At 38.0% G+C, this 142,319-nt stretch overlaps 13 protein-coding genes and 1 pseudogene across 24 annotated transcripts in view; 7 read left to right on the top strand and 7 right to left on the bottom strand.

Moving 5' to 3' along the window:
* Window positions 1-44,302: 44,302 nt before the first annotated feature.
* Window positions 44,303-46,214, bottom strand: LOC128878545 (uncharacterized; annotated as a pseudogene).
* A 685-nt stretch (window positions 46,215-46,899) lies between these two features.
* On the top strand, window positions 46,900-49,188 carry LOC128878947 (mitochondrial inner membrane protein OXA1L). Its single transcript, XM_054127627.1, has 8 exons — window positions 46,900-47,143; window positions 47,234-47,405; window positions 47,541-47,624; window positions 47,729-48,052; window positions 48,174-48,259; window positions 48,328-48,597; window positions 48,684-48,849; window positions 48,918-49,188. The coding sequence occupies exons 1-8, from the start codon at window positions 47,078-47,080 to the stop codon at window positions 49,076-49,078; spliced, it is 1,329 nt and encodes a 442-aa protein (XP_053983602.1). The 5' UTR covers window positions 46,900-47,077; the 3' UTR covers window positions 49,079-49,188.
* LOC128878948 (MIP18 family protein galla-2) lies at window positions 48,695-50,194 on the bottom strand. Of its 2 annotated transcripts, XM_054127629.1 has the most exons (4): window positions 49,842-50,194; window positions 49,702-49,781; window positions 49,356-49,643; window positions 48,695-48,834 (listed from the first exon to the last, which is right to left on the bottom strand). In XM_054127629.1, exons 1-3 carry the CDS (start codon window positions 49,960-49,962, stop codon window positions 49,374-49,376), a joined length of 471 nt encoding a protein of 156 aa, XP_053983604.1. In that variant the 5' UTR covers window positions 49,963-50,194; the 3' UTR covers window positions 48,695-48,834; window positions 49,356-49,373. The 2 variants fall into 2 exon arrangements, with proteins under 2 accessions (XP_053983604.1, XP_053983603.1); XM_054127628.1 differs by lacking the exon at window positions 48,695-48,834 and having other exon boundaries at window positions 49,216-49,643; window positions 49,842-50,193.
* Window positions 50,195-50,276: 82 nt separating this feature from the next.
* On the top strand, window positions 50,277-57,131 carry LOC128878945 (HEAT repeat-containing protein 1). Its single transcript, XM_054127625.1, has 5 exons — window positions 50,277-50,418; window positions 50,498-50,640; window positions 50,716-56,125; window positions 56,325-56,775; window positions 56,939-57,131. The coding sequence occupies exons 2-5, from the start codon at window positions 50,499-50,501 to the stop codon at window positions 57,107-57,109; spliced, it is 6,174 nt and encodes a 2,057-aa protein (XP_053983600.1). The 5' UTR covers window positions 50,277-50,418; window position 50,498; the 3' UTR covers window positions 57,110-57,131.
* A 148-nt stretch (window positions 57,132-57,279) lies between these two features.
* On the bottom strand, window positions 57,280-88,833 carry LOC128878946 (uncharacterized). Its single transcript, XM_054127626.1, has 9 exons — window positions 86,349-88,833; window positions 85,281-85,967; window positions 82,324-82,427; window positions 80,014-80,190; window positions 79,522-79,704; window positions 78,671-78,853; window positions 60,218-60,400; window positions 57,981-58,065; window positions 57,280-57,802 (listed from the first exon to the last, which is right to left on the bottom strand). Exons 2-9 carry the CDS (start codon window positions 85,682-85,684, stop codon window positions 57,733-57,735), a joined length of 1,389 nt encoding a protein of 462 aa, XP_053983601.1. The 5' UTR covers window positions 85,685-85,967; window positions 86,349-88,833; the 3' UTR covers window positions 57,280-57,732.
* A 3,724-nt stretch (window positions 88,834-92,557) lies between these two features.
* LOC128877978 (SET domain-containing protein SmydA-8-like) lies at window positions 92,558-97,303 on the bottom strand. 3 transcript variants are annotated; one of them, XM_054125705.1, is made up of 9 exons: window positions 97,144-97,303; window positions 96,622-96,679; window positions 95,939-96,193; window positions 95,542-95,796; window positions 95,077-95,230; window positions 94,758-94,914; window positions 94,256-94,611; window positions 94,090-94,190; window positions 92,559-93,954 (listed from the first exon to the last, which is right to left on the bottom strand). In XM_054125705.1, the coding sequence occupies exons 3-9, from the start codon at window positions 96,089-96,091 to the stop codon at window positions 93,805-93,807; spliced, it is 1,326 nt and encodes a 441-aa protein (XP_053981680.1). In that variant the 5' UTR covers window positions 96,092-96,193; window positions 96,622-96,679; window positions 97,144-97,303; the 3' UTR covers window positions 92,559-93,804. The 3 variants fall into 3 exon arrangements, with proteins under 3 accessions (XP_053981679.1, XP_053981680.1, XP_053981682.1); XM_054125704.1 differs by lacking the exon at window positions 97,144-97,303 and having other exon boundaries at window positions 92,558-93,954; window positions 96,622-96,782; XM_054125707.1 differs by lacking the exon at window positions 97,144-97,303 and having other exon boundaries at window positions 95,939-96,072; window positions 96,622-96,744.
* Window positions 97,304-97,961: 658 nt separating this feature from the next.
* LOC128878240 (WD repeat-containing protein 81) lies at window positions 97,962-106,042 on the top strand. Of its 5 annotated transcripts, XM_054126285.1 has the most exons (22): window positions 97,963-98,429; window positions 98,596-98,755; window positions 98,845-99,100; window positions 99,182-99,344; window positions 99,432-99,845; window positions 99,929-100,129; window positions 100,205-100,350; window positions 100,427-100,614; window positions 100,691-101,271; window positions 101,395-101,816; window positions 101,903-102,196; window positions 102,270-102,424; window positions 102,508-103,182; window positions 103,274-103,449; window positions 103,535-103,815; window positions 103,892-104,018; window positions 104,098-104,272; window positions 104,378-104,787; window positions 104,892-105,185; window positions 105,260-105,409; window positions 105,470-105,576; window positions 105,723-106,042. In XM_054126285.1, exons 1-22 carry the CDS (start codon window positions 98,214-98,216, stop codon window positions 105,952-105,954), a joined length of 5,823 nt encoding a protein of 1,940 aa, XP_053982260.1. In that variant the 5' UTR covers window positions 97,963-98,213; the 3' UTR covers window positions 105,955-106,042. The 5 variants fall into 5 exon arrangements, with proteins under 5 accessions (XP_053982258.1, XP_053982259.1, XP_053982260.1 ...); XM_054126283.1 differs by having other exon boundaries at window positions 97,962-98,429; window positions 102,511-103,182; window positions 105,260-105,576; XM_054126284.1 differs by having other exon boundaries at window positions 97,962-98,429; window positions 104,426-104,787; window positions 105,260-105,576.
* Window positions 106,009-110,505, bottom strand: LOC128878241 (RAD50-interacting protein 1). Its single transcript, XM_054126287.1, has 12 exons — window positions 110,141-110,505; window positions 109,739-109,977; window positions 109,480-109,653; window positions 108,487-108,621; window positions 108,103-108,364; window positions 107,798-108,023; window positions 107,574-107,739; window positions 107,289-107,454; window positions 106,994-107,214; window positions 106,684-106,849; window positions 106,435-106,568; window positions 106,009-106,244 (listed from the first exon to the last, which is right to left on the bottom strand). Exons 1-12 carry the CDS (start codon window positions 110,267-110,269, stop codon window positions 106,061-106,063), a joined length of 2,202 nt encoding a protein of 733 aa, XP_053982262.1. The 5' UTR covers window positions 110,270-110,505; the 3' UTR covers window positions 106,009-106,060.
* Window positions 110,506-110,750: 245 nt separating this feature from the next.
* On the top strand, window positions 110,751-114,224 carry LOC128878227 (lipid scramblase CLPTM1L). The gene is made up of 8 exons (XM_054126247.1): window positions 110,751-111,320; window positions 111,437-111,551; window positions 111,789-112,012; window positions 112,089-112,374; window positions 112,688-112,876; window positions 112,970-113,142; window positions 113,434-113,685; window positions 113,756-114,224. The coding sequence occupies exons 1-8, from the start codon at window positions 111,067-111,069 to the stop codon at window positions 113,844-113,846; spliced, it is 1,584 nt and encodes a 527-aa protein (XP_053982222.1). The 5' UTR covers window positions 110,751-111,066; the 3' UTR covers window positions 113,847-114,224.
* LOC128878224 (uncharacterized phosphotransferase YvkC-like) lies at window positions 114,204-121,864 on the top strand. Of its 2 annotated transcripts, XM_054126243.1 has the most exons (20): window positions 114,204-114,340; window positions 114,483-115,081; window positions 115,885-116,009; window positions 116,434-116,572; window positions 116,654-116,834; window positions 116,906-117,016; window positions 117,096-117,320; window positions 117,417-117,544; window positions 117,618-117,740; window positions 117,811-118,019; window positions 118,095-118,240; window positions 118,325-118,591; window positions 118,697-118,847; window positions 118,929-119,468; window positions 119,613-119,915; window positions 120,008-120,397; window positions 120,562-120,887; window positions 120,966-121,050; window positions 121,264-121,564; window positions 121,747-121,864. In XM_054126243.1, the coding sequence occupies exons 2-20, from the start codon at window positions 114,961-114,963 to the stop codon at window positions 121,818-121,820; spliced, it is 3,945 nt and encodes a 1,314-aa protein (XP_053982218.1). In that variant the 5' UTR covers window positions 114,204-114,340; window positions 114,483-114,960; the 3' UTR covers window positions 121,821-121,864. The 2 variants fall into 2 exon arrangements, with proteins under 2 accessions (XP_053982218.1, XP_053982219.1); XM_054126244.1 differs by lacking the exons at window positions 114,204-114,340; window positions 114,483-115,081 and having other exon boundaries at window positions 115,887-116,009; window positions 116,465-116,572.
* On the bottom strand, window positions 121,830-126,515 carry LOC128878225 (exocyst complex component 2). 2 transcript variants are annotated; one of them, XM_054126246.1, is made up of 12 exons: window positions 126,083-126,515; window positions 125,709-126,009; window positions 125,459-125,654; window positions 124,675-125,176; window positions 124,321-124,604; window positions 123,786-123,970; window positions 123,597-123,711; window positions 123,090-123,368; window positions 122,605-122,931; window positions 122,347-122,531; window positions 122,058-122,269; window positions 121,830-121,990 (listed from the first exon to the last, which is right to left on the bottom strand). In XM_054126246.1, exons 1-11 carry the CDS (start codon window positions 126,189-126,191, stop codon window positions 122,083-122,085), a joined length of 2,670 nt encoding a protein of 889 aa, XP_053982221.1. In that variant the 5' UTR covers window positions 126,192-126,515; the 3' UTR covers window positions 121,830-121,990; window positions 122,058-122,082. The 2 variants fall into 2 exon arrangements, with proteins under 2 accessions (XP_053982221.1, XP_053982220.1); XM_054126245.1 differs by having other exon boundaries at window positions 121,830-122,269; window positions 126,083-126,513.
* A 1,241-nt stretch (window positions 126,516-127,756) lies between these two features.
* LOC128878253 (RAC serine/threonine-protein kinase) lies at window positions 127,757-132,877 on the top strand. 2 transcript variants are annotated; one of them, XM_054126305.1, is made up of 7 exons: window positions 127,757-128,041; window positions 129,517-129,784; window positions 129,858-130,089; window positions 130,231-130,428; window positions 130,510-130,780; window positions 131,172-131,408; window positions 131,541-132,877. In XM_054126305.1, the coding sequence occupies exons 1-7, from the start codon at window positions 127,960-127,962 to the stop codon at window positions 131,879-131,881; spliced, it is 1,629 nt and encodes a 542-aa protein (XP_053982280.1). In that variant the 5' UTR covers window positions 127,757-127,959; the 3' UTR covers window positions 131,882-132,877. The 2 variants fall into 2 exon arrangements, with proteins under 2 accessions (XP_053982280.1, XP_053982281.1); XM_054126306.1 differs by lacking the exon at window positions 127,757-128,041 and adding an exon at window positions 128,146-128,453.
* LOC128878254 (acid phosphatase type 7) lies at window positions 132,263-137,149 on the bottom strand. The gene is made up of 7 exons (XM_054126307.1): window positions 136,551-137,149; window positions 136,207-136,401; window positions 135,643-135,970; window positions 135,388-135,570; window positions 135,063-135,282; window positions 134,774-134,968; window positions 132,263-134,092 (listed from the first exon to the last, which is right to left on the bottom strand). The coding sequence occupies exons 1-7, from the start codon at window positions 136,651-136,653 to the stop codon at window positions 133,991-133,993; spliced, it is 1,326 nt and encodes a 441-aa protein (XP_053982282.1). The 5' UTR covers window positions 136,654-137,149; the 3' UTR covers window positions 132,263-133,990.
* Window positions 137,150-140,445: 3,296 nt separating this feature from the next.
* Window positions 140,446-142,319, top strand: part of LOC128878038 (uncharacterized) — a 78,289-nt gene continuing 76,415 nt past the window's right edge. For both annotated transcript variants that reach the window (XM_054125836.1, XM_054125832.1), the window contains exon 1: window positions 140,446-141,723. The gene's annotated coding sequence lies outside the window, so the exon portion shown is untranslated. The remainder of the gene's footprint in view (window positions 141,724-142,319) is intronic.

The raw sequence follows: 142,319 nt of genomic DNA, 5'->3' as shown, positions 1-142,319 counted from the left end.
CCACTTATAGCTCGGGTACCTCGGGATTGCTAAACCCGTACTGTAGCTACAATCAGACATAGCTACAGCCCCTGAGGGCGAACTCACGCGTACAGATCCTACCTTATACGCGTTTATTAGTTGGAAACTACCCATGCGCGGATTTTAGATCATTCACAGCGGCGGGAAAGACCTTTTTAATAATCTACTTCCTATTGTTTGTGTCTTTTCCGAAGCGGCAGTTGAAATTAATTTCGCGTTTAAAATCTATGAATGTTGATTCGAAAAGCAGGTGGATGTAAAGATTAGATCTCTGGGATTGTTTCGAAGCTTTCGTTATGACCGGGGTGGGGGGCACTTGAATTATTAAACTAGGTAAGGTGAATCCCATTAAAGTTTAATAGTCATTTCATTACACTTGAATTAGTGACTTCGAAATTAATTGACTCCTGTTCGTCCGCCGGAGTAGCGGTGAACAATGGAAACCGAAGCCAGAACTGATTTTAGAGATTGAAGTCGTAATTAACACTGATTCACACGTTCAGGATCTCAAGACCAGTGAGTCGAAAATCCTCAAAAGTCGGAAGAGTTAGGATTTGAGAAGATCCGTAACGTTTATCGTTCGTTGCACTAACTTCGACAATTGAATGTCTCAATATTAATTTCAGTAATTCAGCGGTGTCCTTTTTCTAATCAAGTGCCGCTAGGGAAACAAACATGGCACCGAACGTTTGTCAATTTACGAACTTGTTAAATAGCGTTAAACGTTTCTTGAAAGCGAAACGTAAGACCTTTTCAGCGTTACTTTGGCAAGTGGATCTTTATAAATGTGGCCTAGAAGTAAAAGATTATTCTATGCTAAGTCCATTTCGTCTAAATTAAAATAACATTCTTACGAATACTGACCAAAATTGTACCCTTAAAGAACGGATGGGTCCTAGACGTTATAAATCGAGTTCCTAAGGTCGCTTTTGGACTTCCGACGTTAGAACGATACTCGCTATTTCCGGTGCATCTTGATCAAGACAAAATGGTTCACCCATGGAAATGGCGAGCTGTCCGTAAAGGGTTAAAATAGCGCATAGTACTTCGATCCTGGTTTGAGAAGCGCTGCATGAGTCCGCTGTATTTCGTAGCGGCACGCTGACGTGCTGCTAGCGCAGCGGGTATGGCGCGATGCCGCTTGTAACCGAGCGAGGCTCCAATCCTGGCTATGCGACATACCACTAGCGATATATAAAGCGAGGCGTATCCTGTACACGACTATTTTCAACAAATCGACCTGGATGCGGGCTACGTGCCCCGACGAGGACGATGTCCTTGGACGATGCTGCGCCGCGCTCGTGGCGGCCTTTCGATAAGGGTTGATGTTTCCCGACCGCGATTATGATATTATTTACCACGACGACAAATGGAAAGTCTGTTCGCGATTACAGGAACAAATGTAAAGATGCATTGCTCGATTATGGAGATTTTTGTTTTGTTAGTAAAAGAAACTCGATATTTCTTTTGTTGGTATTATGAAAGTGTATGCATTTAGGAAGGTAAATTTCATTAACCTCTTGAGGGACGAGTTCGACATGGACTTTTTTTGCTGTAATCGAATACACACAAACCAAAGCGCAATCTTCATCGGTAAATCGATTACGAGATTCAAATATGCCGTCTCACTTTAGCCCTCGGGAGCTGTAATATGCGCGTACCCGAGGTATAGGAGAGCCAGCAGGACCCAACAGGTATGAGACTCGAGAGATACTGTAAACGGTATTGAAACGATGTAGGAGTTATGTAAAACAAAGTAATGTTACGAAAAATGGAAATTATTGTATGTAAAGACTGATGTATGGATCCAGTGTAAAAACCAAGGATTGTCGGTTGAACGCTTTAATAAACTAAGCCGAGCCTATTGCAATCGTAAGTAATGGTAATTTCGATATCGAAGCAAAATCTGCACATAAGTGTCAACATCCCTCAAGAGGTTACACATGTTGACGTATCTAATTAATATTAAAATCATTCAACCCGTTGGGATTTCCCCCAATTTTTCATAAAATTTTACAAAGCCGCGATCCGACGGATTTAGAAGCGCAAGAGTTGACGCGACCCGTTAGGATTCACGAGCGCAGCCTAGCCTAATTAATATTTGCAGTTAAATCTGCGATCTAGATCTGAACGAACCGCTAGCTATCCAGCCAGCCAGGGTGTACCGGCTCCCTGATTCCGTTGTCCGACACAGCGCTCTTTCCTCAAGAGTATCCTCGAGATAGCTTTCGTGTGAGTGTTCACTGACCTGACGAGAACCGGGCTGGTTACGATTACAAAACAATGTGGAACGTAAATCTTCCGGAAGACCATGCCCGCCAGCCCGGAAGCGGCTGGGAAAGGTTTTAAACAATCTCGATCTAATTCCACTCGAGCCTGATCGCGGGCTTTTTTCGTGAATCAGTCACACTTTTATTTATTTATTAACCCTTAGAAGCCTGATTTCCCGAATTAAATTTTAAAAAATATCGATGTATTTATTAATCGACCAATTTAGCAGCTGATGTTTATTTTTGTTTTAACTTTTATTGAAAAGAACATTACGCAATTCGTGTACAATTCGATTTAAAATTTCGTTATTAAATTGAAAACTTGGGACATTTAAGGGTTAAGCTACTTTACCCCATAACACAGAAATAGATTGAAATATAAAACTATTATCTACGTCACGATGAAAGGATGAGGTTCCTCAACTACTCCTTTATAACCTAACTTATAGCATTATAAAACATGGTTTGTAGACATTGAGAAATTACGATGAGAATAACTACAATAACTTTCACTTATCATCTGCAAATGTACGATACATCATCGATACTCTGTTTTAAAGAACATCGCTACACCTGCTCCGCAATGTCGAGTGCACGCCTAATCTCCAGTCCCTCCACCAGTCTCCCACCTTCGTTCCCATTAACCGCGTTCATTCATAAACCCGTGGAACGAGACAGGCCAGAATTTTCTTTTCCCACTCAATTTCTCGAATGTTTAATTCATAGTATCCCAGAAGAATCAACTCCCACTACCTTCTTAACCCATCCGGGGATGCGCTTCTCCTCGTTAAGGGAACATGCATACATACAAGTATACAATATTTTAGATACATACATACAATACCCTTCATATATGGAACATACAAGGATCAACAACAAGCCAATGCAAGTTACTTAAATAAATATACAAAATCAAGACTTTAATCACATATAAATACATCTTTTAAGTATAATTTTATGGTCATTCGTTACTAGGCACGAGGTGTATCTGCTGTAATACACTCAAACCCGTTTTTGTGCGGTCTTGTTTTATGCGATTTCTTTTATGCGGTATACGAGAATAATATGATATTGTACATTTGAATTTAATGAACGCGATCATATAACTGCGATCGATTATTAACCCATTCGCTGTCAACTACTCAAGGGATAAGTTTATAGCCTTTTCAGTTACGAATCATTGCAAAAGAACATAAATTTTCTTTTTAAAGCAACAAATGCAATATCACTTTTTATTATCAAAATAATAACCTAGATTACGGATCTGTATTAAATCTTGGCGTCCAAGGCAAAACGCTTTAAATTTGCATGGCAGTGAATGGGTTAATAAAGGAAGGAGAGTGAAGCGACGATCGCGTATATTATTGGAATGCGTCGTCGATTACATTACGAGCAGTGTATGGCTTGACATTAGTTACACACTTACATAAAGTGCGTCCATACGCATCTTTTGACCATTAAGATAGGATTAAATTTTAAGTGAGATTAAATTTAAATTAATTATTTCTTCTATTTAGATATAGTTTTCTATGATTTTTATTTTATTTTTAGACACAAGTGCTCCCTCAAAAGAAATATTTCTAAGTCAGACTTTTTTTATGCGGTCCCTCTTTACCTCATAAAAAAAATTTTCTTCGATACAGTATGAAAAATTATTTCTTATAGCTATTTATGAAGTTTCTAAATATTGTTCTTTGCGCATTTATTTTTATGCACAAAAACAGGCTTGACTATTCAACTAAAATTAAGAGCAAATGAAACGTGATTGGTAATTCAAATATAAATCACTCAAAAACTATACAATTATATTAAAAGATTAAATGTAATTTAGTCGAAAAAGAACGTGAAAAACGAGTCCAAAGCATCCATGACAAAGAAGCCATATGATGATCGGTGGCCAGAAGAGGTTGAGAGGGCCTTGAAAGTCGATGAAACAGCGGTCGGATGTCATGCGTTTAATTACCAATCAGAGACGCCAGGATCGCGTGGTTGATTCCTACTAGGTGCTTCCCCCAAGACCGGAACTTGGTACGCGGTATTTATGCGTAATAGCCAGCCGAACGCGTCGTAACACGTACACAGGTTGCTGTACAACGTCGAGAAGGTAATATTTGTTACAGTCGAGCTAAGACGCGCCTTGCCTCCTTTTTATTATACATTGTGCGGCGCGGTGTGTACAGGTGCCCGCGCACACAGGCATAATCAGCATCAGATAACAGATCTCGATCCGTCGATGACAGGAACACGGTATCCCCGTGGTAATCGCCGCGGCGCTGCTTCCCGTTCGCCTTCACGGACTGAAATTACCGTCTTCCACCTTTGTTCCTCCATGTTGCCACGACGGAATTCTTGCCACCAGGGATCACAATCGCGACTCGCGGTTCTATTATCCTGCTGTTACTCGGGAGGGGGGAGGGGGGCAGCAGGACGAGGTCGTAGGGTAAACGAAACGGGATTTGGATTCATCGGGATTCTTCTTGAACCTTAAATGCCCTCGGTTTCAAATTTGATACCGGACTTTTAAATCGAATTGTACACTTGCAATTGGTTTTGTTTTTAATATTTGGCTGTATGTATGTTACCATCGCATAATGTTCTTTCGTACAAAAGTTAACAAAATTAATAGCAGCTGTGAAGATTGTTCAAATAATAAGTACATCGATATTTGTTTAAATTCAATTTGGAAAATTAGGCTTCTAAGGGTTAATCGATCCATCGAGTGGTTATTTTTATTTCGCACGCTGAATTGACCACGAAGTTCTATTATACTTTGTATAACCATAGCTGATTGTATATTTACAACCAGGCGGGACTTGGTGAATCTTTGTTAATGGTTTTTACAGAACGTATTTGCATACTTTTTTTTACATGATGGAATCTGTCACTCTATTCTAGGTTACTCTTTTTATTCTTTGGCATCTCCAGAAGAAATGACAGTGATCCAGTATGGTCTAGTGGCACAAGATTTTTCTTGAACAGAGACATTTGTATTCGTTTAATGCTACTAGCGCGACGATATAACGTTCAACGAGCCTTTGAAGCAAATTTCCTTTCGAACGATTTCCATGAAAGTTGGTATACGATACTTTTTCGAGAAAAATTTAGAACTAAGAGTTTAGAAATTCAGCGTGTCGATACAATACGGCGGAACAAGATGGAAAAATGTATAATAAAAAGAATGAACCTAGAAGTAAATTCTGAAAAATATTTCAATATGCACGAGTTAATGCAAAGATGTATATTACGAAATAAAGCGAGTTGGTCGCAAATGTCCCGTCTCTAGGTTCGCCTAATCTCTGCGAATGGATGGAAGGATACTTATAGAATATAAAGGAGAATATATAGGATAGAATGAAACTTACAATACAGCAAAAGAAAAGAGAATTGGATGAAAATAGCAGCGAAAGAACGGGACGACCAGCGGTTAATTCCCGCGCGAATGAGCGAACGCGAACGAGGCGATGAAATAACACGATCTGCCTGCTTATGCAAGATAATTGCTTTCTGGAGTGAGTTATATCGCATATCTGTTCGTGCTAACTTACCCGTGGCAGAGCACGGTTAATTTTTTGCTTGGAAAAAGTCCGGTTAAAACTTTCGTTTTGCGAACGGTGATAAACGACGTATCGCGTCGGAAGTGATTACGATCATTGTCGAGGCGTCGCTATTATCGATCGAAGATCGCCAATCGACTCGAATCGACGTTACGTACGGGCAGAGATGAGAAAAGTTTATTCCAACAATAGGTAACGCAGATAACCAACATGAAGCAATTTATTCCTAACCTTCGCTAGATTGACCAGTTAAATTCTTATTCATTCGTTACGAGGTTCTTCATTTTATAGTTCAAATTTTATTACGCGTAGAAATTAATTCTACATTATAAATATGTGAATATAAAGGCACATAATTAATGTCTACGCCTAATAATTTTTCATTCGTCGAATAACTAATAACCAGTTGTCTTCGATGCGTTATTTGAACTTTTATATGGATAACAATTTTGCTCGTACCTGTGAGAAAGATGTGCTTAGTTCTCAGATTTTATTCTTAAAAGTTTGTTATTTTGAAACTCGTGTGAAACGATGTTGGTCCGTACGTTTGAATAATTAAATTGAAAAATCAACAGATATGATCTAGAACGCCTGTTCTGCATGGAAACTCGAAACTGAAGCTCAATTACCTGCCATAATAGGTTATTCGGTTAGGTCTTAATAGGTCTCCGTGGCTGGCTACGAATTTCGCGAATCTCCTTTTCCATTTCGCGAAGCGCGCAATGGCTCATGGTTCCGCGGAATCGGAAAATCAACGATCGTAACGTTCGCATTTTTTTACGTGAATCTTACGGGTCCGTGCTCATCAACGCCAAAAGACGACTGCGGCGCATGCAACGCTACTGGGAATACGAGCGGAAAAATTCCATGAAACTGCATTTGCAAACCTTTGTCGGCGAGGCCGGGTTAGTTTAATTCCGCGCGTCTCCGCATTGAACGTAGTAATTGCAGGTATCGTTAAATTTCACGCGTGAGCTGTTCCCGCTCGTTGCCAGTAATTAAACATGTACGTCACAAACGAAAGAAGTCATTGCCGGAAAATTGCTGTTCGACGAAGGCGTTTCTCAGAAATCTCTCCGAGTAATTACCATCTAAGAGTATCGCGAGAGGAGGTAATATTCAAATTGCGCGCTGCTGACGAAAAGTAGCAGTGGTTATAGATAGGGGTGACTGGTGTCAAAACTAACAAAATTGATAACTATTTTTTTTGGCCGGCTTGAATATAAATTGTAAAATTTAGAGAATAATATTGTGAATATATCTCGATATTGTAATTGTTTCCTACATTTTTGTTTCGCACATATAATTACAATTCGGTGAGATATTTGAATGAATTGCTGCAATTAACACCGTAACAGAAATAAGTATATGAATTAAGAGATTCGATATAAAATGGAATATAGAGCTTAGAAAAAACGACACTGGCGTTGAAAATTCAAGAAATATTTGCAGTTATCAATTTTCAAACTTCCTTTGTTAATAACCACAATGGACATTCGCGGAGAAACGATCTAACAGCCAGCACGTTAAGATCTCAGAGTTTCTCTCCTCGTGGATTGTTACGACCCCGAATAAATCAACGAAAGTGACGGTCTGGGGAACGATTACCAGAGCTCAGACCCGAAAACGTTGGAAAAAAGACCGCGACAAAGGAGTTAAGGGTCACTAATTGCGTGGAGGGAAAGCCAAGCGCGCATGAAACGCGCTCGTTTCCCGACAAATAAGCGTACATTAGCCGCTATCGCGGCAACGTCCGGCACATAAGCAATAACAATTACGAGTATCGCTAATTTTATGCGCGAGCCATCCCTCATGTCCGCGGAGGGCAATAAATACGCGCGGGTGGCTGAGTCGCAGTTTGCTAGATCTAGTTCGTGGCTTCCCATTAAACCGCGGTGCGAACCGTGTCCCTTCTTGGCTTCCTCGCGTGTGTCTCGAGTCGTTCAGATACGCTAACGAGAATCGCTGCGCGACAGATTATGGTTTTTACCCAATTCCTTCAAAACATTTAGAGGCCTGTGCAATTCTCAACCTCAAAAATTTTAGTGTATTAAGAGTTTAGAGTCTCTGAGGAAACAACTATCGGGTAGGTTAATTTATTATTTTGTACGTATGTTTAACTCTTTAACCGTAAAGGACTACGAAGGACGTAGGTATACATCACATGGTATATTCATTCATAGAGAGCCAATCATAGAAGGGTTGTTCATTGCGAGTAATAGCGATATAATGTTTCAAGTAATATCATTTAAAAAACGTCCAGGTCTGGTTTCTAATGTAAAGTGCCTCAGCCTTCGCTTCTTTTAATTTATAAATTTCAATTTCAATTCAGATCGAATTATAATGTTTGTAAATTCTGAAAATAACAAGAAAAGATTGACTTGTATCGAAGTACGAACCAAAAGTCCAAGTACGTCCAACGCGCTACATTCTCGTTCTCGAAGAAAAGGTTTGTTATTAATATCGCTCCTACTGTCTGTTCGCAGGATGAAAAATATGCGCGACCAGCGGAATGTAATCCACGATTCGACAACATACGTAACATTTTCCCACGAGCAACCGCGCGCATATCGCTCTGAATTATTATACACATACAGATCACCCGATACAGCGGCCGGTAAGCACAAACCAGAACACACTCGAACACGTACGCCCGCTGCTCCCAGAAAGCTGAACGAAAGAGGGCTATGCGTACGTGTGCGTGTATTATTCTATCGAGGGAAGCCACGCCGGCGGTGCGTCGGTGTATCACGGCGAACAGTACAACTATGCCCGCTTCCTTCCACATTAAATCCCGAGCGAATCGCGAATCTACCCGGTGAATTGCCCCTGAACACGCACGAGTCCTTCGTGTGCCCATGGCGGATAGGAGGAAAGCCACGGACGTAGCTCCTCGGGGTGAGAACCAGAGGTGACGCTGACTTGCAACGAGCACCTGAGAACAAAACAATTCCCTAAAGGACTCTTCACCCTTGAACAGCTTACACAGTCTGTCCCAAAAGTTTCCAAACTTTCTTCGTACTGACGGTATCATAGGCGACATCTAAATAAATCAGGTCGTGGCATCTTTGTTGAAGTTTCGTTAACAAATTCTGTAATTAGAATTGTGGTCCTTCCTTATTATATAACCTATATAACATGTAATATAAAATTTAGGTCCATCTTCAAGGAGGGTACCATTTGTGCAGTTCCTCCCCACCGAACCCAAGGTTATTTCAGTAGACTTTAAGAAAATGCGAAAAAGATCGATTTATTAAAAATTCTGACTAGACCTAACCCGTTAAAGAAAACTCAAACCCGTCCAAGAAAACTACAACCAGTTCCTACGAGAAATTAATTAATCAGTGCTTAAGTTTCCCTGTACGAATATCCATCATCGTCCAGCTGCCAATTAACCGAGAAACCAAGGAATCCATCGAGGTTTCCCTTTCAACGGCCACGAGCGATTAGCGAAGCAGTACATACATCCGTACGTCATTAAAATGGCGGCGGTGCGGTGCACCCGTTTCGTCGTGGCGGGTTCCATTAAAGCTCGCGAGAGCCGTTTATTATCAGAAAATCGCGGATCGTCCGGGCATGCCCACGCGAGGCGAACGGGATAGCAGCACGAACCGCTAATGGAATCATCGGAGCAGACCCGAGATCAGCGGAATTAGGCGCAAAACGCATCGCAGATATACAACCGGCGCGGACGGGGCCTAGGCACCCGCCGCTGCCCCGTGTTGCACTCGCGCCCGCTCATAATCTCGCATATTTACATTGGCCGCCGTGAATAAAACTGTTACATTATGCCCCGGCATTCCCACGTGCGCGAATCACTCGGCCAAGCAAAAAGAGAGAAAACACTGAGACCGTGGCGGCGATTTTTGTCCGCCCGCCGACCGCAGAAACAAACGAGGCTCGTTCCTCTTTCTCGTTCCTCTGCGAACGAGAGAAATGGAACGAGCATCCTTCGGTTATTTCGCCGCGACAGTTTATTTTCGAGGAAATTGTAATTTCTGCGGTAACGGAGGTAGACGACGATGATCTCGCGTTTTTCTAGATGGCACGTACGGGGGAAACGTGTCGAGAGTCTTCGAGGGTATCGGAGGTATCGAGCTGGTGTCCTCAGTATACACTACTTGAATTCTTCATACATTTTAAGGGAAAATGGCAGACGAGTGGTGAAGTTGGTTTAAAAGAGACAAAATACATGTTGTCGTCCCTTCTTCGCGAAGGTCTCGTCTTCGTACGTCAGTTTGAGAAAATTGATCACAAAGGATAAAGCAAACGAGAAAAATGAGAAAATCGTTTCTAGCAAAAAATTTACAGTAGAAAATCTCTGTAGCAAGAAATGTTCTCATCTTATATTATAGGAAGTGAAAATATTTCGCGTGAAATGGATCTATCATCGCTATCTTTGAAAACAAATTTAAATAAAACTTATCTTTGTATTATTCAATATATATACAACGAATTCCAGTAAACGGAACTTGTATCGACACAATTGTTTTCGAAAAAAAAAGATGGTTGAATATATGTATTATTTTCACTCGTCCAAGGTGTCTTCCACCCTTGAGGTGGTAGTCGTCGGTGTCCATGCGTCGCGAATCGCACGAAGCCGCGGTGCTTGTACGACAATACGGCATATCTTTCGCATCTTGCATAGATCACACGCCTCTGACCTCTGTAAATGTTTGCTCGGTAGAGAAAGTAACGTGTAAAAGTTGCGGTTACGCGTGCACGCTTATCAGATTAATTACGAGCCGGACAAGAAGAATGGCCAGCGAACGTTTCGTATTCTAGTATCACCCAGCCAAAGTGTATTAATTAAGACATGATTAGACCAACCCTTGTCATTGCTCCGACGTTTACTCGCCGGAAAAGGAACCGTAATTGCGCGGAAAACAAGTCCATATGATGTTAACGGACGAGTCTTGATCTCGTTTCTCTCTTGTCTCGAGTCCTGTCTCTCGTACGTAATGTGATCGCTGGATGCAAAACCGTTGCGTAAGGTGTGTAGAACGGCTTTATCTTTAAACAGTTTCCATTTTGAACTCTTAACTGTTAAGCGAAGAAATAGTACAGGTATAGAAAAGTTCACGCTGTCATCAATCGTAACACATGGTCACATAAGTATTAAGTGTACGAATCAATTTTTGGCATTTTTCGAACGAATTCGGTATTTATTTATAAGAAAAGAAATTGAAACTCAAAGGTTTAAGTGATCTTCTTCGCTTTACACACATGTCTGCTATGTCTCAGGCAATTGCTCGGATCCCAGATCGAAGAAATGATGGTAATTTTGAATCGATGAATTCATTCATGTATTTCTCAACCCCTTCGGTTGTTATAACAAATCTGTAAGATGACGTTAGAGAGATCGAAAGAGGTGGTCATCCGAAAGTTCCAAGTCTGGTGAATACTCCGAATACGGGAAAGTTTCCCGGTTCGATTTCGAAATGATTTTTTTGAGATATTTTTGCCAAGCGGAGCCAAGCCAAGCTTTCTTCTCCCTCGCCGTCAACCCTGTTTCCTGTTCGCTTCCAGGTAACATGCTATGCTAGACATAACCCGTAGAAAAGGGCGCAGCTCTATCGCTCGTGGCATCGCGTAACATTCAGCAAACGTGCGTCTTATTTAGCAGGAAAACTAGGGAAACTCGCGGAAACGTGTACGACTCCCCATGCTGAAATGGGCGAGAGGAAACAAAAAGCGGAGAAAAAGCTGACTCTAGATGCAGACACGTGAAGCGCGCGTTGCGTCGTCACGCGATGATCGTGTTTCGACAAGAAAAACCAGCTCTGTCCGACGAACAGGGAAGCGATAGTTCTGTTTACCATGAAGCAATACCGAGCGTTCTGCAGACAGTTTAATTACACGCTCCAGCAAAAGGTTGATGCACGTTTTGCCGTAATCTCTCGAAAATTATGCCCCGCCAACACGCCATCGACATTAGGCACATAAATTTCACGGGGACGCGCGACTAGGAACAAGCTTGACCACCCCTCCTTTCATGCTTCTTTATTTTTTTTGCCCCCCCCCCCGTTCGGAAAATCGAGAATCTCGCGAATTGATCGCAACGCTCCCATTTATTTGTTTCGTAGCGAGAAGCAACACACAGCAAAGAAAAGTCAAATCCAATGGCTGTATGGAAATTTCGAGGAATTTTGACCTGAATCAGTGGATGATCATATCTAGAAACCTTCTAATCAGAATCACGAAATAAAGTAGCCCGACTCTGATTGCTCGCTACCATTTTTCAGCTAAGTAATAAATATAATCGCTAGAGTTTACAGTGCAAATACATCCTGTACATTTGGCGTTGTTTCTTGGTAAAAGGTTGTAAAATATTGCATTGCATCTGAACGCGTTACGAAATAAAATCTCAGAGAAGATTCTTATATTATATTACATTTCTCAACCATTATTTTCTAAATATTCTTTGTAACCATTTTATTCAAGAACGGTTTTTATGAATTATTTCTTTCTCGCGACATTTATCGGAGAATTGCATAAAATAACGAATACAACTGTAAATACAGATGAATATGGGAAAAATACATAGTAAGCGAACGCGAAGAATATTTATTCGCCAAGAAAATGACCCAGGCTTCTGTGTACAAACATTGCGACGCTCTGTACTTTTCAAATTGAATCTCGCGGAATTAGCTGAGAAATGACGGAACCCGACCTAACAGTAACGTTATTTCGTGACGCTGATTAGAGGCTCTCTAGCCGTATAGAATCTGAGCCGTTGTCCCCCGTAAAAGTGGCAGGCGCGTTTCTAAACCGATCGCAACGTTTGCAAAGACATCGGTGGGCAACAGCTGCTCGTAGAATCCCGTGACTTTAGGAAATTGCACGGGCACGTAATACGCGTGTACGAGGCAGGCGTGGCGCGTCACGGCGCGGCAGGTGCTTCGCGATGCGCTACGCTAAACAGCATCGTGCAGCTCGGTCAACGAGCCATCGACCAAGTCTCCTTAATGGGAGGCTTCGTCTTTATGGGGCACTTTGTATGGGCAATTTCACTTTAATGGATACGCTTCATTCGATCGAAGCGTCCCATACATCACAGAAACATGCAAAATACGATGCTTCGGAGCTGCGGTGCGATTTGTTTCATACGCGCTTTTCCTCTCTCATTTCCCTCGTTTCATTTTACTTTTCCCTTGTCGCGTACATGCGCGTTGCGCAACGTGCACGAGCTTATCAAGATTACCGTAAAAACCGTGTCGCTTCTCGTACGCTCTTTTTTTTTTATTATTAAAAGTGAGTCGACATTCGTGATCGCGTGTCTCGATGGGATGAGGCAACGAGTGGAAACGGTTTGAATGGATTAAAAAAAGGAAATTTACGTAAAGCTGAAGATTGCGTGTCCCAAGACAGCGATCTCGTATTTTAATTGAAAAATACAACTATTTGAATTAGCGATAGTCGCTACATTTGGATGCGTGGAAGACAATTGGAAACTGGTAAATTGTTTGATACTCTGGAGCGTCAGGACTTCGGTGTTAATCATATTTCATTATCGCTAGACTACGGATGTTTATACATTTATGGCGGGGAAAATCTATGAGGACATACATGAATGCAAAAATATGTAAAATGTCGACAATGAAGTACACATTCGATTGTTTAGAAGATGAGATATACATTTTTTTTTTAATTTCAATTCATCATTCGTATTTGTAATAATATGAATTTGCATTATCGATAAAACGTTTCGACCAATCAGGGGATACGTTTCAACTAATAGAGGAATATGAGGAAAAATCTTCTGAGATATTCAATATCCTATACCTTTCTCGCTATGGGATAAGAATTGAATTTTCAAATTTGTCGTTTATGTAGCATCTGGCTCGTTTTGAATAGACGCATCATCACCTTTTAAGAAGATTCATTGCCGAAACAAAACGCCTGCAAAAAAGAAACAGGATACACATTGCACAAGGGAGAAGGTGACGTGACGACCGTTCTCTCAGAGGGATGGGCAGTATGTAAAGATCGCATGCTACCTGAACATTCAGCATTAATTGCATATCGGTTTTGGCAGGTGGTTGCGAGTCATATAGGATAAACATCTCCACTCAGTAACCGGAACCTGTACCATAGATGAATAATTACTAACTGCAACGTGTATCCCGAAAACCGTGTCGAAGGCTAAGCTCTATCCCAGGAAGTCGCAACAGGCGTTCGCGGGCCAAAAAATGGTGAAGAAACATGTAAGCAGGCCAGACTTGGACGAATTTTCATTTAAATGAAAATTAGAACCATTATTTTCGATATAGTTAGTTGAAGATAAAAATGATATCAATTCATTTGAAATAATACCTATCTCAAATTACGAGATTTTTCATTATTTTTTGAATTCAAATTGAACGAACGAAATAATCCTCAAAATAATATGTATGTATTTTATTGTTTACTCTCATAAAACAACATTCATCTAATGGAAACAAGAGAGTTTTGTGTGATAACAACGTAATAATAATAAGAATAATAATAAATGGAGGCTCACCGTACCAAGAGAACAGTTTCGAAGAGAATGGTAGCGTAATTCAGATTGAAGAGAATCTAAGTTAGCGTTATGAAATTCCGGTTCGCGGTAGTGATTCGAGAAGGAAGATAGCCATTTGAAGGTTCCGAAGAGAGCGATAAATTAATTACCGTGGAAATAAATTACCAAAGATTGAAGGGACACTAGGGATCATGGGAGAACACCTTTTAGATACAATCAAGCGCACCTTTAAAGTTTCTGCCCGAACGTGCATACCAATTACATTCTCAACTTTCTCAGTATACGCGTAAAGAAAAACTCATTTCGGGATCAAGATATCGTCGCAATTTGTTTGACGTTGGTCGTATTTTCAAATTTACTATTAGTTGTAAAAATTAATTATGTGCCTTTCTAAGATAAACTTGTCATTTATTTATACAGAAAAAACAAATTTTATACTTCCCTAAACCATCGAAAAGAAATTCGTAAGACTCCGAATAATTGTCTCCAATTCAAGAATAGTAGCCATTAATTCGTAAAAATACGATGAAGGTTTTGCAACATGGTTCATTCTATATAGTCTAAGAATTTGTAAAAGTAGCGATTGGATCTAGTAGTTTCGAAAATAAAGTAGCTTCCTAGAGGCTTCCACGAATAATAATAAATCAAATACCACGAAAGGAAGTTAACAAAGCTCGGTGAGAGATGAATCTATTCAGATAATACAGGAATGTATGAAGAATGTTCGCTGGTAATAACGGTTTCGAAGAATGTGGTAACATAATGAAGTTATCAAAGGCGACAGAGAAACTAAGAAATTCTAGCTTGAAGTTGTGATCTCGGGAAGAAGATACAGCCATTTCCAGGCTTCACAGGCGATGATAAATTAATCCTTACGAAAGTGAAGCTGAAAATTGAAGAGACACTAATCCATCGTGCACTGTTTAAGTTACAAACATATTAATTGAGTATAACAGTTTCGAAATGAGGATAGCCTTTTAAAGGAATTACAGGTAATGGCAAATTAAACACCGAGAGATTTTATCAACGCCGAAACAAGAACGAATTTGCATTGGATTCTGGCAATATCATTATTTTATCAAACATTACGTAGAGGTTAAATTAGACTAGAGAACTTCAGCTTAATATCGTGATTTTAGAAAAAAGATGGCCACTTGGAGGTTTCAAAACTATGAAAGCAATGCATCGACAATTGGAGACATCACAATCCATTTAGTATCGCTAAATATTTTGTAAAAATACTAAAGATCCTATCGGTTCATTGTATGACATTAATATTTCACGAAGTCCTAATGAAATAAACAAAATCTTCATCATTAGTCTTGAGGTACAGTGTAACTAAAACGAGTAACTACTAAGTAGAAGCTAAAAAACACAAGAAGTCACATATAATAAAACTGAACGTTTCAACTGTAATTCAAAACTGTGTTGGTGCGATGAGCTAGCTAGGTCTTGACCCTTGGTACTTACTAGAGGAGTCAGTGTGATACTTAGCTTAAAAAGTTTGAATACCCCTGATCTAGACTATCAATAGATCTCCACAACTATCGTTAACAGTTTCAAGCAGACAGATTCCAAAACGAACCGCGAACAATGGCAACTATCTTCATCGCGATAGAATCAAAGACGCGTACGAAACAAATTCGAGCCTGGTTCGTCGACGATTTCATGAAAAATGCAGGTCTAGTAATAATGATTTCGAAGTGGGCTGAAACAGGAAACGAAATGCGCGCAACTGACAGCGAAATGAACACATCGAGGCAGCGCGCGAAACGATGAGCGCTTCAATTATTGTAAAGCCCCGCGAATCGAGGAAACGTCGGTTCGACATGGTTTACCGGATCGGTGCCACGGGAACTTAACGAGATCCCAGATTTTTAATTAATGCAGTTGGCACATTTGAGAGCTGGGAACGAGGAACTCTGCGCGCACCGTCCTGAGAACGACGAAATAATGCAGCGATTATCTATGCGTCGGTATCTGGCTCGTGAATCGATGATCATCATCAAGTTCAGAGTATCGTCGACTTATGCGCTCGCTTGTGCATCTAAATCGCGACGCATTCGCGCGTTACGGTTAACTCAGGGTCGCGTTAGCACGACAGGCCGATGATTTGGAATATCCGTCTCTGAAGGCTCGTTTGCAAGCGCGTTTCAACTGTATATTTATTTAACCCCTTCGGTCCTAACATTTTGACTAAAAGAGAAAAATTTATTTTTCGATAAATACATACTAAGCGGTTGCGAATAATTTTCCACAATAATTTGTGCAAATTGCGACACGTATATTTACAAAGGGCTGCTCCAGTAGCTGAACCTATTAATTATTTTTCTCTAAATCTAAAAGTTAATGTAGATATATTACGATGTACACTAGGTCTGATATAAGAGGATAAGTTTATTTGTTATAATTTATTTCGCCATTGGAGCACTCCCAAAAGAAGCGTGCCACTTTCATTCGCTAGAAACGAAAGACAAGAAATGGCACTCACTGTCGGTTACGGGTTAAGAGATTCAGCCAGAGAGCTCGCAAATTCCAAGTGTCTCTGTTGTCTGAACGTGATAAAAAGGTGCTAAGTAGTGCTAAAAGGATGAATTAAAATATCTTAATAGGCAAATGAAATAGCCAAATACATCGCATTCCTTGAACCATCACATTTCTATTAACAGATAGGAAACAGGTGGATCGCTTTTTTCAATCGATTTTTTTTTTTTTTTTTTTTTTTTTAAATATGATCTGATATTGGTTATCCGTGCGGTGCAGATGGTAGTTTTGTTATTGATCCAACTATACGCAAATATAGAAGAGGAAGATAACGTTTCCTTCATTGACTACTACGAATACTATACTATAATGAAACCTGAGGCAGAGAATATTCAAAAAATGATGAAATACATTGATGAAAAACGCAGTTTGTATGAGAATCATCGGATTCTAAACATCCTTCAATTTTAATTGTTTTAACTCTCTCGAGTATTCACAATTTCACACCAGAACTCAAGAATGTTCTTTTAATGACCAGCCTCGAAGGATTTTTGAAACGAGATACGTGGTTACTGTTTCTGGCCCAAGAATCATACCACGTCTCTAATACGAATTATAGACAGACTATGTTATAGGGTAAGAGTACAACAACGAGCCGTCGTCCGACTCAATTTCATAAGCGGAACCATTCCAAATGCAGTTTCATGCAAGCAGCGATGCCGAGGGAACCGTGCACAGAATTTATTACTTAATAATGTCAAACCGTCCGCTTAATTACATCATGCCAGACTATCTCGTCGGTTCTCGCTCCTTCCGTTTACATTTTAACGGTTCTCCACTTCCTCCCAGTCTCGATCGACCGATCATCCCCGCGTCCCGTTCTCTTCGCATGGAAATCGTCGATCTAGCGCGCATGCGCATCGGGGTTGCGCGCGAGCTAGCGAACTGCGCATACCCGGCTGGCCGCCGACCAACCCGGCCGCGCTCCACGTGTGATCTCAAGCAGAAAAAAAATGGTCTGCCGGTCCCGATAAGATCGTCTGGTTAAAGCCAAACAAACTATTCCATTAATTCGTAAAAGAAGAAATTTTTCGCCGCTCGGTTCGACGTCTCGAAGAGGGGACGCGAACGACCAGTTTGTCTACGTTGTTTCTCTTTTAACCGGTGCGCGGATGCACCGCGAGTGCCACTGACATTTTCCGTGGACCTTTTATCGAAACGAAGTACAGTAGACGTGGGAATGTTCGGATAATCGTTTAAATCGAAATGGTTAACTATCTCACGAGAAGACGAAGCTATTAAAGAAATGTTTTTGTAGAAGTTATTAGGTTAAAGTGGATAACAAGCCTGAAGCCTTTTGGATGAAGCCTTAAATTGGAGTTTGAAGTCAGTAAATTTAACGCGGTCCATCAGTCAGTCGAGAAAGAATAGAAGACGAAGGAAAGAAGATGATCCATCCTTGTTGGGGATAGATACAGATTACAATATTCTGGTATATTGGCCTACAAATCCCCGCAACAATTTTCAGATTATCTCATATCCGACGAAGAACATAGCCCTATAACATAGCCTGAAGCCTTTTGGATGAAGCCTTAAATTGGAGTTTGAAGTCAGTAAATTTAACGCAGTCCATCAGTCAGTCGAGAAAGAATAGAAGACGAAGGAAAGAAGATGATCCATCCTTGTTGGGGATAGATACAGATTACAATATTCTGGTATATCGGCCTACAAATCCCCGCAACAATTTTCAGATTATCTCATATCCGACGAAGAACATTTTTTTTCTGTTACTCGGTCGAACGAATCTTTATCTAGAGGCGCTTAGTCAGCGCCTGATAATTATTCGGCAGCGCGGAGGCTAGGGGAAATAGTAGTTTGCGCACCGGATACGTCGGAAAGAGCAGCGCTCGCGATGGCAGGAAAGCGTAAAGTTGTGGACGCGGTCTTGTTTCCTTCGTTCAGGTACGGACAGATTCGTCAGACTCGTCGACAGAGCCGTAGAGTGACAGAGAGAGACGACTGTCAAAAATTCTGAAGCTTCCTGACAGGCCATCCTTGGCCACGCGATGCCTTTTCGTCGTGTTTCGTGTTTTGTAATACTGCTTTCACGCTTCGGCGATAATGCTCGGCGTGTCGGTCGTGATGTGTTGGGACACAGGCAACGCTGGATTCAGGTTTTCGTTAACGCGAGGCCCCCCCAGCGCTATTTCCAACGGGAAAAATAGATTAATGAAAAAAAAAACACCTGCTATCGTAATTTAGATGTGAGGTGCGTTGAGTACCGCAATTTTAGGGCGCGATGTTAACAGCAAAGCAATTTGACGTCTCGTTGGTTTCCTGACTCATTGCGACATGCTAATTTCACTTGTAGTATTAGGCCTCAGGACGTCTCGTGCAACAGGTACTTACAGGAGGATGTTACACCACATGGGAATTTTAATTTTGGTTACACTTAGGTTGGTGAACTGATTATCCCATTCTTTTCAAGCAGATCTATCGTCTCGATTCAAACGAGAGATCAGTCTTTGAAAGTGATGCAATTTTCTCTTTAATATATTTCGTCGTCACTCACATATGGGCGACGGAGCTTTTCACTAAAGAACTTGAACAATTCGTAGGACTAAGTATCGATGAAAACAAATCTGGATAGAATTTGTGAATTTTGATGAGAATTCAAAAACGAGTAATACGACAAATGTTAGATTCTATATTTTCTAATTGTCTCGAGACGAATCAGTGTGGCAGTCAACGTGTTAAATAAATATTGACATGTTCAAAAGGAATTGAAAATTGTTTAATGAAAATTATATTCCATTTTAAAATAAAACTGCTTTTGTTAAAATAAAAACTGCTTTTGTTTATCATCTTCTGCTCGAATCAAATATTTCTCAACCCTCCTTGTTGTTCATCTAATGTTAGGGTTCTTAAAATGTGGCATTAAAGGTTAGTTTTCATAAAAATTAATATGGAAGAGAAGAGGGAATTTCTGTATAAATATACAAGCTCCGGTGAATGTCTTGATCATCTCAAAGTGATGAAGGAAAAAATGGTTTCCTACAGACTTCACCGTGATGCGTTCCCACAAACTCTTACGCCAATCAGAATTTCCGGATAAGGAAGGAACTTTCCTCCCTCGTTAGATACATATTTATTTTCCGAGCTAGCAAATGTAACTGCATAACTTAGCGCGAGCATTTTGTAAGCAATTATAACTGATCGTTGTTATTTTAATAAAAGCTCATAAATAAATCGACGTCATACATAATTCAAACTTATTGTTGGATTTTAATTATAACTACGTTAAAGCGTTGGGAAATCTTTCGTTACAGCTAAGCACTTTTTCACGCGATGAATGAAAACATCCGACTCAATTTCAGAGTTTGCTCGCGAGAGATGTTCGTTGCAAGCGAACGTGGCTTGATAATAGACAAATCAATTGTTTTTAGTAACTTAATTCATTTGAATAGAAACGGATGATTGTTCGCTTCTACTATTATTATTGTTTCCTATTTCAGCTTATGTAAAGTTTATGTGCATGAGCTTTGTCATTTTTATCACACTGGAACCATTTCACTGTATGTTTATTCTCTGTTTTAATATTTGTGACTGTAGATTTGTCGACACCATGGATCCCTGCTAACTTTCCAGCACTTTCGTCATTTCAATTATTTAGATTCGAGCATTTTAATTATTCAATATATACAATAGTTTGAACTGTACGCTTTCGTTTAATTGTCATTGTTAGCTTTACACTGAATTGTTACGACAATTGATATATCGTAAACATCGCTAGAAAACGCTGTTCGAGTAATAGAACGTTCGGATATTGGAGCATTCCAATAAGTCCAAATATTCCGTATAAAGATTCGGATATCGAGGTTCTACTGTATCATTTAATCACGCAATTTCTAATCGTAGCAAAAGTGTTAAAAATCCGCGCCATCGGCTTGCTGCGTCGGCTTAATTACCGCGGGCTAAGATCGAGCGCACCGCTGTTTGCTGCTCGTGATCCTCTCCTCGTTGCTTTCAATCTGGATTGAATCGCACGAAATCGCCCGTTAACCTCCGAAGCAAAGGCGTCGAGAGGATATACCAACGTGGCGGCCGCCTTTGACGATTTCGCATTCCAACGAAACGACCGAGAAGTAGGAAGCGGGACCACTCGTCCTGGATCCGGTAATCCGGTCATTTGCAGGTTCAGCCGTGAAAATGTGTCCTTCTTAAATGTCATCACCGAGCGTGCCGCGCGTCGGCCTTCTTCCCTCGACGTGGCCATTGTGACACGGGATAATCTTGGTCGAGGAACGGGAAAGTGCTGCAGCACGCGCTGCCCATTTTCCGCCCTTTCGCGGAAACTCTCTAACCAAGCAAACGAGCTGCCAAGGGGACTTATCAAGCCCGGCAAAAGCGATTATCGCCAATAACCGCGCCACCAGGTGGTAGAAATCGGCTCCGTTGTTCGTCGATTGTCGAGACTCCAGTTAGCACGGCGGTGTAAGGTTTATTAGGTTGTTAGGAAAACCTTGGAACCCCATCCGGCTCGGAGGGCTTTGGACACCGTGGCGAGCCGATCGGTTGGGAGATTTTACATCGATACCTTCACGCTGGGGGATAACTTACAAATTGGAAGCAAATGGCGAACGTTCGACTAACGAGAGTCGCGATATTTGACCAGAACCGAGGAGGTCTAAACGAGTGCTCGTCACCGAAACATATTTAGGCGATGGAGACTAATGGTAACGGTGAATGCGGACGATGTTCGTTTCGACGAAGATGAAAATTGATATTGTATTTATTGCAATACAGAAGAATCGATCGCCCGGGTAATCGAGACTTGGAGAGAAGAAGTTAAAGCGTTGTTTATATACGCACTAGACATCTGAGTTAACAAGAAATGCAATTTATTATTACAAATTGTCCAACGTTCCGCAATTCGTACGTAACTCGTACTACGAGGAAAACTCTTTCCTCGTTTTCAGAAAGTAAAGCCAGACTAACAGCCCCCTGTCCCCTTTTAACTCCGTTAAAATCGTCCAAGAGTAGTCGAAGTAAACGAGCCCCTTCGCGGATTAATTTTCCTCGGTACGCACAGCGAAGCTCCGTACGTATCCAAAGTTTACAGACCTTCCAACTGAGAACTTGCATCTCCGAGGGGAACTGTCGTCGAAAGTGCAACGTCGCGGATCGGAGACGCGCGAAGAAGTCTCGAGCTGTTTCAGAAGGGGAGAAGAAAACCCCACGACTCCCGGCGGCTTTCCCACAGTTAATAAAGCTATTAACTTTATCTCGGGGACCGAAACTCGTCCGGATAGGTACCCGGGGCACTGGTGAATATAATTCAAGTTGTCGTCTTATCCGACGGACATCTACGGCCCCAGTGCGAACTATGGGCTTTTAGGTCGACAGGAACGTTTGGCCCCGTGGTCGCGTGGCGTTTTACCTATGGCCACGCACACACCGTTCTATTGTCGTACACGTACCGCTGGATCTTCCTTCCGAGCAGGGCCGTGACAATATTGGGACACAGGGAGCACGTGCCCTTGGGTTCCGTGTTACGAGGGTGCAGACACTCGAAAGGAAGGTTTCTGCTTTGTTGGGTCAAATGATAAGTATGACGAATTCAAACATGTACAATATGTTGACCTTCGGATGACCTTCTGAGAAGTTATTCTTATAAAACCATACTCCGATATACACAGTCAACATATTGTTGAAAACGTCAGTCGCGACGTCAAGCATATTTGAACAACAACAACAATGGATTTCAACGTAATAATTCAACTTCCTGGACAATTCAGTCGTATTTATAGTTTGGCTACTACTCGATATCTGGCAGTTTCACCCGCAATAGTTCCTTCTAAGCACGACAACCCCTGTCGCCACTCGACAAGAACCACAGAGTGTCTTTGCATTTTCACAACAATATTACGCGTGTTTGAGTTCTTCTTCTTATTAGCTACGATATTACAGTAAGGGAAATACAGCATCTTTTTTACAAAAAACGCCCTTGGACCGTCCCTGCATCGTGCACCGAGGACTCCACGGTTAATCAGATGAACCGTCCGGCTCGACGAGCCTTCGCTTTTGTAGAACGCAACGAGCGCTTTCCGTCAGGTATACGATGTCCTGGTGACGTGAAAAGTCTCGTAGGAGAAACCCGTGTCACAGAATTGACCCGAGGACCTGTTTCTTCCGTGCCTTTTCCAGTTTACAGAAAGACCCAGAACGCGTTCCACGGGTTAAACGACGTCATACTGGTCTGGCCGGTGTCGTTGACAGATCTTAGTCGAGACATTCCGTCTTCGTTTCGTTTCCGGTTAAGTTGGCGATGATTTAATTAACTCGTTAATTGCAACGCTCATCCGCGAGCGAGTGCTGCATTTCAATTTTTAGAAATTTTGTGTCAAACCACCACGTCTAGTGCTACCATTGCTTCTTTGATCTCTTTGTAGAAAATAATTATGCATCTCTGTATTCAATTTCGGCATGTTAATGGACGAATATTCTGAATCCTCAAACTGATCTCTAATGCGATGCTTCTATGCTGAATCGAATATAATTCCGGTGATGACGTAAACGTACTCGAATTTCAAAATTTCCCACGATTTTACAAAAACGAAAAAAAAATTAAACGATCGATAAACGAATGTAACTAATAATTAAATGTGAAAGAGATTCTCAAAAGTTACGAAACGATGTACAACACTTGCATATAAAGTAATTTTAATGACTTCGAAAAATTGCACAAACTGAAACAACTTAAAAAAACACACGAACTTTTGATTCGCCTTGCTAAATGCACAGTGTTTTAGAAATATTTTGTATAGTTACAGTTTCATTCGTATAAATGAGATTTCATATGCATCAACCTAATGCAACGTTTCCACGAGCGTAATTCAACCAACAGCGAAATGGCTCACGGGTATCGCGTCTTATCCGAGCGCACTCCAGGCGTTCCCACAAGAGCCAAGCGCGGAGGACCTCCGCAGTCTCGCCCCGCAACGAGTACCTGCGGCAATCGCGATCGAAGCTTTTCCACAAGATCCTCGGGCCCGATTGGCCTCGTCGCGCCGAAATTTCTCGTCCGCTAACGAACCGGCCAATCCTTTTCACAGGCCAGTATTCTCACCCCTGTTGAATAGGATCTCTCCTGTACCGCGCACCACGGCTCCTAACCAAAGCGGTGGCGCGGGGCGTGCGCGCGTTCCGCCGATGAGTCGATACGGCATGAAATCGAAGGGTGATCGAGGTGATAGGCACCGGATCACCGATCTTATCACTTTCGCGCGTAATTACGCGTGTTGGGCACACACGGCGAGGGGCCATTGTGAGCCCTCGAGCCACGCGATGCGAGTGCACTTAAGGGGAACCGCTGCCTTTCAAAGTGAAAGAAATGCTGATTTTCGGGAAAATTTCTCCCGTCGTATAAATAATAAAAAATCAAGCATTCTAGTGAAACGGTAGATATCATACTTGAAATAATGGAGCAAGCCAAGAAACTAGTTGGACTAAAGTAAGACTTATGATGTGTTTCCATGACTGTGATTTCAGTGTTTCGTGGCGCTATCTTAAATTAATTATTCCAGTCGCCACTTGTTGGTAGCAGCTACTTAACAAAATAAGTTGGTACATATGGGGAGCCATTCGACTTTGGTCACTTTCCTTTGCGTTTTACGAATAATAAGCAAGCGAAGAAGGAACGTTACGTTTGATACGTAATTCGTACCACCGTAACGAACGTTGACGATAATTCGCAACGCTTGAGGGGCGTCGGCGTCGGGCACTTAAACGCGTTAACGAAGATATCGGTGACTGCGATTGCGCGGGCACGCCGACAGGGGGATAGGGCAAGCCCCTTGCTTACAAGCTGGAAAATCAAGGCGAACATCAAGAGCCGTGGGGCAGGTCTGATTGAATTTCCTGTGGCAATAATTCTCCGCTTTTACACGGACACCGGGCATGCTTGACTCTCGCTGCGCCGACCGTTGTTGTCCGGGGTAAAAAGGCGGATGCTGTTAGCAGCGCAATTAATATCGCGCGAAATCGTACATCAGCGGACGAGTTTACGGTTAGGCTCGCAGGTAAAAAAAAACTGCCTCCCCGCCGGCGGGCTTATTTATAAGTATTTAAGCGGAGTGGAACGCCTCGCGAAGGGAAAATGTTCGTCTCGCGTAAGACAAATTGGTAATGGCCGCGCCGCTAATGCGGTAATTAGTATTCCAGCGCGACTCGAAGATCAGGATCGAGATCGGTCGCTTTTCCTTCTCGATTCCGTTCTCTTTCTTTCTTTCATCCGCGTCGACCCGTTTTGTCCGTCGGTTTGATCGTACCGCCGTTTGCTGTAATCGTATTTTGCGTACCGCGAGGACTGTATCCTTTTTTTTTCTTCTTTCTGTCCGTTGAAGATTAAATCAGTGCATGAATCGAACGTACAGTCGGGGACGAAACTGTGTAAACGAGTGCTACGGAAATTCTCATTATTCAAATTTCATCGAAACTCGTCTCCGTATGACATTTTGTTCGGAGAGGCTAAACGTCAGACGTATTATGGGCCTGGTTCGAGACTGATTTGCCGTATCCCTACTTATGAACACTTCGTTGAGGTTTATCGCGGATTATTCATAGTTAAATATAAAATAATGTCAATTATTCCACGTAATATATTCAAATATCACGCTTAATATTATTTTGAACCTGTGACTAATGATTTGGAATTAGAGACCTTAAAGACGCAGTTACGAAAAATTATGCTGGCTTCTCCTATTTTATAATATAAATCGCCGAAAGAAATGAAGTCATTAGTTCACTTTATGATTTCATTTGTACGGTGACTACAAAGTTGTTATGCCATTTGGAACCGTTGACTTTTAATTCATTTACGAATGACATTTTTGATATTTTCGTTTAATCGCGAATTTCCGTTTCGTACAGATGATTTAGAATTTAGTGTGTGATTATGTGTGGTAGTCCGTGATTCGTGATCCAATCTAAGGTCAGTCGAGGTCGTTCAACGTCAACTACTAAAAACTATTTAATCGTAAACAAGGTGGCGGAATAACGACTACCGAAACGGCTCGTAAATACTTTCCCGCTTTTACGTCCAATTTTCTCGCAGCATCCAACGGAATGTTACCCGAAAACCGAGCAATATAAACGGAAATTTACAACGTGGAACGACCACGAATTTTTCGGCTTCTCGCCGCGACTAAAGGGGCGAGAAGAAAGAAGAAAGAGAAGAAAAAAAAAGCATATCTTTCGAATCGATTCGAGGATGCAATAAACGAATAAAGCGGTAAAACGCTCAGCACTTTTGTTCGCGCATGGCGGCGAACGGTGCGCGCACACGCCCGTTCCCTTTTTGTCCCGCAACAATGATCGCCTAACAAAGTGATTCCGACGACCGTCGTCGCGTGAAACAAGGAAGTGGAATTTATGAGTTATTACGCGCTTAGCATCGTCCCGGTGCGACTCGGTGCTCGGAACGGAACAGCCAGCGTTGTTAGACGCTACCTAAATTAATTTATGAACGCCGTTAGGCCAACTTTTCCTCGGACTTACGGCGTTCTCGATGAAAATAATGACCACTCCGAGAAACGATATCCTCCGCCAGACGACGCGTGTTGCTGCCTCCGATCTGACGCGTAATAACACGTTTACGTAACTGGTATTATTACGATAACGAAACTGCGACGAAACAATCACCGAACGCGTACGATATATATATAACTTCTGTTCATCTAAATTATTGCTTTCAATTCTTTGGTTTCGGAAAGTTTCCTAATCCACCCATCCCGCCGTCCTAAGGTGATTGAAAATCATGTACCAACATATTGTTCAGTACTACTTGATACGTTACGATCTAGTCTAGTTGTAATCTAATATAGTGGCACTATAATGTGCCACTATACATGAAATATAGCTGTCAGTAAAAATCGCGCACTGTTGGCGACACCGTGAAATAGAGGAATACCCTACTTTCTCTAAAAAAAAAAAATTTTCGCAGCGCGTGAGTCCTATACCATTCGAATTGCATGCAAAATATTGTTCGTATCCTATCACCACAATTGGAAGAGATATTCAGGTGACCTGGTTTAGATGGAACACACCCTAGTCACGGCGAGTTACCCACTTCGTTCCACGACACGGTACGACCCGTAACATTGTAGCAGCGTCCCCGGTTACAATTTCGAAAAAAAAAAAAAAGGCACGCGTACCACGGAGCCTAGCCATCCGAGCGAGGTCGCAGCGGGCGAGAGATGCAAAAGCAAAACTAACGAGCATCTTTAGCGAAGATTACCGGTACCCTGCTCGGCCAGGGAATTATCCGAGCCTCCCTCGTTTTCACGGGGTCGGCCCGGTATAATCATGCCGTATTATTCAGTCACCCCTCCGGATGGTATTTACCGGGATCGAAGCAACCGAGCATCAAACTGGCTTACGTTGGCTACCGGGAGGCTACGAGCAAACACGACCGCAAACGTTTGTGTGCACAGCACTAACTTCGTCCCTAAAATAAACGAGCCGACAGCGGCGGCGGTGGGGGGGGAGGGGGCGGGGGCACGGGACGCTTTAGAGGGAGCGAAAGGATTGCCACTCGAGGGTCGGTCATGAATGTAACACCGCGTCACGCACCGGTGAGATTGAAATTTGTAATCTTCCGTACACACGACTGATCGTAGTCCGAACCGGAGAGACCCACTAAGGCCCCGACAAGTGAAGAGTTCGCGAACGACGACTGGGAATCGAATTAATCGACGACAGCGGTGGACGCTGCTTCCGTTTATTTCGTAGAATGTTTTCCAGAAATGAACGATTCTTTCGATGGAGTTGCTGATGGATGTATTAGGTGTACGCATAAGATACAACTCGAAAGCTCGGAAGAACCAAGTAGTTAACTGCTAGCTACGTGTTCGTAGGACCACAGGTGGAACATGTACTCTTTAGGCTGTATAAGTATATAAGAGTGTTAGACGTGGTTTTTCTAGAAAGTTATCTATCGTAAAGGGAGGACTGACGTTCGCAATTTAAACCGTATCCAATGTCCGCAATTACTCCAATAATAACTAAAAGTAATAAGGTAACGAGTTCTTTCGCAGAAGACGATTCCTACTATTATTCAGATTTATTATAGTGACACGTTAATAGAATAAACAGTAAGCCGCTACTATTATAATAACTAAGGCAATAGAAGGTAATAGAAAAAAGCTAAAAATAGTAAGAAATCCCCCAGTTACATTTGACGAGACTTATTGTTTGAATTGTGTCCGATGTTCTTTCTTAATTCTTTCCTCGGCACTAAATATGACAGAAACAATAACACGACGACATCGGTGAGACAAGTAAATATCAACGTGTCCAGAATTACTCTACGTCCGGATTTATCCCCCTACTACAAAAGTGTCATTCGCGCACGGAATTAGCAAACCGCAATTAACAAGTCTGTAAAGACTTACAAAATATCAAGCACGAAGCGTACAATAGCCGTGAATATCGCTGGTCGTGCTAATTATTTTTTATTGCCTTCTCGGTGAGCTATTTTTATTTGCTGATTTACTTCCTAGATAGCGACGTACACGACGTATTAAAAGCACGTAGAGGCGGAACGTTTCTGCGACAGGACGCGTCATCGTCAGTGTCCGCCCAGCGTGGATCAATCTTCGTAGATCATCAGCGGTCCGACGAGCGACGATAACGACGATCTACCGCGTCGTGGCTTTAATCTTTCGTGCCAAAACCGTCAGCCGTGTCCAGAGAAACGACTCGCGACGCGGAATGTTACTCGCAAAAATCTATAAATTCAATTAAGTTACGGCAATTAAAAAGACGATGAAAATGCAAACTGGTACGATCATCAATTAAGCGTCGAGCCCGTGGCGACGATCTTGCAAACGATCCGCCAATAAAAACTCTACGAGCGCGAAGGATGCGATTTCTCAACAGGATGAACGACTACTCGGACAGCAATGCTAATGTAGGATCTATAATTTCTTAATCGTTGCAAGGCTAATTTACGAAATACAATCTAGTTGGTTGTTAACGCGTACACGAAGTCTCTATCGGATGTACTACCGATCGCGAATTCGAGACCACCCCTTGGTAAATGTACATGTAAGTTTCCACGGTTCATCTCGAACGAAATTTTAACGTTTTATTTCCCGTTCGAGGATATTTTTCTTTAAATTGAAGAGCCTCTCTGACACGTTTAAAGGAAATCTTAATTACTTTTTTGATAAGATTGCGGTGAAGTTGAAAAAGTTCGACGATACGATGTAGAACTTTGGAGCAGTGCGCACCGACGAAGGTGGCCCCGAAATCGGAACGCATCCCGAGAAACAATTTCGTCTTATCAAAGGATGAAGAGAAGAGAAGAGCGTGATCAAAGGGTTCCAAAAGAGGGGTCCTGCGATACGATCGAAAGCAACGGAATCGCGATACTTTCTCCTTCGTCGCTTGTAACACGTGTCCCTCCGAGTCTCCGGTTCCTCAGGAGAGTGAAACGAGCGCGACTTGACAAATCCGCTCGGCTTCCCGTATTTATAAACACTCTCACGCTACATGAATTTAAGCCACCGCGAAAGAACATGGTGACGAAGCACGTCTCGCGCGTCTCTCGCCGGGCCGAGAGAGCTCTTTCTACTTCGGCGGCGTCTCCCTTTCTCTCCCTCCATAAATCACCCAGATTTCTCTTCGGTTCGTCTGCGTCTTAGTTACGAGATCGTAACTGCCTTGGATCCACGCTGCCGCGATCCAGGAAGTCTCCGGTGCCGTGAAACTTTTTATCGTGGGAAGACGCCACTCGCGGACCTGATCCATGGTTAATTAATTCTCTCTTTCATATTTTCTGCTCTTTCCTTGCGCTTCGTGTTGTCTTTTTCCCCCTGCAACAAGGGAGATTCGCGCGTATCGGTCATTTGCCTGGTACAGAGACGATTTTTTCATCCGCCGTTAAGATGTTACGATGTTAATTCTGCAGTAGTACAGATATGCGTCAACCATTCGCGAAGCTCGTAAACGGTGCCAAGTGTGAAACAATCTAACCAACCCGAAACCATTTAAGATTTCTGTATTATGCCTTGTATTTGCCAAGATATCCCATGAAACAAAAAAATAATGTCCTTTCGTATCAAATAGTGGTAGTGTAACATTGTTAACGAGGCAGGTCTAAAGCATCTATGTCTAATAAAAGTTGAGAAGAAGCACCTAACTCTTCGTCTCAGAAAATTTTTCATTTCATAGATTCCGTGCGAAACAGTGTAATAAATAATAAGGTGATTTTCAAGTACAAGAAGTCCGACAAGACTACGCGAGAAAATTGATTTGCCTGTATCTCAAAGTTAATTTCCACAGCTAAATATTTCTCGTACATTCTGTAAGCGTGAAGCACATTCGGCAAAAGAAGGGCTATCACGCAACGACAGGCAGTTTTTTTATTAAAAAAAAAAAAGGAACAAATCCGATAGTTTCCCTTTCGGAAAACCCTTAGTACCCCCGAGTTTCCTCGCAGATACGAGCAGAATCGATACGACAACATAATCGAGATCCGTGGCCAGTTGAGAAACGGTAACGCGCGATCCGCGGTGGCAGAGGTTGCAGTCGCCAGTGCGGTTGGGGTGCGCCGACGACGAAGGGGGAAGTGTGACGGTAGCCAAGTCCTCATTAGCGCATTCCGCTGCGACGCCCGCGACTCAAAGCGTCGTAAAAACGGCTGAGATGTAGCGAGACAGAAGGAGAGAGGTGAGACACGGCGCATAGGGGTGAGGAGGGGGTTGGAGAGAGGGTCGGAGCCGCGAAATCGCGACGCTCAAACGCGGATTCACCCCGCCCCGATAGAAAGGAGACGATGCGGACGGTGGTGCAACCTTCTCCTTTGCACTCGAAAGCTCCTCTGTTCCCGTGGTCTATTCCGAGATGAAACTTTCCGGTAGGAGAGAGCTTCACTGCGATCCGGTTGCAACCGCATCCATGGTCGATTCTCGGGGAGGAATGTCACCGATTACGGTTGAACCTCGATTACTGCATTAGGTTGACGCGTACGGAATGTCGTTTACAAAGGGTTTCCCAAACGGAGCCTCAGGATTTTGTTATTTAACCTCTTAAGGGATATCGACACATATGCGTATGCTTGCTTCTATATCAAAATTACTATTATTTACGATCACGATACCTTTTAGAATTAAATAAATATACAAAGTGAGACAGCATATTTATATGTCAAAATATATTTACAGGCAAAGATTGCTTTGGGTTGTGTATATTTGATTGGAGCAAAATAAAAATCCATTTCAGTATCCATTTAATTAAATAAAATCGTCCCTCAAGAGGTTAATCCTTTCAGACCAGACTTTCTTTTCGACCCATAGTATGTCCCTCTCCAAACAATGTTCTTCTCTAACACTTCTTTCTATAACACAAGATGCAACAGAAAAATCTAAACAAACGTATGGTCTAAGTTGCTCGTTTCTATATATAATAATCTTTCTTTAAATCAATTCCAAACATTACCTCGAAAATCGATATTTGTGACCGAGAGGAAACCACTCTACCCTAAACCAACGTTACGAACTTTTATTCCAACCCAATATTTTCCGCGCAATAAGTGTCATGCATGTTGTCAGTGTAAACCGTAGTACGAGAATGAATAGAAATTACGCGAAGTAGGGGATTTCCACGCAACGACGGGTGTATTTTCACCCTTGTCTTCCCCGAGGGAAAGGATCAACGTTTCCACCGATGCGAAATTTTCTTTCGCAGCGCACGGCGCTCTGAAGAGGGGACTCGAAAACGCAACGCGACTGCAACTGCATCGAATGCAACACTCGACGCACCTTTCGTCGAGCAGCCGTGTCACGGCGTGAAATCATCTACACGGCCCTCCAGGATACGCTGAATAACGAGCGCAATCTTTACTTTTTTCCTTTTACTTTTCGACTATCCGCTCGAACGCTCGTGCACGCGTTTCGCCGTCTGGCCCTGTCGCGAGGGGAGTATCGCGAGACGAGAAAAAAGCAAGGGAGTCTCTTAATGGTACTACATTTTAAAGTGCCCCGGGACGAAGTAAGAAATATCCCATCATGCGTTCACTTCCTTCGACTTCAAACATTCCTCTTAATCTAAAATAGTGGTTTCCGAACATTTCAAGAGGCGCCGCCACGTTAAAAGAAAAAACAACATTCTTCAAGTTTTACAGACAGAATATTTTTATTACGTTTCTTGCGCCGTAAAATGGGGTGAATAGAAACGAAACATCAAAACATTATGTTTTTCTGATTAATTTGTATTATTTACAGTTGCAAGGCAGCCTATAGTTCGCGTCTTTCCAAAGATACGTGGTTGTACCGATGAATACAACTTTTGATGAAAATTTCCAAATCTTAATGTTCATCCTCGATATATAATCAAATCTTTCTAGTCTATAAAGATTGATCGATCGTTCAACGTACTTTAAAAGCAGCGTTTCTATCCATCCTAAATTGCTGGATGATTAGAAACAGCAACTACTTTTTTAATGATCATCACTTGATTAAACGTTTCCTAAATATTTAATAATACAATTCAAGAGTGTGGTAAGGCCTACAGGATGAAGTACGATCCAGCATTTTTCTGTGAAAGAAAAGGATGTGACAAGACATTTTAAGCTAATTCATTTAAAATTATTTTGTGTTTGTCGATCTTGATAGCTTCAAGTCCCAATGATATTCGTCGAATATAAAATAAAGGAAGGACATAAGCTCCGCATAGAGCGATTATAGTTTCTAATTACTTTTGCTGCTTCCACGTCCCTGTTATATTATCTCCGTTTCCTCTTTCGAAGTGAATTTTATATTCATAGAATAATTTACCCAGCACCTAGCGTTAACGTGCAATTTGCGCGCCGTAAAGTCCAGTCCGCCGTGAAGTTACTTCGAATCGTGAATAGGGATACGCTATCGCCTAGAAAAATTACCGATCAGACCGCGGCTGTAATCGCGTAGAGTGAGCGAGCAACAAGCGGTTTAATTACACCACTGTTTACTGAATTTTGTTAGATTGTAGCCGTGCGTGCGGATCACACGGACGCAACAACGGAAAAGTTATAGCGTCGTGTAAATATTCATGAGAAGGGTAAAAAGATTTTTTACAACGCTTTCAATGTCTTCGGCCGAGAAAATGCAATTTCTTCGACGCGTTCGCCCGAGAGAATATTCTAATTTATGTAAGCGACGCGCAACGGGATTGGCCAGGTTTCTTACAACGTACGTGTACACTTTCATGCCGTGTCCCTCGGATTACGGTCTAGTTGAGAAGTGCAAACGGCTCCGCGTAATATATAATGACACAAAAAGCCACGTCCCTCTCGAGCGGCGCCAACGTTTGCAACATTGAAAAAATTGATAATTACCATTTCACCCAAGGTAACTGTTTATACAGGGTGCCACAGCAATCTTGATACAACTGAAAAAGGGGTGGTTGGTTCTTCGTGGCGAAACTAATTGAAAATACACTGCTCAAAATTACCATAAAGGGAAAAGTCGTTCTTCCTCTGTCACAAGTGTCGACTATAGAAAAATTGGTATATTTAGTCACGTGCAACTTACACCATATGTTTATTTAGATTTTCTGTATATGTATGTGAATTTTTATGGAATCTAACAATAAATAAGGTTTATAATATTTATTATTTAGAAATAGTATATAAAATATACACTTGTGCCACTTACTATCGATTCTGTCACTGTGTTCATTTAATATAGAAAGGTAAAAGTGGATATTGATAAAGTACATTCTCCAATGCAACACAAACTAAATACAGGAACATAAGTAGTACTCATTAGTAGACTCGTAACTTTGCTGAGATGCTTATTCCAATGGAGGAAGTGTCTACATACATAAAAACACGCAAAAGTTTGACTCTAAATATTCGATCAGCTTTTACACGAGTAATCGTTTTGTTTCCGATTTTACTACAACTGCTGGGACACCCTGTATTTCAGAAGGTTACAACTCGGTGTCGTGGTTATTTATCGCCAATAAAACGGAAGAGTTCAATAACGTGCTGCGCGCGACGAGCGAGGTACACATTGTAACCTCGCTTTTTAGTATCGCCGGAAAAATATTCGAAAGCGACGCATAATCGCTGCCAATCCGGATCTTGTGAACATTATAGGTTATTCAAAAATGGCTGGCATCCTTTACGAGGCAAAAGTCGTGAAATTGTTATTTTATTGCCTCGTGCATTCGTAGTCAAGGGCACGTAGCGGTAACAGTTTTAAAAAACAAAAAGTAAAATTTCAGCTCCGAAATGATGAAAAAACAAACCTTTTTCCCCACAAAAGCTACACAGGATAGATCTAAAGCTTAGACTAAAAAGCGAACGAACACATGTAGCGATAGAATCATTTAAACGTTTACTCGAAACAAAAAATCGTCACGAATGCTCGAACCCACGACAGAAAAGTCTCGTCAAACTTTAACAGCATACCGAGGATAAACTCACTGCAGACAAACGTGAAAAACGTCGCGCAACAAGATGGCCAAACATGAATTCAATCGTTGAAATCGCAAAGTACGAAGCTTATTTCGAGAGACCGTAAGTGCGACTGGATACCTTATTTATGCAACGCAAATACCTTAGCCAACTGGTTGAAAATGACGATTCCGTGTGGAAATCTACGAAAAAGAAATTCAGAAAACCACAACAAACATTTCCGCCGCTAAGCAAAACGGTTGGAGGCTGGGTCAGATCAGATATGGAAAAGCAGGCCTATTTGCCCAGCATCTCCAGTATGCATTCAAGCCCGTTTCCGCTAACTGCAAATACCGATCTGCAAGATATGGAAGAAAACTCTGTGGACGTCGAACGTCAACTGGCGAAGCCCGTTACTCAAAGTAAGTGGACTACTGTAGAATTTTTCAAAAATCGGAAAAATTGGTATTTGCTTAAAAACGCGCATTTAGGTTTTAAAAATGCTCGGGTGCCTCGGGATCGCTAAGCCCGTACTGTAGCTACAATTAAACATAGTTACAGCCCCTGAGGGATTATTAGGAATGGCCACGAACCAATTATTTTCTGTTTACGGATCCCTTTCTTCCTCTGAAAAAAATTCCCAAAATATACCTCTTTTTACCTCCTCAGAAGTAGTCTACCACCTTCAAGCTATTTCTCCTACTAACGCAAACTTTGAAATCCATTAACGCAAACCAAATAAATCTCCAGGCTCTGACCTAATCGCAGGAAAAATTCTGAGAAAACTACCGTACGAAGCTGCAATCTATCCGACTAACGATAAACAGTCTATTTCATTTCGTCTCCGCTTGACGACCACTCGAGTACAATTTCCTTTTGCAACGCGAAAAGTCTCGCGACATAATTCTCATTGAGGCAGGTTTTCGCGAGAACGGGACTCGACGAAAAAGAAACGAGCGCTGTATAAAAACGGTCGCGGCGGCGCTTCCATGGACGCGGCAGAGCCTCGCATAAAACCGCCACGACCTATGCGTTCTTCCGCAAACAACCGTGTCAAAAAAGCGCTCGTTGGGAGCTCCAGGCAAAAGAGGAATCACGTCGGTTGGCGCCAACGCTCCGAGCAGCGCAGGCGCATGCGCAGTCGCGTGCGTCGGCGGAAAAGAGAAAGGGGAAGCACCGGTTTCTATCCATACAAGGGAGAAGTGCACAGCGCTTAGGAAGCACTTTTTTGTCGCACTATACACCGTGTACCGCTGACGGTTATTGCGACTATCCAACAAAATGCCTTCCGCTCCGGCTGAATAGGGCGCTGTAACCCGTAATAACGCCGGTGCGCGGTTCACACCATGAAAACGTTGCTTCTCGACCTCATCATGTCTCTATTAACGAGCTAAATAATCACTGGCTCGAACATCACCGCCACACTACCGGGGACCTGCTTAGGAGATTCACGCGATTATGGTACGATGAGATCGCGGTGTAGCGTGAATGAAACCTGCACTTAACACTGCCGGTTCGGTTCCTATACAAGCCCTGGCAAAGAGTTTTCAACCAAGCACGGATAGTACGGAATTGTAGAAAATTACCGTAACTTTTTAGATGCAAAAACCTCGAACAGCATTTTCCTCGAAAGAGCAAAATGGTTCTTGGGAAAAAGTATTCGACGGTAGCAAAGATAAGCAGTCGGGGATGCATCAGGTTTTTTTATTATACTTGTAAGGAGAATCATTAAGAACAAATAAAAATCGACAAACGTTTAAGTAGTGACGCGCACGTGACGAGATAAATTTCGATCTCGTCAAGATCTCGTCAAGATCGAGATCGAGATCATATATTCTAAATTGTGGAAGACCGAGATCGAGATCGTAGAAGTCTCGTCTCGTGCGCATTACTACGTTTAAGGTATCAGTCGATTCTTGAACGTGCTCGAAGCAAGATGAAAAGGTGCACTGTGCCACGATGTCAGCATTTTTTTAAAGAAATAACGAATGATACCAATGTTAAATCATTTAAACGTATAAACGTTTAGTCCAAAGAATAGCGAATGGACTCTTCTATCAAAACAATACAGTCGTTTAGAAACGGAGAACGCCGTAGAAACGACCATTGCTTTGGCGTAATCGGCTAGTCGAGCCGAGCTTGAACAATACCGCCGTCTCTTTTAATTTTCAAGATAAAACCATCGAAACAACTTACCCCGGGAACAACTAGCCTCGGTCTCCCCTACCCTGCGGTAGATGTCAGACCTCCGTTGGCGCATCCTTCTCAAAGACCAGCAGCTAGCGCACGCAGACAGTGTTCTAGGCGTATTACCATATCAGCGTGTAAGCATTGTTTCCCGGAGACGCGTAGAGGCTTACGGTCTCCGGTTGCATGGTCGCTGATCGGATCAGGACGACGTCCAGCCACAATGCGCGAGCTGCTTCTTCTTCCTCTTCTTCTTTTTCGTTGTGTCGGGGTCGCGGCCACAGCGTCAACACCGGCTCCAGGACACTAGTTGCATGTCCCTTAGTTGTAAACGTGCGGTTACCCAGCTTCGATTAACGTCGACCGTCTCGGTGGCTAGAGAAACGGCTGGTTATCTTGCGACGGATCGATGGCAAAATGTGATGAGATTCCGCAGACCGAGCGGCAGCGAATAGAAAATGGATAGCTTCTGTCTAACCATTCGCGGTTTAAACCCTTCGTACTTAATTTAGGCACGTGTTAGTGACATCTTAGACGAAATTAACATTCATTGAAAATTCATTGATAACGTAATGAAACATTATAAAGAATAAACAAAACTTTAACAATTTTCTTTGAATTTTACATGTACACACCCGTCCATGAATATCGTGAACACTAATCACCTTTAATAAATAAGTAATATACACTGCAAATTATTATCACTGTAGTTGTTCATAATATTGCTGAAACACACAATTTTAGTATCGTTATTCTTTAGATTCCACAATTCCAATGTTCGAATTAGACAAAAAATTAATTTTGATAAACAGTTTTCATCGCACGTCATTCCCTGACATTGGTCCATCGATTCAGTCATTGGATCGGTGATGATTGACGAATTTCCTTCGTTTTGGAATAACGAATTACACGCCACTTGGAATATTAATTGTTATAATACTTATTGCGGTACTATACACGCGCTCCTCGAGCGGATACAAATTAATCGATAGTATAGATAATTTATGCGTGACACGGTGGATCGATCTGTAGACGATGATAAAACGCTATGTATAAAAGGATCGCAGGATGCAAGGTCAGACAGTCAGTCATTAATTTAGAGTTCGGAAGGGGTTGATAAAATCGTCCGTTCGCGCAAAATGAGCATCCTTGACTTTAACTGGCCCTACAGAGAGATCGTTTAACACGTGTCTGTAACAGATACGTGTCTAATTAATTACTCACTGTCATTTCGCTTGAAAATTGTCTAAGAAACTGGCTGTAATGATCGTTCTTCTCGGCAACTATACTTCAAAGTTATGGCCTTGGAGGGAAATTTTTCCTTAAAAAAGAAACAATTTCAAATACATTTTGATAAGTAACAGGGTCGAATTTCGTATCTACTTGAACATTTTCTTACAATTTTCTTCATATTTGAATTGTACAGAGTGGACCTAAACTAACTTCAACAAAATAAATAATTCCCAAAGTGAAATTAATCTCACTTCCAAATTTCCTCGATATTCCCAAGTTGGGAAAAATGGATTTCCAAGGCGAAGTTAAAGAAAAAAAGATATCGCAGCCATTAACGACGAGGTGTCTACGTTCTTTATACTCGAGTCGACCAGGCTAACTACAACCTGGCGTTATCGCTCACGTGCTCCGAGATGTGTGTTATGAATACTCGTCCGCGACGATGCGGATGAGCATTATTATTATTATCATCATCGCGTAAGGCATCACGTACAGCAGGTGAGGCGAGGAGGCGTGGCGCCGGATGTGTATATATCATAGAAACGTATGCATTTCCGGTGGACAGATCTAGATCGATCTGTGAGCCGGTTTTCGGTTTCCTTCCTGCCCGAGCCGAAATTACACACCGATTTTGCGCTACTGTTCGTACGTCGAGGGAGTACTCGTCACGAGAACGTCGATGAATCGTTAGTTGTCTTAATTGTTTTTCAGCAGGACATACTTTATCTACACTGGTATCATAAATAATAGAAAATTACACTATCCAACTACTCAAATAGCTAAACATTTTCAAGTTATTTCATTCGTTCCTATCGGCCCCAGTCTCCCTTACTAGTCTACGCGCTAATTACTCCAGTCCAGGATAAAGTACCCGTATCTCTAAAATGATCTAGGTACGACACCAAGAATCCGAAAAATTGTAAACGGCCAAGTTTCCCGTCGAAATCTCCCATCCAAATTTGGAGTGGATAAATTACCCATCCTGGATAGGATACATGGCCAACGGTATCGCGAGATGTCGCGAGCAAGGTATCTGTACCAAATACACACGTACACGTGTATACCATAGGGAAGCAGTCGCCCCACTTCAGGAACGAGAAGACGGCAAGAGTAAGTCGGCGGATGGCGCGGCAGCCGCAGAGGCGAGCAAAGAGTCGGACGTGCTGTCTCGTAAATTTTGCGTGCACCCGTGTCGTTGGATGCGGTAAGCCGTGTAATGCTCGACGCTGGGCGCAAAGGGGGACGGTATCGTGCGCATAAAAATGAGTGAACTCGGTGCATTAAGCCGAGTAATGGGTGGCTTTGGGAGGAAGCCACCACCATAGGCGCCGCAGCCTAGGTGTAATACGCCATGACAAAGTGGCGCGTCTGGCCGGTTGCGACGAGGATATACCACCGTCGTGGTATATCCTTGACCATCGTCCGGCCGCGTTACAGTACGGCAGCACGCGTTGTAAGAAAGCGTATCGCCTGGTGTCTACGTGTGCTGAACTCGGCGGAATAATTAATTCGATCGATTCGAGCCGGCTCCGGCAATTAAGCCGGTGTCAGTGCGCAGAGATAAGTAAACACCTCTAACGGGCCGCCCGGTCTGATATTACATCAATTATTTATACATAGACGAGCAAAGGATCGCACAGTGAACCGAAACATCACACGTATCACGTCGAGTTCAACTGGTGATTAGATCATTAATTACAAAACGGATCACGTTATTTGCGCTGTCGCCAAGTGCAACGACCGTTAACGCTTTGCTGACCAGCTACACTTGACAAAAGTTGAGAAACGAAATAATCGTTTCTAAACCAATCGTGTATCCTTTATTTTCTGCGACACACAGGTCAAAAATAAAAACAGCACGATGAAATGACATTTCAAATGTCAACGTGGTGTAAGGAGTCTTTCGAGAAACTAAAGAAAATCGTGATAGCAAAAGTTAGTATCCAAAAACGACCAGAAATCCACTAGTACTTTTAAACAGACGAAGATGCCACGGGGGGCCAGAGCCAGTGCATTCCGAGATGCATTTCTAACTCCAGGCTCTCTGGGGGTGCAACGCCTTGTGCATGAAGGACGACGAAAAATGTTGCAGATCTATATATGATAGAACAGGAGATTCCAAAATGAAAATATGTATGTACATATATTGGGGAGTTTGGTGCACGGTGCATCCCCGAAAGCAGACAATTACTGCAGATAAAAAATGGTGCTGGTTTTCTCCCTCTCTGTTTCCAAGTACCTTTGGTGGTTCCATCGGAATAAGAACCCCTATCAGAGGTCGCTTGAACGAATTCTACTCTTCTTGTTTGGCCCACAGGCATAGGTACTGCAGTATCCGCGCTTCCCATTCCCACGAATAAGGAATCAAAACGTGAACACGAAACGCAGGGAACGAGTAGGTTCGAATCTCCGTGCGGTATTTTTCGTTTAGACTCGTGCAGTATCTGGAGCATACTGGAACATACTGTCCCAGCGCTCTGCATGGAGATACGCACACAATATTTTTTCCTCCCTGAGTTCGAATAGGCCACTACCAATTTGTGGGAATATTCTCTACGCGAGGCGAGGAAGCGCGTCGGGCGAATCGCGAGAGGGAGGTCTTGTTCGTCCCACGAGCTCTCCTCCAGCGCGAGTTACACGCAGGAGCGCCTCCTCGCGAGCAGATTATGATAAGTGTTCCCGAGCGTTCGCGAGCCAATTCGCGGCCTCAACTGTCCCACGCGGCCGCGAATGATCAGCTGACGTGTCACGTGACCCACCGTTCCACGCGGTATCTTTATCAATGGCTCTCCCCCTCGCGAATAAAAAATTCAAGTTCAATAGAATAAGTAGCAGTCAACCGTGGAAAAACAGAACGAATTTCGTGTGACTATAACAGTGAAAAGAAAATGATTAAAACTGAACAACAAAAATTGTCTTTATTACTTTATCATGCCTAGTATTGCGTGTAACAAGATCAACGTTCCACAGCTATTTGTTACATACAAAATAAAAGAACAGGGATCGGTACCGCGAAGGAATGTCTGTTTTCCACGGAGATGATGCCCGCGCAACGATAATCGGGCGCAGCAATCGTGCGACATTCGCGATGAAGAAACTAGCTGAATGAAAGGAAACCGGTGGTGGTTCACACGCGGCCGGGCACGCACGTCGGCTATGCCTCCCCGACCATTTACTTTGAAGCAAAGCGATTTCCTTTTACGCATTATGATCCCACAACAGCGCTGCACGGCGACGTATCCCTTAGATTATCCTTCTGTACATACCATTACCTCGACACGCGAGCGAACAGGAGAACGAGAGATCGGCAAAAATTGCGGCTGATGACCGCCCGATACGCTGGTGAAACAGATTGCGCGCCATTAAGGACGGAATTGCTCGTCTCTTAATAGAAGGGAACAAATAACAGAGTGAAAAGTAAAAGAATGGCAGAGCAATAACGTTATCATCATTGTTAAGCCCTGTGTCGATAGTTAAAATAATTGAAAGATGATGTCTTCCCAAACGTTTTACTCGGGGGACGTTTCAAACGATGAGATTTATAGACTTCTTTTGGTAATTGCTGTTCTTTGCTACGTTATAACGAAGACTATGTCGCAGTAAATGTTACAACGACGTCAGTAGGCGTTTGTTCTTCCACGATGAAAATGTATTAAATACGAAGAAGATGAGATATTTAGAATTATTTGTACGAAATGGAAATAAATATAATATCTTGAAATATCGTTGATGTTTGGTAAAAAGGTTTCGAGTAAAAATTCTACCTCGAAAAAATTGCCTCATAATAAATAATATTTATCTTCTAACGAGCTATAGCATAGGAAACTGTAGCTATAATAAAGCTATCTTTCACGCGAATGTTTAACATTCGAGTTCCCTCGACCTGAAAACATTGGAAGCGTAGAGATCTGGGAATCTTGAGTCGACTGTTTCCATAAATTTATAACATTGGTGTCCACTCTTTGTGGCACCGATCGCTTCGTAAGAGTCACTCTGTACGTTCACACAGAGGCGAACTAGCATCGGTGAACGGCCTATTCATCGTCGCCGCCTTTTAAAGCGTCGGCGTCTGGACGACTCCGTGGAATCGAAGGGTGGATAGTCGCTAGCGAAAGAGAAGATGATGGTCCCCTAACCTCCCGTCTCTTTCTCTTAGGCCACTTTAAACGTCTTTATGAGTTTCGGCTGTTAACACGCCCGTGGAAGCAGGTACGGCCTTTTTTTCGGCGCCTGCTTTCCTCGTATCTGCGGGATCTCAGGTGGCTAGCGCCCAGCGCGCGTTCGTGAGAGACAGATGAAGTCGTGATTGGACAGGAAGTATGGCACCGTAGCGAAAGAGCTTGACCCTCTGCCTTCCATCTCTCTTCTCCCAATTTCTGGTCACACAGGACCCCGTGTACGCGTCGTCCGTGACAGGTTCTCGAATAATTGCTCGATAAAAGCACAATTTACTGGTTTATCCGTCGAAAACCGTGAGACCTCGTCAGCTTCCTACTACATATCGCGATAAGATTGTCCATGTTCTTCCTAACCGTCCTCCAAAAAGGTGCGGGTTATCGATTCGAGTGTGTACGAAGTCAGTCATAAAAGCGTCGGACCTTGTACTGCATTAGGAAAGGAAGTTACTTCTCGTCGATGCAAATGAAACCTCCGTTAACTCTTTCAGGCACACGGTTATGAAAGAAAAATAAAATTCAAGCAGCACAGAAGAACAGCGTCAACTTGCTAACGCGTTTTGACTATTATGCATTCCTGATTCCACTTATTGTACTTTTAACGTTAGTTCATAGTATCGTCACACGAATGAAAAACTTTAAATAAAATAGCAAAGCTAAGGTGGGATAATTTTCTTCAACCCACCTAACTTCAAAGAGTTAAATACAGTGGCGTGGATAATATAGGTTCAAAGTAGGTTCTCTGATTTTGGTAGGAGGTTTGACGAGGAAACAAATATTTTATTACTTCCAAAAATGCTATAACCGAGGGAAATTATGACTAAGTTGTTCAAACTTCTTAATATTTTCAAATATTAAAACTTGTTTTGGTCTGGATACTTTCGAACATATTCATCTGTCGTTCGTGCAATCTTCCACATTCTTTACGTGTGCTTTCGTCGAGACCGAAATGTGATCCACATTATTGGTTTATGCCCTAACGTTTACGCATCGCCGTTAACATTACTAATAAAATCGTATCGCGTTCGCGCTCGCGACATCAATAACAGTTTTGCAACGTTCCCTATCAACAAGCGTTTCAATTAAAAGTTGAATCGCAACAGTCAACGGGCCGTCCGTTCTCATCATCATTAACAACGTTCGAGGAAGGCGCAGCCGGCGGCATGCAAATTTCGCGATAATTGGCGAAGCGCATCGTACGTACGGCTCGGCAATATCGCGATGAAATCGCGACGAGCGGATCGATCATCGTGACTTTTACGACGGGATCGGCTTATGTGCAATTTGTCATAGACAAGATCTTCCGTTTCAAAGAGGGATCCGCTTTGCGAGCGAATCGACGCGTCCCTCGCGCGAACTTTATGATCTTATTAACGGGATCGCGATCGCTAAATTTCCCCCAATGCGGGGGCGACAGCGTCATGAAGCAACGTTGAAGGGAATCGTTCCACAAGAAGACGAACATTTCTGTACCTCGACTTTAAGGATTTTTATGATTAGGCTAAACAAAGGACACGTGACTATCTTTCCTCACAATTAATGACTAATGCTCATAAACACCCGATTTTACACTATTCGCGAATACTTGTGCGTAAATTAGTGAGCTACCCAAAACACGAGCCATGGAAACGAGACGCGTTGTTTTAGCTGTTCCACTAAATATATAGAGAGTGGACCTTCCCTCAGCCATAGCCTTTTTGGAAGTCAAGCAAAATTACTTTGAATCTATATTATTCACACCGCTGTACTTCGATGGGGGTGACATTACGCGTTTCTGCTTCTCCTGACATGTTCCACATAAAATGCATGACCGAGGACGGGTATACTGTGCGCAATGGTACGCAATGTCGGAGTGGCCCTGGTCAGACACTCTAGAAAGGAAATGTCAGGCAAACCTGTCCTTCGTCGATTTGATTTGATTATGTCAGACAAATTCTTGATCAATTTAATGGTTCAACATTTTTAGTATATCATATACATATGTATAGTCAATTAAAATGCTCCAAGAAAAGAAATATTTCTGCAATTGCTAAACTCTAACGACCAATGTATTAATAGAAATATTTTCTTTTGCACTCCTCCGCCCCGTCTGAATGTTAAGGCGTCTCCACAAGGGGTCGTGCCCCCTCGCCCGTCTCCTTTGAAAAAACACTGCCGTAACGTGTTAATCGAAACGGGTCGCCGCGTGATCGACCCCAGGCAGCCTCGTAAAATTTTACGATCTTCTATTAACGGAACAGCCCGGTGTAATGAGCGCGCAGCTTCCTTGCGCGCTCAACCTGTCTCGGGTGTCCGTGCCATTGGCTCGGGGCCCCGAAAAACATCCAACGTTTTCCTGGATCCCAGGACTTTATCGGCTCGATCAAAGGGATCGTAATATAACTTTGACACGAGACCGAACCCGGTGTCATCTCTTTCCCTTGACAGCTTCGCTATCTTGTTCCCTTAGGGGGACGGTCAATCCCATTATCTAACTGACTGGTCACCCGGGCGTAAAGTGGGCAGTCCTGTCCAGGAAGCAATCTTCGATCTCTGGTCGATCCTGGTTTTCTTCGGGGATCTTCGAAGAAACTCTGTGACATCTTCGTCTTCGTTCGTTTGCCATTTTGAACGTATTCGTTGGCCGATCATCTCGTACGAGTCATCTCGTCTCGAATAGTCAACTTTCACGAGATATTTAACCATCCTAATTTAAACGAAAAACCCTCTACGTGAAATATCGAAAATAAAACACACATTGCAAGATTTAGAAAACTTTAACCTTGCCCCAAAGACAGAGTAAATTGAAGCACCTGAAATATGTCATTCTTAGTCTTCAGACTACAATATTAACGTATTAAAGTGAAAAAGTGTTGCAAGTAACCCCGATTGACGGTATTGTAATCCCTTGCAGGAGGCTTAACTGTACGGGTACAAATCGATTCGTACGCGAAACGCGGTCCGGTAAATAATTTGACTTGCGTATAATTGAACGTTACGACCGGCCGTCGACGCGAGGAAGACGATAACAACGAGGCCATCATTGCGCCATCCAGAAAGCGAGTCGTTACCGAATTATTTCGAGGAGAGACTGACAGGCAGTACCAAAGCGCGATGGTTAGGGGGCCTCCGCGTACAATGCGAATCTGTAATTATAAGCGCGCCGTCTTCTGGCTGCCAGTTCACCCCGCCTCTGTTTCTTTTTTGTTCGCGTAAAATCGCTTGCAGCCCCGTATTATCGCCTTAAATCAACAGAGCCGCTCCTACGAGCCGGTACCAACGCGGACCGAAAGGAGTTCCGTGGCCATGGACAACCGAGAGGGGGCCCCCCGAAACCGGGAAGATGGCACGAGAGGGACTTTAATAGTAGGTCTCGCTTAATAACCCACGTCCCGAAGCCCAAACTGATTGTCATTGCAGTAGATTCCATCACGTGAGTCGGCAATGTCAGTGTAACGCCTCAATGGCGTAGCGAGTTGCTTCGATCGTGAATCTTTTCTTCGTGATCGATTTCCACTTCAAGAACGCCGCTACAGCGACGTACATATGTACGGGGTTTATTCGATATGGTTTATTCCGCAACTTCGTAAGTGTCGCTGCAGCAACGTGTATACTTATTCCACAACTCCAGAGCCTACAGTGACAATACGCAGTGTACTTCACATTCTTATTGCGAAAAAAAGTATCGTCGATTCTTCTCGTTGGTTCAAATTATTTCCAATAAAGTAAACAGCGTTGAAAAGCGAACTAATTGCTGTAATTTTTTTTTTTTTTTTTTGCTGTCTATGAAGATGAGTGAGTGAGTCTTACTCATAAGGGTGCGAAATCGTATAACTCGACTATAACGCTTAATGTGCCAATCTTACATTTGTTCGTTCTTTACATTCATTTCATTTTTGCTTTACATTACTTTGCGTTTGCATTTCCTCAGATATCCCTCTCGATAATTCTATAAAAATGTAGTCTGTAGTCCAGTAGTCTGTTGGAACTCCCGGCCCCCCTTATAGCTCGGGTACCTCGGGATTGCTAAGCCCGTACTGTACCTACAATCAAACATACCTACAGCCCCTGAGGGGTGGTTATATTAAGATAAACAGGGTATTTTAAGACAAACAGATTGAACCGAACTGAACTGAAAAACTTTTTTATTGGTTAGTCCTTTAACGGACCGTTTAACCCTTAGATCTTATTTCATAAAGTTACCTTATTTCCTATCTATGTAACAATTTAAATTTATCCTCTACCTTTTTCTTTTTTTTTCTTAAGATGAACAAACTTTAAACCTAAGGTCAGCGCCCCCGGCGGCAAAATGCCCAAGTTTGTAATGAAATAGTTCCCACTATCGTTACTAGAGGACGGCACCATATCTATATATCGACACTAAATAATTACCAATGGATCCGCAGGGATTTGCACTTACCAATAAAACAAAGATACTATTGTAAGTGATATAAGGTAGAGATAGATCCACAGAATCTAAATACCCGTATTTTTGCAATAGACTAACTGTACTGGTACTGAAATCGTTTTAAAATAACTAATTGATGCTAAACACTTTATTCTAAGAATAACGATAACAACTATAATATATATAAGCAACAGTTTTTCTATTTAGTTTGACAATGTATAAAACCTACTGTGCAATAATCTGAATGTGTAACTTTTGACTGATAGATTAAAACTAGTCCAAAATTTATTTTCCAGATACATTTTTTAAGACGCATTGTTTGTAATAAACTGCAATAATAATCAAATAAGTTATGTAACTATTGTGAACACGTATTGACTGTTGGTAAGTACATAATTAGTGGCGTTATCTACCATCAAACCTGGAAATTATAACATTATACACTTGGACATTTTGCCACCGATGGCGCTGTTCGGACAATTCAAAATTTGTTTGATCTATTCACCGCTAAATGTTAATAAGAGGAATTGAAAATATTTTTTGCATGATCGGAGTACTTGCATGTAAAGTGTAAGGAGTAGTATCGATAAGCCTCGGAAATACGTTCTAGCTATGCATTTGTAATGTCTACTAACGCCGCCTACCTATCTCTGAGTAACTAAGAGCATGGATTCATGGTATTACATCTGAGTTTGGACCTTCTGTTCGTCACTAGTAACTACAGGCATAGAAAGACCATAATTTTTATGAAAGAGTAGCGTTACATCGAATGTTTTATACCGGTTCTGCTGATTAATAGAAATAAACGTTGTCACGAAACATGTTGTCACGATTGTGTGTAAACGCTGGCCGAAAATTACTGTTAAGTGCAAGTATAAATTCTCAGGTAAATCGTAATTTTGATCTGTCTTGAGGTTACTGTACTTCGAATCATTTAAAACAAAATTCTTCTACATTAAACTGTAACTCTGTTCAGAAAATAGTAAAATGCAAATTCAGTCACCTCACTCTTCATACGACAAGCATTTCGTCACGGAACAATTGTGCATTCAACTTCCACAAACATTTCAAAATTATCGGTATTTGCTCCGTTCGACATCAAAGCACAGTTGATACAACGAAAGAGGCAGTATCAAATACACAGACAGGTGCAAATTTTTACGTTTCATCAATGTTGTCGTCGTCGTTCAATGTTTCAGTGTTAATTAGCCGTATAGTTAATATGAAATTACAAATAATTGAACAATATCAAAACAGATTTTAAGAAAGTCTGTAAATTTTAGATTCATCGGTATCAGATATTCAGGAAGTAGCAGCAAACACAAGTGATACAGTGACAGACAAAGTATTTATAAGTGAATTACCAGGTGAATTAACATTATACTTATTTGTGCAAATGCTTTGGTTTAAAATTATTGAATAGAATGTAGAGTGAGAGAAATATGTTCAACTTCTATAATATCTCTTATAGAGATACCTGTACCACAAACTCAAGAAATAATAGAAACTATTGTTAAACTACATCCAAATGGTGAGCCTACATTAGAGAGTATAGGACTAGGTGGATACACTCCTGTTGGACTTGTACAGTCTGCTTTGGAATGGATTCATATTTCCTGCAACATGCCATGGTGGTCCACAATTATGATAGGCACTGTCATTTGTAGAACACTACTAGTTCCATTGGTTATAAAAACACAAAGACATACAGCCATGTATCGAAATAATTTACCAGAAATGGAAAAATTACAGACAAAAATGACTGAGGCAAGACAATGTGGAAATGATTACGAAGGTCTATATTAAATATTCTAACGTATTAACTCTTAAATAATTGATCTTATCACTTTAAAATTAATTTTGTTTTTAATTTCAAAACCAGTATAAGAAAAAGAATATTATATTTTTATTTCCAGCTGCTATGCATGCTCAAGACTTGATGAAATTCATGTCTAAAAAAAGTGTAAATCCTCTAAAGTGTTTTACTGTAACTGCAATACAGGTATGTATTTCATAATAAATAACCTTATCCCTTGAAATAATAACCATTTGTGTTTGCACATTTACCAGATGCCAGTATTTGTGTCATTCTTCTTGGCTTTAAAGAAAATGGCTAATACTCCAGTTGAAAGTTTAAAAGAAGGTGGACTATGGTGGTTTACAGATTTAACTCTTGCTGATCCATATTACACACTACCTTTAATCACTTCTGTAACATTTTTTGTAACAACTGAGTTTAGTATACTAGGAGCGGCTGGTCCCAATGGTATGGGAATAGTAAAATATATATTCCGATTTATACCGATAATTATGTTTCCATTTATAATGAACTTTCCAGCGGTAAGAAACGCATATTTAACATGTTTAAAAATAAACAATCTACATTATCTTACACTGTCTTACTGTTTTTAAAATGTATGTTTCAGGCCATTTTATGCTACTGGGTGTCAACGAATTTGTTTACCTTACTCCAAGTCACATTTTTGAGAATCGAAAAAGTTAGAAGATTTTTTGATATACCAATTGAAGTAAAGAAGACAACACCAAAGCGTCCTTTAAAATTAGAAAATATCAAGGCTGGAATAGAAAATTGTAATTTCAAATCAGAATTGCAGAGTTGATACAATGTTTCATAGACTAAACTTCAAATTTTTTTTCAGCTTGGAGTAATATTAAAGTGACTAGAAAACTAGCGGATCACTTGCGTGCTGATGCGATACAATTTAATGAAGCAGGAAAAGCCCCTTTAAAGAAAACGTTCAAATATAACCCAATAAAAAATCCACCAACAGCAACAAAAATTTTGACAAAAAACAGATAATAGTTTATATATGTAACCTTTGCTTGTAGATAAAATTATATTATTTAACTTATCATAACAAATTGATTATAATGGTTCTATATTTTAATAATAAATAATTGTAAATCTAATCATTGAAGTACACGATTCATTAAAAATTTTGTCTATAACATTTAATAATTAATTACAACTAGCAGTCCATTTAATACATTACATGGATACTGACAAAAATACTTTAGTAATTCAAATGAAGTAGAACAGCTTCAATTGATATATTTTTTTGGTATACATACTTTACCTTAGAATTATAATGCTATTAACATTTAATTCCAATGCATTGATTAATTACTTCAAGTAGATGATTGTTCTCAAGAGCTGCTGCCACTCTTTCTTTGTCAGCCAGTTGTTTGTTTACTGCTGCTTCTGACATGTGAGTTCCTGGTGTGATTTCAACATTGACTTTGAACCTTGATGGTAAAGCTCGTAAAAGTTGTACTCGAATCGATAAACCAATCAATGTTGCCATACTGCAATGTGGTATTGTTGGAGTAAATAGTATATGAACTTTGTTTGCCTTATTGTTAACCTGCAATGAAATATACTTGTCAACTAAATATTGTAGAACAATTAATTATTAACATTACCTCTATAAGATTTTGCTCCACTACATTCAGTTCTTCTAGTGTCAAGGGATGTTCAGGATCATTAATGTTTCTAATAAGATCTATAAATTAAAAAATAGCGATTTTTAATTTGAATTAACCAAACTTTTAATGACACATACCAAAAATCTCACGCTCATCAAATTCATCCGATATGTCTTCGTCTTCGTCTTCAGCAGTAACTTGTCTTTCATCTATTTTCTTATATAATTTAGGATTAATATTTTCTAAAGTATCACCCATATTTTCAATAAAAATACATCACTATGCAAAACTTAAATGATCCGATATCTCAGAGGTTAGAATGATTAGTGATTATATACATCTATTTACGTAGATAGATACTTCATTATATATGCATTAAAATAAAAAACAATCTAACTTTACGATAATAACAACAATAAAAAGGTATTTTCAATTAGTCAAAGAGATTATATAAATAGAGTAGGCAAGCCAGATACGCACACAACTTATTGTTAGACAAAAACAGAGATACTCTCACGATTTCTTCTCTCTCTCCCGTCGCAATATCAGTGACACGTGCTTATGGTGCTTAGTTTTGGAATAATGGATTGCCTAATATATTTTAAACAGCTATTATATTTTTAAACATTTTATACACAACTTTAATAACACGCCATCGAATACGTAAAATCCCATTTGGCAAATTCTTTTGTGACAAATATAAAAGGATATAAGGTGAGGTTATTTTCGTATTTCACATACCGATTTTTCGTGTCATAAAGTTAAAATAAAAACTTTTTGATTACAAATTCAGAATGGCTACATCACTTGCGGAACAACTGAAAAAGCTTAGAACGCCGCAGACTAGCATTTTGTTACAGGACAAAAAACGTGCTAGCTTATTATTTGATCCAAAAGAAGCTGCCAATTTAGATAGGGAAACAGTTTTGAATATTGGTAAGAGACTACTTAAGTTATGGAACGTGTATATATTTATTTTATTCAATAATTAAATTCATAATGTTTTCATAGGTCAAAATGGGTTACAAGAATTAGCTAAGCTATCAGATCTATTTTTAGAATTTGAGAGAACACTTTTTGCACCGAGCTCACTGAGTCTTGAACGTGCTATACAGGATGTTAAAGTTAACAAAAAATTGGATGGAGAAATTGAAAGATTTCTGATCCTCCTATCTCCATACTTTCTGCTCAATAATGCTCACAAAGCACTTGAATGGTTAATACATCGATTTCGTATACATGAGTTTAATAGGGATCAGTTTCTACTATTAATTTTACCTTATCATGAAACTCGAATGTTTGTAAGAGCATTACAGTTATTAAATCTATCAGATGCAGCTGATAAATGGCATTGGCTGGAACCCCTTCAAAAGCCTGGTGTTCCATTAGCTACAGTATCATTGATCAATCGTCTTTGTTCTGATAATGGTTTCCTAAAACTTATTTGCAATCACGTTATTGCTGCTACAAGAGTGTATTCAGATCGTTCATCTTGTTTAAGTACATTGTATGCATTTTATACCACTTCCATATTAGGGACTATTGAACAATCTCCTACTATGTCTGAAATTCAGATAAATCACATGTTACCAACCATTCTGAAAGGCTTGGAAAGTATTATATCTGATTTTGCAGCTGGTACTTACATGATTCTGGCATTGTTAATGACTAAAGTGAAATTGAATAATGAAACTACAGAGAAGTTACTTTTGAAAATATTCAAGAAAACATATTTAAAAGAGGAAGCAATGGTTTTGATATTTTTCTTATACAATGCGCCAACTTATCGACTTACTACTGTTTCAAACAGCCTCGCAAATCGATTATCAGAGCTTTCTTGGTTCATTCAACTTGCAATTAAGCTACAATCGTCCAACACAAATATATTGAAATTTATTGTGCCCTTGTTACAAACCAGTTGTCGCGTGATATTGGACAATCCGTCAGGAACAACGCGCATTCAGAATATGGTCAGTGAAATATTGACACGAATAAAGCTTGACAATAATGGGGTAGACACTATCTTGTGGAATGTTTTGGAAAAGGAGTTTCTCGCAAGCAATATATCAAATGAAGCAAAAAATTTTCTGATGCATTTGTATCAGTGCTTAGAAAAAATGTACCCTGAGAGATTTGACGATTATCTAAAGAATCTTATGAAACGCAGTGACACAGACAAAGACTCGAAATTGGCATTACAATTTCTCACTTCCTGGCATTTTGGAGCTAAAGATACACAAGACTCTGTAGGCATCCTTGACAAACTAATTCACATCAGTCCAGAACAAAGAATTATGGCATTGGAGACTTTAGCTGAAAATGATGTGAATATTCCAGAAAGTTTTCAGGATATGATGACAAATACATTGCAAGCTAGATTCAGCGACAGTGAAATTAATGTAATAAAAACTTTGCTATCTTTTCCTACAAAACGTCTGACAAGTTTACTTCCTGTTGATATGTTGATAGACGAGTTGAAGGTGTTGTTATCAAGTTGTCATAGCAGCAGTAGGAAGATCTTAGCAAAACCAGCTCTAAAGATTCTGTTGGAACTGTGCGAGGTAGGAGATGATACCAGTGTTTTCATCACGTCTCTGTCATATTTGTTTCCCAATGACGACGCAGATGTGAATATCGCGATGGAAGTATTACAATCGAACTTTGCTAAGAAAAATGCTTATATGCAACACGTAAGAAAAGACTTGGGCAAATCGCCAAACGCAGAAGCAGTGTCATCTGCAGCTTTCCATAATATATTAAACTGGGAACTGTTACCTCCAACTGAAAGTATATTAAGTGCTATGAAACAACAGATTGCTCATGGTGATGCAGCTTCCATGTTCTTCAACTTAATTTTACTGGGATCTGTGTGCAGAGTTCCTGTTGGATCTTTGCAGCCAGAAATCGCGAGGGAAGTTATCGAAATGGCCACGGAAATAATTAAAAAGTATCCACAAGTCAAAATGTTGCAGAATTGTAATAATATAACAGGGAACAACATACAGACTGCTATCGAATTGACTTCACAGGGAGTCCTACCACTGCAAGTGAGCACTTATGTTTTAGAAATGGTTCATAGGCGTTTAGATCTGAAGTTGAATTCAAAGTTCGACTTTGAGAATAATCCACATCGCAGTAATTTGATTTTGAGGCTCCTAGAAATGTTCTTTGAGGGAATAGAGAACAAAAATTGGTGCAAGCATTACTGTCGATGCTTGCAGATATTCTTCCAAAGGCACTTTGCTACAGTGAAAGATTTAATCCGATTTTTGTCTCAGTTGTACATAAAACCAGTGCAAGTTCAGACATCCTTTCACTGTTTGAGAATAACTCTAGTCCTTTTGAATCAGTGCAAGTCCATGCAATGGGCGTTTCAAGATAAAGTCTTCGTAACAAACTTGTTAATTTCTCTCGCCAGAGAAAATAACGATTGTCGAATAGCCGCGTTGGATATCCTCAAGAAACTCATGCAAACCTTCAACTTATCGGTCGATGGATTCTCAGCCTTACTACAAGAATTAGTAAATAGATGTCCAGAGATATCCTTAGACCCTGATCAGCTATCGTTGTCTCTTTATGTTCTACTCTCTCCAGATCCAGACGTATGTTCGCAATTAAAGTCTGACTTGCGAAAGAATCTTCAACAGGCACAAAAATTGTTGTTCGAGGTTGTCATGGACCCGGAGACTCCTATACACGTCAAATCACAACTGTTGGATATTCTGGTACACGTTAATGGGCCAACGATACTTGAACGATTAGCTCCTCTTGGACTTGAACTTCTACAAACCATATCCACCGAATCAAAGAACAAATCCGCCGGAAACGTATTAAAGAATTTACTCCAGAGATTTAACAGCTCAACGGTAAACGTTCTTACCGCAGAGCAAGTATGGCAACTGTTTCAGAACAGCATAATTGCGCACAATGCTGAGATAATTACGGAAACTGGCGTGAAATATCCACCAAGCATAATTCTCTTGAAACAAATAGAAGAGACCTTTTTCGAGAGCGCTGGCAAAGTGTCACCCGAACTTCAAAAGAATATCCTCGCCAAACTGATCGACGTGGTCACTGATAGTAATATGAGCAACGTCATTTCTACAGCTAACAGAGCTATCAGAAGAATTCGTATGAATGCACAGCTTATAGTTAATGAGTTACAAACAATGAGAAATCTTAAAAACTCCCAGCCAAACGATGTCAACTCGAAGAACAAGAAACGATTGAGCCATGTACGTACCATTCCTGATCCAACGTTCATCGACCGGAGAGAATGGAAACGTGGAGTAACCCTCCTGGAATTCGTGCAGCAGGCTGATAACATCGAGCACGAGGAACTGCTTTATCCGATCTTATTCGATTTATTGAAAATGTGTCTCAGTTTCGAGGAACAGAGCCCTATAGAGTATACCAATCAATTGTTGTTGTCGACAATTCATCGACTCACGGTCAAGAAGCTACCCATACGGGACGCTCATTTGCAAGTGGACCTAATAACTCAGTGCATTAGGACTTCGAGGAATCCTCAAACCCATCATCACGCCCTGCTAGTCCTGGTGGAGCTCTTAAAAATTGTTGACGTTCGTTGCGCACTTTATACTATCATGCCCATATTCACCTTCATGGGTAGCTCGGTGGTACGCCAAGATGACGCCTATTCGATACAAATCATCTCCAAGACCATCGAAACAGTCGTCCCCATAATTAACGCAGCGGAGAACGAGACGCACGCTTGCGAAGTTTTGAGAACATTTATCGTTTCCCTGCCGGACATTCCTGAACACAGACGAATGCCTCTGTTTGTGAAACTATTACAGCTGCTAGACAATCATTTTCATCTGTACTATTTGCTCACTTTCGAGAGCCACGTTGTGTCTAGGACCATGCGTATCACAAACCAGAAGACATCTGGTCAAAGACTGGAGTTCGCTCTGCAGGTCTCACAAGAGTTTCCACCGTCCAGACTGGTGCAAGTCTGCGTGAAGCTTGCACAGTTCATGAAGGAACTGCCAGTCGATATAGAGCGGGAAGAAGACCGAAAATCTGCGTTATCTTTTAAGCACAAGCACATCTTCGACGTGGCCAACAGTAATCCCAAACACCTAAGACATTACAAGTATATTCTCGTGCAGTTCCTAAGCAACTTGTTGTCGTCGCCCGACTTCATCAATCGAGTCGCGGAGCTCAACTCCGACGAAGTGAATAACCTCAGACCGTACTACGATCAACTGATCATCGAATTGATTCTACTGATAGAGAGCGCTTCAAAGAACGCGGACAAACATCAAGGTCAAGCGATTGGGAAGTACTGGAAGGTACTTCTGCATCATCTCTACGATGTACTCGATCTTGTCAACAATTTACTACCAAACGGAATCTTCCTACTCAGCGTTAAGCGTCTAATGGAAAACGAGTTGTTGACAGTAAAGAGAAAAGCTCTGGAATTGCTCAACACGCGTCTACAGCAACGGAAATTCGGAGAGGAGGATCATATTGATTTGTTGAGTTTGATCGGGTCCCTGGTGAAGCTAATCGAGCCACGAACGAAGTCGGAAACGCAAGAACAGGAAATTGTTCAACAGACTATTCTGATCACTCTTAAATTACTAGCCAAATTGTTAGCCACTGAACACCCCACAGTGTTCAAACCGATTCTAGAGATGACCACTGAACTTCTGCGAACAAGGGAAGGACCAGTATTAGGCAGTGCGGCGCTCTGCGTCGCAGAATTATGCAGCACAATGCGCATTCACGCCATACACTCGCTGAATAAATTCGTTCCAGCGATTCTACAACTATTGGAGAATCATTGTCACCAAGATGTGCCTGATGTGATAGTTGTCAGTATGGTCAGCGCATTGCAGAAGATAGTCGAGTCTGTGGGGAACTTTCTATCCCTATACCTGGATCAATTGTTATTTGAATTGGCTAGACTGAATTCCTTGTATACCGACACGGAACATCCAAAGATTGGTATCGTGGTGTCGCGTTTGAAAGCAACGACGCGAAAGCTTTCCAGTTGCATACCTCTACGAGTACTGCTTCCAGCAGTGAACAGGACATACGTCACATTGCTCACGAAGAAGTCGTATCAGTGTATACCAGCGCTAATGGCCGTCTTGGCGGAGTCCTTTAACAGCGTTCAACCAACTGACTTAAGTGCAGCCTTACCAGACTTGAGCGCGTTCTTCTTGAAAGTATTGCAATTTCGCGAGGACATTTCTGAAGATGATATGGAAGTGGATGGCTCAGAACTAACGTTGAAGGATGTAGTGGTCGTAGAGGAAAGCGCTAGCAAAGCACTGGTCGCTCTTGTTTTGAAACTCAGCGAAGCCACGTTCAGGCCATTTTATTATAAATTGTACGATTGGGCTGCCAGAAACCCACAGTACAAGCAACGGAGCATTACGTTCTATAGGTTTGTTGATTAATTTGATACATTTTATACTAACAAGTCTACGCTGAGAATTAACGCTTTCGTGGTGTTTAACACTCAGAATGCCTGGCACTTATATATTTAACGTAACGAATGTGAAATTATTAACACCAATTAAAAAATGCTCTTTTTGACTCACTAAATCTCCCGACTATAATCCAATTTTTTCATCTATTTACAGACTGTCTGCTAATATAGCAGAATGTTTGAAGTCGCTGTTCGTGCTCTTCGCTGGCCACTTCCTCAAACACGCGGCTGTATTATTGAGCAGTAACAATCCATCTATCACGATCGAGCCTCAAGAAATGACCCTTACTGACGATTTAAGCAAGACTGAATTAGTTGAGGCTATTTTACTCACCCTCTACCGAGTTTTCAGTTACGACGCGCATAATGTTGTAAATCAGGAGAGGTTCGAGACACTGGCCCAACCTATTGTAGATCAACTCGAGAATACTATGGGCACTAAGGAGGAATACGAAAAGAGAACAAATGAACTAGTGGTACCTTGTATTGCAGCCTTTGCTGGTGCTATTCCTGATGACTCTTTACATAAACAGCTAGTTTACCAAACGTTGCTAAAGACTAGACACGCGAAACCGTACGTCAGAAGCGCAGCACTGAATGCATTGGTAAATATAATTTTATTTTCTGTTCAGATATTTTAAGAGACTGCGGTACTCCTGGAAAAATAAGTAATTTCTCGATGTTGTCACCTGAAAGCGGTCATTGTTGTACGGTTCAATTAAACATCAGGAGAAATCTTTCACTTACTCTTATCTTCCATTCAAACAGGTTGAGATTGTAAGGAAACTAGGAGAGGACTTCATGCCACTGTTACCGGAAACGATACCTTTCCTGGCAGAACTATTAGAGGACGAGGATGAAACAACGGAGAAGTGTGCGCAAAACGCAGTCCGCACTATGGAAGAAATCTTAGGAGAACCATTACAAAAATATTTTTAAATTAATTATTACGTTATACAATTAATGTACGATCATGTACATACGAGTGCGTTGGATGCAATAAAATAAACCAATTTTTACACTTTACTTTCATTACGTGTTCACCTTACCTTAACGAACAGATTTTATTCGTTACTTTCGATCGATCAGATACTAAACAGAAGGAGACATATTAAGAAAACATCCGTTTATTCTTAACTTAGTCACAATTTGGACGAAATATAGAATATATTATTTCCTTACATTATAATACATTATCGTAAATGTGTGTGTACGTCAAATTGTAGCAGCACTAGAGAGGCGCCCGAGTTCTAACATTGAGAGCGAATTTATACGCGGCAACGAGCGCATTTTATAGTCTTTCATCGAGAGCGTCCCCGTTATATATGTGTGCGTGAAACATTTCCCGTTCACGCAACCTATTTCCACGAAGAACATGATTTTGAAACGAAAAACTAAACACAAATTTCAAGGATCCCTGACTCGCCTCGGCAACGATTCCTCGCGACGATCTTCTTCGAGATCGATTTTTGGAGATCATCCTCGTACAAAAATGCAACGTAGGCCTCATCGCTGACGTTTCTGCTGGCATCGTGAACTTAATTGGTCGATTCTCACACAATTCACACCTGGGGCACTTCTACTGAATTTCGTAGGGCCATCTCCTCGCCTTGTTCTAGTGGCGGGACTTTCCTGTAAATCAAATTTAAGCGATTAGAAAGAGATTTTAAACAAATGCACTGATGATCGTATCTCGCCCATCACATGTGGATGGCGTTTCTTCAAAATGAAAAACTGTTTTCATCGCATACCAAAAACATGAGGAGGAAGGAACTCGATAGCTAGCAGTTGTTACATGAACTTTACTCACCTTTTTCTGTACTGGAAGATAATGTAGACGATAATAGCATTGCCGACGAACAGCAGGGCAATTAGGACGGTCGGCAAGACAACGTCTGTAAGGTCGAAAGAAAAGATGCGATTAGCGAAATATCTGGCTATATGCGGATTTCCATCGTTCGTTTATTCTATTCACCGCCTCCCACCCACGCCTTCGAGCGTGGCACAGTGAACTTTGGACAGACGGTGACTAATCGGTCGAAGTTTGCCATTCCCGCGATCATTTCCGTGTTGATTGCTCTTTAATCGAGGATATAATAAATTTAAGTTTTTTTCGTTTCTCTGCGCCAATGTTATGTCAGGTAATAGGATGAAACGATCAGCTTGAAAGTCAATGTCTAGTATTAATAAATCTTGAATCAATCAACGTTCTGTTTTGCTCTCACAGCTAATGGAGGACTGTATCTTTGCTAAATGCACTTGGTTGATTTCAATGGTTTTAACATGTAATTTTCTTAATTATTTAATCAACAATTACCACGAGAATGGTGCTTTAATGAAATTGATGTGGAAACGAACAATACAAATGCATCAACGTAAACAATGAAGAGGTGATAACGGACTGAGAAGCCATCGCAATCGCATTAATACGTGTTATCTCGAAGCTCGGTACCTTAATTTCAACAAAGCAAGGCCAACGTACTGCAACAACCCCGATAATTATTCCGTAATATTGCGATGCAAATGCGGCGTTGTTGGATAACGAATCGTGATCCCTTTTCCTCAGCTCGACAGAGCGATAAATCGAATGAGGAACGAACGATAAATATAATTAAGCTCCTATCCTGAATTTACACGATTTATCAAAATACACAAAGAGCTTTTTGTGCGAAAAACCGTGTAAGAATCCGTGTCATTTATTTAATCAGTCCATTCATGAAGTAACAAATATAATTAAACTTCACCGAATTCTGTGAATAATAAGTTAACAAATCCTTGCTGATTTGAAAATGACGAATTCGTAATAATTTTGTAAATGAAGTACTTTGACTTCAATAGTTTCCCTTGCGTTCCTAAATATCATTGTGTTGTATATGTAATTGGATGATGTCCGATACAAGTATCAATCATTGCGAAAGCTATGTTTAAAATAAAACGAAGCTACGATAAGTGCAATGAATCGTAGACTTTTTTCAACGAACCATTACATTACGTAACACGCGTACGCGGAGACAGAAACTGCAATTTCAAACGTCAACTTTATTATGTAAGAATTTTGTTCTGAAACTTCGATATACCGATACACCGTAATACAATTACCGCAAATAATCAAGTTGCATCGCAGCAAATATATTTTAGTTAAAAAAAAATTGGGTACAACCATATTTCAAATTTTGATCACGAAATGTAGCTTTCCACATCACTGTGCAATGGTCAACAATTATTATCACTTGCTAATGTTATCTTATCATAAAGACGATTAGATGCCCAAAGAAACGTGACCTCTACTTCCTCGCATTTCTCACTTTTCATCTAGCTACATTTCCACATAAAAAAATTAAATCACACTATTACAGTAATTGCTCAATTTTGCTCGTACCAGGAACGACATGAGTGATAATAATAACGAACAGAATGAATTACAATTTACTTCTCGTAACGCTGATTTCTTAAATGAATTCGATAAATGTATACTTTTAATTGGTTCATTAATATTACATTATTCTTCTAGGTATCAATCAATCCAATAAATTATCATTTTTAGTCGGTGCACCAAGATTCTTCATTTCTTTAAACTGTCGTTAATAAAAATATTCTCAAGTTAGTATTCACCATTGATGGCATCGAATTCGCTAACTAATTCAACAAATTTTCGTTCGCTAATACATCTTATTTTTACAAAATCGTTGATAATAACACCACCGACAAATTATAATTCAGCGTTAACGACACAATTGCACTAACAAATTCTGTACATTTTCTTTCTAATCGTTTCGTCAATATTCCACCGTCGTCGTTCAACTTTTTACTCGCAATTGATAGAAAATACATTCCAAAACAGTCGCATCGAACACAAACAACAGCTTCGACGGTAACAGCGACTCTCGTTGGGCAAACGTCGTCACGATTTCAGAACACAAAGATGCAAACAACTCTCGATTAAGATAACAACGGCTTCGAAAACGACTCGGTTCGAGGTACAAGGCAAAATTTGATTCGATCAATTTGAGAAAGTCGAAAGAATATTTCCAAGTTAGAGGCACTGACCTACAACGTAGTCCGATTGCTTCATCATGGCTGATTGCGCCGAATCCATAGCCTCCCTTGTGCCAGCCGCGACTGCGTCCTCGCCTCGACCGATTCTAACCCCCGCGCCAAGGACGTTGTCCCCAGATAAACTTGACAACTGATGGTGCTCGTTTTCCGTCTTCAGGATCACCGCTGACGTGGCTGTCGGGAAAGAACAAACGGAAATGGTTAGACCTTAATTCGATGGAATTCTTGTTTACTAGTAAGGGGGAAAGCCACCTTGGATGCGTGAAAATCACAGCTATATTCAACAATTTTTTTTTTTTTTTCAAAAACAATTCACTTAATGGGAAGATCTGTTTGCCAGCGTTTATTTGTACATATGTTAAGTAATAAAAGAATCATTAGTATTTGGAATTTGTAAATAAAATAGCGATGTTAGAGCCATATAATAATAACTGAATTTGTACCCCTATGATACTATCATCTACCAGTGTGCAAAGTATCAAACAAATCGGTAAGCAAAACCCGAAGATCCTGCACTTTCCTTGCGAGACACCCCTGTGCACTTTGTGAGCGGAATATTAGTGCGAGCTTTATTTTGTGACCATCGAATTTCTTGCATCCCCCGTTTCATGTATTTCTGTGAGTTGTGTAAATAAGGGCTCCAGTTCGCTGGTTTATCCAGAGCCTCATAATGCTATAAAAACAACTCGCCCGTGCATGTTTTTTTAATTTTTCTCTTTCTACAGCGTAATAACACCGTGAGCAACGGGATGATGGTTTCCTCCCTTTGGCGGGCAACAATTACGCAGGAATACATTTTTTTTTTAGCGCTCAGTTTACGATGCCAATTCACTGTAGCGTGATTACCAGAGACGAACGTTGGATTCTGAAACTGTTTCTGTTTTTATCCAAGAGCCGCGCCCTCGAACGCTCCTACGATACTATTGGAACCACCATCGAGCGGGAGTGGAGGCAATAAAACATGTTTACGATCCCGTCTAACAGTGTTCTGGTTCCTTGTAAACTCTAGGACCTGCGAACCTTTCGTTTGAAAGATTAACGTTCTCGTCAGGATTTATGTTTCCCATCTATGTACAGGTCGCGGTGAAGGTAAACGGCGCATTGCTATCCGCTGAGGAAATGAACATTTTGCAGACGAAGCCGTTTCGTTGTAAAATGTATAAACAAAAATCGCGTCATTTTGTTACATCGAACTACTAATTTTCCAAGTTCTCAACCTGATCTTCATTACGATTCATCCGAATACAGTCAGTGCCATAAGTATTCGTACCCTTTATATCTATTGAAGAAGTTTGTCTAAATTAAATGATAGGATCTATGTTTCCAGATTTATCTTTACGCGAACTGATTTCATAAGCACTCATTTTTCTGAAAGTTCTCTCGTAATTCTTTCATTATTTTCTATCTACCACTACCAGTCACTCCGTTTTTAATGAATGAAAATACAAGTATCGTATGAATTTATCACTATCTTCATTAATATTTCTTGCACGTAACATCGATAATTACAAAATCATGGCAAGACACGTGAATTATGTAATAATCGTGTAGCGGAATCGTTAGCAAAATTGTAACAGTTATTAATAATTACCATTGACATCTGAGGGGTAATTCCGCTTAAACACGAGAAATCGAGTTTCGAGACAGTTCGCGGTATACGAATACTTTCTCTGTCTTTTGCTGCCACGTTATTCGGCAGAATAAATTCAACGCTCATTATAAATACCGTCGTTTACGTATCTGCGTGAAGGACACGCATCCTTATCGAATCAGTGGCGAGAACGAAAATATAAATTTACAAGTCTGCGACATTTCGATAAGACCTCGATGTATCGCTTGGAATAAGACAAATATTTTGAGAGTTATCCGCACCATTCGCACTGAACGTTCTGGAAGGATATTACTGTATCATGTACTGCTAAAAATAGTTTAAAGATCAATCCATTCAAACGAGGAATCAATGATTTCAGAGCTATACGGTACGATTCGTATAAAATATTTAGCAAAAGTATTGCTGAGCTCTGAAGGTATTGTCACTTTACCTACAAAAATAAAGTATCCAGTACTTGAAGATAGATATTATTGTATCATACATTGCGCGAAATAAATAATGTGGATTAACAACTTGTATACGAGTTATTTTTCAAAATTATCAAAACCCTCTGACACGTGGCCCCACTATTACTCGAGTTACTACTCGATATATGTATGATAAACGCCAGCAAACAGATTCTTCGTTAAGTCAAATGCTTTGGAAAAAAGAATTATTGAACATTTTAATTTTCACGCGTTCAAGGTGGCTTCCCTCCTTAAAAACTTTGACAGATGTAGCTCGAGCTCCCAGCAGCTATCGCGCAGAAATAGATTTTCAATCTCTCATTTCCAGCATTCGAGCAGAATCTCCATTTCAATGATACGAAAAGGCAAAGTGCATTTTCGCGGCTCAAAGGAATTCAGTTTATTGAACCATTATGCGGCTCTGAACTCTCTGAAGTTTCGCGGCGTCTAATGATTTAATGACTCGTGGAAACATAATGCGATCAAGGGGTACAAAGTCCACTCGGATGAGTCGACACATGGTTACGATTACGGGAGAAAAAAATGCGAAAAAAGGATAGTGGAACTGTGAAAAGATGAACGGTTAATTCCATGAACACATCGCGGTCTTTGTACCTCCCTTCTATCGCCAATGATTCAAAACGAATGGTTCACACAGTACTATTTGATACTCTTACTTAATCCATCCTGTATATTTTCGAAACAAGATGAAATTGAATTAAGAAGCTACAATATTATAATAGTTAGAACGATAAAGTCCAACACTCAGCCTTGAAAGCAAACATTTATTTGCGTTCGAACATCAGGTCCGAAGTGGTAAAATTAAGTGGTAAAATTAAACGTATCTAACATTTACGATAATCTAACGTCTTATAATAATCCTTAATTAGATATTACCGATTCATCTTTATCTCAGCCAATTTGTCGATAGTTCAACTTTCGTGCTCTATCCAGTAGCAATTGACCCAGTTGCAGTTATACTTTTCCACTCTGCCTCTATCGATCGTGCTATTTTCATCGCGTTTATCGACGTTTAATTGAAATATCGTATTCTATCGCGCTAATTTAGTGACTTTATCCCACACACTTGCGATATTGCGACATTGAACATTTAAATAAGACATCTATTAAAAAATTACGATTAATTTGACTAGGGGAGTATTAGGTAAACGCGGATGTGTGAAGTAAGAATTCTTAAAAATAAATCTTTCCTTCTTTCGCGTTTACGTTAATAAGCTCCCCTACTGTAAATAATCACGAATGCCTGAATAGAGTCCGTTTTACGAAATTCCACGTTATCAGGCAACTGCGAGCCGCGAATGGCGAAGAACGTGCCGTCAACGTTTCGATCGCAATTCGGTGACCGATACTGGGGCAATAAGGAGAAAAAAATCTCGGTCGCGCGAGAATCGAACGATTCCTTATCATCACTAAATGTGGGAAGATATTGATGAGGCATGCTGATTTGACACGGGTCACCCTATATCGCTGTCCTGTTCTGTATTTACCATTTTTCAATTCACGATAAAAGCATGCGCCCCCCCCCTCTCTCTCTCTCTCTCTCTCTCTCTCTGTGTCTGTCTGTCTGTCTGTGTGTGTGTGTTCCGAGTTCCTCTCAAGTGAACAGAAAGAACACTGACCATTGCGTGGCTACGGACATTCTCATGAATTCTCGTAAACATTCCGAAAAAAACACTCTGACTAATTGCACATAGATTACACATACGTATGCGGATAAGATATACACGGAATATACAATGCAACATTTCCGCAAGAAAAATTTACGTAAGCATGGACGTGAAATGTATACACTAGAAATATATGCAGACATTGCAGCCTAACTGGAGAAGAAGCGTAATCAAAAGGTTTTAAGTCCAACAGTTGTCTCGTTCCTGGACTAGTTTTATTCGATTGAAATTTTGATTCGAGATTAAGTTGAACTTTTATTTTTATTAGTTTCTTTAATTTCAAGGCGAACAACACTTTCAGAAATTGCATAATTTTTAGACGAATCAATCTCAAGTGATATGTATACGTATAATACTAAATATTTCGGAAAATTTGAGTTTAAATATGAAAATTTATAAAATTCATCGTTGTGCTCTTTAGATAGGGAGTGCATTTTACATAACTGATGCTACACAGAGATGAAAGTAGACGTCGCAACTGAACGAATCCTCATTTCGAAATGGATCGGAGTACCGAGCTAAATACTTAGGTTCTTATGTTACCTATAAGACGGCTCGCGTGAACTCGAAACTGCTCGTCGACTAGGTTTCGACTTCGACTAGGCACTTGGACGCACTGAAACGAGCGTGTTTCGAGTACGCTCGCGAAGGGTCCTTTTGGTCATCGTTCAATCAACTACAATTGTCGGTAACCCCTCTAATCTAGTTAATCCTTGAGTAACCGACCAGTCGAGATGCCACTTGCAGGGCAGAGTGTTCCCTCGAGTGCGGCGCAGAATCGTTTCAGAGAATAGATTACTGGATTCTTGGATTGCGTCCAAACGCGTGTGCGTGAACGACTGATCGAAAGCAACACTTCATCGAATCGAACGTACAACTCGGAAATAATGAGCATGTTTTACAAGTGTCTTCTAATCGTTTAAAGGGACTACGCCATAATGGCGCCAAACTGGTAGATATTTTTCAGAATTTTTCTGAATATAAAGTATAACGGATTTTAGAAAAATATTCTTTATAGTTATGTTTGAACTGATTAGAAGATGAATTTTCAGAAGGACTCTTTCTCGAAGAAATGTAAGACTCGCGAATATGTACATTTTAAGCGATGGGTATAACGGTATATTCAATAACATTTAACGCGTTGGTCGCCAAAAAATGGATGACAGAACTTTTCATAAAGGAACTAGAAAACAAAAATTCCAAAAGTGAGACGTTAATAAAAATAAACGTGGGTAGGATTCGTGAATCGCGATGAAGTTAAGAAATTAAATGCTACGACAAATGTTACGTTATCTAATCTTCAATCGTCTCGAGACAAAATTTTAACTTGGTAGAAATTTTAACGAGTATCAGTCTGGCAACCAACGTGTTAAAGTTACAGAATCCAATCGCAAGATCTAACTGACTAATCCGTAAACGTTAAGGAACTTAAGCTTTTGCAACCAAAATAGAAGAAACCAAACGAACTGAAATACTATGGATAAATGTAGACTGCCGCGTGTAATGATGCGTGTAATGTATTTATGAATAAGAGACGCAATAACAGTGTAAATGACTACTGTCGTAAAGCACTTGCGAAAAATGGAACAACGAGATGACAGCAAAAATTAACAATGGAGCCGTCGCAGAAACCTCAAGGTTGAGTTTAAATGTTTCACCGTATAAACTCTTCAACCTAGTTTCGTACTTTCTAACCCCTAAATGAAAAATTAATTTCCTCTGTGTCTCCATTGGTCACGTAAACGTTTCTACGAATCGCCGCACAATTTTCCTGCATTCTTATTGCGCGCGTCCGTGTGCAATGCGAAAATTGTGGTCTCGTGATTATGTTGTTTCCTGTTCGCTATACAATAGCATCGACGATTACTATGTAACAGGCATTACTAGCGAGCGATGATTTAACGTTCTGTGTGTGGACACTGAATAGCTCTATTTTTATACGAAAGTCACTACCTATTCTATTCCAAATAAAAATTAATCGAATCACCGCTGTGGAGATAGAGTTAAAAATACGAAAAAACAGAACTCCAATCGGTTCGATAGATTTTTTATAATCTTGACAACCAGATGAAAAAATGATGTTTCAAGATAAATGCGTTTATAGCTTATTATTCGTGCTTGGTTTCGCTATGACATCTATCACTTTTGATACGTTTCCTGATATACAAATTTTAACAGTGTATTTTTGAATATATTTACTTTCAAAAAATGAAAGAAAAAAAAAATTGTTCTATTGAAAGTGTCACAGAAAGCGTCAGAAAACCCCCTTAAGACAATTTCAGAAACTACCGATACCTGCTTGAAACATTACGATATTTAAACAAACAATTTTAACTGCGATTATTTTTATCGTTTAATATAGTGAAGAAGTACAAGACGAAATACGTCAATCGAATTCGTTTGCACGAATAGACACGTTTATGATCGAGAAAAGAAGCTCAAAATTGCATCATGTCCAATCCTTCGCGCAAAACCTAATTTTAGAGCGCGACCAACTATCGACAGGTAGCTGCGGGAAATATTGCTCGACGAAAAGGAGATCGAAATCTAGATTGAGATCGTGCAGCAAGTTGAATACGTTGCATCAGTCACGTAAACCGCGTGTCTGGAGAAAAGAGTATTAAGTAAACGCAAGGTCGATCGCGTCCTTGAGAGTTTGATGAGAGACAATTAAAGATAAGTCAGAAATAATCTGTCGAGTGAAGACTCTGTAAAATGACAGAATACAGTAGCTGCCAAAAGTTTACGACAACACTGTTGATCTTCGTCATATTGCTCGCTCAGATAAGGTGTTTTTGCAAAAAAAAAAAGGAGTTACTGAGCAAAAACAGCACTCGTTCAATTTATAAAATATGGTACTGTTAAAGTGTTTGACATACAATTTAAACGGGAAAGAGATTAACAAAGTTTCCAGCCATGGAATTAAATTACAATAAACACAGAATGTAACAAACTATTGGACATAAATCATTCATATTTGTATAAGAAGTTCAAAAGCCAAGAAATTTTGCTTATCGTTCTTCCAATAGAACGCAACTATGCTTGAATTGTACAGATGAGGTAAAATTAAATTTGTATGGTCTTTCTCTATAATTAAATGGTAAGTTTACCTTAAAAAGGCACAGAATTTATTTCCACACCTAGTAGTCCTCATTTGAAACGAATCTTGAAACGAACGACTCTGTCGTATCAGAATTCAATTATATAACGTAAAAGCGAACAATTTTTCTATCGACGAGGCGAAATTTTAAATGACGGACAAATGAAATTCCTGCGCACGTGCCACGTCAGCCGAAGACTACATATCGTGATAAAAGAAGTTCTATAGCTACTCTACCTCTAAGTGCTGTAAGCATTTCGGTCTAAAATGTTTTTTTGAACCGTGCCAACAATTTCGCAGGAAACTTTGTAAACCGCGAATCTACAATGTTCCCGTCTTTACTTTTCGTGCGCTACTCGAACGGCAGGCACACGTATAGTGATTCAATGCACGTTATCGCGAGAGAACATTTTCGACGGGTTCGCGTTTTAACCAGACGCGAATCACACAACACATCCACGTGATTCTACGTAACACAGTTGACAGCATATCTTGCAACGGAGTATAAATAATTTGATTAATACGACCGCTACACAGACTATTTCTAAAGCGTGACGATGTTAAGCATCGAAAATAAAGATCGAGACTTTTTACGAAAGCTCGAGAGTAGTATATTTCTTCGTTTCGAAACGATATTCGATCACTCCAAGAATTCAAATGTATTCGGAATAAATTATAATAATTATAAGTATCTGCACAATCATCTAATTAATGTAATTTGTACCCTTAAGTAGATGAATGATCTGTTGTTCCTTATTTGATTTTCTGATGGCAAATGGAAATTTCTTACGCCTCGTTAATTATGTGCTTTAACAAGGTTATTATAACTTGTTCCATTTCTATGATTGTATTTCTATTTCTCTGATATTATTAGAAATAACGTTGTTTTTTATTTAATGAGAGTAAGGAAAAAATGATTACTTAAAAAACATTAATTTATCAGATTCACGAAAGTGATCATGCATGTGACGATCTCGCATAAATATTTTGGGTTGACTTCTTTACATAATAATTAATTACGAATAATAATTACGAAATAATTTTATACAGGGTGTGGCAGGACGGGTGGTGGAACCGAGCAGAGGTGATACTACATGTAAAAATGAGTCGAAAAAAGAGAAATAATATTTTTTCGTTCGACGCTTCGTTTTCGAGAAAATCGAGTTTGAAAATTCTATCCAGTACGCATGCACTGGACTGTCTTCCCAAGTCATTGTTCGCTACAAGTTTTCTTTTGTTTACACGTTGTAATGTTGACCTTTCTAACGTTTACATTTTTTTCTTCGACCATACGACATTCTTCAACTTTTAGTCTGCTTCGATCAGTCAAGCTGTGACACAGTGTCTACTTATACCAACCGCGAGTACATCGAAATGATAAAAGCATTAGAGGCTTGTCATGAAAATGCAACAGCAGCAGCTGAATATTACAGGGAACAATTTACAGATCGCAGAAACAAATGAGACTCAGGTGAAGGAAAAAATAATAAATGCTTTTAACTAAATAAAGTGTCGAAGATCATTGGCGTCAGTTCATGACTTACTAATAAGGCGGGTAATGATATGGACGCGTTAAAAACAGAGACAGCACTTTGAACAGTTTATTCAATAATGTTATGTAACTAGCGTTAGAAACATCAATGAAATTAATAAATGTATTATCCACACATTGACATTTCTTGTTCATAGTACATGTCTAAATCTAGAGGCGGTACAATGCACGTGTAGTAGATAGAATTTTCAAACTTGATTTTCTCGGAAACGAAGCATCAAACGAAAAAATGTTATCCCTTTTTTCGATTTATTATTACATGTAGTATCACCCGTCCGGCCGCACCCTGTATATTAAATCTTTTAGACAAAATATCGTAGGCCAATGAAGTAGCATAATACTCATTCATGTGAAAGTAACCATGAGTACGAGTGTCATGCTTAATTATAAAGGATTATTTCCCCCTCCTTTTATCATTACGAAGACCACTTTGTAGATACGAATTTTTAATACTTCATCTTTTAATTAACCAACGAGAAACAAAATTACTTACACCTAAGATATAGTATCGTTGCAAAGTATCTCCAAAACATTCGCAACTAATTGTAAGCATGGTAAGCATCGTAAGCATCTTTCAATGGTAATTTCTTTTTTTTCTTTTTTGTCACCAAAACAGTAAACATACTTACGACCGGATATAAAAACATCATAGACTCGCAATTATCTAAATACCGAGAAGGTAGCATACCAAGATACCAAGATAAATCTATCGATCAAGTACTATTGTTAGTGATAACGAAACCGATATCAATTCTTCGATACCATTGTTAGTTCTTTCATTTCTCTCAATTTCTCCTAAAAGAGTCTATAAACAGATGTACCTAATTTGTAAACAAGATAATTGTACACTTCACAAAAAAAATAACAGATTTAATTGGCCCAGATGCAAATATGTTTACATCTAGTTAAAAATTCATAAATATGCTCCCTTTTTGAAGCGTCCTAGGTAGGCTTCCTCCCCTTAATGAAGAAAAAAATTAATCTCGCCGGATGACGCAGCTTTAGAATCAATATCGAGCAATCCTGTACGACACTCACTTATCAGGTTCCTGAAGGTGTCGGTGAATATGCGTATCATGGTGAAGAATCGGCAAGAAGCTCCTTCTCGGTCCTGCCTCGCATCAAATTCGTTTGTGGCCGCACACTGTCAGCTGCCACACGCCACCATAACGCGTTCCTGCACGACACTTGCGGTTAAACGCGCAGCTCCTGCTTGCTCCTCGAACTATACTACTATAACATCAGTGGGCCTGTGTTCAAATGACTCGCGGAGTCTCTCCCCAAAGCCTCCTCCCTTCCTCTCGTCTCCAGTTCCTCGTATTTCTTTTCTCGTTTCACACAATTTACGCGTTCTCTATCTCGTCGCGAAAAGTGATTACAATGCTTCGTCCGTTTTAAAATGCCTCGTCGATATCCTCACTTCTCGATGTTCCACTAGAACATCTACTTCCTACTTCCCATCTGTCACCTCGTCAATTACACGCTCTAAGCCTGGACAAACCGGAAATAGATACCATACAACGATGAACGGTGGTCGCTAAAGTCGATATCCAAGATCGATTCGAATCGATCGGTCGAGAAATAAGGATTTCCTTTCGTCACTGACTCGTACAAGCTTGGGAAATAAATTTCAGTCTGTTTTAGAGTTTTGAACAAGCTCTTTTAATAATTCCTGTCTAGATGGATTCAATTTCGAGAAGATTTTTATCGTCCTAGGAAATGGACCCTTAACAAGGTCAGCACTGTTCACGTCAACGATAAACTGGATCTTCGATGAAAACTGTGTCAGAGAGCTTTCGATCGATTCCTTGGAATAAGTCGCTCCGAAAATGGGGATTTCCTTCGGTCACTGACTCGTGCAAGTTTGAGAAATAAATTTCGACTTGTTCGAGAGTCTCGAACAATTTAAGTCTTTTGAAAATTCCTGTCCCGCTTGGGTTTATATTATCATAAGGAATGGACAATTAACAAGGTTAGCACTGTTTGCATCAACAATGAACCGAACGATGATTTCCTTCACCTCACGGATTCTTGCATACTTGGTAGACAAAGTTCGACTTGTTCGAGAGTCTACAACCACACTATTGTTCCAGAAACTCCTGTCTCATGTTGACCAACGTTAAGTGGAATTTCAGTGGCTAGGCGAAGGACACTTTTAACAAGTATAACACTGTTCGTGTCAACGATAAACTAGATCTTTGATTGAAAGCTTAAAAACCAACACAACGGACGTCACCGTTTTGAAGAAAACTCGCGACAGCTACTCGTCATTGCACGATAAACGGTTCTAAGAGATGCACAGAGCAGAAAAGACAAACTGAGCGGGACCGTCGCTGTTTCAACAGCTTTATTATCGCCAAAAGAGCGCGTGGCGGAATCGACGCCTCACTCCGTTTGCAAGGGAAGGATGATGCTCTTTGACCCTCGACAAGACGTCAACGTAAAAAAGGGGCATGTTAAAACTTATGATAGCCAGCAAGAAATTCCATCGGTTATCTCTTATCGCTTCTATTCGTTCGATGCATCTCTGCTTATCGAGCTCCCACCACTCTACTTTCGGATGGACTATTTGATAGGACTGATATTGTTATTATACCGGTTATGCAATTTCTTCGAGTAATGAAATTGGTATCTTTTTTTTTCTCTCTCCTTTGGTCCCTTCGGATCTGGTGTACATTAATTTTGAGATTTTTAGGAAAATAATTAATAGTTTCGGCACTATTAATGATTGTTTCTACGCGTTAATGTACATCTTATGTATGCATGGCTACAGTTATAACTCCACTTCGTTGACAGACATGTAGATTCGAATAACGTAACAAAGAATAACAAACTTGATTTGCCTAAATGTAAGTATGTTTATACCTAATTTTTACAATTTTTTAAGATATAAATTAAAATTTAGTGTAAATATATCGTTGTCATGTTGGTCAAAGTATTTCGTGTGATAAAAAATGAGTAAAATGCTTGGAACGACATTGTCGAGCAATTCTTTTGTTTGGACACCACTTAGTGTAACCCGTTTAATGTTGATGTTCACACGTCTGAGATAACAAAATCGATAATTATTGAACCTTAACCCAGAATATTTAGTGTGATTCCAAACAAAACAAAGCTGTTGGCAATTTAACCACTCTTCTATTTGATAAATGGAGCTGCCAACTAAACCTTAAAATACCGAGAAACCATCATTATCATTCCCTGTGATTCTCTGGGAAAATAGCTTGTAACACTTTGCGTACATGTATATAATTATGTGGAATAACGCGGTACATTTTAGGATAATGAGTCATTGGTTTTTCTTATGCGTTCGACTGTTGCATAGAAAACAATCTGTTTTCTCTATTTAAGGTAGCCATGGTACTTAACAAAAACGAGCACTTTTGAACTAAATAAAAATTTCGAAAAACAATTGAAAAAATATATTACCCTCGATCTGGTCCCTTAAAGTCTTGAGAGTTATTGACACACGTGTGTAAGTTTGCTTCTACATCTATCTATCTTCTAAAATTATCATTTTTGACGATCGCAATATTTTCTAGACTGAAAACATACAATATGAAAGTGAGACAGCATATTTATATACCAAAATTGATGTACAGATAAAAATTGCTTGGTGTTAATTCGATTAAAAAAAAAGATTTTAAATTCGTCCCTCAAGAGGTTAAAAGGCACTTCGATACGTGTTGTTAAAATTGATACACGATCGACCAATATAACAGGCATACTCATGCAAGGCACTAAGGATAGCGAAGACGTTCCTGAGTTAACAACTTCGCATGGCCTATCCTTATCCCCTCTCTTCCTTGGATTTCTACATTCAATGTTCTTTGTGCGAGAAGTGCTTTCGAGAACGGCTTTTTCCAGCGAACGAAATCCGACGAAACTCGTTCGAAACGCATTCTCCGTTTCGTGAAATCGCGCCTTTCAACAAGACCCTGATCATCGTTTGTCGAACAACCGTTACCAACGAAATATCTCGAGACAACTGATATTTTCTACTTTACAGACGGGAACAACATTCTATAATCGGTGGCATTACGTTGGACTTTATTTTCACACGGTGATAATTTTAAACACGTTTTCGTGGAACATGTCTTCGTTCTCGTTCGGAGTCGACCTCGTCGAGCGTAGAGTGAGTTGCATCAACCGACAAGGTTCTTCTGCTCGAAGAATTATAAAAGAAAGACCAAAGGAACAAAGACGGAGACAAAGAAGAGGCAAAAAGGAGAGACGAACCGCGCATGTTTCCTTCGATTAGTACAGTTATCTCTCTGCACACCTTTTCTACTACCACTGTGCGATTTCTATCGGTTAAGCTATATGTATACGATACGCTTGCACGAGGCAGCAGCATCTTTTTTTTTTCTTTTGTAAGAATAATTGTAATACCTGCTCGATGATGTTTTCTGTCGGTCTGACCGAAGCTGCCCTATTTTATTAATTTTGCTCCAAATTTCTCTCCCCTGATCGCGCGTTCTTCCGTGATTTTTTGCATCAAATTTGCGCCTCGAGATCGTCCTTTGCCGTCTTTCCAAACGTACAAAGGAATTACGTTCCTTTCGTTCGGAAAAACTGAAAGCATAGAACGCGATCGTCTTGTAAATCGCATTCACAGTTGCACGCCTTTCTTCTCTAATCTATTTCTGTACGACGCGTGTAAAATTTCAAGGACCGATATTCGAATCGAACTCCGTCGCTTAATTTACTCTCGACGGGTTCTTCGGGTTCGCTCAGCGATCATTCTAAAAAATGACGCCCTCCGAAATACCGTAATACGTTCCACTCGAACCAGTTTTACGTCCAATTGTAACCGATTCAACTTTGTTCGATCGTGACTCGATGGACCATCTTTTAAAAACTCGCCTTCAGCTCGCAACGGTCCAATCAACGGTCCGCTTCTATTTCGATACCCACACAGTTCTCGGACCTGTTTGTTCGCAAATATTTGTCGAATCGAGCCAATTGTATTTTTCAACGAACAAAACGCGTCTCGTCCACCGAAAATTCAATTTCGACGATGTACGGTCCACTTGGCCCCCTTTTTTTCGGCCGTGGGAACCCGCCAGATCAAATTCGTGCCCTCGGCGAGACTTTTCTCGACGGCAGGCCGGCCAACTCCATCGAACCAAAACGGAACTCGACCAACCACGGACCGCATTCAGTGTTCTTCCAACTGTTTTCCTTCGTTCCCTTTGACCCGGAAAAACAAGCTGAACGCCTTTAATCACCCGTGAGCAAAGTTCACCAGTCCTCGACCTCGGTGCGGTACATTATAATCCCACCCAAGGCGTGTTCCCTCTACGCACCAGGCGAGCCAACTCGATATCGAACCGAAGCCAGGCGTTTCGAGATGGCTTATTCCATAGAGTTCCCTTCGAGTCGCTGGGTACACTCCGTCGACCGGAAAGGCGACGTGCTGGCGTCCAGGTTCGTTTCCTTCGAAACCGGGCGTCCTCTGTTTCTCTTCTCCTCACGATATCGCGCGTGCGTCGTGGAGCGTAATCGCGAGGCGTGCGTACGTGAACGTGAAAGACGGTGACACGAGCTCTCCATTGATAAAAAGCTGAGGCGATAAGACGGCAACAGTCGCGTGGTCCCACTATCAGAAACGCCAACGACGACTGGAGCCGAGGAACCTTCCCTACCTCGGTTGCCGTCGACCATCAGCTCGGGCAACCGACGTGGTGAGAGCAGAGCGAGAGAGATAGGACGCAATATCAGCCAGTGGTAGGAGAATAAACAGGGGCAACGCGCAACCCCACCAGACGCCCACGACCTCCCACGCAAGTGCTCTCCAGGATGAAAACAAGCTGTCCTCTTTCGATCCGTTGAGCATTTCTCCGCTGCGTCACGTTTATTCCATTTCTTTCATTTTTTTTGTTCTTTCTTCTTTTTCGGATTTCTTATCCGGGGAGAATCGCACGATTACGCGAGCATTCGTTACTTGATCTTAGGTTAGCCGTTCGTTTATTTAATTCCTTCGAGTGTCCGTATACAAATGTGATTCTGTTGATGTTCTCGGTTAAATGTAAATGCTTCAAATGACTGGAGCATTAGAACAAGAATGCAAAAAGTTGGTAACTTCATGAAATGAATTCCTTTTATACGTGTTACAAAGAAAGCTGACACTAGTAATGCGATTATTAAAATATTTCAAATGGTTCGTACTATTAATAATAAATTCATTAAAATACATTGAACTCCATTGAATCTCGTTTATCTTTGACCAAATTGGACAATCATATCAATATGAAAAAATTAGCCAAAATTGAAATATACCGATGATGTTAATTAACGATGTTCCAACGCGTTGACGAGCATTTGTAGCAAAGCGTTACTTTGTATTAAAAAGCACGCGTATACTGGTTTGGCAGGTTTTCATCGTACGATAGCATGTTTTCAAAGTTCAACTGGATCGCAGCAGCTGTTCGAACATGTGCAACCATAACGTTGTTGTTTTATTCTGTAGGCTCTAAAATTATCTCTTACTCGGAAGGGGGTATAAAAGTGGCGGGGAGTCGGCACGGGACGATCATTCCCCTTCATCGCCAGTCCCTTCCCCTCTCGCGCTCCCACCCTCTCTCCCGTAGGATTTAAACGAGCTACCTCGGTTCCTTTCTCTCCCACGTTTCTCGTTCGCAAATCGCGCACTCTAGCCCGAAACTCCGCGTCCCTGAATTATGCATTCATTTGGAATGCATGCAGAAGCAATGTGTGTCAACACTGTCGCAAGCTCGTGCAGCTGTTTCGCGGGAAACTTAGACAGATCGCTCATTCCCCGTTCAAACGGTGGAAAATTGATGGCCCGTTTTGCGCGCGAACAATGCGCTATTTTGAATTGTGTCATGGAACTTCCTGACGATTTTCCCACTTTATGAATATGCATATATTGTGTATATATATATATATGTATGTTGTATTATAATTTACATCATAAATTGTGGTTCTCTAAGGAAGACTTAATAATAGATATATTTTTCCCTATTAATTCTTATTACCCTCTCTATTACTTCTCCAATTTTTATTCAAACTTCTAATTTTCTTCAGATGATATAAACGACAAAAACGTTGGAAATAAAACATTCGAATAAAACTATAAAACTACCCACATACTATTTCTAGTCTAACTAGAGATTTGAAAACTCGACGCGACACAATGGATTCAGTTTCTATGAGTACATTTTAATAGGCAGTCCTTTCGAGGAAGGAAGGCAGTGATCACGAGCAACGCAGAGCGGCTTCGCTTTTCTTGCGTTCGGTGAAAGCTGAAGAGAAAACTTTTTGTATATTCTCGCGGCAAAATTCCTCTCAGGTCCTCGTGGATTATTAGCGAGATGAATAGAGTAGCGCACAAAGAACCGAGACACGTCCTCGCCAATCTTCTTTGTTCGCGGCGTGAAAAGCCGCGGAAGATTCGGGTGGCGAGCAATTTTTTACCGTGCACGAACTTTTCATTCGAGCCGCAATCTGTTCACCGCGCTTTTTCCAACGGTCTTGTCCAGAACAACAGGGCGTATCGTTGGGGATGAATCGCGAAGGAAACCGATCGATTCTCGCGAGAAAACGGTCGAACGATACCTAACACTTACGCGAACCAATCGATAATGAAAACTTCTTGTATAGGTGAATACTTGAGAAGGGAGACTCAAGTAATATTAAAAAAAATATATTCTAGATCCTTAAGAACGTAGCTATAAAAATCCTCCTACGCACGCGCACCCTTCATTGTAGTTTATTAATGCTATTTGAGGCATGATTTTTATTATTCTGATCACTGTTCCTATAATAGGAATTATTCTTATAATAATAATAATTCCTATTATATCCCTACGATCGTATAGTAATTCCTCCAATAATTCGTACAATAATTGCAATAATAATTTCTACGATAGATGCTGTTTATATCGGTTCAACTGACTTTTCCAGCGTCAAATGAGAATTCATAAACGTATGACAAAGCAGTTACACGGAGTCTCGTCTCTAAAAGTAATCGCCAACAATGCAATCAATAGAACGAGCGGGGAAGAGAGGTTCAATTGGGCACTTACCCGAGCCTCCACCCCACCTCGTCGACGCAACCGAAAAATTAATTAAGAATTCACGTGAAGTATCGCGTTTCGCGATAGTTGCCGGAAGAAGAAAGACATTAAGAGGCGTTAATTAATTCAAGAATCCGCTCGAGTGCGAAGATTCGAGAGGAGGATCGCCTTCGTTGACCTCACGCCGATCACTCTCGATTGCATTATGCAAGAACACGCGGGCTTTTATCCATGGAAAAATGTCGAAGCGTATCGAAGGAAGGAATATGATTGATAAGCCCGCGAAAGGTCAGTGATTTATTGCGTCCACGCGCCCTGCATCTTCGAGATGCTCTAAACACAGATCATCCAAGAGAAATAATGATCAAATACAGTAAAATTCCAATAATCCCAGCAAACAAAGCTCGACCATAATCATGTCTTTTAATTGGCTTGGTTTTCCCAACATTATCTCCTCTGAAAAAATTACGCGAATATTCAGAGTACTCATAACTGTTGATAACGAAGCTCCAAGTATCCTATTCTAAATGTTTTTAGCATTTGATGTATTTATTTTGCGGTATATTTCTTTCTCTCATACCGTTTTAATTTTCATGATTTTCATTTCCATCATTTTCTATGAATTCGTCTTGTCGCAATATTCACAATTTATAACAGATCTTGATTAGTTACATAAAACGATAAACCACCGTTGTTACGTATTCGCGATTACGGATTCAACTGATAATTAACATATTACACGAATAACACGATAAACTAAATGCGTGGCATATAACTTATGCGACAAGTTACGTGCACGTTGGTAAACATGCTAAACGTTAACGCGGTAATATCACTGGTACCATTAAAGAAACCTAGCGATGTTATGATTTAAGAATTAGAGTAACTAAAATTTAGATAAACGTAGAATTAATCTTGACATTAACATCGATGTTTATCTACACTTTTCATTGCTCGTTTATTTCGTAACTCTTCCCCATTGTAAAAAATTCACATGAACTCCACCTTCCTCCTCTTCGCATTTTTCTTTCGCTTCTTTTCTACTGCGTATCTACGTTAACGAATATATATGTAATATCCCTCCCCTTACATTTTAATTTCTATCACTGCTTTATATTTTTTATCTAACAGTATATCGCACATGTGCTCCGATGTATTTAGAGGTTGCATCTCGTTTATAAGAACCCATAATGATAATAATATAATTCACGTTGATTTCAATTACCTGGTATAATTTTCTCAAAGAGGTGTAACCAGCTCGTAACGATTCGCTCTTCTTGGGAGATGTTTCGCGAAACCGGCAACCGATATCATTCGATTATCTAATCGACACTCGCGACCGTTGTAAATTCGATAGGCTATCGCGGATGAGAGAGAACCGATCGATATAAAATTCGCGTTGCACGCGGAAATTTTATTTCACGAATGAGTTTTTCTCTTCGGACACGTGGCGTCCGGACGGCTGGCGTCGGTACGTGTGCGCGCCTCCGATATATGATGCCTTCACGAATACTTTACCGCCCCGAGACTCTTTCCCTCCGTCTTTTTCTTTCATCCTTACCCCCCTCGACCCGCCGGCCACACAGTCATCCCACCATTTGCCGCGGTATCCCCACCATTAGTTTCCCCTTACGAAGCTGATGGGCAACCATAGGCTCCCGGGAGGCCCTAGAGGGACGTAGCGACAACTGCCAGCACCCCGCGTAACATAAACCGCTGATACAGGGACACTATTTCTAGTAGCGAACCTACTATATTTACCTAATTACCTAAAGTTATAAGTATTATTCTAGAATGGTATGTTTCTCTTAGTCACAGGTTTATTTTCTTAGCGTATAATGTCAATGACGATGTTTAATTAGAATGGCAATCAATTCATCATGCCTACTTTTAATTGCACTAATACAACTTAAGCTCCCCTTTCAGACTTATAGGATAACATTCGAACGATGTAAGATCCGCCCCATACAGGTAAACCATCATTATCGTAAAAATCACTCTTACCCTTGCAGTTTGGTATGGCGATGACACTCTCGTTCCACTTGCCGTCCTTGCACTCGAGTATCCTTGTTTTTTTTTTGGTGTCAGGAAACACGGTGCCTGATTTGCACAGAAACGTCCTCGACGTTAGAGTGCCATTCAGTATGTAACTTCCGTTCGGCGTTGAGACATCTGGACACTCCAATACTGAAATATTAAAACGTATGTCTGTCGAGCGAACTTGAACGTCCTCGAGATTTGGTACGATCTGCAGGGTGTTTCATTGAAATCGAAGTGGTTGAATATCTCGCGAAATTGCATGGTGTGAATAAGTTTTTTTCTAAATAAAGCGGTGGGAGAGTTCTAATTTAGAAATTAATTCTTTCAAATGGAACCCTATATATATTCTTATCCATAATAAGATATCAGTTGTTTAGACAAATTCACCGACCTATCACAGCTTCATCCCGTCGTGAGACATTGAACAATTTCGTTTCAAACGAAACACCCTGTGTGTTAATTTATGCTAATATCAATCCCTGTGTAACCTCGCTAGATACGTCTACAATCAAGTCTGTTTCAACAAATTGAACATTGTAAGAAAATAACGCGGTATAACATTAATTTCGTCGATCTCGAATAAAAATCGTTCATGCAAATCTGGACGTTGTATCGGACCCGAGTGTCCAGTCACGGTTTTGCTCCAAGAATAATCCCGTCAATGTTATTTCTGGATGACAGAGATTCATTGCGTAATCATTCGACGTGTTTGTCCGTCTTGGGTTCCGTCGATCTTCGATCAGGCGTATCCAGATCTCGTTTCTTCGTTCTCAAAAAAAGAATCATTCGTCACCATCGCCGAAGACTGAACTGACCTTGATACTGCACGAAGAATCCCCGAGCCGTGAAAAACCTCTTGGAGGCAATAAGATCAAGCGTGATCACGTTCGAATTGGAGACGACTCGGTCGCCAGCAGCTGCACCGCAATCCTCGAACAACGTTCTTCCCCTTTCTCGCACCCTGACTACGTCCACGCAGCTTCCGTCCGAGTTCCGCCCTGAAAATGCAACGAAACTTGATTACTATCTAGTCAATGTCATTTTCAAATAGTATCATCGAGTAATATCCCCAAGTTCAAGTTCATGTATTTTAAGCATCGGTTAAAAGGACGATGAGTCTGTACTTGCTTTCATTTTGTTTACAACTAAAGAAACAGGAAAGTGTTCTTCTGGACGAAACGATCGTCTAATCCCAAATGAGAGCTGGCGCAAAACGATCGCATTTTCACTGAGCAGTTCAGCTCATCTGAAGAGCAGCGCAATACATCTGACGATTCTTATTCCGAATTACAGCGATCGATACTCACCCCGTATATCCAGGTCGTGGAAAGTAAGAACGATCCTTTGCTCAGGACTCGACCTGAAGGTCCATCCACACGTGTTCTCTCCGAGGTAGAAGAGCGGATACCCTGGCGACTTTATGTACCCACCATCGCCAGCGACCACCTTCACCTCCTCGTTGCAATACTTTCTGACGGCGGTCTCTGAAACAATATCCCCCAAAAACAATGAATTAAAAGCTGAACCAACCCTCGAAAGGAATAAAATAATGTAGCGCACAACCATAAATATCTCCCGATCAGACGATCCCAGTTTACGATGCTCCAGAGGAATCGAAATTAAATTTTCACCCCCAACGTGGGGATGAATTATCTATGGAGGCGGAAAAAAAAACGAGTATAAATTATCCATCTGCACGTGGAAATCCCATTTTCTTCGGTTGGCTTCGACTCGATTCAATTACTACCCCAAATGCAGCCCTCTTTCCCTCCCGGGGGGCTATTGTTCGTCGTGGAAACGCGTAAGGACGACACCGTAGGCGGCATGAGGACGCGGATCAACATCTGCATCCGTTTCGGTCCATTTGTCGATTTCGAGTGTGACTGTGGGCACCATTATGCGGTGTCAGGAGTAGGCGAGGGTGTCCTTGCTCCAGTTTTCGGTGGAGGGGCGAATCGACTAGAGAATAGCCACACCTGGAGGGGGTTTGACATCGGTTGTAGGTCGTCGAAGGGGCGGCTCCAGCCCTTCCCTCCCTTTATGCTCTGATGAAAAAGGTGACTCGCTGTTTCTCGATTTTCCACGATAACGTAACGTCCTCCAGGGGGGTGTCTTTGTCGCGAGTAGAACTGGAGTGACGTTGAAAGATTGGCAATATTACTGTTTGGTAAAGCGATTTTAGGAGCTTATAAAGGAAGCTGGTAGAGGAAGCTTATTCATCGAATGAACAATTACATTCCATTAATTAAACGTCGATTGGAATTAAAATTTAAAATGAATTGCTTTATCGATATGATGTTTTCGATACGAACAATCGAATTGGTAATTCAGTATTGTGTAAATTGAGTTTTATTAAATTATATGATTGTCTAATTTGACCGAAGATATATAAGATTCGATAGAGCTTAGTATATTTTAATAAATTTGTTAGTACGAACCTCTTAAGATATTTTAATAAATGCATTACTAATAGTAAAAATCTTTGTTTTTTTTTTTATATAATATAATGATTAAACAATTCCAGTTTCAATCGATCGCGCAGAATGATCAGTGCTAAGTTATGAATCTGTTATTCGATGAATAGTTCCATTACGAACGTTCGCCTTTTTCAGCGGTTCACATTCAAATGGTAGAAACCTTTTCGCGCCTTTCACGATTCCAACGTACACTCCGTTGCATAGAAATCAGGGATCAGTATGTCCTTTAGGAATTTCTTCTTTCTGTAGCGTGCAACACGCCATTCATTACGAGGCGTGTTGGTTGTTTTCCGGAAGACCTCGTTGCTATTACGAGGCGTCAGACTGAATTTCTAATCCCACGAGATTGGAAGCTCGAACTATTCTAAATCACTTTTTTTTTTATCCATTGAATCAACATTTTTATAGAATGACACATGATTCACTTTTGTAGACTTTAAGGGTCCGTTACGTCTATTGTTTGTTTGTGTAGACTAACAAACATATTTATTTTGTATATGATTATCCTGAGACTACACCAAAACAAATATCAATACCTTTCAAAAACAATTGTTGTTTTGCTGCAGTTTTTCACTTTACTGTATCGTCCACTATTTCACACAACGTCCAAAAAATTGACTGCTGCAACGTTCACTAGCAGCGTTCAATTTCGCAAGATAAAAATCGACGAACGTGTCCCCACGTGTCGCTTCGTATACTCTCCACGTTCGATAACGACGAGTTGGTATTTGTTTTCGGGTATCTAGATTGCAGATCGTCGATTCGTCACGACTGGAAATCGATTGTCAGCGAGAAGGAAATTGCCGTGCGTGCGAGAAACAATAAAATCAAACGTTTCCTGTTTCTCACGTGTTATCCGACCACTCGTAGAATGATCAATATTGTTTCACGCAATAAACATGTGCACTATTTTATGCAAAACTAGATACGAACCGTGGATCGAAACGACTGCGATATGATCTTTATCTTGCAAAATTTTGTTTCATTAAAATTAGTTTGCCAGTTTTGAAGTTGGATCAAAGTTATATAGATCATTTTTTTTTTATTCTGATGTATCTCTAGGATTTGGACAATTTTAATACATCGAATACTTTAATTTAAATAATTGAAATAAATTCTGTATTTTCAACTTTCACTCACCAGGAATACAAGCGTATTTTAATCGCAAAGTGGCTGGTTTCCAATAAGCTGCGCCCGGATGGTCATCGATGAAACTGTAGCGACAATGCTTTTGCCCAGAACACCTGAGAAATGAAAGAAAATCATGTTAGTAAATATAATACACGATCGTGCCGTATTTATGTTCTTTTTATGTAATTAGAATAAACAGTATCGTTCAATAAATACATTTTACGTTTGGATGCAAATTTTTGTGTCGTATCTTCACTCGTATATCTTTCGAACAGAGAAACACTGGTTACGAAATATATCAACCGAGCGTAGACAAAAATTTGTGACAAAATGTCTACTTTCAACCGCGCAAGTATACCACAGCCCCTTGATACAAAATTTAAATTTCAAGTCTCTTGGGAGACTATAAAACATTAACGAACGGAAACTTCTCGCTTTGAAGTTCTCCTTGGCGCAGCTACCCTAACTTTCCCCAACTATTCCAATGAAATTATCGAAAGTTGACGTTTTCACGCGACTCTAGCGTGCAAACGTTCAAAACGATTCCCGCCAACTCGCGCAACCTGCACTCTTGCAGATTACCGTGTATCGCAAACGACGCAACGCAGATTGTATCGATTCCTCGTTCTCCCGCGCCGTCAATTAAATAAGCGACGTCGGTCATTAGAGCGTCTACCGGGTGTCGAAAACGCGTACACCCCGCGGAGGAACAAAGGAGAACACACGAATTGTTTTCAGATCTGGATGATTGTTGCGGGGGGATCAGAAGTGGCCTGACTGGGAGAGCACAATAGAATCGGGGGTGGGTTTTTCACCCCTTTTCACCGGTGCAGCAGCCCCGAAAGTCTCCCCTTCTTTCGACGATATTATCGGCTCGTTCCCCCTGCCGGAAATAAAAGGGAAATAACGTTTCGCTTGCCACCCACGCGCGGTATCCCTTTGAATTTTTCGACGCAGTACTGCAGTTTCGAGGTCGCGACACTTTCATTGGAAACTCTTCCCTCGACGAAAAACCCTCGAACGCGTTTACATAAAGCGCGTTCAGCCTTTTATTAATTATTGGTTGGTGGCTGAGTGAGTAATGAATAACATAATCTTTAAACCAGAAGCTTTATCTACAGTGTTGCGTTTAAAGCAGAATGATCAACGCTAGAACAATATTTCATATTCATCTACCTAATGATTTGGTAGTTTTGTGATGTTGCGTATCATTTAGCGAGAAGACGAAAACGTAAAATCAATTCACTGATGCCAAGACGGAACTCGATCCCAAAAGGGTGAAAGACAGGGCGGTAACGCTCCCTCTGAGCGCCGCGGTTACAACCCCTTATTTGCGAAGTTCATCGAGCTGTGCTCATCCTGCGCATGATGCACTCCCCCTGAAACGATTTCTCCTTCGGCAGGCATCGTACGTCGCTCAAAAGGCAATTAAAACTTCACGTACGCTTAGCTGGCGCACATCAAACGACGATTTTGCGTGCCGAGATTTCGCTCCACCCTCCAAGATACGTCACTGGCCGTGGAACGAGAACAACAAAGGACCGAACTTTGGCAGAAAAAAGAGGCGATTTCTCACGGATAATTCCGCGAAATTGCGTTCAACTATTGTATTCGCGCGATCGTCGCAGTTCATCCCCAGCCTTTTCTGCGAAGGGCGACATTCAACGTTGACAATGGCGAGAATACAGTATCGGCGCAGTGCCGTAGGATATTGGACCATTGAAAACTGGGAAAACTTTTCCGAACGTTTCCTTGAATAGAATTTAATTCAGTTGCTAATGAGATTTGGGAAAGTTGGGCACTTTTGAAATTATTTGAAATATTATTTCTAATAACGCGTTATTTTATTTCATAATTATTGCCATACCGGTGAACACTTTTGAAATAATTATTATTTCAAACAGTTATTTCTCATTTACATTCCAATTAAAGTTTGGCCAGGTCTGGTTGACATAATATTTCAAATAATATTGTTTCGAAAGCGATCACAGGTATGGAAATAATTATGAAATAAAATAAAGCGTTACTTGAAATAACATTTCAAATTATATAATATCAAGTGCCCAGGCCTGTTGCCAAGTCAGTCAATTTCCGAAGTTTTGTGGGTTCTTTTTCGGGGCACTTCTTTCGCCTTCCGTTGCATTTCGACACAATAACAACCTCCGCGTGGTAACACGAGTCACCCACTAGGCATCCGCAAGGAAAGGAGAGAGTAACGAATATTCGGTTACCGGTGCGTAGACCACAGAACTAGAAAACCACTCCCGCCGCGTCCTGATCCACAGTTGGGGCAACAACATTTTTCGCAATACTTATTGCTCCAATTTTCATTCAATCTACACGGAGATCAACAAACTGACCTAATAAACCACTTGCGACACAAACAGGACTAGATATAATAATATTATCGGAATCGTTATATTTCAAATAGCTATTTAGTCTTATTTTCATTTCAATTGAAATTTGTCCAAGTCTGCTTGGTAATCAACCTCGGCGCAATACCTAATTTCAGAATTTAAGCGACTTTTATCGCACGCGCGAATACTCCTCACAAGGTCATTTCACGATCAACATATACGTGATTGAATTTCTCCTTTTCCCTGTTACAATCGTACAGTAATAGAAATCCCATTAAATAAAAAAAACAATACGAATTTGAAATCTCGGAACATATGATCTCGAGAAAATCTTTTTGTCTATCATAATATGTTCCCCTCCAAACCAAACATTTCCATCTAGTGACATATCTTCGTATCATTGATAGTATAAATGTAGTATCCGCGCGTCCCATATCCAACAATAAGGAGTCAAATAAGAACACGAAACGTAGGGTACGGGATTGGTCGCGTAAGTAAAGCGGTCGACTGTGGATCCGAGGATCGTGGCTTCGAATCCCCGTGCCTTATTTTTCGTTTAGACTCCTACATAAAGAAACTTAAACCTCTAAACAATTAACATTAAAATACCTCCTGTTCACCGACTGCCTAATGTCCACCGCCCCAAGTCGTTCCTCGTCAGGTTCGTCGATGTAATTCCCCTTCAACTCCATCGTCTTCAAGCCCACGCTACCTCCGTATTTGAGCATCTTCTTCACCGTCAACTCCTGAGGCTCGTATCCACAGATACGCGTGGCGTTCGACAAGTAGTCCGCCTCGAGGACGACAATGAACGCCTTCAGGGACCTGCAGGTCAATCGAAGGACACCGTACGAGCAGTGTTCCTCCTGGACCACCTCCATGTATCCCCCTGGCAGCCTGACGCCCTTCAGAACCTTGACGGATGGAGGCTGAGGGCTCGCGGAGACGCTCGAGCACCTCGCGATCGCCATCAACAGCAAAATGCTCGTCAGGTTCGTTGCTCCTGGCGCCATGGTCGCTGATCATCACAGAGGTCGAAGGAGTCCTCTCGAGATGGTTTTAAAATTAACTTCCTCGATGGTCTGGAGGACTCAAGTGCCACGATACGGTAGGCTCAATTTCCCTTGGCGGGTTTCTGCTTCTTGTACAAGCGCCTCTGTTGGTTCTCCAAAGCGTTCTTGGGACGCTCGAGAGCCACTTCGCATGGGAGGTCGTCAATCCCTGGTTTTTGGTAACCTTTCTGGGCTGCGAGAAACGCCCAGTGCGATCGTGAGAAGAAACTTTGGCGTGAAATACCTGTTGAATTTGTTTAGTTAAATCATAATCCTTCTTCTTATCGAAGTTTTGTGTAAGAGAGGTTTAACAAACGAAAATTCGACATGTGGAGACCTCGTACGAAGGTTGATATCTTTCTATTTGTAAGGGCTCAACAAACAAGGAAATATGTAATTTTTTAGTTACATGTTGTATACCTACATATATGTATAGATATAATCATAAATCGTGTTAGGTTGGTACTCGTCATTATTTAAAAGTGTCTGTAATTTTATTCTCTCTTCATCATTTCAAACAAACTCACGTTTTTACCACACTTCAAGAATTAATACATAATACATAATATAGAATAATAATTACGTACGTAATTAGTACGTAATAGTTACGTACTATTTGTTTTACCTTATTTCTGGGCTTCTGAATCGATTTTTGAAAGATTCTTGCGAGCTCAACCACTAGGTCGGATAAGCCTCGGTGTACTGAAGAGAGACGATTATTTGTCGATGAAAATCACTCCTCTCTTTATTTTCGGCCGACGTGCTCGTGGTGGCTGGTTTCTGGGATCCTCGGATTCCCTCCGCGGAGTTTGTTGGTACAACGAAAAGACCCTGGTGAGCGATCTATCGGCCACGGCCAAGTTCCAGATTTTTAGACAACGACGTATACGCGTTCCCCAAGGGCAGGGATTATAATAGTATTGGGAACGCGTTCGATTCTCGGCCACCAGTCACTCTCGTGGACGTTTTGTCTGTCGTTCACCAATTCAGTATCGCTTGTCACAGTTTTACCTTTATTTTCGGAACGGGAGACCACTGTTTGGACGTCAGAATAGATCCTCCAGTTCAACTCTAGAGCTCCACAGATTTGGAACAGTTTACGCTATGGATTCCCTCTCGACTCGACTTTGGTCTTTCAGAATGTTTATACTAATGATTTTTTTTTAAATTTGATGTTCTCCAGAGTTTTGTTTTAGAATTGCGAGTCTTTCACGAGTCGACTTTGGTTTTCCGAGATTTGCAAATTGAAATCGGTTATCTTCTTGCTTTCTTTTTTTTAAATTCAGTGTTCTACAGTATTGCTTTTAGCTACAGTTGAGCTCGATACCTTTTAGCCAATGAAATTCGAAGAAATGTTGCTATTCTTGAAATTGTATTTTTCAATTTCCTCCAATTTTTTTCACGTAAGAAATTTCATTTTCAAATTAATAGAAATTCGGAGTAGTTCCTGACGTTTCTTTGCTGAATTTCTATGCTAGTCTTAATCTAAATCGACTTAGAATCGAGTGGTCCACTTTTTCTTTTATACTAGGAGCAGAAGGCACCTTTGGTATCAAAATATACCACGAGTTTCAATTACGGTTCACGAAAATCAAAGATTTTACAATTTTAACAACGTTTGCATTTGTCTTCCCTTTGTTCCAAGTTGAATTCTTGTATCTGAAAAACTTCTAATTGACTTACAACGATACTGACTGATCAACGATTCTCTAATCACTATGTGTAAATTTAGGTTTCTTTGGTAATTACTAGGATATCAGACTTCAACAATACATCAGTCTCTCCAAAAATGATTATCAACCAAGAAAATGTCCACGATATGTCGTTTACAAAAATATACTGCGACAACCTGCAAATATCCTTATCAATGCATTACATAATTTCTTTGACGTTGTATACTTCTCCTATAATTCTCGATAAATTACTTTACAAAAATATAGTATAAAATTCTTCAAATCTGAAGAAATTTTTTGTACAATTAGAGCGAACTATCCTCGGCAAGTATCGAATGTCATTCGACAGCCACGAGGATCACAACCTGTTCATCGATCGCTTAACACAATTTCTCGATCCTTTCCTGCGTTCACATTGAACTTTCCAAAGACACGGATCGATCGACCAATCGCGTGTCGCGTTTCGTTAATCCAATTCTCAGTCAGCCGCTGTCTACCGGAAGGGCAGACTTTCATTCGAATAAAAGGTGACGAATAAAAACTTTGCAAAGTGGTTTATTCCCACGGTTTATTGGGTCAAATAGTCATTCGGATAAGCTTTCTTCAATTCAACGTGAAACACGTGGTACGATTATGCGATTTGACTTATAATTTTCCTCAAACTATTTATTCCAATGAACAATTGAATCTTTCAATTGTTAATAAATAATAAATATTTTTTATCTTATCATTCTTTCGCGTGCCCCAATATTATTATGCAACTATCACCCTTTTCATTCTTCATTTCTTCTCCTCTTCATAAGCTTCTCGTTAGTTTTCTTTTTATCGTTCATCCGATTACTGTGCATATATTCCGACGTATTTAAATGGTAGCTCTCGTCTTTAATAAACAACACCAATAAAATCGACACCGGCGTTCCGTCACGATGGTAAAAAGTTTCAGGTCTCGTAAATAAGCGCATTCCGTGTTCAGCTTCCTCTTCGATTCTCGGCCAGGGACGTCGCGAAGTGCTTCTCTGGACCACGGTAAATCTCAGTTTGTTTTCCGACCATCTCGTTCTCGTCTTCTCTACATAAATTCTCGTTCCGCCAGGAAACGACGCGAGGATTTTCAGCTACAAGGCGGTCGACGGAAAATAAAACTTCCCGAAACCGTGCCGGCACGTCCCGCCGCGATAAATCACCGCGAAAAGCGGCCATTCATCAGGAAACGAGAACGCTTTTTCGCTAGTTTCTTCTTCACAAGCACGACGAAGGTAACGGGAGACCGCAATCTGTCTTTCGTTTGAGAAATTCGCGTTTCGTTCGTGGAGTCCACGAAAACAGCTCACAGTTTTCCACGTTTCACTGTTTTTCACGTCACATTTCCAGAAATAAACTTCGATCTCTGCGGATCCACCCGAATGAAACAAATAGAGCTCGCTTAACACTTTACGGTGCCCTCATCTGTATGCAGAGATGATTATACTTTCGTAGAACACATTTGCACAACGCAATGTTGTTTCACGAGGTGTTCATTCATTCGTTGATAACGCGAACGTTTTCAGGTACAACAGTGCTTTGATGAGATTACGAATAAATATAATAGTTACACGTTCCTAGCTGTTGAGTGTAAATCTCGTTAAACGGTTTCTTTGTTTCGACGTATCGGCTGAAAGGGTTTCTTCAGGAATGATATTAGTATAGTTTCATAATTGGAAACGTAATAGCAATTGATGGAAATCGATGAGATTAATATATGCACATAATTAAGAAAGGAGAAACTAGCTATATATTGGTGTCTAACTACGTTACTTCCCTATATTTTTAGTGTGCATCCATTACGTCACATTCTTCATAGTTATTGTAAACAGAAATCACTTCAAACTACATTCCACTGCTATTTTCAAAAATTCACATAAATAAATAGGTCTATTCTGTACAAATATAATTATAAAAGAAACAAAAATCAAAAGTACAATCTAGATTATTTTCGAGCTGTTTCGACATTCCATTTGAAAACCACACCGAACGTCGTCACAAATAGCCAACCAACTTCGACAAACGAACCCTAATAAAAAGAAAGTGCACAGATCGCGAAAAAAAGAAACTTTGTGTCAATCTGAGACTGGCTTATGTCGAAGACAATACATCACAGATGAGGGGGCTAATGGAGTTCCAGTTTTCATTTTCTTCGAGTATACACTCCGCGAATTTGAACGTCTCGATCACTCGCACCGAGAGACGATATCCGCGAAAAACTGACGAGGAAAGTTGCGAGTATTTTTATGCGACGTACACCGACAGCAAAATAACGCGCTTCCCGCCCTTTCGTTTCGACGTCGACGAAGGGTAAAAAATAAAGGACGGGTCCCGTGGTTGTAACCATAGGGAACGAAGGTAGCGCGCTGTTTGGCTGCGTGCCTAACACTGAAGAAACACGCACCGTGTCCGCTCCTGTCGAGCATTCGTCGCCTTGTGCCGCGATCACGGAGCCGGTGCTGTCAGTGCGTCCTCGTAACATTGACAGCCTAAACTGCGAATCCTATGAACCATTGGCGTCGATCCTACCCCCGTAAAGCTGCCAACCCCCCGCCAACGATCGCCAACTGTCTGGAACCAGCACGTGTTAGACGATTAAGAACGATCAATTATTGCTGGTTTTGGGCATTTCAAGCATGACGTATACAATGCGGGACTAAATGACACCTCACCGAACGTTTTTGTTTATATTTAGAGATAGAATGGCGGAGAGTAAGTGATGCGAACAAAATAATACGACATCATTCAAAAAGGAATTATATTTTACGACAGCGATGCTTCTTTCGTAGATGTATGTCTCATACGAAGTAATAAAAAAAAAAGGAAAATCATGCATAGTACCGAGGTAAATGTGTGTTTTGTTTAAAAGAAAAGAGCAAGTATAAAGGAAACTGTCTGGACAAAGAGAAATAAATTTTGTAATTAAAACTTCAGTGATAGTAACTAAAATTAAATATTCCACAAATATTATAATACCAACGATAATTGCACGAACAATTAAACCATCCAACACTCTCAGCATGAACTGCAAATTCTATGAGCTATAGGCGTCGTCGTTACCCTTAGAAACCATCATCCCCTCAACCAGCGATCTCCAACCTTCTGGAAACGAATATGTGTTATTCGATTAAAAATGCTCTTTAAGGATCCTTTACCATGATACACTGAGGATGACGGCGAACGAACACGTGAACCGAGTGGATTATTCGTAATTTATCGTTTAGAAGTTTGTACTCGTAATTGGCTGATCAGGGTGCAGCGAATTAATTTCAAAGTTCCTCGTAAACTCCGATCGAGTGGTTGGAGAACCCTGGGGATCCCCCTCTACAACAGCACGTGCACATTTTTCAGTACTCGTGAAGGGTGTCGGCGGGGCACGCTCGTGCGCCAGGGTGGTTTTCCCTTCTCTGAATCCTCCCCTTTAATCTCTGGTTTGGTTTCTTCTATGGAAGATCGGAACGTGATTTCGACAGCTGCTCCTTTCGAACTGTGACGCAGGAGATCCTTTGATTTTGATGCTTGAATTTCTTGAATCGTCGTGGACAGAAGCTTACTTCTGTTCGAAGGAAGGGAGGGACAAAATATATTATGTTACTTGCTTCATCGAAGGGTGTGTTAAGCAAAAATTTAAGTAAAAATCTAAAAGAAAATTTCCTGAAATTATAAAAGTACTTGACAATTAATAAATAGAAATTTAATTATCCGATTGAATAAACATCGCAAATAAATTGCTTTTCGAGGGTATCATTTGTTAGGTATCAGTCGAATGTAGTTTCTAAAAAAAAAATATCTTTCTCGTTCTGCCATATCGAAGACCACGTCGCCAATATGTTCAGAAGAATACATTTCAAGCTGGCTTAGGTAACAATACACCAGGCTTATCCCGAAATCACAGTTTCCACATTTTCCCCATTCCGATTTCCACATTAAATCCCTCGTTTCTGATCTCAAGCCATTGAACAGAGCGATCTGCCGCCCCTACAGCTGTCGCTTTTGTCCATCAATGGCGCGACGCTTTTCCATCGAATCTCCCAGAGACATTTATCGTTGAATTCTTCGTATGTATCGACTGCCGTAATTGGTCGACCGTAACAGAAGCGTTGAAATCTCCTCGTTGTATTATTGGATGTTTGACAGCTCTCTCTCTTGAAAAATTAAGAGAAGGGAAGCACGCGAAGAGAAATAAGACTGGCCTTGATAATGAAATAATTCTTTCGCCGAAAGTGAAATTAATAATAATGTTACGCTTTTGGTGCATAAAACTTTTACGCTACGTGAAATCGAGTACTCGGTAACAAATTATTGTCTAGAAGTACAATAAAGTAAACGTTAATGATATAACTACACGTATGCTGTCATTAACCTGACCTCAAAAATAATGCAATAAGAATATAATACAAGAAACTAGAAGTGGAAAGAAACAAGACTAAAAAGAGATACGTATGGAAGAAACTAAAGCACGAAAATAAACAAAAATGAACATTACAAGAAGGAGGGTATAGTAAATGTATTAACACAATAACAACGTAATGGGTGCTAGTAATTAAGAGAGTCTACATTCAGAATCCTTTGACCGAAGTAACGCGTTCCTCTTCTTGTAACAAGCATCTTCAGAGAGACACGTGTGCGCCAGAGCGGCAGATGCTTGCTCCTCGTGGACGTCTTCCCGCTGTCAGGAACGAGTGTCCATAGCCTCCTTCTTGATTTACGAACAACGGGGAATCGATGACAACCGGTGTACATCCGTGGAAACGAGAGCTTCCTGGGACGGCGCAACTGCATGCCGCATGGACGCACGTGCCAGGGACAATAGGCCAATCGTGTGCAGAAGAGACCATTCTGGCCACTTCTGGAACCTCTTCTTGAACAATAAAGGCGAGGAGCTTCTTCTTGTTACCTGCAAGAGTGGTAAGACAGTACGAGAGACTCGTCTGGCAATTTCCTAATAGCGGATGTCCGTCGGACGAAATGGACTCCCAGAGTGTGTCCAGGTGACGGAGAGACGGATTGCAGAATTGAAATTGGTTTACAAGGGACTTTTGTTAAAATTATCAAAGTTTGTTGGAGATTCAATATTGTCTACTATTTGTCTTACTATTTCACATCAAATTTTTATTTCATTATTCATTATTAAGAGACTGCGGATGCTTATGCATTTATAGCAAATAGAAGTATGAGGAAATCTGTGAGATTATATTATAACGTTTAGAATCTATGTTTGTGAATCTGTTTCTGTATCTGTAAAAATATTGTTCATTAGCATCCACGGTCTAGTTGTTACACTCCCAGTTATAAAGCAGTATATCGATAATTATTATATTATTATCTTACTCGGAGAAAACCTTTTGAATGTATACTTTGGGTTAAATATCTAAGAAGGAATAATTATTTATTTCTCAATCTGTTTAATCTTGCAAAATTTTACGAAAAACAATTTAATAAATTAATTCAATGTCGATGTCTATCGACCCAGGTGTACAGGTACTGCGACGAACCATGACCTACGCATAATATTTGCCTTCCTCCTTGGCAACGATCGTTGGGCAACAGTAGCGAGACGAATTGCCCGCACGGTCTCCCGAGCAATTCTCTGGTGAAACGAGGAAAAAAATCGCATCCGGTTAGCTGTGCAGTCACGAGCAACCCTGCGGTCTTTTCCACCCCGATCCATCCCTTGAATGGGGCACGAAGCCCTTAGGGCACGCGTTGTTAAAATTATAGCGACATGTGCGACCCGTCACGGCTCGTTTCATACGCAAATTTTGTCCAAGTTTAGCGAAATTGGAACTTTAATTCGTTTCTTTTTCAACACCCGTCGCACTGTGGAGGCGAAACTTCCTGCACTGCCACGCTGATGAACATGGAACCTATAGGAAATTCGTTTCCGCTTGTCATCGTGATATGCCAGTTGTTATGCAGCGTGATAAATAGGTTTTGTATTGGTATCTAGGAACATCGTTAATCGATATTAAGGACTATGCGATAAACGGGAGGTACGGCAAACGTGAAGAACAAAGTAGCTGTAGAGCAAAGTGACCAAAGCTTCTAGGACAAGTATGAGATGTCTTACAATTATTTACATTAGAAATGAAGGAGAACCTTGCAAAATGTTGTTTAGGCACCGTTAAGAAGCGTAACGTGGCTGATAAAACATGGCTCGACTAATATTTTCAATTCAAATGTCGCACATTATACTCTCACACATACGATAATTATCGGGATACAGTATTCTGCCACAGCTTATTTTATACGTTTATTTCTTTACAAATGATTGCGCCTACTACGTTCGTGTCTTTATTGTTGCGCTTTCTATAACAATATGATGACACAAATATACCATCAAAAGCATTTTCAGTCGACACGTGTATTGTACACGATAATGCATGATTAAGATTTGGATGCTGAATTCAAATGATTGAGAATACTAGTAGTTTTTTGTAAGTTTATCTGAGCTTGTTGTGCAATTTTTCCTTCTGGAAGGGCTGTTGGTTCAAGTTTTAATAATCGATAAGCTTCGACTAAAGCCTTCCTTGACTCCTAAAAAAAAAAAAATAAAATAAAAAAATAAAGCAATTTGTAATAATTAAGACAGAATAAGAAAGTTTATAACTTTAACGTAAATAAATACAGAAATCTGTTCTTTCGTAATGTACGATTAAAGTTATATTTTACCCCTAATAATAGTAGAGTGTCTTCTTCTACGTGTCTTCTGCTGAAGTCTGCATAGGCTGCATGCAACTCGAAAAGAATTAATCCCCGAATTCGATTCTCAGCTGAAAAGTAATAAACCTTACTCCTCTGATATTTACATGCAAAATCACATTATCTTCTAGCTTACCAGGTGCAAGAATTTTGAGTAAATTGTCGAGTTTCTTGCACAATTCAAGTTTCTTAACAAGAAGATCGTCCGCGACTGTTTGTAATCCTCCATCTTGTTGGCCAATTAATTGAGCCAGAGCAATAGTTACATCGGTGTTATAAAAGTGATTTGGATGAAGCACAGTCTTATAACGATCCAAAAATGTTTTACACGCTTTAATATCGTTTTTCTTCATTCTGGAGAGATCTATGCCGATGTTCTCTTGAATTTCTTCAACTTTTTTATATAGCAATATTGATCCACACGTCGAACATATATAATCCATTTGATCTGGATCGAGAAAAGTTTTAGGCAGCATATAACCATGACAATTTCTGAAAATACAATGAGACCTATAAGAATTTGCATTCATACATCGAATTTACATTGCATGATATCGAACGTTACAAATTTTTTATCAACTCCACAACGTAATATCCGATAATTCGTAAATACCCGGATTGTACAACTTGCAACTTACGTCTTGTCGCATTTTATAGCATTAAACATCGTTCCAAATTCCGTGGGATCCTTGCATCTGTCACAAATGCATTCGAAAAATTTGGTTTCGAACAGATGGTGCCTTCTATTTGTGGTACTCCATAGTGGATCCGTATAACAGATAGAAATGTGTTCTCCTACGACAAAAAAAAAAATGAATTTTAAAGAAAAAGTAGGCGCGTGGAACGCCGTGCGTTAAAAGTGTAACTTCTCAGACTTGGACGCAATGGTGAAATTTATCGGTCAACGTTATTTTAAATCGTATAAATCAATACATAAGTTTAGTAAAGTATAATCACCTTTTGTGATATGTGTCGCAGCATGAATTATTAGCCCACCTTCGTTAGTAAAACTTTTCGAGCAATTCGCTTTACAGGAATGTTCGAGCAACGATGCCAGCTCGTAAACTGCGATGTACGGTGGCTCTGTGAGAGGAACTTCATGTCCATTAACCTGTAATTTAATGGCAACTCAAATTTTTAAATATTAATTGTTTATGAATGTTGAGTTAAAAAATTGAGGTCCTGAATCGCTTTATAAACCTTTGAGTATCACTACCTTACTGAATTCATACTCTTGTCCTACTTCACCCTAATACACATTCCTATAGATTCGAATAAACGTGTATATTGTGGTCTCGTATAAACAGTGCTGATTTTGTAAATGAATCGTCAGTTTTTTTTATGTCTATGCAGAAGTATAATATTTGACTTTTATACATCGGTGAACAATTCATTACTATACTGGTTTACTAAATTTGATACCTGCAGGACTCCGATGATTTTTATAATTTCTTCTTTCGATATATCGTCCGTTTTAAAAAATCTTTTGATGAAATTCACGGTGTTTGTCGGTTTCTCGAAGTTGAAACTTCTCTCTTCTTTTAGTCTGTCCGAGTGGCCCTCAAGTGATAACAACTTTTGATAACATTCTGGGTTGTTGTTTTTCATAGATAGTACTTTTATGACATTTATACACTGATAACTTGGATGTGGATAACCGAACTCAGTGATGGATACCTGATGAAATTCTAATGTAAGTAAAAATATCAAATCCAAACAACTCCTGGGATTAGAATAGAATTTTTAATTAAATTTTAGTAGTCATAAAATTCTGCTTATTTTTATTATTCTAACTTTATGTTTTCAACGTAACGATCACCTTATCATTTCTGCGCGAAGAAGTGAAATCACATTCCAAACCATGGTCCTTGCAGTCCCCACAAAGAGGCCATCCACATTTCGTGCAAGGCACCGCGGTAGTTTTATACAACATTGTGTAACATCGAAGGCAGACTGGAACAGAATTGTGCATAGGACCATCGACTAGAGGTTTATTATCCTTGATAACGATTTCTCCTTGTTTAATATTTCTCGTGGCCACATAGTAACGACCCAACGTGAGATTTTCTGTCAACTTTGGAATATTATTAATCGTGGCGAGTAATACTGAGCTAATGGATGGGAACTTGTAATAAGATAATTAAAAATAAAAATAAATGTTATATTGTAAAATTATAACCCTCGCGGGCCTGGTCTACATTGTAATGTATAGTGATTCCTTTTTGCTCTAATCGAATACACACAAACCAAAGCAATTTTTTATCTGAAAAAAGGATTTTAACATACATATATGCTGTTTTAATTCTAACAAAATATTATAAATTTAATTCGAAAAAATATACCATAAGGAAGCGTAAGATTGTAAAATAACTTTTACAGAAAGCCAAGAACTCGATATAGCATAATATGAGAGTAATATAAAAGATATCGCTACTCTATACGGCACTATCATAGTGTCAAAATATTTAACATCGTACCGAATCATTAACAACAATGTCTAACCTTAAATGGTTTGCAGATTTCTGAGTGTTTTTTCCAGTCTTCTTTTTGATGCTGTCTACTACAATAATAAGCATTTTCACAAGCACTACACTTATGTACTCCACTTTTTCCACAAATAGCACAAATAGGTTGAGGTGCCATTGGGCAAATTTTAAAAAGTCCTGTTTTCACGTAAACAGTAATTATTTAAAATTGAGTTATTTAAAGTGTTATTAGAAAGTAATCATTTTAAATATATATGAGATACACATGAATTAAAGATATACCGATATAAATATTTTTTGTGAAAAGGAAATTATCATTCATAAAATACGTTTCCTCGAAATATAATATGTATACAAAATTAACTATTTTGATCAAATCAAAATAATTATTTCTGTATATATCTACGATTATATATGTATATTGACTGTATATGATCTTGTATGTGATCTGCTAAAGAACAAATTGATTTCAAGTAAATCAGAAATAATCAAAGTCACTTAAATAACTGTTTTAATGTAGGCATTTTATGTGACCAACCAGCAATTTAATTAATAGATAAACGCTGTATGTATTAGATTGAGCACAGAATAGATTCACATTCGACAAAATCTATCGAATAATTGAAATTTTTTAAAGGCGATGATTGATTTTTTGAACCAACGGTCGTCCGTTTCCACAGAGAAATAATTAGTAACTAAACGTACACCGGTTTGCTCGAGAGGAGGTTGAATTCCTCAATAGGATCTATTTATAGACAAGGGGAATACATGCTAATGCATACGTACCTGTATACCTACTAGAATCTACCTATCATCTATAAACACCACTAGATTTTTTGTGCAATGTGTCCAATTTTTCTATTATTAAATTTTCTATATCATTCGTATGGGTATAAACCAAGTTGTTTTCGTTTAAAGGATTTGAAAATGATAAACTGAAATAGAACAATCTACTAGGTCGAAGATTGTAATTGACGAATAAAAGGAGTCCTATGGGAACGACTGACAGACTGTTACGATCAGAATTTACCGACATCGCTATTAATCAAGATATAAATTCTCTGCTTGGACAATAACACACATAATAGTAGATACATCTTTAAATTAAACGCTTTTTATGCCCTCAAAAGTCATAATCTTTAATATCGCAGTGTAAGGCATGAATGACATGATTACTTATTTATTTGGAAATTTTTCAAACTGGTCTATTTGATGTCGGTAAATTCTCGTTGGTAAAAAGTGGTGTCGGAAAACTGTGACTGGTAAAGAGGAATACGTTCTGGTTGGTAACACATAGTATTGGTAATACCTCGTGTCGGTAAATTATGGTCAACGAAGCTGTGTCGGTAAACTATGGTCAACAATGATTTATCAAACTTTTCTGCTCTGTGTAGGATAGCTGTGTAGGATCAACTATCAGCTGTTCATTTCCTACTTGTCACTCGCGTTTGAGTCGAACGATTAAATTAAGATAATAATAAACAAATGGAAAACGTATATGGTGTTGCGTAGTTCAATCATATTCTGCATAAAACAGTGCAAAAATGATAAATTAACCAAATGCTATAGTTCCTTTTCTAAGTGAACGTAGAATCGAGAAATTAGAAAATGGATATAATAAAGAAAGAGTTGCTTGTACCAGCAAAACATATTAAAGTAACGGATGACAGAATATGTTTAACTGTTCACAAAAACTGGCTAACTGGTTTACTTACTATTGGTCCAATTTCGTTCATTAATCATGAACGATTAACAGAAGATGAAATTGCAGCACAACCTTTGCTTGAGGAATTAGGCTCAAACTGGATAAAAGTATATGTCAAAGTATGTAGGTTTTTATTGTAAGTAGAAAAATTGGGTAAATTAAAAGATGAATCACTGGCTTTAATTTTGGCAATCAAAGTTACCTAATAATGACTTGATTAAGTGAATTCAATTCTATTTTTGTTTTCAAATTATTATGTAAATAAAAGAAAAATATGATTATTAGATCTATGAGAAACAACATAAATATGCAGTTCCACTTCCAAGAGGAAGACATTCATCGAATGGAAATACTCAAGCAGATTTAACATTTTCACAATTACTACATTATGTTGTGGAAACCAATTATCGCAATCTTTGGAAGGATTGTTATAAAAAATATTATAGTATGTATTTTTTAAATAAAAATGTATAATATAACTGATTAATTAAAATACAGTAAATGTAAATATTAAAAAAAATATTAAATTATTAGATCCGTGGAATTGTGTAGACCACAAAGATCAATGCAATATAACTGCTAATGTAAGTGATACATCAATTATGCAAGAAGTATTACAAAAAATGTATGGTTGTACTTTAGTACAAGTTCAAAATGGATCAGTTATATCTGTAGTACCTGGCGTATCAGTTGAAGTACATTGTAATCTTCTTCCAATACATTTTGCTGTTGAAACAACATCTGCTTTCATAACATTGTATGAACAAACTGCAGAATATTCTGTTCGTGAGTAAGTATATATTATATATTTGTATAAGACCATAAGTATTATTTCTGTTATTTGTACTAAACAATTTAATTGTTGTTAAAGGTGTGTGATGTATAGTCCAGCTGCTTTAAATATGAGTCATGGTAAAGCATTGTTTCTAATATACCAACTATTACAATTATGCAGAGATTTGCATGATCGTGGCCTTGTATTGGGTGAAGTCACGCTTAGTGATGTATTACTTATGGATAATTTTACTATACAGGCAAATGTTTACATATTTTTCTATACATATGTTTTATTATTCAATTTTCCATTTAAATTTTAATAATTTTTATAACTTTTTCAATAGGTTTTACCAAAATTAAGTGATAATGTATATGTAAAACCTGAAAATGAACTTCACAAAAACTCCAACAGTCAAGACATCAAGAGCAAACATTTCAATGGGTACAAGAAAAATGTTGATATGACTCCATTGGACAATATGTCACAAGGAAATCACGAATTTGGAAAGAATGAAAGTATCGAAAAATTGTGTGAAATGTGGGTCTATAATTGTATTAGTAACTACGATTATTTAACTGCTTTAAATAATATGGCTGGTAGAAGATATGGAGATCCAAGTTGCCATCATGTTATGCCTTGGGTCACAGATTTTACATCAAGATGCGGTAGTAATTGGCGAGATTTAACAAAATCCAAATTTCGATTAAATAAGGGTGACAGACAGTTAGATTTCACATTTGATTCTCAATCTGTTGAAGTGAGTACTTAAAACCATCCATGAATAAAATCTTTACAAATAAAATAAGTATATTATTAAGACTAATACACCAATACTTTTAGGTAGGACACCATGTGTCGGATGTTTTGTCGGAGATTACATATTATGTTTATCTCTCGCGTCGTTATAATAAATCTGTTCTTTGCAAACATGTACGACCTCAATGGGTTCCAGGAGAATATCCTGCTTCTATACAAAGATTACATGACTGGAGTCCAGATGAATGTGTACCGCAATTTTTTACAGACCCTAGTGTTTTTAAGGCAAGATAAAAATAATTAATTAAAATACATACATATAAGGTATAAAAAGAGTTTCTTGAAACCTCTTATTTACAGTCTATTCATGAAGATTTACCAGATTTAGAAATTCCTGCATGGGCAACATCTCCAGAAGATTTTATTGAAAAACATAGAGAGGCTTTGGAAAGTTTTTATGTATCCGAAAGACTGCACCATTGGATAGATTTAACATTCGGCTACAAGTATATATTATTTGTTCTAAAATATTAACAAATAATATCAATGTAATTATTATTGTTTGGGTTTTTCGTTTTATAGATTATCCGGATCAGCAGCGGTAAAGTCAAAAAACGTTTGCTTGCATCTTGTTGATAATCATACCAGCCTGACCAATTCTGGTGTTGTTCAACTTTTTACACATCCACATCCACAAAAAATTATTCCCTCACCTTATTGGTGTAAGATTCCACCTCGGTTACGTTCATCTTTTGTAATGAATAAATATAGTATGTTTATGAAATTCTTAATTATCTAATAAGATATATCTTCAATTTCTTGCTATTTATATAATGTTTATAACAGAAAATGAACAATCTGGGAATAGAGCTAGCGATGATGAAGGTCATAGTTCCGGATTTGAAGAAGAAGAACTACCGGTTTCAATTTTAAATCCATCTAGATCGTCACCTTTAGTCTTAAGTCGATTACTAAGTCGTTCTAGAGGTTCTTTGCTTTCTACCGAAGATACTATCAAGCAAGACAAATCGACAAATCAGACGATAATTCTTCCAAAAGACTATAATCCGGTTGCAGCTATTCTGCAAGTAGAAACTATGCATACATTTATAAACAAAGTGAGCTCTCAAGTTTATAAGCCAGAAATTGAATTGCATGAGTCATCTACAAATTACAAACAAATTGTGGCTTGCGGACGTATTAAAGAACAACAAATGCTGGGTTGTCTAATTTTGGAAATATTTTTGTCAAGTAAATTTCGAGCAACGTGGAATGTTGAAAAAGTGTCATTTGCGAAAAGACTTAATGTCTGTTTGAAAATATTGAAAATGTCATCTGATAGTTTACCTAAGTGTGTAAGAAATGCAGTTGCTTTGTTGTTGCAAGTTGATATCATACCAAAAAGTTATAACATTAATAATGTAGAAGTAAGTACTACTTTGAATAATAATTATTAGCTACTTTGACTAATATTGTTTGGCCATTTAAAAATTGTCATTTTTTAAATGTAACTTTATTTAAACTAATTGAAGTTAAATTTAATGTCGTAGGTAACCGATACACCGTTTCGATATCCAACTATTACACATATGGGATTACCGCCACCGTCTGCCCATCAGTTTCTTCAACCAATGCTTTCTGGAAGTTTATTTCCATTTTCGAAGTACTACAAGTATTTATTCAATATTGTGGAAATGTTACAAGAATATAATAGTTTAGCACGCGAGTTAAATTTTATAATGAAGTCTGAAGATGATACGGATATCATACTTAAAACAAAAACGAAATTCCTTTGTAAAATTAGTGAGTGTAAAGTTATAGCAATTGCTAGGGAATTAGATCATCTATTGTCCCACACAGGTGTTGCAAGAGAAGCAAGCTTAGAATTGATAGTGCCGCATATACAGCAAATAATGGAAGAACGTTATAGTGCTGTCTTAGCTGCTTGGTATCTATTTGATCCTATTGCTAAGTAAGTTAAAATTTATACATTTTAAACAATTCATTATAAGTACAGGTTTCTAGTTTTTTACGTTTTAATAATCCTGATTTTTTTAGAGCATTGGGTCCTAAAGATACTGTGGAGATATTTCTATCATCTATCATGAAGTTATATGAAAATGGTTCTTTTATGGATTGTCCACTATATGTTGATACACTCTCTTCTGAATTAGTTGCAAAATTTAGAACTACTCGATTATACCACAGAAATTTTTTGTTAAAACTTATAGTGAGATTGGGTCTACGTCGGTTCTTGGAAAATTTTATTGTACCTCTTGTAGAAGCAGTTGGAGGATATAGAGACTCCGTACAAGGATGTTCATCTTACACCCACAAAACTGGCAACCTTAAGTAAGAATGCTTTTTTAAGTGGATGAGTATTTTTACGAACCATTTTTTTAAAATAACTTATTCTTTTTTAAAGAAGTTGTAATTTAAATGAAATTGGTAACGATGGAGAAGGAATTTTGTCACCTCTAGATGAGGATTCCTCTGCAGATTCTGAACATATTTCTTTATCGCCTGGACCTGTAACTAGTGATATTACGCACAATACGAATTTAACCGATGATATCGAGGGTAATTGATACTGTTTATGTATGTCAAATCTGATGTATAATCAAAACATTGTGAGATATCCTAAAAAATTTTATCTGTTTCAGAAGTATTCACAATAGAAGCAAAAGACAATTCTTGGATTTCTTTGAATTCTAGTACACTGTATGATATTGATTTACATATAGATCTAAATCTTAACGATGATATAAATGAAGAAGGAAACAAAGTTTCACCGTTCAAATCAGTTAAATCACCGACAATTCCTATACCGAAAACATCCAATTCGCCAAATAAATTAATAACAGAATTTAGTAATATTAGTTGCAACGTAGGAAGTAAATCGTCTAACGAAGAATTTGTATGCAATGATAGTTATGGTGGAATTACCGATTATAGAAATATGTTTGAAGAAATTTCTAATACAGAAGAACAAAATTCTACTATACTACAAACAGATGATATTAAATCTGATACGGTGATACACGAAGACGTTCACATAGATCATATTTATCAAAAATCTACATTGAATGAATGTACAACTTCGGAAATGAGTGCAGGATCTATTATTTGGTTATCTCATCGACTTGGTCCTGTGCTTACTGCCCGATATTTGTCGCGAAATTTATTAAGAATGCTCGCATTGTGTTATACTGGAAAGGAAAATTTAATAATAATCGATGATACTTTGGCATCGATGCAAGGTATTACTTGGAATAAAAAAGTTTTAGTTGGCGATCGTAACGCTGTAAAAGTTTTGGAGTGTCTTGCGGCTATTGCAGGTTAATTTGTTTATACAAAAATAGTATTTATATTAGCTAATTATTAAATCACTTTCTACAAGTAAATAAATATTAAGCATTTCTTGCACAGGTTTATATGGAGAACAAATAATAGTATTGCAGTATTTCGCACATATGGTGGAACTGTTAATTCTTTGTAAAAGAAAACTAACACAAAATTTAGAAGGTGGACTTATCTCATGTCTAACTCTTTTAAACCACATTACGGCATACCTCAATGACACAACGTTAATGGATGTACTTCATGTAAGAGTATTTGATATAGGCCTTTTTAACACTAAAACCATGCATTTAGTAAAAAAAAAACTGATCTCTAAGGCTTCAATTATAGGAACCGATTGTGAAATCAATACTACATCCTACAGTTCGTATATTATCATCTACGCGATTTACTTTTCCTAATGGTATCGCTGCACGTGCTGTACTCGCTGAAAAATGTTTAGAGACTCTATTCATGCTTAGTTTACGATTGGGGAACATTGTTGTAAAGAATCATTTAGCAGTACCTATTCAACGATTTTTTTTAACATTCAATAAATCATTTAATCATAACGATGTTGAAGATTTTAAAAGTGAAATCAATCAAAAAACAACAAGTGAACATTTTGTGAGGTAATTTTATAAAATTAGTATCTCTACTATAAGAATATAAAATCCAATGATGCTTGATACAAATGTATGTTCACAGTATAAAGTGTGCAAATTCAGACAAGGATGCACAGAGACTTCAACCAAATTTCAACACAAATGTTACTGATTCTTATTCTCCACCAGTTTTAGAAAATATGGATGTATCGGATTCGCAAAAAAATAAAGTAAATAAAGATTATCGAGATATTGACGAACTTAAAATTATTAGTTATTGCATTATATTGATATTAAATATATTTTCAGGCACTTGAAGAATTGAAAGCTGTATTTACAGCAGAATTTGCTCATAAAGCATACATGCTCTTTTACAAATGTATTGACAGTGAAGTAATGGAACAAATACTCAAAAATTATGAACATATACATCATTTGTGCTATAAATATGAACAAGAAACAAAAATGCCATCATCGCATGCCGGTATGTTGTATCTCTTTCATTAAATTTATATGTATATAAATAATTATTTTATTCAAGATTTGTTTATTATATGTTTATTTACTATTTTCTTTGACTTTGTTAAAGATGGTAGCAATCATAATATTCTATACAACAGTAATTATAATGTAACAGAAAGCACAGGATTAGCCCATAAAGATGTTTCCAGTTTTGGAAATATATCAGTGGTAGGAAATAGATTTGCGGTACAAAAGAATGATGCCGGGAACAGTGCAACGTCAGAAAATATCATGTCGAATCGTGAAACCATTTCTACATATACTGGGAGACAGTTACGAGGGAATTGGTTAGCATACTGGGAACATGAAATTGGAAGATCAGACAAGGATGTAGCATTTAATATAAAACAAATAAAGCTTCAAACATTTAGTGGTCATACTAACAGTATTAGATGTTTATATGCATTAGATAATGAGAATAGTTTTATAAGCGGTGGAAGAGATAAGACTGTTAAATTATGGAGTTTAAGAAGTCAGGTAATATACACAATATTGTACATTAACATATATGTATATATATATACGATATGTTGAAATCGAAATTAAATTATTAATTCCTAAATAATATATTCTATGAATAGGGTGATGGAAACACTGTTTCACCTTGTCAATATACTTACACTGGGCACAAAAAATCTATTCTTGCCCTTACATTCCTAGAATCTTTAAGATATGTAGTTACTTGCGATGGCACAATTCATTGTTGGGATCCTTTCATGGGTTCTCTCCTTGGATGTCCAGAAAGCTCTCGCCCTGTTCCTGTAAATACATTAACAGCAAGCCCTCCTCCATGTACAACTTTACTTGCGGGAACAACTGACATTACTCTCAGAGTTATTGACTGTAGAACGTTTCAGTATGTAAATGAAATGAAGGTATGCATTAATAAATCTGTTAAATATACAATATTAAAGATTTTATAAATTAAGAATGATAACTTTCCTTTTAGGTATCTGTAAATCCAACAGGCTTAATTAGGTGCATTGCTGTAGCACCTAGTGGCTACTGGGTAGCACTAGGTCAAGCATCAGGGTTTTTAACAATTTTAGATACTCGTACAGGTCTTATTATTGCGTCATGGAAGGGCCATGAATGCGAAGTATGTATTATATTTAAATTATTCACAATTTTAAAAACTTTAATTTGTTATTTTTTTCAGATATTACAATTAGTAGCTATAAATGAAACAACTATAGTTAGTTCTTCATTAGATGAAACTATCACGGTGTGGAGTGCATTGGATGGAAAACTTAAATTCCATATGAAGTGAGATTCCATATGATGTTCATTTTTGTCATTAAGCTATATAGAGAATTTATAAAGTATAGGACCTACTTTTGGAATCATTATCCTATGTCAATATAAATTAAAAATTTTCTTGTTTACTTACAATATTGATTTAAATTTTGTAGAGGATCCACAGAACCAGTTCATTGTATGTCCACTTACGAGCAAGAACTCATAATAGGAACAACAGCAAATCGTGTGGGAGTTTACACATCCATAGAAACAACAGCATCATTCTCATCATCAAAGTTGAAATCCGACACATTTAAAGGACTTCTTACTACAATGGCAGTTCTTCCTCTTAATCGGTTATTACTTTTAGGCGCAGATAATGGCGGTATTACGTTAATTTGCTGAATCTTACATATTAATAATTTTTCCAAAGATTTAAATAAATTTATGTAGAATTAATTAATCTTTAAAAATATATTAAATTTTTATAATGTACACGAAACATTCTTTTTTATACATAGGTGATATCTGTTCTCGTTCCAAGTACTTTCAAAGCAAGTTCTGGAGACATTTTATGAATACCGATGTCCGCTAATATTTCTTTTCCTGCAGTCTCGTCATCATTGTTCAGAGCTTCAATTAATAACATTGCCGAACCTAACAAAATATTTAATAAAATACATGCTTCTTTAATCCTGAAATAAAATAATAAAAAGATGAAATACTTAGTATCCAGCATAGCAGTTAAATATAAAGGATTTTTCAAACAGAGCTTTAATTTTATTTTTTAATAATAAAATACGCCTGTTAACGCAGTCGTAGCGGACAAAACAAAATCCTAAAGCTCTTTTCCGAAAACCCTTTATATTGTTATTTGTAACTCACAGAGGAAAATATGATTCTGGTTTGTTAATGTACAAGCCGAATAATGGAAATAAATTTCTGAAAATATCATATTCTAGTTGCTCGGCTCCACCTGTATTAAAATGATTCACTAGAACAACTTCTTCTAGAAGAAACTGTAATAAAACAAAAAAACCTCAACTACATGAAATGCCTTATGTAGTATTCATTTTGTGTATGTAAATAGTAAATAATAAATAGTATATAATTAGTTATAATTTCTTAACTAACTTGATCAAACTGGGAAGCTAAACTTTTCCAAGCCTGATTAAATAGTGGTAAGGCAAGTGCGTCGTACAGTAAATTGAGCTTTGTTGCTAATTCTTGAAACATAGAATATCCACTGGAAGTAACCGACAAAGAAACTACTTCTTTAACAGATTGCATTGCGAACCATCTATAAAAGATGCGTAAGTTGTTCGTTTTATATTGTATTCAAGACTATACTTTTAGAAGTGAAATATTATCATTTTTGTTTGCAAATAACACTTTCAACGATTTATTTATCATTTATTTTCATTTTTATTTTAAATATACTTACTTATCTGTCCTATAAGGTCTACTCCTTGCCTTTACGTCTAAAGCTACAGAATCGCTAATTTCATTTATTAATTCTTTTTCTAATCTTCTTAAAAGTGCAACTGCATCATCAAACACAGAGCCCTCTACTTCACCTACACTTTCAGTCATATCACTTCCTTCTAACGTAGCAGATTCAACTGCTTCAAATTGTTTTTTAAAAAAGTACAATTGCAAAAAATGCTATAAAGAAAAAGAAATTAATAATGTATTAATAGTGTAAAAAGTATGTAATTGCTCGCGTTTATAATATTTACTACTGTCACACCCCATTCTTCCAAGACAGTTGCAACATAATGCAATGTATTAAGGATACATGGCATGAGAGATGTTAAAGGATCTTCATGAGTTTCGTGTAGTAATTGAAGTAATCTTATTCTCCAGTCATCGATTTGTTCTAGTTGTAGCTCCAAAAATTGTAATCTATATAAATTAGATATATTGATTTAATAATATTACTACTGTTTCAAATAAAATATTTCAGTGAAGATAGATTAGAAGGCATACCCTTTATTATTAATTAATATATCTGATTAGTTTACCTGTGACCTGGTTGAGGTAAATGTTTATATCTATCAGAGATTGTTGTAAGAAGAGACAAGAAAGCGTCCGCGCATTCAGTTACCTTCATATCATCAGCATCAGAGTTCAATATCCTTTTCCAAGCAGTACTTGAACTCAAAATCGCATCCATTTTTTCAGTAGCATCTAATATTTTAATATTAGTTAATATTACTAAAAAATATATAACACTATTTAGTCTTACATTTTTTTTCAGTATTAATCCATTTTACAAAAATGTGGGCTTGTGTAAGAACAAAAACAGTGGCTGGCTGGGTTGGAGGATAAAGTAATGTATCTCTTAATTCTCTCTCAAAACCTAAAGCTTCGTCCACCAAATGAGCAAATAAAGCATCATCATACTGTACTACTGACAACTCTGAATGAAGTTTTTCAACTGCTAACTGTACTAAGGCCTGCATAAATTCTACCTATCAAAGTAAGACAATTCATATAAATCTTAGAGAATATATTTCAATACAAAAATAATAAAGTATATTTTCAAAGTACCTTCATATCCATATGATTAAAACCAATTGAATTTGCAACAGGTTGAACATTCTTTTGTACCCATTGGACATGATCTTTGATCCATGTTAATATTTGAGTGAAAAACCATTCTGGTTTATCTTGCCGGTTTGTTAATTTGGAACCTTTGAAGTGATATATAAATCTTTGTCTAAGTGGCCGTACCATCAATGAAATTGGCAAACTCACAGGTGTAAAGTCTGTTAATAGTACTGAGGTTACCACTGGCTTAGTAGAATCTGCCCTACATATGTATTGTTAAGGATAAACCATTTCTTCTGTACAATTTATGGCATACTCTTAGGTCTGTACAACCTCTATAGATAAGAAATAGGTAGAGTGCAAAGAACTGTTATGTAAGGATACGGTAATTGTAAATGTAATAGATATTCTGTAAGTATTTTAAATTTAGTTAATGTTTCTGGTGTATATGTATTTATTGCATTTGAATTATTCCCACAAAAGGGCCACTTTAATGCCTTTAGTATATCATTATATTCTCTGAAAATTGTATGTATACATAAATAAAAATATTCTTTTTCATTGGTATAAGGCTCTCAAAAATGTGAGATGTGGATAAGTAGTCTAGTAAAGACAAAAGAAAATTCTCAAAAAACCAAAGGAAGTTATCAAGCATGTTACACAAATGAATAAAAACATGGTGCATATATTTTTATATGAATATGGTCTAGATATTTTTCTTTTCGAGAATCACTATGTATGAGGTAATTTAACTTCAGTTTTAGAAAATACAAAATAATGTCCATATATAGAATAATTAATTAAAAAGTAGACATTTTGCAGTAGAAATTCTTTTTTAGATAGAAGCACAAAAACATTCCAAGATCTACATTGTTTCTTTAAATTAAATGTTACATTTTCCATCCTACAGTTTTGCCAAACATTGTCATACTCTATAAATAATGGAATTGACTACTGCATAAAAATTACCCTATACATACTTCATGTTACTTATTATGTTACAGTGAGTCCTCGAGTTACACAAATTTGTAGGTATCTGATTGGCTCCCACTTTTATTCTTATATATATACTTTGCATGTATACATGTATTCACAAATCAAATAGTTGCCTTTTTTCAATTTTTATCACTAGTCATACCATGTCAACCACCAACCTTCAAAAAGTCTGCGTTTAAACAAAAATTAAACTATGCTACTCACACTTTCCTTAACAATGATATCATATTATTGTTAACCTTGGTTTGACTTTTCTATTTCTCTCTTTCTACAATATTTATGCAGGTTCGAATTACATGGAAATGTTTGAAATAAATTAACTGTGTAAGTGGAGGACTTACTCTATATTAATTTTAGAGAGTATATACATAAAGAATATACTTTGATAATTTATCCTTGATGAGATTGTGCCAAAAATGAAGTGTGTCTCTCACATAATTTACAAGATAATGACAAGTGGACAATTGTAATTGACAACTAATATCTGTAAGATTTGTATATAATGAAATGGTGGACTCATCATCATTAGCTGCTAATGATGCTTGTATTTCATCGCTGAAAAAATATTTCTTTAAATTATTAAAATATTAAAGTATAAAATATACATCATATCAAAATACATAACTAGATGAAAACTTACCTAATATTTTCTACATATTTTATAAAATGCAAGTAAGCCAAGGATTTATCCAAGTAACTTATCGTGTTAATAATTTCTTGTATATCTAAATTGCTACCTTTTTCACTCGTTATTTCTTGTATACTACTCCTGAATTTTTCTGAGCATTTTCCTAATTGTTCAAATTCAATACTTATTCTTTCAACACTTTGTATAACTACTTTCACTTTTGAAGGAGCTTCAGATGATGCCATTGATAACTAAAAATTGTAAAATAATTACTTAACAATTGTTTTAATTTCTAAACTAAATTTTTAAAAACAAACAACAGAAATGTGAAATATATATATATATATGAGAATATTTGAAACATATATGTTACAAAGTTTAATTTAAATAACATAAAACTCCATAAAATTGTACCGATTTTTCAATTTCATTCTTTTGAAGATTCAAACGCTGATGAAATTCATATATTTTTTCAAGTCCTTTTAAATCAGAACCCAATTCTACATTAAATTTTTGTATAATTTTTTGCTTCATGTCTGACATGTTTTTGAGGTTTTGACACTTGCTATGCAGATGCAACTGTAGGTCACTGTAGATGCAATATGTTGAATCCACGTAAATCCACGTTTTTAGTTGATACACATTTGGTAAGTAGTCTAGTAAACTTCATTAAACTAGTAAACATCAGTAAACATTACAAATTACAACTGATTCAGACCAGTGTCTCAACCTCACCCTCGCGTCATTTATTATCACAATAATAAATCAGTCCAATTGTATTATCAGTTTATCACTCGATTCGATAGCAATAAGCTTATGCTTTTATACTGGTGATGGCGACACCGGCGCTGCTCCAATGATTACTTACCACTAAACTCTAATAGTACAGAGGATTCTAGTGCGTCTTACCTACCGAGGGTATTATCTATTCTGCATAGACTTACCGATATTAAAATTTCCATAATGGATTAGTGGTGATCACTGATACGCTAGATAAGCGTATACTATGATGTTTACTAGCGCCTCGTATGAACTGCGGAGGAATTAAAAACGTGGATTGAAGAATCCAACCTGCGCTACTAAAGTACAATTGTACCTGATTATCGGCGAACATGGACTCGATTTGTCTACATTTGTCGGTTAATTTGTATGACCAACAAGGTTGACGAACGATATCCACGTGATTCGTGTCGATAAAAGGTGAACGAACTCGACCTCGTTATAACAATATCCACGGCCCGAAAGGAATTTGCACGCGACTCATCGTGACATCGACTATAGTACCTTAATCACGAATCAAGACGATAATGTTGACAAAATTTTAACAAGGACACGAAAAGATGCGGTGGCCGTCGTTAAGCTTAATATTGACAAAAATATTTTTAGCTTATATCGCCTATTCTATTTATCATTTGTTCCTGCTCTTCGCTGCACCGTCCTGTGAACCAGACAAACCCTGTCTGACTTATTATCTGACTCAAAAGCCACGTCTGCAATTGCAAATTTACAGTTCTGTTGACATATACCCCACAGACAGGCAACTCGATTTTGTTTATCAAACCGAAGATTTTAATTATACACATGAAAGCAGTTTGTAAGTATTGTTGAAACTCCCACTTGGAAGTTAACTCTAGTGAAACAGTTTGATTTTGTTAAATATTTCATTATATTTCATTAATATTCATTTATTCAAAATATTTTTCCTTTCAGTCCTGTGACTTTAAACATTCCACGCAGAACACGAAACAATGGAACATTATTTCTTCATGTCATTCTTGCTCCTAGCTCCAAGAGATATGGGAAAAGCATTATCGATATACAGAAGGTTTGTATGAAAAAGAAGGCAAATTATGGATAGTTTCTGGCTTTACAAATTCATTTATTCTGATGATGTTACATAAAGCAGAAATTTATAAAGCTATCTGTAAATTTGTAATAGTATAATTATCCTTTGTGGTCTAGATTTTGTTATCCCACTACATTTTTGTTGAGCCTCAGCTTATGACCACATAGTATTAATATTAAGACCATAATGCATTCGTTTAATGCAATTATATTTCAGGATCCATATGTATCCTACATTGCAATTAAATTGACAGAATATGTCATTCCTGAAGCAGAGGCATTTAAGTTATTGGGTGAGAAAGATGCAGATACAAAGAAAAAGAAAGAGGATTTTACTCATCCAGTGACACATATTAAGAGCCGTGTTACATTCGTAGTAATGACAGATGATGTGGAGCTCCCTGTAAATAAAGTACCAATGGAGCTTGTCAATCATCTTAAGTACGTAATTAGTACCTTTATTGCTTCTGCTGATTGTTACTTCAAGATAAACATGTGACATGCTTGTACTTTTTAGAATAATACATGGAAGAACATTTTTACCTATTATTAACAATGATTTTCTACAAACTCGACATCGTGATTTGGTGAAAATCACACCTCGGAATAACACAGTTAACATTACATTGAATTATTCTCCAATTTCCTTTGGAAAATTAAGACTGATATTACAGGTGGAAGAAACAATGCAGACCTTGAGAAAACTTCAATTTTCCGATAAAAATATAGACGAAGTGAAAGGAATTTTTGCAGACACTAATATATATATTCTAGGAGGAACTATCTTCATTGCATCCATTCATGTATGTAAATGAAGTAGTAGTACAAGTACATATTTTACTTGTAATATCCAAAACTAATATTATAGCATATACAATTACTACAAAAACTATGTTTGTTTAATAAACATTTCAACCCTTAATTTAGACCGTTTTCAGTACAAAAATGTTAATTATTAATACCTGAAAATATCGATAATTTAATAATTAACATATCTAAATGAACAAATACTTAAATTAAAGGTTGAAATTACACATGCTACAATATTTGAATCAAATAATAGATAGAAGAAAATTTATAATACATATAATGCTATGACATTTGGTATTATCATAGTTACTGTTTGATTTTCTCGCCTTTAAAAATGATGTCAGTTATTGGAGGAGAAAAGATAATCTTGTGGGTCTCAGCAAATGGACTGTTCTATGGCGGGGATTTAGTCAAGGTATTGTTTTCCTCTACTTGCTGGATGATGGTTCCTCTATGCTTGTTCTTATTCCAACTGGAATTGGATCTTTGATTGAGGTAAAAATATTATCTATTGATGGCTGTTTACATGTCATTTGTATTTGTATAATAATTTGTACTTACATGCCATTTAAATTCATACTCTAACAGATATGGAAACTGAAGAAGGTATTGAATCTTAGATTTAATAAAAATCATAATAACGTGGCTGAAGTCAGAACAAGAGAATTCGATGCAGAGAGCATGCGTTATTTGAGTTACTTGTTATATCCTCTTGTGATCGGAGGTGCAATTTATTCTTTACTGTATCAACCTCATAAAAGGTACACAGTTATTTTCTAATCTATCCAAAAGTCAGAGATACCCAACATTTTATTCGAATAGTATGTAACGAATAAAAACTCCGCGTAGCGATTTATTTACATAATTTATTTCATGAAAGAGATATTCAGATAAGAAACGTCGCATGACTAGATAACTTAGATTGTCACTTTTATTGAAGAAAGACACGATCAAAATTGTTTCTTTTATTCGTCATTCAAAATTTCTTATCTAAATTTGTCCATCTCTACCTGAAGGACGTATAAATACTTATTCAATATTTGAATTTTCAGCTGGTATTCGTGGAGCATAAATGCGTTAGTGAACGGCGTTTACGCGTTCGGATTTTTGTTCATGCTTCCCCAATTATTTGTTAATTATAAATTGAAGTCCGTAGCACATTTACCGTGGCGAACATTTATGTACAAAGCCTTCAACACTTTTATCGACGATATATTCGCATTCATAATCGTTACGCCGACAGCTCATCGAATAGCTTGTTTTCGGGATGACGCAGTTTTTCTAATTTATTTGTATCAACGATGGTGAGTCATATTTTCTCATTTGTGCCACCTTGTCCAGACATACTTTCACGAATAACTGTATTATTTTCAGGCTATATCCGGTAGACAAGTCTCGTCCAGACATGGACTCTGTTGGCGAAGAGTGTGTTGAGTATAACGATTCGAACAAAAAGACAGATTAGAATAAATTCATGCAATATTTTTGTTCCTTTTGTATGTATAACATAGATTGAATTATCGATAGTTGCTTAACAACAATCGGAATAATTTGTGACGGTATGGCATACGCCTAAATGTTTGAAGTATTAATCGCTTGTTATATATTTGCATTCCTGAGAACAACTATAAAGTAATGATTTGTTGGTGAGTGACATCGCTGTGAAATCTATTTATTTTTAGCGTAACGAAGCGACATGTACAACAAAATCCTGTTTCGTCAGTATCAATTGAACGATTGGATTTGATTCGATGAGTCTGTTTTTACTCGAATTTGTATTTGTACGTAGTATTAAATTATTTTCTGGTGTGTCCAAGATAAATAAATCTGTACTTTGAGTGGAGGTGTCAAGAATACTCATTTATTATTGTTCCTTCGAGTGAAACAAGCGATAGATATTCGATTCGTTAAGCGCATATAAGGATCATAAATCGGAATTCAATGGAATTGCTGCAAACAGTGGGTATAATATACGAATTTCTTATATCAGACCCCATTCAAATTACTCACAACTAGTTAAATTTTTTGTTTCAACATAGTTATAGTATTCTATGACTTTAGATTTTTATTTTATTTTTTTGTTCTTATTAAACAACAAAAGCGAAAACAAAATGAGAGTACAAGAATGTTGCGCTATATCAAGGTGAACAGTTATCAGGGTAGGATATTTTGAGAGAACTGATGGGAATTGGAAAAAGAGGAACGTATGATTAGATTACGTAAGCTTTGTCGAGGTCAACTCCATTACTACATAAACAGAGATCCAAGATGATCAACTAACTTGTAGCATAACTGTCAACGTGCTTGCAAGTGTTTTACGCTGGGAACGGATTGAAAGATAACGTCAAATATTAAAAACGTAGACCGCCTCATTAACTAGCAGGAAATCATCGACGATCGATTGGAACTATAAATCACGTATAATTCTATTATTTTATCTGTTGCATTAACAGTTTTATGGTTTTATCTATTGTACCTGAAAGTTAACTAACTGAAGTTCAAATTCATCTGATATACCTACATGTATAGTTACTGATATTTACTATAAAATTATAATTGATCAAAACAAATACTTCAGAATGGACAATATTCTACTCATTAAAATTGCATTTTCTATACTTTTCCCTTTGCTGCTATATTTTTGGTTTAGTAATGAAATAAAAAAACCACTATGCCTGGACTCGGAATGCAAAATTTCACGTAAGTAATTTTACTTTACAACCTATAAAGAAAGACGTAATAGAGAAAAATGTCAATATTTTTTTCGCGGGAAAAATACGTTTTAATGGATGTCTTAAAACTATTGCGTTTTAACGGCTAAATGGATTTCGATGGAAGTTCATATACATATAAACATTACATTTTCATCTCAAGATCGAGTTTAATTTTGATAAAAAAATTAAATAAGTTTATTCTTTATCTTTCTCAATAAAGAAAAAATTCAATTTTATGACAGTCCCAGCTTTAGCCACTTTGGTGCCCTGTTCGAAAAATTTGAATATGCTCCAAGTTCTTCCACCCCTACTTTTATTTTGTGTTGCATATAGTACCCTAATTAAACAAATTTTTTTGGTTAATTGATGATTAGTATTTATAAAACATTTGTTTGCTTATTAAACAACTTTTAAGTTTATAAAAAATAATTTAATATTACGACGCATTCTAATACTTGGAATACAAAAACTTTAAAATCACATTCGCATTATGCAATAAATTAATATGCAATGTACGTAAAGTCTTGATTTAATGAACTGGTTATGTTTTCTTAAAAGAGTACAGTTAGTAACTCTGATTGCAAATAATATTTATTTTTATGCTAAAAATAGTTGACATACGATAAGGAGAAAATCCGAAGATCCCGATGTCCCGACATCGCTCATTAAATTTGAAATCTATTTTGTAAACTAATATAATCTAACATTGATATTATATAGTTTAGTATGTATTTCATGTTGGTATACGCCATAAATGCATAAAATTCCACTAATAACAATTGCTTGTAGGTGTTCGTTTCTTATTAAAACGTTGGTGGGCAGAGCGTTGTATCAATGCGAGAAAGAAGAAGAAAACAAATTTGCATAATTGTAAAAACAATTATTTAAGCAGTTCGAAAATCAAAGACAAAGATGTAAATATTTTTTCTTTGTCTTTTTGTTTCAGCAAAAATAACAATTGCAATCTCTAATTATTAAAATTCTTTTTAGTCTTACAACGTGTCCACAATAATAATAAAATTATAAAAGATTAACACGAATAATAAAAGATTTATAATTTTAAAAACTATTTATGATAAATTTGTATTCGAAGAATATGAAAAAGAAATGTTATCTCAACATATTTAGTGAATTTATTATGATCACTCATAATTGATTGTTATTAATTATCATTTATAAGACATTTGTTCGCATGTTAACAATTTTTTAAGTAAACACTACAAATGTTTAGTGTTCATCCTAAGACTAAAATGAAATTTAATAATTTCACGTGAACAAAGCTATTACTTCATTTTTATATAATCATTAATATAATTAACGATTTTTATTTATATTCAGAGTAGTAACACCATACTTTTCTATGGTACAGATCAGAAAGGAAATTCTGTATTTATTAAATTCTCTTATAGAGGATTTAATGCAGTAGAAGTGTCCCTACAGTTTACTACATCAGATGGTCGATTATATGTCTTACCAGGTATACAAATATTTATTTACCAGTAATTGAGTTGCTTCCGACACATAGCAACAGAATAATTTAGCAACTTTGGTATAACAGCGTATCCCAATACCACGTTAATAAATAGTGCCGATCAAAAATGGACAGCAAACGGCCTTAAAATTGAAATATTAAAACCCCAAAAACGTTGGAGAATAGTTTACAATGGTATGCTTAGAAACTTGAGTCAGGATGATGCATGCAATGATGAGAATATCCAACATTTTCGTTTAAACTTCATGTAAGAAACGCACTGTTTGTTGTAACATTTATTCAATTTCATTGAAATCAAATAATTAATGTTTCATCTAGATTCATTGCACACTCTGAACTATTAAAATGGCCAGATGATTGGAGTTCTAAACTGCATGCAGAAGCATTAGCTCTTGAATCGTGGAAGAATCCTGATTGGATAGACAAGATGTACAGTAAAAATATAAAACTATTTGTATACATTAGTTTGATGTTTATATAATTGTTTTAATTTTTTCGATATTTACAGAAATCTACTGGAATACATAGGCTTTGATCAGTTTGGGTCTTTGTTGGGTCAAGTAACGTACGAAGATGGATTTGTTTCCGATTTATATTTGCGTGGACTTCATCAACATCGTTGGGGAAAGAATGAATCTCACGAGTTTCATGAATCCATTACTCTGTTTGGTGTAATGCCATATGGAGCAATGTATTATCTCAGTGTGGATAATACGAAACATAGTTTTCCACAGTAAGTTAAAAAAGTAATCATAACTGTAAAAACAATAAGAAACATAATGAACTTTCTTTAGAGTTCTTCTATTCTACTAAACGATGTTCATTGTAGAATACGGTATGGTCAATTCAGAAGCAACAATGAAGTTACGCGTAAAATAGATAATTTGCGACTTACGTTATCTGATTTTACAAAAGAGAAATTTGCAGATAATTTGGAATACAAAATATGGCTCACAGGTTACTTAAAGTTCATATGAATAATCTATTTCAAAAAAATCTGTACTTACAATTATTTCATATTTAATTTTAGTGGAAGGTAAAGAATATAATGTTCTTGTTAAATGTGGTAAGCCAATAAATTTATATTATGGTCAACCGTGGAACTGGGTAAACAAAATAGCTCCCGTGAAATTGAAACTAAACGGGAGAGCAGGTATTAGAATCAAAAATATCTCGGCAATGTTTCTATATTTATAATGTTTAACTTAAAAATTGTTTAATAGGCACTGGATTGATGCTATTATGTCATTCTTATAATGGACCGTTTCAAGTAAAGGTACCTGCAAAACTGCAATATCTGAAACCACTTCCTTCACATGTCCAAAAAAATGATTACGTAGTACATTTCAATGATGTAAAATGCCAAAATGAAGAGATTGTTGGTGGCAAAGGATTCTCACTTGCTATGTTAACTTCTATTAAAGATGCAGATGTAAGTAGTACTACAAACGTATCATGGCTTAATTTTAATTTCTATAAATACATAAACAAACGATAATTGTTATAGTTCATTGTACCTAAAGGATTTTGTATAACAGTTCTTGCTTTCGAACTACAATTGCACACACACAAGGAATTACAGAAAGTAATTGACGACATTCAAGCTGTTAGCGTTGGTAAAAAGGAAGGTGACCTCAAAGAATATTGCGACACGTAAATTACATTTATATTCACGATTACGAATTGTTTATTATTTTATTATTAGGTAAATAATATTTAAGATCCGTTTTATTTCAGAGCGGTTCGTACTATTCAATCAACTCCTGTGTTAGAGGAAGTAAAGAACGCCATTTTAAAAGCAATCAAAGATTTAGAGTCAGAAGATGGTAATGATAAATCATATAGGTATGCAATAAGGTCTAGTGCTGTTGGCGAAGATAGCGAGGAAACATCAGCAGCTGGTCAGAATTCAACGTATTTAGGTATTCAAGGGGTGGACAATGTTATTAAGAAAGTATCCATGTGTTGGGCAAGTTTGTTTTCATACCAAAGTATTGAATACAGGTAACACGAAACTATCGATTAAATCATTATTTATTAAATTTCGGGTTTCTAACATTAAACATTTTACATTAGAAATAGCATATAAAACTATTTGTTTACATTTAGAAAACAGCATGGCATGTTCGTGAAAGCATCTATGGGAGTTTGTATACAAAAAATGGTGAACGCTGATGCTGCTGGTGTTATGTTTACCAGACACCCAACTACTGGAAATCCCTCAAACATAGTTATCACTGCCAATTATGGATTGGGAGAGGTACGATGAAATTAATATTTGAACGTTAGTGAGAATATTGTGAAAGAGTCAAATTAACTGTATCGTCTTTGATTTGATTAGACTGTTGTATCGGCAACAGTTGAACCGGACACGATAATAGTTAATAAAAGTTGGGACGAAAAGTTGGCTGTGAAAAATTCCATAGTTGGGAATAAAAAACAGAAAATGTTGGCAAGCGGCGATGCACTAGTTATAGTCAATTTAAATGACCAGGAAAATAAATCTGTTTGCATATCAGAGGAGACTGCTCTCCGATTAGCTGCCATAGGAATGAACTTAGAAACTCTATTCGGCAGTGCTCGAGATATAGAATGGGCAGTGATGGATGAAAAGATTTACTTACTTCAAGCACGACCTATTACTACTCTGTATGCGTGGACGGAATTTGAGTTAAAACATGAATTAGACACGGGTGTACCTAGCGACATAGACATACTGACGTTTGCCAATATAGGTGAAGTATTTCCAAATCCAATGTGCCCTTTATCAACTTCCACAATTGTTAAAACATTCAATGAAGTAACAGCCAGATCGAACAAAATTGAGGGACGCGTCTGTTTCAACATAATAGCATTAAGGTGCTCCTGTAACTACTATAACGTAAGTTATTTTATGAATTTGTACATGTAAATTATTATCTTAAACTATGCTCATTACGCCTACGTTCTAATTTCGTTTTTTTAAATATGACTTGTAACGTATACCATGTGTTTAAAAATAACAATTTATTCGTTTTGACCATAGGTATTTTTAGCAAATCCTACTAATGAAATAACATTTATGAACAAAGTCGTGGATATAGCTGTTAGTGGAGATGTGATAGTAACACCAGAAATTCATAGAATTGCTCACGAAAGAAATGGCAGAGCCTCTTTTTTCACTCAATATGCAGGACTGTATAAAATGTTAAATGAAGCAATTACAAATAGCACAGTGGAGAAATTTGCGAAAGAAACAGATCGAAATTTTGTTTTGAATGTTGAAGATTTTCATAATGCACTCAGTTTGTACAACGAGATCAATCAAAGGTTTTTTATATTTTACAAAGTAAGTCCTGAAGATATTGTAGAACTAGTAGTAGTATTATTTATATTATTTAACAATATTACTTATATTGTTTTAATGCCCGGTATTTTCAGATATCTGAATGTCATATACACGCATCAAGAGTTAGTGTTCTTTATCAAGTTATAGCACTGTCATTATTGATAAAGAGTTATGAAGACATTGGACCAGAACACTTTTCGGACATTGCAATCTTGTTAGGCTCTGGCAGCGATATCATTAGTGGTGAAGTACTAATAGGGCTTAAGAAAATAGGGAAGTACATCAAGAAAAGTGAAAAAGTCGAGGAATTTAGGAAATTGGATCCTAAGAAAGTTATTAATTGGTTGGAAATCAATTGTCCACTAGGAGCAAAAGAATTTAAGGATCTTCTAAAAAAGCATGGACATAGGTGCATCCAAGAAATGGATTTACTCTCAGAACCCTGGTCTCTTAGGCCTGAGAACCTCATCACGACGCTTCAGGTAAAATAAGCTAGTTAAAATATTACGTGTATACCATGATATTACTAGCATAAATCAGCCATTTATCATTAAGGAAGAATAGTTCAAGTCCTCATGATGGACTATTCACTTGTACAACAAACTATAGTGTTCTACATCATGATTAACTATAATATGTTTACCAGACGATGGTAATGTCCCCAGAAATAAACAACTCAAAGAAAGCGGTAAACGCGGAGGAAACAGTGGCGTCTTTAAAGACCCCCAAATCACCAATTGTCAAGTTGCTTTTGAAAAAGCTCGTACCCTTTTTGAGAAGTGCTGTTGTGCGTAGAGAAATGACGAAATCGATATTTGTAAACACTATACATAAAATTAGGTTGGCTTACAGAAAATTGGGAAAGCTTATGGTTTTGGAAGAATATTTACCCAACGAGGACCTTATATTCTTTTTAACGAACGACGAAATAGGCGAACTGTTAAGTCATCGTAAGGCAACGTTTGTTCAAAAGTAATTAACTATATCAGTTATCTCAATTATCCTTTAAAACAATCATAACTGACGATATATTTTAACAAATTTTGTTAGGGCCTTCCACAGAAGAAAAATCTTCCCTCGACTGATGAATCTTCGGTACTCGGAATTAAGTACAGGAATGCCAATACCAATAAAGGTATTACGTAGAGGTATAAATATTGCCTCTGAGTGATGCTATGATATGAAACGTTCACCAATAGTAACACAATTTTTTTAAAGAATTCTAATCATCGAATGTAAATTCAATTCAGAGGCAATTTCTTCCACTCCTCAATTTAGATCATCGTATTTTATTTAATAGATATAAGATGAATGCTTAAGCGCTGAGAACAGTGTTTTCATATTCTAGAATGATTTAGATAACATAGTGCCTGATGGATCTATGAAAATTCAAGGAACACCGGTATGTGGTGGCTCGGTACTCAACAGGGCGTGTGTGATAATAGACTTAATGGATGCACAGAAGATACAAAACGGTGATATTTTAATTACGTATGCCACCGACATTGCTTGGAGTCCATACTTTGCTTTACTCAGCGGCATAGTTACGGAATTGGGTGGACTTATAAGTCACGGAGCTGTAGTGGCTAGAGAGTACGGCCTGCCTTGCATAATTAGTGCAAAGAGGGCTACGCAAATGTTCCAAACAGGTAACGAGATGTATTTTTTAACTTTTAGACGACCAGCTCTGTTAATTGAATTAACACATAAAAATTTAGATATTTTTAGTAGCGTTCATAATATTATCTTTTCTAATTAATCTAGTTTTTCTTTTATTACTTTTTTCGTTAAAGAATGAAAAACATAAATAGTAATTTAAACGTGTTTTTAGGTGACATGGTGTTATTGAATGCGAATACCGGCGTTCTGCAACTAGTGAAGAGGCACGATCAAAAAGATCTATAGAATTACAAATAATCAAAGCAAATATAATATTTTTATATGCAATACTTCATTCGATTTCTATAACAAGCGATACTTATTTTTCCAGTTCATCACGTCATATTTATTTAGTTTTACATCTCAGGCTGATATTCATTACGTTTATCCGAGACAAATAGCAACGAGTTTAGGGACTGGAATACAGAGAACCCTACTGTTTACGGTACAAAAATATAACGGTCATTATAATAAATTACTTACTTAGTTCTCTAAGTTACTATTACAACTAGACAGTGGTAACACGATTAGGATCGGCTAACATTGTTGGAGTATTACTTGTTGTATCGCTGGCAAGACAAGATAATTGCAACTGCATGGACGTTACCACTTTTGACAGCAGCATGTCTATACGTACTCGATCTTCTTTGCTGACGGGCGGGGGTATTGCGTCCAACGCCTCCTCGAAGAAATTTCTGTCGATCAGAAGTTACAGTTAACATCACTTGATTTAGAAGCAATAGCAGTTTCTGATGGTAATAATAATAATTACTTGGCTCTAGTTGTATTGTAAGAATACAAGGCGTTTCGTAAAAGTATGATATCGGTCCTTGCTTGCACAATTCCGGCAGGTCGAAATTGCGTTACACAGGACATAAGTCTTGCAAGCTCTTCTGCTACGGTTTCTACGATGTGAGAGAGTACCCTGTGCAACAGCGCTGGCGCTACACGACGCACCTACAAGGATGTAATTTATGATAAAGAGGATTGCCTCCTTAAAGTTAATTAAAAATGATAAGTGAGTAAATACTTCGGCATGGACCGCGATTAGATTCGCTAGTATCTCCTGCGCGTACGGTCTCACATGAGTCGGTTCGGTTTCAAAGTCCCATTCCAAACCACCGAGATACATGCTTGGTTCGATCGTACCGACCAATGGATCACAACGACGTTCCAAGTACGCGTCCAACACAGCCGTATCCAATGTTTCCAGCTGCGTCCAATCAGAATTCCATCCCACCGCATTCGACAAGTTCGGGTAATCCAGATCTTTCAATGAGTCCCGAACTTTTGGTAGGATGGTGTTCAGTGTATAACGAATATTACTTAATGAGATCAAGAGGCATTGTTCCCATGTCTAATAAAAAATTCAGAAGTAACGCTAAAATACAGCATTAACTTCAAAAAATGCTACAAATCGCTTCTTTTTTTTTTTTTAACGATTTAACGTAAGGTCTATCCACATCTTCAATAAATTGTAAACACACCTCGTTGTTAATATAATGAAAGACTTACCGGGCCTTGGTGTTTATTGCCCTTGCTAGTATATCCTGAAGGAGAACCGACTAGTTGGGAAACTGATTGTTCATCGTCCTCTAGGGCTTCCTCGCAGCCGCTGAATGCCAACTGCTGCAAGCATCGCGCGAACGATGTGAACAATGTTTTAATAGAGTTATAGTATAATTGTTGCTGGGCAGGATTAGCAAACAATGCTCCTTCTCGTGGGCCGCAAGCAACTACCGTGTCTCGCGCTCGCTTTGCAACTTCCCTGGTCATTTCCTCAAATAGATATGGCTGTTTGAAATAAGATAATACATATTCACTTAGGAATTGTTTTTCTTTTTCTTTTGTTTTTGTTTGTGCTGAAGATAACTGAGGAGATATTGAAAATTATTTGACAATTTCGAGCAGTAAAATTTTCAGTGTTTATTATAAAAATATTTTAGCCACCAAGGAGTGAACAAAAACAATTTCATGAAGAAAAATGATAGATAAGAATTTTTAATAAAAAATAATAATTACCACTCTTGTGACGCCACCGTCTTCGTTCAAGTATTCGATCTGCCAAGTTTCTTTTTTGTACAAAATTGATATGTTCTCAGCTGTTTGCTTAAAGAGAGCAGTAAAGCACTGCAATCTGTTTCAAAAAGTATTTACTTTATGATACGAGCATAATATAAAACACATTTATCTGAAAGACAGATATCATACCTCAAATCCAGTATAAGTTTCCCAAAAATGTCCAGTGCATCGCTTGGCAAGTCCAAATGAATCAACGAAGCATACATTTGTCTAATTCGGCGCAAAATATGCAAAAGCCATATTGCATCTAAATCGTTGCTACATGTGTTCCTCATAGCTTCCATGGCATATTGCATACTTGACAGCACTAGGTTCTATATTGTTAAATCATTTTTATTTTAAAAACAATTCTGAGAAACATTAATTTAAAGCAAATTTATGTTTCTATGAGTTAATTATTTGTTGTTTCTTTTTTATACTAACTGTGGCTTCCAGATGTAAATCGCGTCGTTTGAACAAGATACTCCGACGTTTCGCTAGATTTCCAGCTAGCTTCTTTAAGGCTCACATGTCGTGTCACAAAACGTTGAAGTATCTCATCAAAGGGACACGGCTTGTACCCAAAAGCCTCAGTTACCGTGAAACAAGAAAAACCAAATTCTGAATTCGGTTTATCTTTGAACAAGCATTTTGTTGTCAAATGTTTATTTAGACGCTAATTTACTTTGAAAGGTGTTTGTTTCTCCGCATCCACGGCAACATGCAACTGTCCCGTGAAATAACTCTGACCCAATCTCCATAGATCTGGTAATTGCTCAACGACGACATTGCAAATTGCTTCGATACACGATATTTGCGGCGGAATAGTTCCATCGTTTTTGTTCGATTTCACTTGTTTGTTGTTCTGCATCAATTTTTTGTTTAAATCGTCATCACTTGAATTGTCTATCTCCAAATGTTCTTGCACGCAAGCAGTAATACTTTTCTTCAAATAATTTGCATGCGATACTAAGAAAATTAAATATTAGTATTTTACTATACAAAGTAATAGCGCTACATGCTTTAATCTTAGGAATACCTATCGCATCCCAAGCTGGATCTCCATCAGCTTCCAAATTAACAAGGTTTCTAATTATCTTCTTATGTTCTTCCAAACTGAAAGGCATTTCTTCGAGCTTCTTTCTCAGAAATACTTTCAATTTCTCGACTCTATCATCAATTTCTTGTAATACTTGTTTAAAGACTTCGACTTCCGTATTTTTGAATAAATTTTTTACTCTAGCATAGTCGTTAATTACAAGATCGTAATTGCCTCGTTTTATATTTTTTTCTATGTTAATTGGCATACAAAAGAGAAACTTGTATCGCTGCATTACAGCTAGAGCATTTCTCGTTGCATCCGCCTTATCTCTTCTTGCTAATACATCGTCGAATAATTTATTAGCCTCTGACATGGATTGCTGTATAGCCTTTTCTAATTTCACGGTAGGATCGCTACCATAATTTTTTATATCTGTTTCGAACTGTTCTTTTAGTAACATTATCGTGTCCAATTGTTCCATTACTGACCCCACATTGGCCTAAAATATTTCAGATACTAATAAACAAAAGGTATCTAAAAGTTATGAATTAGTGTTTTCACTAAAATTTAGAAGTCTGGACATTCTACCAAAACATCTTATACGATAATTCAATTGTGTAGTCAGGAAAGGACCACAAAACAGAAGTTCATAACATTGTTTTGTTAAACAACAAAAGCTACTTGAATTGCTCCCTCAAAAGAGGAAACAAATTATTCTATTTAATGAAACAATATGTAAATACATAGAAACCAACATTCTTTTTCCTTTTAATTTAATCACCTTCAGAAATGATAATTGACCCTCTTTCTGAGAATTCACTTTTCTTTTAAGATATGCCAATCCAGCTTTCAAATCTTCAAAAGTGGTAGCATGATGGTGCTGCAATAAAAACCAGCCAGGATGAAATTTTTCACTTGTAAGATCTCCACTACCTTCTCCAAAAAGCTCCATCAGCTCATCTTCAGGAAACTTTTTGCTACAAAGAAACATGTTAAAATATTTGAATTAAAGGATAGGTATAAAGACATACTCATTGCCTTCCACACTGAGACCCAATGGATCATCCTGCTGATAATTTGTTGGAGAAAGTGTTCTTCTTCCCCATACAAAACTTTGCATAGGAGCTTCTTCTACCCATACAGCGGACTCTTTCATAGGTCCTATGGTTTCATGATAACCACGGAATTGTACTGTAGAAGTTCCTTGACCTCCACTGCGAGTAGTTACTATAATGTCACCACGACCTTTGCAAGGTCCCGATCTGGCAATAATTTTATTGTTGGACTTCCACTCCGCGGATAAAAGACAATCGCACCCACATATCGTTAGACCTGAGCACATTAAATATTATATTTTTGGGAGATAAATTATGGTTCCTAACTAGTTTTTGAAAGTGAAACTAACCTATGAGATCTTGCACTTTGTTTCCCAGGAATTCACCGCGAACAATCACACGGGTTCCTGGTGGTCCTTCTTTGGGAGATATTCCCGTTACTACCGGTGGAGGCCCCATCTTCTCGAATGTACTTTAATACAAAATTCCTTCTATCTTTGGACACGTAAATATCGATTACGCATAATTCTAACCTCTACCATTGATTCGTAATTTCATCCACTGTTCTACTTTTAAGAATCTTGCGAGCAAGACATTGCATCTTTAAGCTTTAAAAATGTTTTCTAGAATCTAAATTATTAATAGATGTTACTAAAATAAGGCATGGGCGTATAGGTTAGAGAAAAAAGTACTCGACGCCTGTCAAAATAAATGACGGCTGCTAATTCAATGACAGGAGCAACCAATTGATACAGAGGATGCGCAGATATGTAGATTTAGAAAATCCAGATTACATGTTATTTCATGTTATTTTCTCTTTAGAACGTGGATTTAACAACTAATGGGACATTTAATTTATTAACACTCATATTGATAATAGTGGTTTCTAAATTTTTGAAAAGCGTGGCCTAAAGACAAATGAAAATTTGTACATTCGAAATAAATAGGTTTTAAATTAAAAAATTAAAAATTTGGATGATTAAGTCATATTAATATAATGTCGCATTTCTTTGTATGCATTAAAATTTTCTTTGGTCCTTCCTCTGAGATTGAGACACCTAGAGCTCTAGGGGCCGTGCCCCTCATATTGAAAAATACCGAGGAATAAGAATAGAGTAAATGTTTTTAAATTCACTATCTAATTGCAAAAAGAATTAGATGCATTGACATTTCTGATATAGATAAACGTACTGATTTGTTTCTGTTACATAAATGATTATCCGATAATAAGACGTTCTTTGCGATGCGTCATACCGTCAATCTTCTAATTGTATCAGGGAACAGTTATCTATTGATAAAGCATTAATAGTTTTTAATGTGCAGTATACTTTTACTAAATGTAAACAGGAAACAGGACATCTTCCAGTAAAAGTCTTATTAATCTAAACAAAAAACTTTTATTGGCAAAATTAGTAAATATATTTACTACAGTATACCACTCTAAACTTCTAAAATTTTCAAATTTAACAATTTGTTTCATATATATCATAAACGAATAAAATTTATGCATTTACAAATTTTTATAAAAATTCATAAATTTTCTATACATTGTTTAGAAAGTCTCGATATTGCGTGTGGCCATTTGATACTGTTTACAGTTGAAAAATGTAAACATATTAAGTTCCTTCTAGCAAAATAGAAATATTTTATACATAAAATACCATTAACGGTATGGTTTGGTAAAGTACTTCGTATAAAAATAATACAAAATTGATCAGAGTATAAATTATTTAAATGTTCGAATATTCGAATTCAAGAAAAAAAAAAGAAACAGCAAGTAATCCCCAAGCAATAAGCAGTTAAATGGACTGGTTTTATTGTAACTTATACATATATATAACAACAAACCGTAATAAACAAAAGGTTTTGCGCATGCGTATTACGAAGGATAGAGTATATAGAAGGGCACATCGATTGCAATATCGGTACCTTCTGACTACATTGACCAACAGTAGACTGGACATTGTACAACGAGAATTCGCCTTTAACCAGAATCGATTGGCGCGCCATCTTCGGTATACAAGCAGGCGAGCTAGTGCGCATTAGTGCGTCCGTCGATGTGAGTATAGTTGAGTTTACCTGCCAAACGTGTATCTATGATTGCTCAAGTTTGTATACTTGTGCCATCCTCGTTGTTGTATTTCGTAAATTTTCCTGGAATATTGTGCCTGAACGGAAACACGGAGCATCAGGAGTGTGAATACGAGTGTTCATCGAAGAAGGAGTTATGGGGGACGCAGCGATGAATGTCGCAGCGTCCAGCACGGCTAGTCAGCGTGTCGTTAAAGAAGGCTGGCTTCAAAAACGCGGTACACTTCCCTGACCAGTTTCATAATATTTATGTTTACTATTTCGCTTCGCTTCGAGTAGATCGGCGACACGACCTCGCGATCCAATCTTTCCTCGTTTTCTCGCGCACACTTCAATCCTCGAGTAGTTCCTCGTTCAGCAAAATGTCAAGAATACATTGACATCGCACTATTCAAATACTATGAATGTCCCGATATCTGAATCGTGAGTAAACTATCCGAATAGCGTTCGAATAGTTGAATATTTAAATAGTACCCGAAATGTATCAAATAGCGTTCGAATGGTCGAATTTTCGGAAGGTATTCGAATAGTTGATTACTCGAAATGTATTTAAATAGTGTTTGAATAGTGGAGTATCCTGAAAATACTTAAATAGTATTCGAGTGGTTGAGTATTCGTGTACTCGAATTGGTGAGTATCTGGATAGTACTCAAGTAGTTCAGTATTTGAACTATGTACATGTATTGAAAGAAATAGATAAAAGTTTGAACCTTAATAATAATGTATGATGAGGTATCTTTTGTGGAAATTTTAGAAAATATTAGGTCACTTTTATGATCAACACAAAACTAAACATACCATGTTTATTAATTAGTAATATAATATATTATGGTATTCCATACTTTTGGAGGAGTTCACTTTCTTGCTTAACCTTTGAAGGATTAGACATTTGGCTCATTTATAATTTTCTTGTTTCTAATCATATAATGTTTTGGGAGATTCTTTTTGAGCATTATAATTTGAAGGCTTTGGGCATTCCAGAACTAACAGCAAGTAGTGAGCGTAGCCCACTAGTGGTTTCTCTCAACTGATTTAATAAGATTTTATTTGGATCATCAACTATACATTCTGGAAGTTCTTAATATATTGAAAGAATTCTATTCCATAAAATTTAGACTTCTTTAAATGATAGACTTAAGCTAAATGATCATCTAGGTAAACCCATCTGTGATACAGTCTTATTTTAATTGTAGAAATTTATTTTGATGTGCTATGGAATAGTTGTACATATACTCTCTTATACTTGTTTACATTTGATGAGAGGTTTTCATGGAAGATCAAGTTTTGAGACTGTGCCTCTGAGATACACATAGCCAAGAAATACAAAAACTGTGGATATTAGTGGGAAGAGAGCTAGAGTATCAGACTAATATTACCATACTAAATAGGTCTATTTTTCAATGTAAGCATTCTAATGCTTGTCTTTTAAGGGTTAAATAATTGATTAGTTTTTGATTTAATATATTTATATTTTAATTATGTTTTTGCATTTTTTGACTGTACTATATTGTGCAGCAATTTGAATATACTGGAATAAGACAGAAGAAGTAATCTATGATTACTTATGACCTAATATTCTTCTAGAATACTATTCTATGCTGGCACATTTTTTGTTACAGTTGCATTAGATGTTATCGACTGTTTCTAGATTGAACTGATGGGATTATGCAAATGTTCTTTTTTCTATGTACAGGAGAACACATAAGAAATTGGAGGTCGAGGTATTTTGTTTTGCGGGACGATGGTACACTGGTGGGCTTCAAAGCAAAACCTGATCAACAAATGGCAGCAGCCGCACAGCCTTTAAATAATTTTACGGTTCGAGGATGTCAGATTATGCGTATAGATAAACCTAAGCCTCATACCTTTATGATTAGAGGTTTACAATGGGCATCTGTAATTGAAAGGACCTTTCACGTAGACACAGAACAAGAAAGACAGGATTGGGTAGAAGCAATTAGGTTGGATTTCTTTGTCATTGTATATGTACCATGCAAAACCTGAAGATTTTTAAAATATTATTCTTGCTGATAGTTATGTAGCTGGTAGGCTAGAGAGAGAGCAGCAGCAACATCAGTCACAAATGCAACATTCATCCTCCTCTGAAGATGTTGAAATGGAATCTTCGGGATGTGGTAGGTCAGATTCGAGCGGATCTGTCGGTGTAGTGTCTTCGGATGGCGATGGTGGCAGTATAGATGAACTTTCCGCGAAATTTAGTGTTCAAGGAACTTCAAGTAGTAAAAGTACAGGGAAAAAGAAAGTAGTGAGTAATACGATTATTGTTAAAGTTGAACACGTTTTTGTTTATTACACGATACATTTAATGAGAATAACGATTAATGCTTAACACTAATTCAAACATTATTTTCACATTGATTCTTTGAATGTAATATTTCCATTGCAGACCCTTGAAAATTTTGAATTTTTAAAAGTTTTGGGCAAGGGGACGTTTGGAAAGGTAATTCTTTGTAGAGAAAAAGCAACAGGACACTTATACGCTATAAAGATTTTACGAAAAGAAGTAATTATTCGTAAAGACGAAGTTGCGCACACACTTACCGAAAGTAGAGTATTGCGTACTACTAATCATCCGTTCCTAATTGTATGTACTCTACATATATATATTGCTCTATTCCCGAAAAGGAACAGATTTGATTATAGTTTAACATTTTTTTATTTGCAGTCTTTAAAGTACAGTTTTCAAACAGCTGACAGACTATGTTTTGTAATGGAATACGTGAATGGTGGCGAGTTATTCTTTCATTTACGACGTTCCCGTATATTCGGCGAAGATCGTACACGATTTTATGGGGCTGAAATCATTTCAGCGTTAGGATACCTTCATTCGCAGGGTATCATTTATCGTGATCTCAAATTAGAAAATCTTCTCTTAGACAAAGATGGACATATTAAAATTGCTGACTTTGGACTGTGCAAAGAAGACATAACGTATGGTAAGTATCGAATTAAACACAAATTAAGACGATATTTCCGTTTTTAAAGTCGATTGTGCAAGTCATTTTTCGAGAATTTATTTACAAAGATCTGCAAAATATACAATATTAAAATTTTACATAATTATTTATCTATTCTCTTACTAAAAAAATACAATTTTTCGAAGCGTTTTCTAATTATTATTAATAATACAGTCATTTGAAACAGTTAAATCAAATACAAAATTAAAATAAAAAATTAATATGATATTAACAATATGCAATTTTCAACTTTTTGTTAAAATTGTTTATTTTTCACAACCTTAAAAAAATTCTTGAAAACTAGTGACTGATTAAGTTAACTCATCACTGTGAAGCATCGGAAAATATTGATAACACTTTGAACATACAGGAAGAACGACAAAAACATTCTGTGGCACTCCTGAGTATCTAGCACCAGAAGTGCTCGAAGATAATGATTACGGACGAGCTGTAGACTGGTGGGGAGTCGGCGTTGTTATGTACGAAATGATCTGTGGCCGATTACCTTTTTACAACAAGGACCATGAGAAGCTTTTCACGCTTATTGTAATGGAAGAAGTCAAATTTCCCAGAACGATCAGTAATGAGGCGAAAGATATGCTCGGTGGTAAGTGAAATATAGTAATTCTAAAGAAATAGATGTAAAGATAACTGAAACTTGCCCTGGTGGGGTAGAAGTGCAAATAATTATAATTAAATAGTGTATTATACTGTTCAAATGTTTATGTTTCTTTTACAGGACTACTTATAAAAGATCCTAATAAGCGATTGGGAGGTGGACCCAATGATGCAAAAGAGATTATGGATCATGCATTTTTCTCGTCCATTGATTGGTCCGATCTTGTACAGAAAAAGATTCCGCCTCCGTTCAAACCTCAAGTTACATCCGATACTGACACTCGATATTTTGATAGCGAATTTACAGGTGAAAGTGTCGAACTAACGCCGCCCGATCAAGGTTTCTTGGGCAGTGGGGCTGGTCTGAATTCGATAGCCGAAGAGCAAGAACATTTCCCCCAGTTCTCGTATCAGGAAAGTCACTCGGCAGCAACCTCTTCTATCGTTTCCATTAATCACTGACAGTATCAAGGATTTCCTTTCTTTATATATTGAGATGTGTGGCTAAATGCATGGAAAGGTTAAACAAAGACATTCGATTGTGACGAGTATTCGTGGATTGTCTGCCGATTTGGAAGAATCTTTTTTTTTAAGCAGATCAATCGGAATATCACATTTTTCGCTAGTTTACGATGCTTTTTCGTGCATCTTCGGAAGGTTTTTAAACACATATCTCCAATGGCAGATCAGATTTGTGTGTACGCGTGTGTGTATTTTACACATATTCATTGAAATTGTACATGAAAAATTTGTGTACCATAAGATCCGATTGAGCTAATACTATTTATACCTGCTGAGTAGGTTTGCGACGTATATAACGGGGATACATTTTTGTCTTAAAAAAAAAAAAAAAACAATAGTAAAACAAAAGTTAACTTAAGTTCATCCCCTACGCTGTGTTACGTTGTAAAGAGTAGCACGTTTCTTCTACGCGGAGGAACGATATTTGATAATCATAGCTACAGTCCTTTGTTCAACGAAAGTAACAATACGACACTTTCTAGCTTCATTGTTAACTTGATTATAATAATTTATAAAAGGACAGTTCCTGGTTATTTTTCTTAAATTCATTAGTCGACTGTTAGAGCAGAAGCCAAAATAGCAAATTTATACTTGGCAAGGAGCCAGCCAACGGGCAAGTGGATTGATTATCCATTTTTAATGTAGAAGCATAGAAACTTTAACAGCTTTAATTGCACTACCATGTAAATCTGAGATACAGAGTTTTAGAATCGAGAGAAAGCTTTTTTTTTAATGTACTAGTGCTACCGAAATAGGAAATAGTTTTCCTTGATATGGTTCGCGCTATTCACCATGTATCATCGACAAATAATGATTTACTGTGAGAATCAGATGGAAATATGAAATGCTACCCTAATATTATATTATTAATATTATATGCTACAATGATTATATATACATATATTTATATTTTAACAATTAAAGGATTATATTGTATGTATGCATTATTGATTTCCATCTCATTTGTAATTAGCAAATTTTTTGTAGTTTATTCGTTTCACTGCGAGAGGGGGAATAGGAAGAATTTTTAAAATTAGAATACAAGTTGATTGTTTGAAGTTTACAGGAAACAGTTTTTAATAGAAAAAATAGAAGAAGCTTTTGAAATCGACAAAAGATTGATGGAAGCCGTGGATATGCAAAACAAAGCAGCAATGACGACAAAAAAAATAAACAATAAATCAAAGAAAATTCGAAATTAGTTGGTTCAAGAATTACACATATTAGAAAGCACAGTTGATGCTAAATATATCCTTGAAAATTGAATGCAAGATAGAGCATCGTTAGCGTGTATGCTAAGTAAGATTCGAAATAGTAACAATGCAAATGAAGATTTCCGAACTTAATATAATTTCGTCAAAGGAAAATTGGAGTATCAGAGTTACAGTTTCGTTTATGAAACTGTTTCAAGAATAATTATATGATCTTTTAACTGACAAACAATGTAGCCAACGTAGTTATCAAAAGTATAAAAGTTGCTGGAGTTGTAGAAAAAGAAGTTCAAAATGCAAAAGAAACGATGTGTAATGCAGGGATCTGTAGGTTGTGCAACTGCTATTACAGCAATGAACGCCCAGAGTAGTCATAGCCATGGAATTTTCACATTATGTATACATCAACAGAAAAAGAATAATCGCAATACAGCAACAACAGCAAAGTTCCATTCAGTAGATTTAACTGGATCTGAGCGTAGTAAGAAAACAAGCAAATGGTGAAAGATTCAAGGAAGGTGTCAGTAAAAACATTGAAGATGTAGTTATGCATACGAGAGCAGAGCTAGCTGAACAAACTAGAGAACAAATTCAAGCAGAGATGATGTAAATATTAGAAGATTGCAAAGAACTTGTAGATAGTTTTGATCAAAATCTTGGTACATATACTAAACATTGTACAAAATTAGGGGCTATATATATTTAAATTCTTAATATTCTTGTTTAAAGTTTATATACAACTTTGCTACTTACATGCTACCATTGTCAATCGAAACAAAATGATAACTAAAGGAATAATCCTATATATTGTTTCAATCGCTTTATCATAAATTGTGCTCTATATTTTATTTGTAAGCTGGTCTATACTGTACGCCGGGAAAGTATCGTCCTTTACAAGCCAAACTCGATCCAAAACGGCACCTTCCTTGTCATCGGATACCTGTTACCAGAACATTGTAAACTGAATAATAGCGAACATTCCTTGTGCCTATTTATCCAAACTAACCAATACCTTGTACAAAACGAAGTTTATTTTCATTGTTCCTAGTCATTGATAGGAATATAAAATGAAAATAATATTTTGTATTATTTGAAAATTTCAAAAGTTTTTTGCAAGACTAAGACTCGAGCGACTATCACTAATTATAAGTACTAAAGTTTGTAACTTTATTGTGCGACATTTCGACTATAGTAGTCAGCCCTTATCGATTAAAACTAAACGAATCTTAATAAATACGTTTACATTGTAGATTATGATCAACCCTAAATGAAGTATTTCTTCATGTTCATTTGTTATTATCATCTTCGTTATACCGAGTAGCAATAAATCGTTATGTAACACTAAACTTTAATTACCAATAAGATAATATAAAAAATAGTAATAATTTAGAGTTTACTTTCAAAGTAGTAGATCCGAAATGTAAACTGAAAACGTTAGTCAACTAACAATAATATAAAATTAATTAATTTATATTTCGTCTTTTATGAAAATTTATTATGCTCTAGCACACGTCCGTTAAGCGTCGAAAGATTATCTACTATAGCCGAAACGTTGTATAATAAAGTAGTAAACATTCGTCGTTCTTATAATACAAAATATTATTATTGTTCTAACAAATACCTGTTCAAGGTAAAGATGAGTCCTATTGAACGCCTTCATCCTTGTGTAACCATAATCTGAGCTACGATACGCAGACCAGTCTGGCCTATGCGGGATGAACTTTTCTCTTCCTTCTTTACATCCGGCCGATCCAGTTACTATATGCACGGGTGCCTTATAATTCGTATACGGTTCTTCGTAAGATCCATTTTGTACCTACAATTATTTCCATCGTTTCCTTAGTATTCATTAAATTTATTAAAAATGTTCAAGATTTCGAATTTGTAAAACAATAGAATAATAGAATTACCTTAAAATTGTACATGGGCCACAATCGTTCGTAACTGTGCTCATGAGCCCACAATAATAAATCTACTTTATGCTTAAAAAAGAGATCTTCGAGTCCAAACCAATTTAAAAATGGCAATCCAACTCTAATGAGACTTTGATGATTGGTACAATCATCTGCGTTTGCATTACTACAGTACATTGGTCTGTGACCGAATATTACTATCCATGGTCTTTGCTCCCTGTATCAATTTTAAATAATGCTTATTTAGCTATTTTACAATGATTAATTTTTAAATATTGTATTAGTTTCTATTATATCTTATTAAGAGAAAATGCAAAGTCACCTATTATTAGGACTGTTTGCTTCAGTTAAATCTTTATCCAACCACTCATATTGTTTAACAAGTTGTTTTATACCATAATTCATGAAATAATAAGCTTCTGTCTCTATACCTATGAAGTGAATAGGTCCTACATTAAAGCTATACCATAAACCTTCACTATCACCAGGCATTGTAAAACGAGACCTAAAGAGTGTACAGGAATGAAGAAATTATTGACTAAATAATTGTCAAACTCATATTTAAAGCAATTCTGACCTGTAATTACTAAAATTATATCTTTCTTCGTGGTTACCAGGTACTGTCATATAAGGTAAATAAGCAGCAACTCCTTCTATTTGTTTCATGAATTCGTCACCAACACGTGCATTGTCAGTAGTCATATCATATGCAAAATCTCCAACATGAATTGCTGCGTCGTATAATCCACGCTGTGTCTCTTCCTGTAATCTTGATAAACTTTGAGCATTTTCATTACCCATATCACCAAATACAACAATTTGTGGTGACCAATTTGCTGACTCTATGGGAGCAGTTTTCATATAAAACATGTTTGACCACCCATATTTGCTACCACAATGATAAACTGTTGAGAAAATATACAATGATACAATTTTGATTAAAAATGTTGTTAATGCTTGTATTGGAAAAAATGATATATCCACCAGTTAAATGAAGCATTTTATTTTGTACATGATAGTTTCAATTGTATATCAAATGACTTAGATGAGTTAAAAATGTTCAACAATGGTCAAAATAAAATGCTTAGTTTGACTAAATGATATATAAGATTACATGAAAGCAAGGAATTGTTAAATTTACCATATTTCCTATTTGGTGTTAGATTCTTCAGCCATACTCTATGAATATATTGCTTTCGCTTTTCATCACCACCATCAACAAACAAAGTGGAATGCCCTTTGGCGGTAAGAATTAGTCCTCCTATACCATACTCTACAATAGACTGCTTTGTATCGTTTTTAGTGCTCCATGTTACAACAATATCATGAACATTATCTAAAGATTATAGGATATTTTAGTTTTTCTATTTCCATTCCATTAATTGGACGAATTTTAAATAACGCACAATTAACAACAAACTGATACGTAATCAAAGTTCTAACAATAAATAATTTTTGGCAAACGTTCCTAAAAATGATTTTTACCTCCATAGGCGAGATGCACAGCCTCAGGTTGATAATAAAGGACATCGCACAGAGTGCCTGAAATTGAAGATAAAACGATGAAACCAAGGGCGAGTGAAACCATTTTTATCTTCTTGGATTTCTAGCAACTTTAGTATAGTTAATAATTGCTAGTCACGATGACATCCACTTAATTTGATTGACGACTTCTAAGATAAAATAACTTTTAAACGATTTTTAGATTTTGAGAACTCGGACATCACGCTACAGAAAACTGCGATACATTGCTGCGCGTGGCCAACGAACAAAGGCAATAACAGCGTTTGAACGCAATAGCATATGTACATAGATTACGGTATCGGTTAGGATCATATGTCGAACAATGAGCCAGCTATTATCAAGGAAACTCCTATCAGCTGTATAAACATCATATTATTTATCGCATTGTTTATATATGCAGTTGAAGTTATCGTCCACGAAATATGTATACATATGTACACTCCCAATCTTTTCATAAACTTGTTTATCTCAATACCATTTCAAGCAAAAGTAAAACTCAATTCAGCAATGAAATAAATCTTAGCGAAAACGCACGAAAATGTTTTACACCTTGTAATACGTATCAGCGCCATCTCGAGTGCAACCTGGTGCAACCATAATTGATTGCAGTGAATTGCAGTTTGTTACAAGGACAGAAGTTAATTGAATAACTTGGAGAATTTAAAGAATAAATTAAAGAATGTTTTGTGCATTTTTTTTTCATGATCCAAGGTAACCCAACCCACCATTGAAGTAGAACATGTCTAGCAGAACTTTACGTCGATCGACGAATCGTAGATGTGATCGATTTTCTCCGTACCTTCCGGTGTATTGATCAAAGGCATTTCTAAGTTAAGCCTGCCGATATTAGTCGTGTAAGATGAAAGCTGAAAGGGAATAGAGCGAGAAGAAACGAACAGGCAATTGCAGAGCCTAGCATCCCCCATACTCTATATTGATCACGCGCTCTGACAGTTCTTTCTCCCTCTTTCTCGGAACGATTCCTCGCTCTGGTTTTCTGGCGCACGTGCGCGGACACGTATTTACACACGGAATGCGCCCGTAACGTACACACGCGTTCGTTAGACGCCACTCGAATGCATCAGAATGCATTTTCATTCTTGTCCCGTCTACCCCATTTTAAGGTCGCGATGCTCTTTCTTCTTGTACGCACTAATCAAAGTCACTTATCATTCGGATTTCCTTTTACGATTAGCCATTATTCAAATGAATTTTTATTTAAATAATTATCGAAATAAACAAAATCGTTTGCTGTTATTTGCAAAATCTGAATAAACGATTTAAAATGATGCGATTATAAAATTGCATTGCTTGTTTTTTGTCAATTTTATTTATCATTTGAAATAAAATAATTAATAACTCTGACGCGATTAAGGATTTTAGAATGTAATTAAATACCCATGATTATTGATAATATCATTATACGTAAATTGGTATAAGCATAAATTTTCTAAGGAATAGTGAAGGTGAAAAAGGGTTTAAAAAACATACTTTTTTTTATTTATAATACACTATTGTAAAGTTAGATCGATAAAACCGACCACCGATTAACTACACACATTCAGGGGCGGTGCTAGACCTATTACCAGCTCGATGCCATTCAAGAAGGAGGTAGATCCACAGGATCTAAATATCCATATGTATCCTTTTCTTAAAAATACGTATTCTTCTCAATAAATCAATCAAACATTAACAACAGTGCAAATATCTATTCAAATTATCCTCAGGGGCTGTAGCTATGTTTGATTGTGGCTAGAGTAGTCTAATAAGGATGCATAGTGAATTCAAAGTAATCTAAAGTAACAATTAAACGGATGTAAAGAAAGTAACTATAATTATTATTAAACAATATTAAGAATTTTCTTACTCAAGGAAGATTCAAACGAAATCTTTTAGAAGATAATGTCTAGGAGGAAACGAGATTCAACAAAAAGTGTCGTTTTTAACTTAACTTCAATTATAACAAATCGCTCCACGTTGCTGTTATCCGTTTATCTATTATTTTAATCAAAATTTTGCCCAGTTCTGATGGATTAAAAGTACGATGGTGAAGGGTTGTTTGGCGCGATAACGATGCTGGCACCGCCAAGTGGCGAAAGCAGAAGATTACATGTACGTCGAGCGATGTCAGGGTTGTTGCCGCCGTCGGTTAACACGCATAAGTTCACACCCATTCTCGCTAATAGTTTCCGTTATCATTGTTAATCGTGGCAAACAAAAGGAACATTCAAGAAAAACTTTTAATAGAATACCAGTTGTTCATTTATTCATTGACAATTAATCGATTCAGTGACACCATAAAAAATTTCAAATAGGGGTCCGGGGGGGGGGGAGGGGGTGCAAAACAACATTTTTCATGTTTGCATTCACGGATAAAAATAATTAAGCTTTTACTAATTAACATTCTTTAAAATTTGTTATCATTGGTAAATAGTAAAGAACACATTTTCAATTTTTGAATGACTAAGGGGAGGGATAGGTGGATACTTGCAGCTTACTAATTGCATTTGTGCAATAAATACATGGGCAATAAAATTGTTACAGTTAAATTGTACCCTATCGTTGGAAATAAATGTGACTGGTTTAACATAAACGGTAAAACGACAGAAAATTAGACAGAAGAAGCTTACAACACCGAATGTAATACTAAAAAATTGACGATTGACAAATTCGTAATAATAATCCGCGTTTGTAATACCAAAATAGATAATCTATAATTTTGGTTATTTGTGTAATAACATCTTTTGAATTTAATAGTTTTGAAAGTATACTTTCTCGTCAAACTTTACGTACCTCACTTGGTATATTTTTATATGTTTTTCCAATAAGACCAAAGATTGATAGCATAAAAGTTTAAATTAGACATTACACCAGGGCGCTGGTACCTCTAGCGCCAGCTCTGTGGGGGATGATCAACCACTAGCATGGTCCTATTCCCTGCATTTCTCGAAACGGGACCGTTTCCTTTGTTTACTCGGGAGAAAACATTCCAATCGAGTCGTTTCAATCGCCCATTTTGTTAATTACATTCATTTATTAAAAGTTCGATCTTTTTACTTCTTTGTCGTTTTACCCTGTGTTACAACTATCCTTCATAACTTTATTAGCTTCGCATTTACTACCATTATCTTTATTACGATTCAATTTTCTTCTTTTCAAATTTTTGTTCATATTTACATATGTTGTACAGCCTGTATACGTATGTATTATAACGGATATCGACGCGTTTAGCGGATAAATAAATAATAATCATTTTAAATAATCACACTTATTTCTAACGTAATATGAATAAAATTGAAATATTTGATTCCATAATTCAAAATTTTATGTACGTTCAATAAGTAAGGGAAAAACAATTTATTATTATTTTTGTAAAGTACTCGACTACATTCAACTACAAAAAAAAACCCAGATAAATGTATCACTATTTTGTCCTCTTATTATTGTAACCTCCTGAGGGATATTGACATATATGTGTACGTTGTCCTTTATATAAAATCTAGAGACGCGGTAGCGTGTCGGTTACCATTACTTACGATCGCAGTACTTTTTAGAATTAAAAAATATACTGTATTGAAGCGCGACAGCATATTTATACATATGTTAAAATCGATTTACAGACAAGAATTGCTTTGGTTTGTGCGTATTCAATTAAAGCAAAGAGAAATTCATTAAAAATTCGTCCCTCCAGAGGTTATCTGTTCAATCGAGCAAACGTCGCGAGTACATCGTTGCGCATTGGTTTTATTCGTCTTTTTATTATGTAAAGAAAAATGCTCATCTGTAGTGTATCGAAAACTCGAAGATGGAGGGGTTGGTCGGCGCGAGAGCAACTCTGGCGCCGCCTAGCGTCCGCCGCTGTCGCCGCTTGGCGGTGAGGGCTGAAGATCACCATACGTCGAGCGATGTCAGGGCTGCTGCCGCCGTCGGTTAACACGCACAGGTTCACACCCATCCTCGCCGATAGTTTTCACAATCATCGACATCGCGGCAAACAGAAAGGACGTTCCTCGACAAACGTAACTTTGTGGTGTCATTGAATCGGGACGCGATCGGGACACCGTAACCTCGTTTTCAGTGCGGGAGAAAAGAATTGGTGATCGAGTCGGTGTGAGAAAAAAAGTGCTTCGTTATCGGGGCATAGAGAGGCAGGGTGGTTGTGTTCGGTGGATGCTCGCCGAGATCCTGTCGGGGAATCGAATCCAAAAGGATGCAGCGCGCACCTAGCTTATTCTACGGAGATAAAACGACCATCCGCGAAGGCGTATCGGATGAAACGTTATAGTCAACCGTCATAAGCGAAATTGCATCCCGTTGTACACATTTTAATTACCCGTAATACCCAACTACACCTTAATCTGGGAATGGTCTTTCTTGTTCCCTGCTACATGTAGCGGACTAAACCGTGAACGATTGTAGAGGTTACGTTTACGCGTGAATCGTTCCGAGTGGGTATTAGTTTTCGATTCTGCATGTAATCGTGAGTGTCCTTCGAGCAGGGAGGGAAAGAAGATAATCCGGACAGGAGCGTCGAGGGACAGAGGAATTGCATAAGAATCCCTCGACGTCGTGACAGTGTTCCCTTCGGTGTGAAAACGGTATACATCGTAAAGGATGTGCGCGTGATAAAAAAAAAAAGAAAAGAAAAGAAGAGGCAATCGAGAGAGCTCGAGTCTAAGGGAGTCGTGGGGGGCTATCATGAGGATAGTCGGGGCCGATCCCGTCTCGTCGAATCGGGGCATCCTCGAGATTTCCGAATGCTACTCGCGACGAGCTGTGCGCTCGAGGATGCAAGGGACCAGGATGATCGAAACGAGCGTGGAGTGGAGTTCCGTGAAAGCTCTGATCAATAAGGGACATCGGGAGTTCTGAGCTCGGTGGATCGTTCGCGGAAGTGGACATCGTCGCGAGGATGTAGGGGGGCCCATGCACTCGGGGCCCCGGCGAGGGTTTCCTTTTGGACTTCTCGGCGCCAAGACTTTTGGGAAGTTGTTTAGAAAATCTTGGGATAATCGTCGAGATATATGTTCCTTCGGTTCTCGTGACAAAAGTGACCGGGAATGCCCGCAGTTAACGGGAAAGGGAACGAGCAGAACAGGAAGCAACGTTTACGTGTTCCGTAGCAAAACACTCTGTAAGAGATACTCGTCATTTTTATCGTTTTCATCCGTTACTCTCTTGAGGGATATTGGCATATATGTGTAGATTTGCTTTTATAGTAAAATTACTATTGCTTAATAATTATAATACCTTTCAGAATTAAAACCTATACCACATTCAAACGAGACAGCATATTTGTATGTTAAAATCGATTTGTAGACAAAAATTGCTTTGATTTTTGTGTATTCAATTAGAGTTGAAAAAGAAAAACATTAAAAATTCGTCCCTCAAGAGGTTAACCCATTGACTGCTGAACCCATGTACAGTTTCACACCCTCTCGGTTGAATTTTGTTAATTGATCAATTTTGAAAGTCAACACAGAGATGTGCATTGTTTCCTTTATTAAAATGAAATGATTGATTTAATTGAATTAATAATTAAATCGAATGGCCATTATTGCTCAAGGGAGAAAGTCTGCCTAAGATGGTACGAAAAAAGGTGCATATTCATGAATTTTTTGGGGACGAACGAAAAATTTGTTGGTAATGAGTTTTAGGGTACTCGAAACAATGTTTATTAGCGAATGTGTCGCAGTTTTTGTATTTACAAATATCTTAAATTAACAAAGT

Source organism: Hylaeus volcanicus, chromosome 6 (genome assembly GCF_026283585.1).
Source record: "Hylaeus volcanicus isolate JK05 chromosome 6, UHH_iyHylVolc1.0_haploid, whole genome shotgun sequence".
In the NCBI taxonomy this organism is placed as follows: domain Eukaryota; kingdom Metazoa; phylum Arthropoda; class Insecta; order Hymenoptera; family Colletidae; genus Hylaeus; species Hylaeus volcanicus.
This window is presented reverse-complemented; position numbering and strand designations above follow the sequence as displayed.

Bases quoted from the DNA above. Each gene is read 5' to 3' on its own strand.
- LOC128878947 (XM_054127627.1), top strand. From the start codon at position 47,078: ATGTTGTCACGATTGTGTGTAAACGCTGGCCGAAAATTACTGTTAAGT. The intron at 47,144-47,233 runs GTAAATCGTAAT...AACTCTGTTCAG, and splicing joins GTGCAAGTATAAATTCTCAG to AAAATAGTAAAATGCAAATT. The intron at 48,598-48,683 runs GTAAGAAACGCA...TGTATGTTTCAG, and splicing joins TTATAATGAACTTTCCAGCG to GCCATTTTATGCTACTGGGT.
- LOC128878948 (XM_054127629.1), bottom strand. From the start codon at position 49,962: ATGGGTGATACTTTAGAAAATATTAATCCTAAATTATATAAGAAAATA. The intron at 49,782-49,841 runs GTATGTGTCATT...TTTAATTTATAG, and splicing joins TGATGAGCGTGAGATTTTTG to ATCTTATTAGAAACATTAAT. The intron at 49,644-49,701 runs GTAATGTTAATA...ATTTCATTGCAG, and splicing joins TGGAGCAAAATCTTATAGAG to GTTAACAATAAGGCAAACAA.
- LOC128878945 (XM_054127625.1), top strand. From the start codon at position 50,499: ATGGCTACATCACTTGCGGAACAACTGAAAAAGCTTAGAACGCCGCAG. The intron at 50,641-50,715 runs GTAAGAGACTAC...ATGTTTTCATAG, and splicing joins GGAAACAGTTTTGAATATTG to GTCAAAATGGGTTACAAGAA. The intron at 56,776-56,938 runs GTAAATATAATT...CCATTCAAACAG, and splicing joins GCGCAGCACTGAATGCATTG to GTTGAGATTGTAAGGAAACT.
- LOC128878946 (XM_054127626.1), bottom strand. From the start codon at position 85,684: ATGGCGCCAGGAGCAACGAACCTGACGAGCATTTTGCTGTTGATGGCG. The intron at 78,854-79,521 runs GTCAGTTCAGTC...TTAATATTTCAG, and splicing joins ATTCTTCGTGCAGTATCAAG to TATTGGAGTGTCCAGATGTC. The intron at 60,401-78,670 runs GTAAGAGTGATT...CTTTCCCGACAG, and splicing joins CGCCATACCAAACTGCAAGG to CCACGTCAGCGGTGATCCTG.
- LOC128877978 (XM_054125704.1), bottom strand. From the start codon at position 96,762: ATGGCACCTCAACCTATTTGTGCTATTTGTGGAAAAAGTGGAGTACAT. The intron at 96,194-96,621 runs GTTAGACATTGT...AATATTCCAAAG, and splicing joins AAATCTGCAAACCATTTAAG to TTGACAGAAAATCTCACGTT. The intron at 94,612-94,757 runs GTAAGTTGCAAG...TTGTATTTTCAG, and splicing joins GCTATAAAATGCGACAAGAC to AAATTGTCATGGTTATATGC.
- LOC128878240 (XM_054126282.1), top strand. From the start codon at position 98,214: ATGGATATAATAAAGAAAGAGTTGCTTGTACCAGCAAAACATATTAAA. The intron at 98,430-98,595 runs GTATGTAGGTTT...TATGATTATTAG, and splicing joins GGATAAAAGTATATGTCAAA to ATCTATGAGAAACAACATAA. The intron at 103,816-103,891 runs GTAATTTTATAA...GTATGTTCACAG, and splicing joins ACAAGTGAACATTTTGTGAG to TATAAAGTGTGCAAATTCAG.
- LOC128878241 (XM_054126287.1), bottom strand. From the start codon at position 110,269: ATGTCAGACATGAAGCAAAAAATTATACAAAAATTTAATGTAGAATTG. The intron at 107,215-107,288 runs GTAAATATTATA...TTTTCTTTATAG, and splicing joins AAGAATGGGGTGTGACAGTA to CATTTTTTGCAATTGTACTT. The intron at 106,850-106,993 runs GTAAGTATATTT...CATCTTTTATAG, and splicing joins AGACCTTATAGGACAGATAA to ATGGTTCGCAATGCAATCTG.
- LOC128878227 (XM_054126247.1), top strand. From the start codon at position 111,067: ATGCGGTGGCCGTCGTTAAGCTTAATATTGACAAAAATATTTTTAGCT. The intron at 112,877-112,969 runs GTAAAAATATTA...ATACTCTAACAG, and splicing joins GAATTGGATCTTTGATTGAG to ATATGGAAACTGAAGAAGGT. The intron at 113,143-113,433 runs GTACACAGTTAT...TTGAATTTTCAG, and splicing joins CTGTATCAACCTCATAAAAG to CTGGTATTCGTGGAGCATAA.
- LOC128878224 (XM_054126243.1), top strand. From the start codon at position 114,961: ATGGACAATATTCTACTCATTAAAATTGCATTTTCTATACTTTTCCCT. The intron at 118,592-118,696 runs GTAACACGAAAC...GTTTACATTTAG, and splicing joins TACCAAAGTATTGAATACAG to AAAACAGCATGGCATGTTCG. The intron at 120,398-120,561 runs GTAAAATAAGCT...TATGTTTACCAG, and splicing joins ACCTCATCACGACGCTTCAG to ACGATGGTAATGTCCCCAGA.
- LOC128878225 (XM_054126246.1), bottom strand. From the start codon at position 126,191: ATGGGGCCTCCACCGGTAGTAACGGGAATATCTCCCAAAGAAGGACCA. The intron at 125,177-125,458 runs GTGATTAAATTA...GAAATATTTTAG, and splicing joins GTCAATTATCATTTCTGAAG to GCCAATGTGGGGTCAGTAAT. The intron at 122,270-122,346 runs GTAATTATTATT...TCTGATCGACAG, and splicing joins TACAATACAACTAGAGCCAA to AAATTTCTTCGAGGAGGCGT.
- LOC128878253 (XM_054126305.1), top strand. From the start codon at position 127,960: ATGGGGGACGCAGCGATGAATGTCGCAGCGTCCAGCACGGCTAGTCAG. The intron at 129,785-129,857 runs GTTGGATTTCTT...TCTTGCTGATAG, and splicing joins GATTGGGTAGAAGCAATTAG to TTATGTAGCTGGTAGGCTAG. The intron at 130,781-131,171 runs GTAAGTATCGAA...TTGAACATACAG, and splicing joins CAAAGAAGACATAACGTATG to GAAGAACGACAAAAACATTC.
- LOC128878254 (XM_054126307.1), bottom strand. From the start codon at position 136,653: ATGGTTTCACTCGCCCTTGGTTTCATCGTTTTATCTTCAATTTCAGGC. The intron at 135,283-135,387 runs GTGACTTTGCAT...AAATTGATACAG, and splicing joins GCAAACAGTCCTAATAATAG to GGAGCAAAGACCATGGATAG. The intron at 134,093-134,773 runs GTATTTGTTAGA...TTCTGGTAACAG, and splicing joins CTCATCTTTACCTTGAACAG to GTATCCGATGACAAGGAAGG.